The 134,658-nt window shown below is 43.3% G+C and overlaps 2 protein-coding genes and 1 long non-coding RNA gene across 10 annotated transcripts; 2 read left to right on the top strand and 1 right to left on the bottom strand.

The window, feature by feature from the left end:
- Nucleotides 1-411: 411 nt before the first annotated feature.
- RASSF8 (Ras association domain family member 8) lies at nt 412-68,356 on the top strand. 7 transcript variants are annotated; one of them, XM_056517605.1, is made up of 6 exons: nt 34,859-35,613; nt 36,939-37,087; nt 48,990-49,181; nt 62,956-63,845; nt 66,301-66,439; nt 66,830-68,356. In XM_056517605.1, the coding sequence occupies exons 3-6, from the start codon at nt 49,079-49,081 to the stop codon at nt 66,949-66,951; spliced, it is 1,254 nt and encodes a 417-aa protein (XP_056373580.1). In that variant the 5' UTR covers nt 34,859-35,613; nt 36,939-37,087; nt 48,990-49,078; the 3' UTR covers nt 66,952-68,356. The 7 variants fall into 7 exon arrangements, with proteins under 7 accessions (XP_056373577.1, XP_056373582.1, XP_056373578.1 ...); XM_056517602.1 differs by lacking the exons at nt 34,859-35,613; nt 36,939-37,087 and adding an exon at nt 412-579 and having other exon boundaries at nt 66,830-68,355; XM_056517607.1 differs by lacking the exons at nt 34,859-35,613; nt 36,939-37,087 and adding an exon at nt 4,786-4,893.
- Nucleotides 68,357-87,289: 18,933 nt separating this feature from the next.
- LOC130267597 (uncharacterized) lies at nt 87,290-106,922 on the top strand. The gene is made up of 3 exons (XR_008843225.1): nt 87,290-87,356; nt 106,704-106,761; nt 106,866-106,922. It is a non-coding gene; the product is annotated as an uncharacterized LOC130267597 (long non-coding RNA).
- BHLHE41 (basic helix-loop-helix family member e41) lies at nt 92,569-118,164 on the bottom strand. Of its 2 annotated transcripts, XM_056517609.1 has the most exons (9): nt 118,040-118,164; nt 116,965-117,053; nt 104,087-104,162; nt 102,703-102,770; nt 99,014-99,247; nt 98,863-98,926; nt 98,599-98,706; nt 98,207-98,318; nt 92,569-97,533 (listed from the first exon to the last, which is right to left on the bottom strand). In XM_056517609.1, the coding sequence occupies exons 5-9, from the start codon at nt 99,073-99,075 to the stop codon at nt 96,617-96,619; spliced, it is 1,263 nt and encodes a 420-aa protein (XP_056373584.1). In that variant the 5' UTR covers nt 99,076-99,247; nt 102,703-102,770; nt 104,087-104,162; nt 116,965-117,053; nt 118,040-118,164; the 3' UTR covers nt 92,569-96,616. The 2 variants fall into 2 exon arrangements, with proteins under 2 accessions (XP_056373584.1, XP_056373585.1); XM_056517610.1 differs by lacking the exons at nt 102,703-102,770; nt 104,087-104,162.
- Between the last annotated feature and the right edge of the window lie 16,494 nt (nt 118,165-134,658).

Consider the following 134,658-nt stretch of genomic DNA (forward strand, 5'->3'; position numbering starts at 1 on the left):
CACATCTGCCCAATTATATACAGTGGTACATTCAGGAGATGGGTAAAGATGGGTGATGCCATGTGTCCTGGTGCCCATGGTGGTTGTCACCCAGCTTTCCCAGAAACAGATATTACCATACGATTTGACGAAAGATTAGAATGTGATACATTTGAATGGTATATCTGATACATGACATATCAGGAAGAGGTTCTGAGGCAGCTGCGGGGATGGAGGCGAAGGCAGCAGCCATAGACAGGGCCAGGCTGAGGGCCACTTCCCAAAATGCAGCTCCGTTACATTGTATCCAGCAGGGGATGGATGGATGGGGGAGGATGAGGAGGAGGCAGCGGCGGAGGGGGGGAGGAGGAGGCTCCGGGCAGTGACAGGGGAGGCGGAGCCGCTGCTGCACCGCATTGACACTCACACAGCCCGGGCAGCAGCGCAGAAGATCTCCGGCCCCCCCGCACGGCGCACCGCGGCCAGGAGCCCGAACTTTACTGCGCCGCAACTAACTTTATCCGGAGCTGAGGCCCCCGGGACTGAGGACACCGCGGAGCCGGGATCCCTGCGGAGCGGACAGCGCGGAGCGACAGCAATGTGAGTACAGGCGGACTTCATAGGGGACTGTGTACTCTAGTATATAATGTGTGTACCCCAGTATAGGAGCTGTGTACCCCAGTATAGGAGCTGCGTACCCCTGTATCCAAGCTGTGTACAACATTATATAATCTGTGTACCCCAGTATAGGATTTGTGTACCCCACTATATGATTTGTGTACCCCAGTATAGGAGCTGCGTATCCCAGTAGAGGAACTGCGTACCCCTGTATCCAAGCTATGTACAACATTATATAATCTGTGTACCCCACTATATGATTTGTGTACCCCAGTATAGGAGCTGCGTATCCCAGTAGAGGAACTGCGTACCCCTGTATCCAAGCTATGTACAACATTATATAATCTGTGTACCCCAGTATATGAGGTGTGTACCCCAGTATAGGAGCTGTGTACCCCACTATATGATTTGTGTACCCCAGTATAGGAGCTGCGTATCCCAGTAGAGGAACTGCGTACCCCCGTATCCAAGCTATGTACAACATTATATATTCTGTGTACCCCAGTATATGAGGTGTGTACCCCAGTATAGGAGGTGTGTACTTCAGGATATAATCTGTGTGCCCCAGTATATGAGCTGTGTACCCCAGTATATGAGCTGTGTGCCCCAGTATATAATCTGTGTACACCAGTATAGGAACTGCGTACCCCTGTATCCAAGCTGTGTACCCCAGTATATGAGCTGTGTACCCCAGTATATGAGATGTGTGCCCCAGTATATAATCTGTGTACACCAGTATAGGAACTGCGTACCCCTGTATCCAAGCTGTGTACTCCAGTATATGAGGTGTGTACCCCTGTATCCAAGCTGTGTACCCCAGTATATTAGGTGTGTACCCCAGTATATGAGGTGTGTACCCCAGTATATGAGGTGTGTACCCCAGTATATGAGGTGTGTACCCCAGTATATGAGCTGTGTTCCCTGGTCTACAAGCTGTGTACATCAGTATATAAGCTTTTTAACCATAACCATGTATACGAGTTGTGTACACAAGTGAATGAGCTGTGTACTGTCATATATAAGCTGTGTACCCTAGTATGAGGTGTGTACCCCAGTATGAGGTGTGTACCCCAGTATATGTACTATGGTATATGAGCTGTATACCCCTGTATATGTGCCCTGTACCTTAGTATACAAGCTGTGTACCTTGGCATATAAGCTGTTGACCTCTGTATATGAGCTGTATACCCCTGTATATGAGCCTTGTATCCTAAGTAAGAGTTGTACTTCTGTATTAATTACCTCTGTATATGAGCTAAAATTCTTGTGTATGAGCCCTGTACCCCTGTATGTGAGATGTGTACCCCAGTATATGAGCTTTGTACCCTAGTATACAAGTTGTGTCCATTATATGAGGACAGGGGGCAATCTGAGTGTACAGTGCTGCGGAATCTGTGTGCACTATACAAATAAATAATAAGCTGTATACCCCTGTATATGAGCCTTGCACCCTAGTATTGTAGCATTGTGCCCCCAGTATGAGCATTGTACCCCAGTATATGAGCATTGTACCCCAGTATATGAGCTGTGTTCTCCAATATGAGCTGTGTACCCCAATATATGAGCTGTGTACCCCAGTATATGAGCTGTGTACCCCAGTATATGAGCTGTGTACCCCAGTATATGAGCATTGTACCCCAGTATATGAGCATTGTACCCCAGTATATGAGCATTGTACCCCAGTATATGAGGTGTATACCCCTAGTGTGCCCCGCTGTGGCTGGTGAGTGTCAGACGTTTGGGGTGCTGTGCGCCCTGAGAACTTTAGAAGCCCCAAAAATGTATAGTCATACTGTAAGTTAACAGCACCCTGATATAAGAGTATTGATATAGGCCGCTTGGATACTATAATGGGGTTCACATCCCCCTGTAATTGTGTCACAATGTTATTCTGTGCCCTAGATTGCCCCCCCCCAACTGTTTACATCCTGCACCTCACTATTACCTCTACTGCACCTCACTATTACCTCTACTGCACCTCACTATTACCTCTACTGCACCTCACTATTACCTCTACTGCACCTCACTATTACCTCTACTGCACCTCACTATTACCTCTACTGCACCTCACTATTACCTCTACTGCACCTCACTATTACCTCTACTGCACCTCACTATTACCTCTACTGCACCTCACTATTACCTCTACTGCACCTCACTATTACCTCTAATGCACCTCACTATTACCTCTACTGCACCTCACTATTACCTCTACTGCACCTCACTATTACCTCTACTGCACCTCACTATTACCTCTACTGCACCTCACTATTACCTCTACTGCACCTCACTATTACCTCTACTGCACCTCACTATTACCTCTACTGCACCTCACTATTACCTCTACTGCACCTCACTATTACCTCTAATGCACCTCACTATTACCTCTAATGCACCTCACTATTACCTCTACTGCACCTCACTATTACCTCTCCTGCACCTCACTATTCTACTGCTCCTCACTATTACCTCTACTGCACCTCACTATTACCTCTACTGCACCTCACTATTCTACTGCTCCTCACTATTACCTCTACTGCACCTCACTATTACCTCTACTGCTCCTCACTATTACCTCTACTGCACCTCACTATTACCTCTACTGCACCTCACTATTACTTCTACTGCCCCTCACTATTACCTCTACTGCACATCACTATTACCTGTACTGCACCTCACTATTACCTCTACTGCCCCTCACTATTACCTCTACTGCACCTCACTATTCTACTGCACCTCACTAGTCTACTGCACCTCACTATTCTACTGCACCTCACTATTACCTCTACTGCACCTCACTATTCTACTGCTCCTCACTATTACCTCTACTGCACCTCACTATTACCTCTACTGCACCTCACTATTACCTCTACTGCACCTCACTATTACCTCTACTGCACCTCACTATTACCTCTACTGCACCTCACTATTACCTCTACTGCCCCTCACTATTACCTCTACTGCACCTCACTATTACCTCTACTGCACCTCACTATTACCTCTACTGCACCTCACTATTACCTCTACTGCACCTCACTATTCTACTGCTCCTCACTATTACCTCTACTGCACCTCACTATTACCTCTACTGCACCTCACTATTACCTCTACTGCTCCTCACTATTACCTCTACTGCACCTCACTATTACCTCTACTGCACCTCACTATTACCTCTACTGCACCTCACTATTACCTCTACTGCACCTCACTATTACCTCTACTGCACCTCACTATTACCTCTACTGCTCCTCACTATTACCTCTACTGCTCCTCACTATTACCTCTACTGCTCCTCACTATTACCTCTACTGCACCTCACTATTACCTCTACTGCTCCTCACTATTACCTCTACTGCTCCTCACTATTACCTCTACTGCTCCTCACTATTACCTCTACTGCACCTCACTATTACCTCTACTGCACCTCACTATTACCTCTACTGCACCTCACTATTACCTCTACTGCACCTCACTATTACCTCTACTGCACCTCACTATTACCTCTACTGCACCTCACTATTACCTCTACTGCACCTCACTATTACCTCTACTGCACCTCACTATTACCTCTACTGCACCTCACTATTACCTCTACTGCACCTCACTATTACCTCTACTGCACCTCACTATTACCTCTACTGCACCTCACTATTACCTCTACTGCACCTCACTATTACCTCTACTGCACCTCACTATTACCTCTACTGCACCTCACTATTACCTCTACTGCTCCTCACTATTACCTCTACTGCTCCTCACTATTACCTCTACTGCTCCTCACTATTACCTCTACTGCTCCTCACTATTACCTCTACTGCTCCTCACTATTACCTCTACTGCACCTCACTATTACCTCTACTGCACCTCACTATTACCTCTACTGCACCTCACTATTAATTCTACTGCACGCACCCTACACCCCTCTCTGTATATGAAGTCCCACACCACCCACTGTCCACACTGTCGTCAGCTATAATGGGCAGTGACCCTCAGGTGTCCCCTTCTTTGCCAGGACAGTGAAGCCCCCATGTTTACAGGAAATGCCGATTGTTATCCGGCCGCCTGGTCATCCCTCTTGGCCTTCACTGCAACTTTGTTACACAACAGGCAGAAAACAATAGTTGTGTGTTGTGTGGAGCGCAGGCTGGGAGGACTCCAGCCCCTGCACATCCAGAGCCACGGTAATCTGGAGGCCAGACGGGCACATAATCTTGGATGAGAGATCAGCTGCTGCAGCACCCCTTCACTGCCGAGACTGTGTCGAGAGACTGACTGCAGACTCCTGATAACGCACCTGTATGTCTTCACCTGATTTATGTGTTCCCCTTATTGTGCCCCTTTGTGTGTTCCCCTGAGTGTGCTGCACTTAGTGTGCTCATAAATGTTCCCCATAGTGTGTTCTATAGTATGTGCCTGGGTGTGCGCTACTGTATTCTGTGTCAGTGTGTGTGTTCCCTATAATGTGTCCTGTGTGTTCTTCATAGTGTGCGCCTGTTTGTGTGTTCCTCATAGTGTGTGCCTGGGTGTGCGCTACTGTAGTCTGTGTCAGTGTGTATGTTCCCTATAATGTGTCCTGTGTGTGTTTCCCATAGAGTGCGCCTGTGTGTGTTCCTCATAGTGTGCGCCTGTTTGTGTGTTCCTCATAGTGTGTGCCTGTGTGTGTATGTTCCCTATAATGTGCGCCTGTTTGTTTTCCCCATAGTGTGTCTGTGAGTGTGTGTTCCCCATAGTGTGTGTCTGTGCGTGTGTGTTCCCCATAGTGTGCGCCTGTGTGTGTGTTCCTCATAGTGTGCACCTGTGTGTGTTCCCTAAATTGTGCGCCTGTGTGTGTGTTCCTCATAGTGTGCGCCTGTGTGTGTGTTCCTCATAGTGTGCACCTGTGTGTGTTCCCTATATTGTGCGCCTGTGTGTGTGTTCCTCATAGTGTGCGCCTGTGTGTGTGTTCCTCATAGTGTGCACCTGTGTGTGTGTGTTCCTCATAGCGTGCGCCTGTGTGTGTGTTCCTCATAGTGTGCACCTGTGTGTGTTCCCTAAATTGTGCGCCTGTGTGTGTGTTCCTCATAGTGTGCGCCTGTGTGTGTTCCCTATATTGTGCGCCTGTGTGTGTGTTCCTCATAGTGTGCGCCTGTGTGTGTGTTCCTCATAGTGTGCGCCTGTGTGTGTTCCTCATAGTGTGCACCTGTGTGTGTGTGTTCCCCATAGTGTGCGCCTGTGTGTGTGTTCCTCATAGTGTGCACCTGTGTGTGTGTTCCTCATAGCGTGCGCCTGTGTGTGTGTTCCTCATAGCGTGCGCCTGTGTGTGTGTTCCTCATAGTGTGCGCCTGTGTGTGTGTTCCTCATAGTGTGCGCCTGTGTGTGTGTTCCTCATAGTGTGCGCCTGTGTGTGTTCCCTATATTGTGCGCCTGTGTGTGTGTTCCTCATAGTGTGCGCCTGTGTGTGTGTTCCCTATATTTTGCGCCTGTGTGTGTGTTCCTCATAGTGTGCGCCTGTGTGTGTGTGTTCCTCATAGTGTGCGCCTGTGTGTGTGTTCCTCATAGTGTGCGCCTGTGTGTGTGTTCCTCATAGTGTGCGCCTGTGTGTGTGTTCCTCATAGTGTGCGCCTGTGTGTGTGTTCCTCATAGTGTGCGCCTGTGTGTGTTCCTCATAGTGTGCGCCTGTGTGTGTGTGTTCCTCATAGTGTGCGCCTGTGTGTGTGTTCCCTATATTGTGCGCCTGTGTGTGTGTTCCTCATAGTGTGCGCCTGTGTGTGTTCCTCATAGTGTGCGCCTGTGTGTGTGTGTTCCTCATAGTGTGCGCCTGTGTGTGTGTTCCCTATATTGTGCGCCTGTGTGTGTGTTCCTCATAGTGTGCGCCTGTGTATGTTCCTCATAGTGTGCGCCTGTGTGTGTGTTCCCTATATTGTGCGCCTGTGTGTGTGTTCCTCATAGTGTGCGCCTGTGTGTGTTCCTCATAGTGTGCGCCTGTGTGTGTTCCTCATAGTGTGTGCCTGCGTGTGTTCCCTATAATGTGCGCCTGTGTGTGTTCCTCATAGTGTGCGCCTGTGTGTGTTCCCTATATTGTGCGCCTGTGTGTGTTCCCTATATTGTGCGCCTGTGTGTGTGTTCCCCATAGTGTGCGCCTGTGTGTGTGTTCCTCATAGTGTGCGCCTGTGTGTGTGTGTTCCTCATAGTGTGCGCCTGCGTGTGTGTTCCCTATAATGTGCGCCTGTGTGTGTTCCTCATAGTGTGCGCCTGTGTGTGTGTTCCCTATATTGTGCGCCTGTGTGTGTTCCCTATATTGTGCGCCTGTGTGTGTGTTCTTCATAGTGTGCGCCTGTGTGTGTGTTCCTCATAGTGTGCACCTGTGTGTGTGTTCCTCATAGCGTGCGCCTGTGTGTGTGTTCCTCATAGTGTGCGCCTGTGTGTGTGTTCCTCATAGTGTGCGCCTGTGTGTGTGTTCCTCATAGTGTGCGCCTGTGTGTGTTCCCTATATTGTGCGCCTGTGTGTGTGTTCCTCATAGTGTGCGCCTGTGTGTGTGTTCCCTATATTTTGCGCCTGTGTGTGTGTTCCTCATAGTGTGCGCCTGTGTGTGTGTGTTCCTCATAGTGTGCGCCTGTGTGTGTGTGTTCCTCATAGTGTGCGCCTGTGTGTGTGTGTTCCTCATAGTGTGCGCCTGTGTGTGTGTTCCTCATAGTGTGCGCCTGTGTGTGTGTTCCTCATAGTGTGCGCCTGTGTGTGTTCCTCATAGTGTGCGCCTGTGTGTGTGTGTTCCTCATAGTGTGCGCCTGTGTGTGTGTTCCCTATATTGTGCGCCTGTGTGTGTGTTCCTCATAGTGTGCGCCTGTGTGTGTTCCTCATAGTGTGCGCCTGTGTGTGTGTGTTCCTCATAGTGTGCGCCTGTGTGTGTGTTCCCTATATTGTGCGCCTGTGTGTGTGTGTTCCCCATAGTGTGCACCTGTGTATGTTCCTCATAGTGTGCGCCTGTGTGTGTGTTCCCTATATTGTGCGCCTGTGTGTGTGTTCCTCATAGTGTGCGCCTGTGTGTGTTCCTCATAGTGTGTGCCTGCGTGTGTTCCCTATAATGTGCGCCTGTGTGTGTTCCTCATAGTGTGCGCCTGTGTGTGTTCCCTATATTGTGCGCCTGTGTGTGTGTTCCCCATAGTGTGCGCCTGTGTGTGTGTGTTCCTCATAGTGTGCGCCTGTGTGTGTGTGTTCCTCATAGTGTGCGCCTGCGTGTGTGTTCCCTATAATGTGCGCCTGTGTGTGTTCCTCATAGTGTGCGCCTGTGTGTGTGTTCCCTATATTGTGCGCCTGTGTGTGTGTTCTTCATATTGTGCGCCTGTGTGTGTTCCTCATAGTGTGCGCCTGTGTGTGTGTTCCCTATATTGTACGCCTGTGTGTGTTTCCCATAGTGTGCGCCTGTGTGTGTTCCTCAGTGTGCGCCTGCGTGTGTGTTCCCTATAATGTGCGCCTGTGTGTGTTCCTCATAGTGTGCGCCTGTGTGTGTGTGTTCCCTATATTGTGCGCGTGTGTGTGTTCCCTATATTTTGCGCCTGTGTGTGTGTTCCTCATAGTGTGCGCCTGTGTGTGTGTGTTCCTCATAGTGTGCGCCTGTGTGTGTTCCTCATAGTGTGCGCCTGTGTGTGTGTTCCTCATAGTGTGCGCCTGTGTGTGTTCCTCATAGTGTGCGCCTGTGTGTGTGTGTTCCTCATAGTGTGCGCCTGTGTGTGTGTTCCCTATATTGTGCGCCTGTGTGTGTGTTCCTCATAGTGTGCGCCTGTGTGTGTTCCTCATAGTGTGCGCCTGTGTGTGTGTTCCCTATATTGTACGCCTGTGTGTGTTTCCCATAGTGTGCGCCTGTGTGTGTTCCTCAGTGTGCGCCTGCGTGTGTGTTCCCTATAATGTGCGCCTGTGTGTGTTCCTCATAGTGTGCGCCTGTGTGTGTGTGTTCCCTATATTGTGCGCCTGTGTGTGTTCCTCATAGTGTGCGCCTGTGTGTGTGTGTTCCTCATAGTGTGCGCCTGTGTGTGTTCCCTATATTGTGCGCCTGTGTGTGTCCCCATAGTGTGCGCCTGTGTGTGTGTTCCTCATAGTGTGCGCCTGTGTGTGTTCCTCATAGTGTGCGCCTGTGTGTGTGTTCCATATATTGTGCGCCTGTGTGTGTGTTCCTCATAGTGTGCGCCTGTGTGTGTTCCTCATAGTGTGCGCCTGTGTGTGTGTTCCTCATAGTGTGCGCCTGTGTGTGTTCCTCATAGTGTGCGCCTGTTTGTTTTCCCCATAGTGTGTATCTACCCCTAGTGCCCTCTCCCTTAGTTCCTTTGTGTCCCCTTATGTGCGCTCCCTTTAGTGCTCCCCCTGATCTCTCGGTGAGTCGTACAGATGTCTCTTCCCCAGTAGTGACCCGGTGATGAGCCGGCACTGCCGTCCTGGCACACAGTGGAGGGCACTGCCGTCCTGGCACACAGTGGAGGGCACTGCCGTCCTGGCACACAGTGGAGGGCACTGCCGTCCTGGCACACAGTGGAGGGCACTGCCGTCCTGGCACACAGTGGAGGGCACTGAAGTTCCTGCCAGGCCACATAGTAATCACAGGGGCGGCTAACTATTGCCTGCAAGAAGCCAAGCTTGTAATCTACAGAACAACACGGATTCCTGTTCCCACGCCTGGTGGTCGGTGCTGCGGGGAGTCCTCGCTCTGCCTGCCGCGGCCTTCACACAGGACATAATCTGGGTTGTCGCCTGTTGTAACTTCTGGAGACGTATAATGCATCGCCCAGGACAAGAATTGGAATTTTATGGACTTTATGGAATTTTACTTGTAGATTCCACCAAAATTCGGATCAGCATCGGAAATTTTCATGCGGAAATTTCACCGCCGTAGAGGAAAAACCCAAAAGTCAATGGGAGTCGGATACAAGGTGAAGTTCAATCCTGCCCTTGTTTTCCATAGTGTGAACTTTCCTTTACTGGATAAATGAGCACTGGACCCTGGTTGCTATGGGAGATGCCCCTCTTATCTCTCACCCAAGCCCCATGTAGGCTGGTGGGTGACTAGATGCAGCTCTCCATAGACTTCCATCTCCGGTTACATTAGGAAGAGCAGCTCTGGGGCACATACTGCTGCTCATAGGAAATAGTGAGCAGTTGTCTCTTTTGATCTCCCACATGCACGCTTAGCTTGGCAGAGTATGCATGTTTTCTGGATGGGACAAAAGGGGAGAAAGCTGTTGCTAGACTGTGGAATTTCCTAAGACCAACCAATAATGAATGGAGTGCTAGCCAATTGTCACATAATGTAAGTCAATGGGACCATCTCAGTCCCGTAGATAGCGGGGGGCACAAGTGCTCAGCCACCCTCTTTTCCCGGCTCGTTCCAGCGATGGTTTTGGGGCCTTAACACTAAGTTCCCGACCAATCAAAACTCTCTGACATGATAGTGAATAACATGCTGATTGTTGAGGGTCCAACCAACGAGACCACCACCGATCTGAGGAACGAAGGTGGAATGTTCCCTAGAATGAACAGAGCGCGCTGCGCATGCTCTGACAGAGCTCCATTCAATGGGGGAGATTTATCAAAACCTGTGCAGAGGAAGAGTGGTGCAGTTGCCCATAGCAACCAATCAGATTGCTTCTTTCATTTTCCACAGGCCTCTATAAAGAGGCCTGTGGAAAATGAAAGAAGCAATCTGATTGGTTGCTATGGGTAACTGCACCACTCTTCCTCTGCACAGGTTTTGATAAATCTCCCCCAATTTCTCTAAGCCAGCGGTCTTCAAACTGTGGCCCTCCAGATGGTGCAAAACTACAACTCCCAGCATGCCCGGACAGCCAACGGCTGTCCGGGCATGCTGGGAGTTGTAGTTTTGCAACATCTGGAGAGCCGCAGTTTGGACACCACTGCTCTGGGCATGTTGGGAGTTGTAGTTTTGCAACATCTGGAGAGCCGCAGTTTGGACACCACTGCTCTGGGCATGTTGGGAGTTGTAGTTTTGCAACATCTGGAGAGCCGCAGTTTGGACACCACTGCTCTGGGCATGTTGGGAGTTGTAGTTTTGCAACATCTGGAGAGCCGCAGTTTGGACACCACTGCTCTGGGCATGTTGGGAGTTGTAGTTTTGCAGCATCTGGAGAGCCGCAGTTTGGACACCACTGCTCTGGGCATGCTGGGAATTGTAGTTTTGTAACATCTGGAGGGCCACAATTTGAAGACCAATGCTCTAAGCTGTCAGGAGACACGTTCTCAAGCTCATTGATGGTTTTTATTACAATTATTCACAGTTTTTCGTCAGCGATAACCTATAAAAGGAAACATGATTCATGGTCGGTGACTACAACAGACTTTATAGAGAGAGCCGGGATCCTCAGGGTAGTCACCTGTGCTGAGTAACCTACCTGAACTGATTTCCAGCTCAGCCCTTGTAGTAACAATCTATGCAGGACTCTAAGGACTTCTTCCTGGAGTTCCCCTTTAATTTTGTACATAAAATGTCTAACTTTCCGCTTGCATTATGTAAGCCCTGCACACTTGTGACCTCGATAATTTGGGCAGGACTGAATCTTCTTATAGATGGGTCACGGCCTGAGATCTGTGAAGATTGGGGATGTTCTGCTTCCGGGACACTTGCTGGTTACCTGATTCAGAGATTATTTTTGCTTGAACAAAGCTTTTCTAGAATCCTGAGCAGCAATTGGAATTGGGAGATGTACGACATACTACAACCCTAGTGGGGCCCGTAATGGGGGCCATAAGCCAACCAGCTTATTCAGTACAAATGGGCTGCTGACCACACATAGCAGTGGTCTCCTAACTGTGGTCCTCCACATGTTGCCTAGTGGCCACATAAAGCAGTGGTCTCCAAGCTATGGGCCTCCAGATGTTGCTTGGTGATCGAATAGAGTAGTGGTCTCCCAACTGTGGACCTCCAGATGTTGCCTAGTGACCACATAAAGCAGTGGTCTCCAAGCTATGGACCTCCAGATGTTGCTTAGTGATCAAATCGAGCAGTGGTCTCCAAACTTTGGACCTCCAGATGTTGCCTGGTGATCAAATAGAGCAGTGGTCTCCACATTTAGTGCCTCCAGATGTTGCCTAGTGACCACATAAAGCAATGGTCTCCACACTGTGGACCTCCAGATGTTGCCTAATGACCACATAAAGCAGTGGTCTCCAAGCTATGGACCTCCAGATGTTGCCTAGTGACCACATAAAGCAGTGGTCTCCAAGCTATGGACCTCCAGATGTTGCCTGGTGATCAAATAGAGCAGTGCTCTCCACATTTTGTGCCTCCAGATGTTGCCTAGTGACCACATCAAGCAGTGGTCTCCAAACTGTTAACCTCCTGGTGACCACATAAAGCAGTGGTGTCCAAATTGTAAACCTCCAGCTGTTGCAAAACCACAACACCCAGCATGCCCGGACAGCCGTTGGCTGTCCAGGCATGCTGGGAGTTGTGGTTTTGCAACAGCTGGAGGTCCACAGTTTGAAGACCTAAGGCATAGAGAGAAATGTTGGTGTCTGTCACCAGGCAGAAGCTGGGATGAGCCGGCCTGTGTCCGGATACGTAGGGCACTATTTTCTAGCTCCCTGGTTGGTACTTAGGGGAGGATATTTAATGGGTACAGTTGTGCCTCCAGCTCAGACATCTTTAAGGGGCTGATGATGGATTTGGCTGTAGCTTTCTTATCCTCAGGTGCTATAGAAATGTCCAGCCATCGTAATGGCGGATGCCGTATTGTTTCCTGGTTATGTGCCTTTCTGGTTGTCAGAATTTGAATTATATTTAGGATGTAAAAAAAAAAAAAAAAAAATATATATATATATATATATATATATATATATATATATATATATTTCTACTTAACGTTTTGTTTCGGTACTTTGTGTTTCCATGGCGGCGCAGCGTCCTGTGTACTTGGTGCAGTCTAATCTGTCTCACAAGGTGATTGGAGTCTTGTTGCCAGCTATGCGTTAATTCTAAATCCCATTGTTCTTGGCCGCTGAAGGAATTCTGAGATTACTATTAGTCAAACGTCAAAAGTGCGGCGTGATCTGCGGGAGAGGAAGAGACCACAGGGGGTTATCCTCCACAGTCTCCTGTTATTGTGTTACTTCAAGTTTCAGACAGGTGGAGAGTGTTTGTGTGCGTGGAGTGTCCTACAAACGTAACATCAGTGATGCTATAATACTGCTCCTAGGTATAAGAATATAACTACTATAATACTGCTCCTAGGTATAAGAATATAACTACTATAGTACTGTCTCCTAAGTATAAGAATATAACTACTATAATACTGCCTCCTATATACAAGAATATAACTACTATAATACTGCCTCCTATGTACCAGAATATAACTACTATAATACTGCCTCCTATATACAAGAATATAACTACTATAATACTGCCTCCTATATACAAGAATATAACTACTATAATACTGCTCCTATATACAAGAATATATCTACTATAATACTGCTCCTATATACAAGAATATAACTACTATAATACTACCTCCTATATACAAGAATATAATGACTATAATACTGCCTCCTATATACAAGAATATAACTACTATAATACTGCCTCCTATATACAAGAATATAACTACTATAATACTGCCTCCTATATACAAGAATATAACTACTATAATACTGCCTCCTATATACAAGAATATAACTACTATAATACTGCCTCCTATATACAAGAATATAACTACTATAATACTGCCTCCTATATACAAGAATATAACTACTATAATACTGCTCCTATATACAAGAATATAACTACTATAATACTGCTCCTATATACAAGAATATAACTACTATAATACTGCTCCTATAGACAAGAATATAACTACTATAATACTGCCTCCTATATACAAGAATATAACTACTATAATACTGCTCCTATATACAAGAATATAACTACTATAATACTGCTCCTATATACAAGAATATAACTACTATAATACTGCCTATTATATAAAAGAATATAACTACTATAATACTGCTCCTATATAAAAGAATATAACTACTATAATACTGCTCCTATATACAAGAATATAACTACTATAATACTGCTCCTATATACAAGAATATAACTACTATAATACTGCTCCCTATATACAAGAATATAACTACTATAATACTGCTCCCTATATACAAGAATATAACTACTATAATACTGCTCCTATATACAAGAATATAACTACTATAATACTGCTCCCTATATACAAGAATATAACTACTATAATACTGCTCCTATATACAAGAATATAACTAATATAATACTGCTCCTATATACAAGAATATAACTACTATAATACTGCTCCTATGTACAAGAATATAACTACTATAATACTGCCCCTATATACAAGAATATAACTACTATAATACTGCCTCCGATATACAAGAATATAACTACTATAATACTGCTCCTATATACAAGAATATAACTACTATAATACTGCCCCCTATATACAAGAATATAACTACTATAATACTGCCCCTATATACAAGAATATATCTACTATAATACTGCTCCTATATACAAGAATATAACTACTATAATACTGCTCCTATATACAAGAATATAACTACTATAATACTGCTCCTATATACAAGAATATAACTACTATAATACTGTCCCTATATACAAGAATATAACTACTATAATACTGCCTCCGATATACAAGAATATAACTACTATAATACTGCTCCTATATACATATCCACTCTTTAGAGGACTCCAGGTCTGTGTGTATGGCTGGGAGACTTATTATAGTTTAGTCTGTACTTTCCAATCAGGATGCCTCCAGCGTTTGCAAAACTACAACTCCCAGCATGCCCGGACAGCCAAAGGCTGTCCGGACATGCTGGGAGTTGTAGTTTTGCAACAGCCGACGGCACCTTGCTCTGGAAATACTGGCTAAAAGGCTTCATATGACACGTCTCAACTTATTTCAGGTCGCCCCCCAAGAGTACCTGTCTGAAATAGGCCATGTTGTGTTATTCTCGGTCACTACAGAGTAGCAGAGCAGTGCGTCCTGCTGACATGGCAGCTGTGCTCTTATTGTCTAGACGTCTCCTCCAGAGGCTGAGATTACTTTATAATTTCATCCTGGACATTTTCCTGCCGAGCCGCAACGTGGAGACGACTGCAAACATCGGCGAAAAAAAATAAATAAAACACAAATACATCATGGACACAAAAGAGCAACGTGGGCAACGTACTGTACGAAATGTGCACAAAGCCCCCTCTAAAAGGCGACCTATTCCAGAAAGATTTGAGAATGACTCACGCTTACTACTATAATACTGCTCCTATACACAAGAGTATAACTACTATAATACTGCTCCTATATACAAGAGTATAACTACTATAATACTGCCCCCTATATACAAGAATATATCTACTATAATACTGGTCCTATATACAAGGATATAACTACTATAATACTGCTCCTATATACAAGAATATAACTACTATAATACTGCCTCCTATATACAAGAATATAACTACTATAATACTGCTCCTATATACAAGAATATATCTACTATAATACTGCTCCTATATACAAGAATATAACTACTATTATACTGCTCCTATATACAAGAATATAACTACTATAATACTGCCTCCTATATACAAGAATATAACTACTATAATACTGCTCCTATATACAAGAATATACAAGAATATAACTACTATAATACTGCTCCTATATACAAGAATATAACTACTATTATACTGCTCCTATATACAAGAATATAACTACTATAATACTGCCTCCTATATACAAGAATATAACTACTATAATACTGCTCCTATATACTAGAATATAACTACTATAATACTGCTCCTATATACAAGAATATAACTACTATAATACTGCTCCTATATACAAGAATATAACTACTATAATACTGCTCCTAGGTATAAGAATATAACTACTATAATACTGCTCCTATATACAAGAATATAACTACTATAATACTGCTCCTATATACAAGAATATAACTATTATAATACTGCTCCTATATACAAGAATATAACTACTATAATACTGCCCCCTATATACAAGAATATATCTACTATAATTCTGGTCCTATATACAAGGATATAACTACTATAATACTGGTCCTATATACAAGGATATAACTACTATAATACTGGCCCCTATATACAAGAATATAATTACTATAATACTGCTCCTACATACAAGAATATAACTACTATAATACTGCCTCCTATATACAAGAATATAACTACTATAATACTGCTCCTATATACAAGAATATAACTACTATAATACTGCTCCTATATACAAGAATATAACTACTATAATACTGCTCCTATATACAAGAATATAACTATTATACTGTTCCTATATACAAGAATATAACTACTATAATACTGCCTCCTATATACAAGAATATAACTACTATAATACTGTCCCTATATACAAGAATATAACTACTATAATACTGCCTCCGATATACAAGAATATAACTACTATAATACTGCTCCTATATACATATCCACTCTTTAGAGGACTCCAGGTCTGTGTGTATGGCTGGGAGACTTATTATAGTTTAGTCTGTACTTTCCAATCAGGATGCCTCCAGCGTTTGCAAAACTACAACTCCCAGCATGCCCGGACAGCCAAAGGCTGTCCGGACATGCTGGGAGTTGTAGTTTTGCAACAGCCGACGGCACCTTGCTCTGGAAATACTGGCTAAAAGGCTTCATATGACACGTCTCAACTTATTTCAGGTCGCCCCCCAAGAGTACCTGTCTGAAATAGGCCATGTTGTGTTATTCTCGGTCACTACAGAGTAGCAGAGCAGTGCGTCCTGCTGACATGGCAGCTGTGCTCTTATTGTCTAGACGTCTCCTCCAGAGGCTGAGATTACTTTATAATTTCATCCTGGACATTTTCCTGCCGAGCCGCAACGTGGAGACGACTGCAAACATCGGCGAAAAAAAATAAATAAAACACAAATACATCATGGACACAAAAGAGCAACGTGGGCAACGTACTGTACGAAATGTGCACAAAGCCCCCTCTAAAAGGCGACCTATTCCAGAAAGATTTGAGAATGACTCACGCTTACTACTATAATACTGCTCCTATACACAAGAGTATAACTACTATAATACTGCTCCTATATACAAGAGTATAACTACTATAATACTGCCCCCTATATACAAGAATATATCTACTATAATACTGGTCCTATATACAAGGATATAACTACTATAATACTGCTCCTATATACAAGAATATAACTACTATAATACTGCCTCCTATATACAAGAATATAACTACTATAATACTGCTCCTATATACAAGAATATATCTACTATAATACTGCTCCTATATACAAGAATATAACTACTATTATACTGCTCCTATATACAAGAATATAACTACTATAATACTGCCTCCTATATACAAGAATATAACTACTATTATACTGCTCCTATATACAAGAATATAACTACTATAATACTGCTCCTATATACAAGAATATAACTACTATTATACTGCTCCTATATACAAGAATATAACTACTATAATACTGCCTCCTATATACAAGAATATAACTACTATAATACTGCTCCTATATACTAGAATATAACTACTATAATACTGCTCCTATATACAAGAATATAACTACTATAATACTGCTCCTATATACAAGAATATAACTACTATAATACTGCTCCTAGGTATAAGAATATAACTACTATAATACTGCTCCTATATACAAGAATATAACTACTATAATACTGCTCCTATATACAAGAATATAACTATTATAATACTGCTCCTATATACAAGAATATAACTACTATAATACTGCCCCCTATATACAAGAATATATCTACTATAATTCTGGTCCTATATACAAGGATATAACTACTATAATACTGGTCCTATATACAAGGATATAACTACTATAATACTGGCCCCTATATACAAGAATATAATTACTATAATACTGCTCCTACATACAAGAATATAACTACTATAATACTGCCTCCTATATACAAGAATATAACTACTATAATACTGCTCCTATATACAAGAATATAACTACTATAATACTGCTCCTATATACAAGAATATAACTACTATAATACTGCTCCTATATACAAGAATATAACTACTATTATACTGTTCCTATATACAAGAATATAACTACTATAATACTGCCTCCTATATACAAGAATATAACTACTATAATACTGCTCCTATATACTAGAATATAACTACTATAATACTGCTCCTAGGTATAAGAATATAACTACTATAATACTGCTCCTATATACAAGAATATAACTACTATAATACTGCTCCTATATACAAGAATATAACTACTATAATACTGCCTCCTATATACTAGAATATAACTACTATAATACTGCCTCTATATACAAGAATATAACTGCTATAATACTGCCCCCTATATACAAGAATATATCTACTATAATACTGCTCCTATATACAAGAATATATCTACTATAATACTGCCTCCTATATACAATAATATAACTACTATACTACTGCTCCTATATACAAGAATATAACTACTATAATACTGCTCCTATATTCAAGAATATATCTACTATAATACTGCCTCCTATATACAAGAATATAACTACTATAATACTGCCTCCTATATACAAGAATATAACTACTATAATACTGCTCCTATATACAAGAATATAACTACTATAATACTGCCTCCTATGTACAAGAACATAACTACTATAATACTGCTCCTATATACAAGAATATAACTACTATAATACTGCTCCTATATACAAGAATATAACTACTATAATACTTCTCCTATATACAAGAATATAACTACTATAATTCTGGTCCTATATACAAGGATATAACTACTATAATACTGGTCCTATATACAAGGATATAACTACTATAATACTGGCCCCTATATACAAGAATATAATTACTATAATACTGCTCCTACATACAAGAATATAACTACTATAATACTGCCTCCTATATACAAGAATATAACTACTATAATACTGCTCCTATATACAAGAATATAACTACTATAATACTGCTCCTATATACAAGAATATAACTACTATAATACTGCTCCTATATACAAGAATATAACTACTATTATACTGTTCCTATATACAAGAATATAACTACTATAATACTGCCTCCTATATACAAGAATATAACTACTATAATACTGCTCCTATATACTAGAATATAACTACTATAATACTGCTCCTAGGTATAAGAATATAACTACTATAATACTGCTCCTATATACAAGAATATAACTACTATAATACTGCTCCTATATACAAGAATATAACTACTATAATACTGCCTCCTATATACTAGAATATAACTACTATAATACTGCCTCTATATACAAGAATATAACTGCTATAATACTGCCCCCTATATACAAGAATATATCTACTATAATACTGCTCCTATATACAAGAATATATCTACTATAATACTGCCTCCTATATACAATAATATAACTACTATACTACTGCTCCTATATACAAGAATATAACTACTATAATACTGCTCCTATATTCAAGAATATATCTACTATAATACTGCCTCCTATATACAAGAATATAACTACTATAATACTGCCTCCTATATACAAGAATATAACTACTATAATACTGCTCCTATATACAAGAATATAACTACTATAATACTGCCTCCTATGTACAAGAACATAACTACTATAATACTGCTCCTATATACAAGAATATAACTACTATAATACTGCTCCTATATACAAGAATATAACTACTATAATACTTCTCCTATATACAAGAATATAACTACTATAATACTGCTCCTATGTACAAGGATATAACTACTATAATTCTGACTGTCGGGCCGCCTCTCTGTCGGGCCGCCTCTCTGTCGGGCCGCCTCTCTGTCGGGCCGCCTCTCTGTCGGGCCGCCTACAGGGTTCCTTTAGTGAAGCTGGGCCTTTGTGTCCTTTCTAGTTGGATGCAGTCACAGCCTCAGATGGAGTTCTAGACCTAAACATAATAGGTTTCTTTTGACTGATGCCACCACCATGTCACCCAGTCATGTCCTAAGATTTTCCTGTATATCCAGACTGAGGCTGGTGGGAGTGATAGTGCCATCGAAGTGAGTGGCGGCACATGTGCTGGGTAATGCTGTGGTGGCAGAGCTGTGTGCCCTGTTTGTTTACCTCGTGTGATGCTGACGGCGGCAGAATCTGTCTGGGTTCAGTACAATCCCGGATTACTCTTCTGTTGTTGTCATGGCTTTTTCATGGGCAACACAATGCGAACAATACCAATGCTGACCCTATATGGGCAGGACTGTGGGGGGGGGGGGGGGTTAATACTAAAGGTTAAAATTCGTCTCCATCTGTAGTTCCATAATTTGATATCTTTTTCTGGCTCAGCTGGCTCATTATTCGTGGGGCCATTGGCCCCTCCTTCCTCAATATATTTTGGTGCCCATCAACATGGCTCCATTAGGTAAACCTTCCTGTCTGATGCGGGATTTAGGTTTTAGACCACCGTGTCTTGTAAAGTGGTGGTCCCCAACCCAGTCCTCAAGGACCACCAACATTCTAGTTTTTTTTAGGTACTCTATTGGAATAGAACAGTGAAAAATTAAAATCCTGGACTGTCGGTGGCCTTGAGGACTGGGTTGGGGACCTCTGTTAGAAAGTGTGAAAAAAATATATATATATGGCAGCTACTTTCTTCCTGAAACAGTGCCACACCTCTCCACTGGTTGTATGCGGTATTGCAGCCCCATTCACTTCATGGAACCCACAGAACCCATCGACAGGTGCTGTCAAAGTAGCCATGTGTTTCTTATCCTGTACAAACCCCTTTAAAGGGGTACTCTGCCCCTAGACCTCTTATCCCCTATCCAAAGTATAGGGGATAAGATGTCTGATCGCGGGGGTCCCTTCTGCGTGCATCCGGTGCACGGAGCAAACTTCACTCCCTGCCAGATGACAGGTGATGCGGGACAGATGCTTGTGAAGTCACAGCCACGCCCCCTCAATGCAAGTCCATAGGAGGGGGCGTGACAGCTATCACTCCCCTTCCCATAGACTTGCATTGAGGGGGCGTGGCTGTGACATCACGAGCGGGCATGGCCGTGATGTTGCGAGCCTCCGGCACTGCACCGATGCTCTAAACACACAATTGCGGGGGGTCCCCCGCAATCAAACATCTTATCCCCTATCCTTGGGATAGGGGATAAGATGTTTAGGGGCAGAGTACCCTTTTAAGAGTGGGTGACCTCAGGACTACACCCCGTGTGCAGTAGGTCGTTCCCCAGGATCAGGTCGGACCAGATCTTCTTGTCTTCGTTCTTTGTTCAGCTGAATACATTATAATTCTTCTTCTCCTTCCTGGCTCTGTTTAAAGTTCAACTCGAAACTCGGATTTAACGCCTCGGTGATCGAGGGAAAGCGACCGGCTGGAGAGGTGGACGATGGGGTTCCTGAGAGGGCCCCGTGTCACCGAATACAAAAATGTCTACACCCTGTGGGCATCATTGAAATGGATACAGTGATCCCTCAACTTACAATGGCCTTAACATACAATAGTTTCAACATACAATGGTCTTTTCTGGAACATTGTAACTTGAAACCAGACTCAACATGCAATGCTATGGAATCTGCAAAACGTGTCAATGGCTGGAAGAACCGACCAATCAGAATGGATATTTCACTGGTAAAACCCCTGTATTCCTAAAGTGCATGCACTGACTAGTGTCTGGTAGCGCCCCCTACAGTACAGGGAGGTATTACATGTTCTGTACACTTTACCTGTATTACTGAAGTGTATGCACTGACTGGTGTCTGGTAGTGCCCCCTACAGTACAGGGAGGTATTACATGTTCTGTACTACTCTTTACCTGTATTCCTAAAGTGCATGCACTGACTGGTGTCTGGTAGCGCCCCCTACAGTACAGGGAGGTATTACATGTTCTGTACTCTTTACCTGTGCCAGGGTTAGCTGCCCTTTTGGACATCAGGTGAGGGGGTTCCATTTTCCTTTTTTTAGGACATTGCGTGTTCTGTACAAGAAACTTCTGTCCTCTACATAGACCAGTGTTTCCCAAAGAGGTTGCCTCCAGCTGTTGCAAAAGTACAACTCCTAGCATGCCCGGACAGCCAAAGGCTGTCCGGGCATGCTGGGAGTTGTAGTTTTGCAACAGCTGGAGGCACCCTGGTTGGGAAACACTGAAATAGACAGTGATTAACAGCTCTTTTACTTTTATATGTAAGAAATTGCTTTATCTATATTTTCTTTAATCCTCACTTTTACCCATGTTTGGGATGACATTTTGGGGCTTCAGAACCAATTACCAGGTTTCCATAGAGTTATGGTCTCAACATACAATGGTCATCCTGGAACCGATTAATATTGTAACTTGAGGGACCAGTGTAGTTACACACGTTCTTCATGACAAGGCTCCACCTGACAGGGACATGTGATCAGAATGTCTCAGTAGTGCAGCCTCAGGCTTCAGGCCTGATGATATCTCTTCCAAGATATTAGAAAACAGATTTCACAGTTTGAATGTTCCGTATAGGGTTTGAGCAGATAGGAATCCTTGGCCAGGCTGGCGTGCAGCTGCGGCACATAGAAGATGTTTTCATTACATGAGGTTGTATAATTCGAGGCGCCCGGGTCGGTGCCAGTTCTCTCCTTGTGTTTCTGAAGTAAATAGTTTCCACTTGGCTGCAGGTCTCTGTGTTGCTGTAAATTCCATATGCGGCCTCTCCCACCCTCCCGTGTAATCTCTGCGCAGAAGAGGGGGTTGTCGAGAGGAACGCATACACTATAATAACTTTCAACACCTGGGATGAATTAAAGAAAGATGGCTGCCGGGATTCCTGCTGACCGGTCTTCTATAGGCAGAAGGCGGAGTCTGACCAAGGGATTTTGGAGTTTATTTACATGACACTGGTATATCGTGTTTTTTTCCTACATTTGTTTCCTTAAAGGGGTACTCCACCCCTAGACATCTTATCCCCTGTCCAAAGGATAGGGGATAAGATGTCTGATCGTGGGGGTCCTGCAGCTGGGGACCCCCGTGATCTCGGCTGCGGCCCCCCAGACATCCGATGCACGGAGAGAACTTTGCTCCGTGTCGGATGACTGGCAATGCGGGGCGGAGGCTCGTGACGTTGCAGCCCCGCTCGTGACGTCACGTCCATGCCCCCTCAATGCAAATTTATGGGAGGGGTCAGGACGGCCATCACGCCCCCTCCTATAGACTTGCATTGAGGGGGCGTGGCCGTGGCGTCATGTGCGGGGCGGGGCCACGACATCACGAGCCTCCGGCACTGCACCCGATGCTCTAAATGAATGCCAGGTGCCAGTGGCGGGACCCCCACGATCAGACATCTTATCCGCTATCCTTTGGATTTGGCATAAGATGTCTAGGGGTGGAGTACCTCTTTAAGTCAACAAAGCAGGTTCTCCACAGAACTCTGAAGGTGTGGTATCTGCACCAGCAGAAGATCCTGTTGAAGTTGTGAGGGATGGCCTCCATGAGGCCGCTGCCATTAGGGGGCCCTCTGACATGGAGATGGACTGGTCTGTATAATGTTTAGGTAGGTGGCATGTGTCACAGTAACCTCCACATGATGCCAGGACCCAAGGTCACTTCCCCCTGCAAAATTGTCATCTTTCCATAGTGAATACTAGGGCCATCTCTTCCCCAGGTAAGTGACTCCACATAATAGAAAATGTAGATTTAATCAAGACAACTGTCTGAAGTTGAAGATAAAATATCCAGTGAGCTGCAGTTGTGTGGACCAAAAGGCCTTGTCAGTATCAGAGAAGAATGGGCAGACTGGTTCGAGATGACAGGCAACAGTGGCTAAAATATCTACTTGTTAAAACCAAGGTCTGCACAATACCATATCTGAACCAATAACACGTCCAACCATGAAGCAGATGGGCTCCAGCAGTGGAAGACCACACCGGGGGCCACTCTTGTCAGCTAAGATCAGGAAACTGTGGCTACAATTCACACAGGCATCAAAACTGGACAATGAAAAACTGGAAGGCTCGATTCCAGTTGTGACATTCAGATGGCAGGGTCAGAATTTTGAGGAAACAACATGAAAGCTTGGATCCATCCTGCCTTGTATAAGAGGTTCAGGCTGGTATGGGTGTAATGGTGTAGGGGAAATTTTCTGAGCACATTTTGGGCCCCTTATTTCCAATTGAGCCTGGTATAAACACAACAATCTACCTGAGTATTGTTACGGACCAATCTTCTGATTATACTTCCAGCAGGATAATGCCCCATGTCACATGACATCATCTCATAATGGACAATGAGGTCACATGACTCCAATGGCTTCAAAAGTCACCAGATTTCATCCAATAGATCACTGCTGGGATGTGGTGGAACCGGAGATTTTTATCATGAATGTGATTGTGTGATGTCATCATGTCTATATGGAGGAACTGTGTGATGTCATCATGTCCATATGGAGGAACTGTGTGATGTCATCATGTCCCTATGGAGGAACTGTGTGATGTCATCATGTCCATATGGAGGAACTGTGTGATGTCATCATGTCCATATGGAGGAACTGTGTGATGTCATCATGTCCATATGGAGGAACTGTGTGATGTCATCATGTCCATATGGAGGAACTGTGTGATGTCATCATGTCTATATGGAGGAACTGTGTGATGTCATCATGTCCATATGGAGGAACTGTGTGATGTCATCATGTCCATATGGAGGAACTGTGTGATGTCATCCTGTCTATATGGAGGAACTGTGTGATGTCATCCTGTCCATATGCAGGAACTGTGTGATGTCATCATGTCCATATGGAGGAACTGTGTGATGTCATCATGTCCATATGGAGGAACTGTGTGATGTCATCATGTCCATATGGAGGAACTGTGTGATGTCATCATGTCTATATGGAGGAACTGTGTGATGTCATCATGTCTATATGGAGGAACTGTGTGATGTCATCATGTCTATATGGAGGAACTGTGTGATGTCATCATGTCCATATGGAGGAACTGTGTGATGTCATCATGTCCATATGGAGGAACTGTGTGATGTCATCATGTCCATATGGAGGAACTGTGTGATGACATCATGTCCGTATGGAGGAACTGTGTGATGACATCATGTCCGTATGGAGGAACTGTGTGTTGTCATCATGTCCGTATGGAGGAACTGTGTGTTGTCCTCATGTCTGTATGGATGAACTGTGTGATGTCGTCATGTCCGTATGGATGAACTGTGTGATGTCATCATGTCCATATGGATGAACTGTGTGAAGTCATCCTGTTCGTATGGAGGAACTGTGTGATGTCATCATGTCCATATGGAGGAACTGTGTGATGTCATCATGTCTATATGGAGGAACTGTTTGATGTCATCATGTCCGTATGGATCTAAATCTCTGCGGAATGTTTTCAGCACCTTGTAGAAAGCCACCAAGAATGAAGGCATTAGGGGGGGTCCGACCCAGAACTGGCAAGGTGTACCTAATAAAGTGTCACAAGATAATCCATGTTAGGGCTGAGCCGGATACATTATGGCGGTAATATACAGTGACAATATATATAAATAACACGGTGGCGATTGCCCAGTGCGAGGAGTTAAAGGTCTAGTACCCAGGGGACCGCGGATAATCTACTCAATGAGTCCTAAGTGTTTCCTGCTGTTTCTTCTCTTCCATGACAGGTAGCTGGATTGTTGGGAGATTAGGAGAGCAGCTTCTTCCTCTATCAGCCATTGTTTGTGCAGTAGCCCGGTGACCACTCCACATTGTCCAACAAACAATCTCCATTATTCCAGTTTGTTTTCCTAAGCAGACAATGTCCAACCCTATGAAACCGAGCCCAAATAGTTTCCCCCCACCCCGCAGTGTTTGCACAGTAAAACGCCCCCGTCCCAAAAGATAAAAAAGCTTTTGTTTCCATCTGGGATTGCCACCATATTTGTTGGAGATTTGAAGGACAATTTTTCGGTCTACGTTCACATCTAGAGGAGCTTTCTCAACCAGAAAGCAATGCATTGTGGGAGCTCGTATGACACCGCCGCCATAGTTGTCAGGTAAGGGGTAAACTGCGTTATGAGTTCAGCTCTGGGTGCGAATGAAGTATAAGACATAATGGGAAGACTGGGCTGACAAAAGTAAGGCAGAGTGCAGCTCTCCAGCTGTTGCACAACTACAAATCCCATCAGGCCCTGACAGCCGAAGGCTGTCAGGGCATGATGGGATTTGTAGTTTTGCAACAGCTGGAGAGCCTCAAGTTGCGGAACACTTCTTTACGGTGTCCATACACATTAGGTAGGTCGTCGATTTTGACATATTGGATTTCAGTTTGCCTGATCCTTTACTCTGGCAGGTGATTATTTTTTGTCCAGGATAAAAAAAAAAAAAAAAAAAACGTGTCTGCTCTCTGCGAGAAACAGCGCCACCCACAGGTTGTGTCTAGTATTGCAGTTCAGCTCGGTTTTCGTAATCCTGGACACCCCTATTAAGATAAACTCTGCCAGGTCAGCCATGTTTGACCGATAGGTATCTTTATGGTCACTTAGCTTTTCTTTGATACTAAATGGCATTGATTGTTTATTCCATCATGTTAGTCGCTACTACAGGATCGCGTCTGTAGAATGGCGGGCAGTCGACGACGAAGCGCGGATATCTGTAAAATAAATTCATTTCACACCAAAAGTTCAGATCGCGTATAGAACCCTATATCCAGACGTAACCATTGACTTCTATTGAGAACTTCTATCCGACACCTGCACCCATTTTGGTTCATTTACGTTTTTGCCATATTTTCTTGTTGTCGGGTGATAAAACGCAATTTTTCATCCCAATTTAAAAAATGTATTGAAATCATGTTGTATCAATTTGTTTCTTTAACCTTGACCATGTAAATCCTAGTTAACTGTATCGCAGGATGTTTTTATTCGTTTAATCGTACACAGTTTTTTTCCACACGTGTGCAATAGCTTCAGACTTTAAAAAGATAGAACAACACAAACGTGTGTGTGTGTGTGTGTGTGTGTGTGTGTGTATATATATATATATATATATATATATATATATATATATATATATATATATATATATACATATATATATTGTACGACTTTAAGAAAGATCATTATGGCTCACAATTCAGAGGTTGTGACCCCCTCGTCTGTCCAGTTATGAGCATTAAACTCCTCACTGCAGATTTTCTAATCAGGAGTCTAGGAAAGATGAATGATCAGATGGATAATCTGCTTAATAGAACTTTAATGGGGGGGGGTTTAAATTTATGGACATGGGGGTTCAATTGGTTAGATAATACTGGTCATATTTGGCCAACTTTACAGACGTATTCCAACCTCCTTCCCACTAAAAATAGTTTGTCACGGTTAAATAAAGTTGATTGAAAAGGCCTCAGTAGAAGCAGTGAGTACAGTGTAGGCCTTGTTGCCCATAGCAACCAGTTAAAAGATCAAATCTGATTGCTTCTTAAATCTACCTGTCATCAACAAAAACTTTTTATATAATGTAGATAATACTGTACTCACTGCTTCTACTGAGGCCTTTTCAATCAACTTTATTTAACTGTGACAAACTATTTATTTTTGTAATATTCATTGGTTAAAAGTTGTGTATATATTTTGGTGAAAAAATGCTGTCCCTGCAGCTATTGTCTGTGTGTGTCTCTATGAGGAGTCCAAAAACAGGGGGGGGGGGGGGGGGGGCAAGACAAGCAGGGCTCTGTGCAGGAGCATGTTATAGAGCATCAGAGAACACTGTCCTGCACAAAGTCTCGCTTGTCCCCCCTCACTTCCTGTATTTGGTCTCCTCATAGAGACACACAGACAATAGCTGCAAGGACAAAAATATACAAATTTTTTAACCATTGTATATTACAAATATACATATAATGGTATTAACTACATTATGTAAAAAGTTTTTGTTGACGACAGGTACACTTTAACTACATACAGTAGAAAAATTAAAGCAGAATTCTGATTGGCTGCTGTGTATCTATAGCAACTGATCAGACTCTGGCGCCCACAGGGAGGAACCGGGATGGGAGTAGTAGTGCAGGGCCAACTGGGAGTAGTAGTATATTAAGCATATATGACAGTGTTTGCCAACCAGGGCGCCCCCAGCAGTGGCAAAACTACAACTACCAGCTTGCCCGGACAGCCGTTGGCTGTCCGGGCATGCTGGGAGTTGTAGTTTTGTAACAGCTGCAGGTACACTAGTTGGGAAACACTGATATATCCGATTTTAAATGGTGATGTGAATGCGGCCTAAGTTGAGTGATCCTCATCAGTAAGCACCATTGTGTCTGCAGTGGCCGCTGTCTATGGGGGGGGGGGTCTCCGGGTATAGCTCGGTGATGGTGGATTAGATGATGGCTCCGCATGGCGGCAGATGGTTCATCTAGAGGTATTAGGATTTATCCGTGAAGAATGAGGAGCTTGATGCATCGAAAAAGAACATATAAAGCTTTATGCCGGTGACAATGTCTGGAAATCGGTCAACTAATGACCGTCCCGCGATCCCGGTCACAGACCATATGATGGTAAGCAGACCCTGTTAGGGTGTATGGATGACGTACAGAGAGCCGCCATGTCTGTCGGATCCACGACTCTGCAGCTATTGTCTAACTACAACTCCCAGCATTGCCCCCATTAATTAACACAGCTAGATGTGCCACCCCCCCCCCCCCCCCCCACCAATTGCTTTTCATGATTCCTGTTCTTCTCACGTTGTCCTTGTTCTACAGAGCCGCCCTCGATCCTCCAGCTGTCATATGAAGTCGCTGTATTAGCTGTGCAAATATGGCGGAATTATGTATGGTAAAATATTCTGACACGCCTCAAGGTCAACTATGAGGAATTCTTCCCGCACACGGCACGGTTCATGGTCTCCAACAAGACCGGAGTCTGTGATACATTCATCTAACTAACAAAACATTTCACTCTAAAATCCAGATTGAGGAGACCGAGAAAGATGGGTGGCCAATATGGCCGCCAATATGGCTCACATTCCTGGGTTGTCTGCCCAGTTATGCAGAGTTATCGCCAACCATTTAGGAGCATAGGAAAGATGGGTGATAAACTACATGATTGTCCTAGTGGTCATTACCCAACTTTCCTGCATATAAACATAAGAAAGGTTTTAATACAACTTTAAAGGTGGTTGTACAACTTTTGGGGACTTTTATTTATGGAAAATTTTTTGTGGGAGGGTTCAGACACCTGTTAATTTAAAAATGGATCTATAATACTGGCCCAGCTTCACAGTCGATATGATAGCATATTGAAGTCTGTCCGGCTGGAGTCCCATAAATAGCCCAGTGGTAGCAGAAGAGCACTTGTACAGCTTCTGTCTTTTCTTACTTGAAAGAATCTCCCTTTCAGAATAGAAATACAAGTTAAGAGCAGATAACTCTTCAGAGGGTTATTCTATTGCACCTGGCTCTGTCTGGAGGACCACAAATAATCCAGTGGTAGTAGAAGAGCCCTTGTACAGCTTCTGTCTGATCTGACTTGAAAGAATCTCCCTTTCAGGATAGAAATAAGGGTTGAGAGCAGAAACCCCATCAGTGTGAAGGGTATCCTGTGGCACTTGCTCTGGCTGGACACCCTCACATGATCCAGTGTTAGCAGAAGAGCCTTTGTACAGCTTCTATCTTTTCTGACTTGAAAGAATAAAAAAACGAGTTTAGAGCAGATACACCTTCAGTGTGGAAGGTACCCTATTTCACTGGCACTGGCTGGACACCCACACATGGTCCAGTGTTAGCAGTAAAGCCCTTGTTCAGCTTCTGTCTTTTCTGACTTGAAAGAATCTCCCTTTCAGAATAGAATAAGAGTTGAAAGCAGATACGCCTTCAGTGTGGAAGGTACCCTATTGCACTGGCTCAGGCCGGACACCCTCACATGGTCCACTGTTAGCAGAAGAGCCCTTGTACAGCATCTATCTCTCCTGACTTGAAATAATATTTTTCAGAATAGAAATACTGAGAGCAGATACCATTTTAGCATAGACTGAATGGTTGACCATGAAAGACCCCGAGCTGACCAGCAACTTAAACAGGATTCTCTGGCAGAGCCAGGGCTGTCTAAATTTTTGCACAGCAGGCTTGCTGGCATGGAACAACTCACAGGAGATGCTTTGTGACCTAAACCAGGCTAAGACTACCTAGTTTGGATTGGTTTCAGCCTGCTTAGGTGAACTTGGGGACTCTTCCCACAGAACTTTTTGGAAACTTCTATGCAGAAGCCTTTCTGCAGGAAGGTCATGTGACCTACTTCTCATACACATTTACAATATCCACTATTAGTGGCAGTACAGAGAATGTTAACGTATGCATACATTGAGGTGTTAAGTTGTGCAATGGTTAAGTAATACAGTATGTAAGACATGTTTAACTCATGATACCCTGACAGGGGACAATGTACAGCTTCCCTGTAACCTATACTATTCAGCTGCATTGTGATGGCCCAGTATGGGAGATGTTACCCTGTGCTCCTGCTGTCCTGTCAGGCGGCCTCCTTCAGTGTCCCCAAGGCCCCTGCACTTTTTTCCCCATTGTAAATATGTTTTACCATGTAAAGTGTTATAAAATGTAATGTTGCTATAAGAGTTATACCATGTGATATGTCATGTGATTGTTACCCAGGAGGTACCAGTGACCAGGTGGCCCCAAGAGGGACCTATGGGCTCCCTGCTAGTCTCCCCATATAAGCCCTGGGTGGAGCTTCTCTCTCTTCGGCTGAGGTCCAGTGCAGTCGCCTAGTGTGTGTGTCCAGAGTGTTGGAGACCTCAAAGTCCAGTCCTGCAGCCACCATCAAGTCATGTAAGATAAAGTCACAACTTTGAGTCAAGTCAAGTCAGTCCCGGTCATCTGTCAAGTCAGTGTGGTCTGCATTCAATTCTCCAGTCCTACTACAAGTCCCAGCAAGCCCTTAAGGTCTCTGAGTCACTGGTCACCTTCGTGGGCCCTGGCTGAACTGTATAGACTTTACCATCTGTCTACCCTCAGTAAAGCTACCGTTGTCCATAACTTGGTGTCGGAGTCTTTATTGCCCCTGTGCCTAGCCCAGGATTCATCAGTATACCTTTGGGTGGTTTTAGGCTAAACCACGCCCTGGCATCACGAATTCAAGGGGTTAATGCCATCTGCCCCTAGGGTAACATCATCTGCCCTGCACCACACACCCCGCCACCACAGCATGTAGACGAGTATCGGGACACACCAAGTCCGCAGGAGGTTCTTGTATGATGGTGCTTAACCTTGTTTACCAAAAATGACTATGCCTAATGCAGAATGAAGGGAAGCTTCATGTTGCAGCCACTTTAAATGTAGTATTAAAGGGGTACTCCACTGCCCCAGTGTCCGAAAAATTTTGTTCCGAACGCTGGGTGCGGGCTACCGTGGTCGTGACGTTATGCACATGCCTCCAAGTGACGCCACACCACGCCCCCCTCAATGCAAGTCTATGGGAAGGGGCGTGGCAGCCGCCACCCCCCCTCCCATAGCCTTGCATTGAGGGGGCGTGGTGTGACGTCACTAGGGGGCGTGTGGATGACGTCACGACCCTCTCTGACTGCACCCAGCATTTGGAACAAAATTTTTCCGACACTGGGGCAGTGGAGTACCCCTTTAAAGAATCTTACTATGAGCAATATGTTTATATAACACAACTCCTTTCTATCTGGAGGGGTTCCACTTTAAGTCCCTCATTACATAACAGTGCAGACGTGTTTGTAACAACACAAGCGTCATCCATTCTCGTCACATCTGTGTCAGTGAGAATCTCTGGAGACCCTCTCAGGGTTTCTTATAGTCAGATCTTTAAATATGAATGAAATGGCTGATAGTACAGTATGTTCTCCATAACCAGGCGCACGGCGGGACCGGTGGCTTCAAGTACTGGATCCATTTGGCATATTTTTTTTGTAAATATCTTTACTGCATTTATAAAGAAAAAGAAACATTATATTATATACTACACAGTGACCCCACCAGCAGAATAGTGAGTACAGCTCTGGAGTATAATACAGGATATAGCTCAGGATCAGTACAGGATAAGTAATGTAATGTATGTACACAGTGACCTCCCCAGCAGAATAGTGAGTGCAGCTCTGAGTGTAATACAGGATATAACTCAGTATCAGTACAGGATAAGTAATGTAATGTATGTACACAGTGACCTCACCAGCAGAATAGTGAGTACAGCTCTGGGGTATAATACAGGATATAACTCAGGATCAGTACAGGATAAGTAATGTAATGTATGTACACAGTGATCCCACCAGCAGAATAGTGAGTGCAGCTCTGGAGTATAATAAAGAATATAACTCAGGATCAGTACAGGATAAGTAATGTAATGTATGTACACAGTGACCTCACCAGCAGAATAGCGAGTACAGCTCTGGAGTATAATACAGGATATAACTCAGGATCAGTACAGGATAAGTAATGTAATGTATATACATAGTGACCTCACCAGCAGAATAGTGAGTACAGCTCTGTAGTATAATACAGGATATAACTCAGGATCAGTACAGGATAAGTAATGTAAAGTATGTACACAGTGACCTCACCAGCTGAATAGTGAGTACAGCTCTGGAGTATAATGCCGGACTGTACATTTTCTATATAAAGTGGTAATTATATTACTCATCCTTCTAACAACATAAAATTGTCGGATGGTTGTAGATTACGGGAAATATCCAATCCTGTATAATCCTTCCTTCATATTTATCCTGTTGTAGCCCCACGTTGTCCGGTTTGTGGTCGGCCTCCGTTGCCCCGAGCTGAGATACGGTATCACATCCTACAACAGATGAGCTCATGCGTCAGGAATGACTTGTGTCTTCGTTCTTCGCTTATGTCTCATCTTCCAGTATTCTGGAGCCATGACAGCCGGGACTCTGGGTTTTATCCTGACGGATCCCTTCCTATTAAGGCTTTTTTGCCATCCTGTCCCTCAGACTTTTTTTTTTTTTACTTTTTTGACTGGGCAGATTTGCCATTCAGGATTCTGGGAGAGCTGGGTGATTGGTGGTGTTGGAAACGTTTGAACGCTGTGTTTCCATTATAATCCTTAAAGACTTTTTTTTATTTTTTTTTATTTTTATGGGACGTTGTCGGAATACGAATTGATGAGACAGATGTGCCCATTATATAGGAAAGGAGGGGGATGGGGGGGGTTTCGACTGGCAGCAGGCGGCATCTGCAGTGTACGATACGAGCCGCATGGTGAGCACTGCAGATAACACAGGAAAGACTGAGTCAGCGCCATGTCTGCTCCGCACAGCGCCGATACCAAGAAGGAGGAAATCTGGAGCGGAGAGATCAGGAAATCCATTCACTTACGATATCCGCAGTGACAACATGGCACCGCACACCGTGTAAACATTGGCTGCTCAACGCAACTTAAAGGGGCACGCCAAAGTTTTCCAAATAGTGAGCCTCCAGCTGTTGCAAAACTACAACTCCCAGTATGCCCGGACAGCCGAAGGCTGTCCGGGCATACTGGGAGTTGTACTTTTGCAACAGCTGGAGGCACACTGTTTTGGAAAAACACTGAGTTATATGGTGGAAAATGTGAAAAATTTCAAACATGGCCGACAATAGCGGTCACGCAAATCTCTTCTTACATTTCACCCAACAAAAGATCGTTTTTGGTGAAAGTTTAGATTTTATTTATTTATTTTTTATTATTATTATTATTATTATTAATTATTATTATTATTATTATACATTTTAGTAAATATATATATATATATATATATATATATATATATATATATACATATATATAATTTTTCTAATTTTTTTTGTAAACATTTCTCTTTTTTTTACCCTAAAGTTGTATTCCAGCCCCTATAATTAATCTTAATTTACATAAAGGGGGTCTTTAGATTAGTGTATTAGAAGATATGAAGGGAGATTAAGATTGTCTCCTGTATTGGACCCCCTTTCATTAAGCCCCAGGTCTGAGCCTCCAGCTGTTTCAGAACTAACAACTCTCCCAGCATGTCCGAACAGCCAATGGGTGCATGGAGTGGTGGGTCGGAGCGCGCTCCGTGCATTGTCTATGGCAGCTCCGAGATACCATAGTACGGCACTTTGGTATCTCTGGCGCCCCCAGTGGATAAAGCAAGGAGCGTTGGGGGTCCCAGAGATCTGACCCCTTCCACGATCAGACAGTTATCTCACACCCTGTGGATAAGGGGATCTGTTTTTAGGGGCCCCACAACTGTCGTCAGGGAGATTTATTTAAGCAAAAAAAGATAGAAGCTGTACAAGGGCTCTTCTGCTACCACTGGACCATTTGTGCTCCATCACTTGAATGGAACTGCAATACCACGCACAACCTGTTTTTGTTTTTTAAAGAAGAAAGCAGCCATGGTTTTGAAACCCCGGGGCAAAATCCCTTTAGGGACCACTACAGACAATATATATATTAGCTGAGTACTTGGCGTTGCCCGGTTTTTCCTTCCTAATCCTTGTTGGGGAGGAAGCTTTTGACTTTATATCCCGTCCACATATATTGTTGTCTTATCCCAAACCATATCCCGTCCCCATATCTCAACCTCATATACCCTCCTTATATCCCGACCTCATATACCCTCCTTATATCCCGTCCTCATGTATTGTTGTCTTATCTCAACCTCATATCCCGTCCTCCTACCCCGACCTCCTATCCCCGACCTCCTATCCCCGACCTCCTACCCCCGTCCTCCTACCCCGACCTCCTACCCCGTCCTCCTACCCCCGACCTCCTACCCCCGACCTCCTACCCCCGTCCTCCTACCCCGTCCTCCTACCCCGTCCTCCTATCCCCGTCCTCCTATCCCCGACCTCCTATCCCCGACCTCCTATCCCCGACCTCCTATCCCCGACCTCCTACCCCGTCCTCCTACCCCGTCCTCCTATCCCCGTCCTCCTATCCCCGTCCTCCTATCCCCGTCCTCCTATCCCGTCCATATATATATATTTATACATATACAAAAGCAAATTAAACATCAGATTAATAGGATCGACCGCCACGTGTCCCAGGATCAAGTGCTGCCCCCATGGTTTGCCTATGTGTCCCTTTAGGGCAGTGTTTCCCAACCAGGGTGCCTGCAACTGTTGCAAAACTAAAACTCCGGGCATGCTGGGAGTTGTAGTTTTGCAACAGCTGCAGGCACCCTGGTTGGGAAACACTGCTTAGGGCTGGGTGTTCCGCTCATGGGCCGCTCATAGATTATTATTGTTACGAGTTCTGGGTCCGGTGGTCACATCTGGTAGACATTTCCACACGCCGCGGTGTTCTCTACTTTTCCGAGACTTTTTTCACCCAAAAAAAGACCCGTTCCACCCTGCGCAGGGCGGGATCGGGGCGATAATCCTGCGCACTCCATAGTGACGAATCACCTGTCCTGACAAACCGACGGGTTCATCCGAAAGCGGCGGCACATTACCGATCCATTATAACTTATAAATAGACTTTATTACACCAATTACACAGGGAGGGGCGCCGTGTAGCTATTTCGGCTCTTCGAAGGGAGCGTGTGCTCTTTTAATAACAAGAGTTCAGCCCTGGGCCTTCTTAAAGGGACAGTACACACATCACCTTCTGAATTGTACTCGCTGCTATCAGCCAATGCACATATCTATTGGAGCCGTGTTCAAACAGTTCCTTTTTATTTTCTGCTATTTTTGTACTATTGTATCTAAAATGGCGCCTTTCCTGTGGCTAGTTTAACGGAAATTGCACTGTTTGAACCCTATAACGCCCCCACAAAGATTTTAAGCTGCTGACTTTTAGGATTTTCTGGCCCTTTAAATACTGCCGCTCATGTCATAGTCAAGGTGATAAACGAAAAAAAAAAAGTTTACCACAGGGGTCATCGGCTGACTAACCTCCGAGCGACATGTGATGTGTTCCGTGAAGCTGCAATTAGCGCGGCCCCCGCAGGTACAGACGGCTTTACAAGGTCATCTCGAAAAGTCTGAATGCATCACAATGTGGAAATAAACTAACTAATATATATATATAGGTATACACCTCTCTTCTAGCTCTATCTGTATACTGCTGCTATCTATATGGGATCAGGATATATAGTAGCAATACACATCCCCTCCAGCTCTCTCTGTATACTTCTGCTGTTATCTCTATGGGATAAGGATATATAGTAGTTATACACCTTTTCCCCCAGCTCTATCTGTATACTGCTGCTATCTCTATGGGATCAGGATATATAGTAGTTATACACCTCCCCTCCAGCTCTATCTGTATACTGCTGCTATCTCTATGGGATCAGGATATATAGTAGTTATACACCTCCCCTTCAGCTCTATCTGTACACTGCTGCTATCTCTATGGGATCAGAATATATAGTAGTTATACACCTCCCCTCAGCTCTATCTGTATACTGCTGCTGTTATCTCTATGGGATCAGGATATATAGTAGTTATACACCTCTCCTCCAGCTCTATCTGTATACTGCTGCTATCTCTATGGGATCAGGATATATAGTAGTTATATACCTCCCCTCCAGCTCTATCTGTATACTGCAGTTATCTCTATGGGATCAGGATATATAGTAGTTATATACACCTCCCGTCCAGCTCTATCTGTATACTGCTGCTATCTCTATGGGATCAGGATGTATAGTAGTTATACACCTCCCCTCCAGCTCTATCTGTATACTGCTGCTATCTCTATGAGATCAGGATATATAGTAGTTATACACCTCCCCTCTAGCTCTGTCTGTATACTGCTGCTATCTCTATGAGATCAGGATATATAGTAGTTATACACCTCCCCTCTAGCTCTGTCTGTATACTGCTGCTATCTCTATGGGATCAGGATGTATAGTAGTTATACACCTCCCCTCCAGCTCTATCTGTATACTGCTGCTGTTATCTCTATGGGATTAGGTTATATAGTAGTTATACACCTCCCCTCCAGCTCTATCTGTATACTGCTGCTATCTCTATGAGATCAGGATATATAGTAGTTATACACCTCCCCTCTAGCTCTGTCTGTATACTGCTGCTGCTTCTGCTTCAATGGGATCAGGATATATAGAAGTTATACACCTCCCCTCCAGCTCTATCTGTATACTGCTGCTGATAACTCTATGGGATCAGGATATATAGTAGTTATACACGTCCCCTCCAGCAAATCACAGTCTTTTTTTTTAAATATGATTTTTGCAAAATTAAAGCAAAAACTGTATGCAGTAAATATGTAACGTCTGAACAAAGCTCTAATCAGTTCACCTGTGTGACCTCCAGCGCAAGCAGCCTTATTACATGACCAGGTGCAGTGATCAGACTCCACCCCCTCTCTCTGCAAAGCCAGAGGATCCATGGGAAATGTAGGCAGCATTGGAATAACATCCAGTGTGGCTGAAAACTCATGCTTGCCACATCAGCTAAAACAGGTAAGCACAAGGCATAATAGCCTCCGCTGCACTATACTGTACTGTTGCAAAACTACAACTCCCAGCATGCCCGGACAGCCTTTGGCTGTCCGGACATGCTGGGAGTTGTAGTATTGCAACAGCTGGGGGGGGGCCTGTCTAGTTTCCCCATAGAGCCAAGGCTTCCACATCTTGTACTGATAAGGTGAATACAGGTGTATACAGGGTATACAAGGGGTTCTGGGTGTATATAGCTGTCCCAGTGTTAGTCATAGCCTGTTCCCTGGCTGATAACAGGGAGCAATAGATTAAAGTAATGGAGATAAGATAAGAGCGTAGGTGGAGTGTCCTCTGCTTGTCAGACATGTCTGATTGTCCCATCATCCTCACCGCCTCGTCCGCTCCACCCCAGGAATAATTGGACATCACAGAACACAACTGGGGCGATCACAAGTGTGTGATGATAGTGGTTCCCCAAAAATAGAAACCCGTAGGGCGGAGATAATACCGCACTAATACTCCCATTATCTCCTCGCCTGCCTGGTCACTCAGGACAAGTTTTTAGGAAAGTTCTCACTGATGTCGTCTCCAGATGGAGCTTCCTGCCGAAATCTACTGCATTGGTGACTCATTGTATACCGCAGCCTAAATATAGAGCCAGGAGAAGGACACGGTATAAACATACTCCTATCTATTAGGGTTGCTCGCGAATATTCGCAATGCAAATTTTTTTCGCGAATATCGCACTATATATTCGTAATTACGAATATTTGTTTGCTTTCTTTTTGTTTTTTTTCCACAGTACACATCACAGTGATCCCCCCTCTCTGCTTCCAGCTTGTGTGGTGTAAAGAAGGCTCTAATACTACTGTGTGAGACTGGCGTGCAAATTTTCGCATACACAAATTTTCGCGTATGCGAAAATAAAATTAGAATATTGTGAATATGCGAATTTAGCGAATATATGACGAATATTCGTCCATATATTCGCGAATATTCGCAAATTTGAATATGGCCTATGCCGCTCAACACTATCTATATACCTGTACATAGGGGGCAGTATTATAGTAGTTATATTCTTGTATATAGTAGTTATATTCTTGTATATAGGAGCAGTATTATAGTAGGTATATTCTTGTATATAGGAGCAGTATTATAGTAGTTATATTCTTGTATATAGGAGCAGTATTATAGTAGTTATATTCTTGTATATAGGAGCAGTATTATAGTAGTTATATTCTTGTATGTAGGAGCAGTATTATAGTAGTTATATTCTTGTATATAGGAGGCAGTATTATAGTAGTTATATTCTTGTATATAGGAGCAGTATTATAGTAGTTATATTCTTGTATATAGGAGGCAGTATTATAGTAGTTATATTCTTGTATGTAGGAGCAGTATTATAGTAGTTATATTCTTGTATATAGGAGGCAGTATTATAGTAGTTATATTCTTGTATATAGGAGCAGTATTATAGTAGTTATATTCTTGTATATAGGAGGCAGTATTATAGTAGTTATATTCTTGTATATAGAAGTAGTATTATAGTAGTTATATTCTTGTATATAGGAGCAGTATTATAGTAGTTATATTCTTGTATATAGGAGCAGTATTATAGTAGTTATATTCTTGTATATAGGAGCAGTATTATAGTAGTTATATTCTTGTATATAGGAGCAGAATTATAGTAGTTATATTCTTGTATATAGGAGCAGTATTATAGTAGTTATATTCTTGTATATAGGAGGCAGTGTTATAGTAGTTATATTCTTGTATATAGGAGTAGTATTATAGTAGTTATATTCTTGTATATAGGAGCAGTATTATAGTAGTTATATTCTTGTATATAGGAGGCAGTATTATAGTAGTTATATTCTTGTATATAGGAGTAGTATTATAGTAGTTATATTCTTGTATATAGGAGCAGTATTATAGTAGTTATATTCTTGTATATAGGAGCAGTCTTATAGTAGTTATATTCTTGTATATAGGAGACAGTATTATAATAGTTATATTCTTGTATATAGGAGGCAGTATTATAGTAGTTATATTCTTGTATATAGGAGGTAGTATTATAGTAGTTATATTCTTGTATATAGGAGCAGTATTATAGTAGTTATATTCTTGTATATAGGAGTAGTATTATAGTAGTTATATTCTTGTATGTAGGAGCAGTATTATAGTAGTTATATTCTTGTATATAGGAGGCAGTATTATAGTAGTTATATTCTTGTATATAGGAGTAGTATTATAGTAGTTATATTCTTGTATATAGGAGCAGTATTATAGTAGTTATATTCTTGTATATAGGAGCAGTCTTATAGTAGTTATATTCTTGTATATAGGAGACAGTATTATAATAGTTATATTCTTGTATATAGGAGGCAGTATTATAGTAGTTATATTCTTGTATATAGGAGGCAGTATTATAGTAGTTATATTATTGTATATAGGAGCAGTATTATAGTAGTTATATTCTTGTATATAGGAGCAGTATTATAGTAGTTATATTCTTGTATATAGGAGCAGTATTATAGTAGTTATATTCTTGTATATAGGAGCAGTATTATAGTAGTTATATTCTTGTATATAGGAGCAGTATTATAGTAGTTATATTCTTGTATATAGGAGGTAGTATTATAGTAGTTATATTCTTGTATATAGGAGGTAGTATTATAGTAGTTATATTCTTGTATATAGGAGCAGTATTATAGTAGTTATATTCTTGTATATAGGAGCAGTATTATAGTAGTTATATTCTTGTATATAGGAGCAGTATTATAGTAGTTATATTCTTGTATATAGGAGCAGTATTATAGTAGTTATATTCTTGTATATAGGAGAAGTATTATAGTAGTTATAGTCTTGTATATAGGAGCAGTATTATAGTAGATATATTCTTGTATATAGGGGGCAGTATAATAGTTCATTTTTTGTATATATCCATGCAGCTAAGCCACACGATCTGCATGAGCGAATAAGGCTGGTCATAAGGTGGTCATATTACATTTTTTAACGTAATTTTAATTATTTTGAGCAATAAATAATAACTTAGATTCACTGTCCTGGGCGATCACACCCTCACATCATGTAAATTCCACACTCCTCTCTGTCACCACAAAGTAAAATGAAGTTTCCCACATCCCTTTACTCCCCCATTACATGGGGTCCCTCTAGAAGTGCTGAGGCAGCATCTCTGTGGCCCCAGTCGGGTGAATGCGGCAATTAGTTCACCTCGTCCGAAAATAGACTCTCATTGTTGGAAGTTAGTCGAGGAAAGATTGTATACAGTCTATTCATCTGATCCTGGGAAAGCTGGATGGAAGCCAATATGGCCAACACTGACATAGATCTAAATAGGTCGCTGATGCTGCATGGGAAAGCTGGATCTGGATAACAACTAAAAGCCAGAGTTTATTGCTTTAGTTGTTATCACCCAACTTTTCCACAGACCATTTGTTGGAATTTGGCTGTCATTGGGTACTTAATGGGGGATACTATGTAATAGGGGCATCTACCTAATATGAGGTTCCCTACCTGACCATCTAACTTTTCAGGGCTTCTACTTAATAGGGGGATTTGATACCTACATACTGGGGGCTTTAGCTTAATAGAGGGATTTCCTACCTACTTACTGGGGCCTTCTTCCTAATGGTGGTGGTGGGGGGTTCATACCTACTGGGTGCTTCTACCTTAGGTGGGGGTTCTTTTACCTAATAGGGGGATTACTTACCTACTGGGCTCTTCTACCTTATAGGGGGGGGTATTGCCTAGCTACTGGGGGGGGGGTTTACCTCATAGGGGGATTACTCATCTATTGGGGGATTCTACCTTATAGAGGAGATTACATACCTACTGTGGGCTTCTACCTCATGGGGGGTTACCTACCTACTGGGGGGCTTCTACCTCATGGGAGAAATTATCTACCTATCTTCTGGAGGCTTCTACCGTATAGAGAAGTTTCCCTACCTACTTACTGTGAGCTTTTACGTAATAGAGATTATCTACCTATAGGGTAGATAATAGGGGGGATTACCTACCTACTTGGATCTTGTACCCAATAGGGGACAGATTACTTACCTACTTGGGGATTTTACCTAATAGCCTAACCTATTGGGGGCTTCTACCTATTTAGGGGGGCTAGGTACCTACTCGATGTTTCTACCTAATAGGGGAAGGATTACCTACCTAGTGAAGACTTCAATCTAATGGGGGAATTACCTATCTACTGGGGGATTCTACCAACTATGGGGGGATTACTTACCTATTGGGGGCTTCTTCCTAATAGGGGATTCCCTACTTACTAATGCCTTTTACCTAATAGGCAGGGATTCCATACTTTCTGGTGTCTTTTTCCTAATGGGATGGATTACCTACCTACTGGGGGCTACTACCTAATAGAGGAGATTACCTACCTACCTACTGGGGACATATCTTTGTTGTGAATGTCAGTGAGGGCCTCATGTTCGGCTTTCACCTAAGGCTTCACAACGTTTAGAGACACCTCTGCTGTCACATGACATTAAAATAAAGTATCCGTATTCGTACTCGGTATCTGGACATCCCTAAATATAACCATAGATTTGAAAACTTAAGTTTTATGCAAAGTTACCCGATTGTTTTTCACTTGTCTTTAAAGTGGAATTGTGCCCGATGCGAATGCCAGGGCGGGTTATGTCACGGGGCGCACATGGCGGTATCGATATCCCGTCGGATGGCGAGGTCTCTGCATGCCCCGCGTTGTGCAACCCCTCCGGGTAAGTGAATGTTGATTTACGAGACAAGCTGGGATATTAGATAGGCCCTGTAATTGATATGGCGGGCAGGGCACACGTGGGCGCTGCTCGCTGGCACTCCCATCAAGATGATTTCTGGAATTCTGATCAGTCTGATCCTGCTGTTTCGGGGCCCCTTTCATCCCAGACGCTTGGTTTCCACGCTGCGCTCTCCTTGGCAGACACCACTATAATGTTTTTTTTTACTAAAGAGAATATTGATGAGAATATCTCCGGCCGCTGCCAAGTATATGTTGTGCGCCGCTGCAGGCTAGGAATCAGAACTTTTTTTAATTTTTAATTTTTGTTTCTTTTAATTGATACAGAAATGTTATGTATTCAGTAGAGATGAGCGAACTTACAGTAAATTCGATTCGTCACGAACTTCTCGGCTCGGCAGTTGATGACTTATCCTGCATAAATTAGCTCAGCTTTCAGGTGCTCCCGTGGGCTGGAAAAGGTGGATACAGTCCTAGGAGACTCTTTTTTAGGACTGTATCCACCTTTTCCAGCCCACCGGAGCACCTGAAGGCTGAACTAATTTATGCAGGATAAGTCATCAACTGCCGAGCCGAGAAGTTCGTGACGAATCGAATTTACTGTAAGTTCGCTCATCTCTAGTATTCAGTTTAGGGGAAGGATCACAGCAGTGCGGAGTATTTCAGGAGAAGATCTTAGAGCAGTGTTTCTCAACCTGAGTGCCTCCAGCTGTTGCAAAACTACAACTCCCAGCATGCCCGGACAGTGTGCAGATCATGTGTGTGTGTTTATATATACAGTGACCCCTCGACCTACGATGGCCCCGACATACGATCATTTCAGCATACGATCACTCTGAGGCCATCGCATGTTGAAGGCAGCATCAACATACGATGCTTTTGTATGTCGGGGGCCATCGCGTAAACGGCTATCCGGCAGCGCAGTCTGCTTCATCTGCCGCCGGATAGCCGTTTACGGTGCCCCGTGAGCTCTGGTGATGTCACTTACCTGTCCTCGGGGCTCCGGCGCATCTTCTTCGGGATCCTCTGCATCGTCGGCGCTCTCCATCGACGTCATCACGTCGCTGCACACGCCGTCCCGTCATCCAATAGGAGCGGCGTGCGTAGCGACGTGATGGCAGCGACGGAGAGCTAGGATCCTGGGGAAGCAGAGGCCTTGCCGGAGCGTCGGGGACACCCTGGGGACGAGGCGACATCGATGGACGGCGACATCCCGGGCAGCGGTGACGGTCCAGCGCGGCGGGGACAGGTGTGTACAACTTCCTCTAACAGTGGTCTACAACCTGCGGACCTCCAGATGTTGCAAAACTACAACACCCAGCATGCCCAGACAGCCGTTGGCTGTCCGGGCATGCTGGGTGTTGTAGTTTTGCAACATCTAGAGGTCCGCAGGTTGTAGACTACTGTCCTATACTTAACATTGCACGGATCCCTCAACATGCGATGGTTTCAACAAACGATGGTCCATTTGGAACGGATTACCATCGTATGTTGAGGGACCACTGTATATTAACAAGAAAGGAAATGGAAATGAAACTGAAAGTAAACAGGTGTTACAGCAGCACAGAATATTTCAGGAAATGGCGGATTTATTAGAATACCCAGTAGGAAATGGGATTTGAAAAGATTCGACAATTACCCAGTAATTCCACTTTATGTGAATCTTTCTAAGCAATATGGGGGGGGGGGGGAAGAGAGAGAACTTGGGTTGCTATGGCAACGGGCTGAAAAGTGAGCGAGCGATGATTGAGGAGACAAGAGGATGAGATTGTCCGTGAAGAGGCCATCGCCGAATCTTCTCCGCCCCCCTGTACTGAGAAGAGGGGGCTAAGCTACTCACCCATACACTCTAGGCACACAATTTGGTGTTCAGGGTCCTGGGAGAGCTAGAGCTATTGCTTTTTACCCAGCTTTTCCTGAAACTGGAGTTGTTTAAAGCTGGAAAAATTGGTTGCTTTCTTTCAGAAACAGCGCCACACCTGTATGCTGGTGGTGAGTGGTATTGCAGCTCGGCCTTATTCAGTGGAGCTGCGCTGCAATGCCAGACGCAACCTATGAACAGGTGTGGCGCTGTTCCTGGGGAAAAGCAGCCATATTTTTCTAAATTTGGACCCTCCTTTAAGTATGTAATGGAAAGCTGGGTACCAAAATGGGCCCTCACGGTTACAGAACAGATAGGGGCGCCCACAGACCTAGATATAGGGTTCACGCATCGGGCCCCTTCTCCAGCAGGTGTTGTGTTAGTAATAAGTTTCTATTGCGCTGTAAAAATAAACATAACCGTATAAACAGCGGCATATTTCCATGGGACGCCCCTTGCTGGCAGCCCAGGAATGCAGAGTTTTATCTGACTACTCCTTCATTCCAGCGTCCGCACATCTCCTACAGTCTTCACCTCCACAGTAGTTATGAAATCCTGAAATTCTCTGTGCTGCTGGGGGTCCCTGTTCCTTCCAATGTGTGGTCTCCTGCTTCACCTCCTTCTGCCAGTGTTTTCCAGCCAGGGTGCCTCCAGCTGTTGCAAAACTACAACTCCCAGCATTGGCTGTCCGGGCATGCTGGGAGTTGTAATTTTGCAACAGCTGGAGGCACCCTGGCTGGAAAACACTGTTCCTTTCCCAACATCAGTGCACTACACCCCTGCCTCCTTTTCCTAACATCACATGAGCATTAGGAATCAATACTCTACTTTCCTGAAATACTCTGTGCTGCTGTGGGCCCGCTCCATCCAGTGTTGTGCATGTATGGCTTGCCTCCATTCCTCTCCCAGTACTAGTGCACTACCCCTGCTTTTTTCTACCAACAAGGGTCCCACGGAAACAATACCTATTCCCTTAAAGGGGTACTCCGGTGGAATTATTATTTTTTTTAACCAACTGATGCCAGAAAGTTGAACAGATTTGTAAATGACTTCTATTTTAAAATCTGTCTGATCACAGTGCTCTCTGCTGACACCTCAGTCCATTTTAGGAACTGTCCAGAGTATGAGCAAATCCCCATAGCAAACCTATCCTAAACCTGCTCTGGACAGTTCCTGACATGGACAGAGGTGTCAGCAGAGAGCACTGTGGTCAGACAGAAAGGAAATTGAAAAAGAAAAGAACTTCATCTGGAGCATACAGCAGCTGATAAGTACTGGAAGGATTTAGATTTTTAAATAGAAGTAATTTACAAATCTATAACATTTTCTGGCATCTGTTGATTTAAAAAAAAAATGTTTTCCAGCAGAGTACCCCTTTAAATACTTTGTTCTGCTGTGACGCCTGCTTCTTCCACTATGTAACTGAGTGTGACCCTCCGCTTCCCCTCCATCGTGACACAGTTCGCAGTCCTGTCCCTAATATCATCACAAAATAGGTCGCTGTTCTCTGCTAGACTTGAATACCCCAATTCTGAAATACTCTGTGCTGCTGAGCACTCTGCTTTTTTCATTAGTTGTGACTAGAGATGAGCGAACTTACAGTAAATTCGATTCGTCACGAACTTCTCGGCTCGGCAGTTGATGACTTTTCCTGCATAAATTAGTTCAGCTTTCAGGTGCTCCGGTGGGCTGGAAAAGGTGGATACAGTCCTAGGAGACTTTCCTAGGACTGTATCCACCTTTTCCAGCCCACCGGAGCACCTGAAGGCTGAACTAATTTACGCAGGATAAGTCATCAACTGCCGAGCCGAGAAGTTCGTGACGAATTGAATTTACTGTAAGTTCGCTCATCTTTAGTCGTGACCATCCGCTTCCCCTACGTCATGCTGCCCGTGGCATATACAGTCCTGACTTTAATATCAACACATAACAGGTCACTGCTCTCAACAAGACTAGCTCACCCCTCTGCTGAAACACTCTGTGCTGCTGTTATCATTTCCACGATCAGGGGGAGCCACAGATCAGTGCTGGTTTTTCGCGCCATTTTGTGTACGATGTCATGTGACATTTGGCAGTGGGGGAGGATGCGGTGGCCCCCAGGGCCCCGGATGAATTTTACATGAACTCTTTTGTATTGTGTGGATTTTGTGAAGGGATGAACACGTTTTAGGAATAAACTTTCCTCACGTGTGCACCCCTCCCCTCCCCCTCTCCGCCCCGGGATGATTTCCTTCTTGATCTGTTTGTTTAGGATCCTGGAACACGGGATTGAATTGCAAGATGTCAGCAAAGTGAAATTTTTTTTTTTTTTAGGGGGGGTGGGGGTGCAGGCGGGGTGCCTCCCTCCAGCCGGGGCTCTGCTGCTCTTGGCAGGTACAAGGATCTTTAATTTCCTACAGATGGTTCCAATTGGCGCAGGACTTGTTAAATTTGCACAGACAGAAATCTACAGCAGGCCTGCGTTACATCGTGTCGGGGTGGGACATACAGGATTTAGGGGGGACGGATGGGAGCGCACTGGTCAAGTGGGGACAATTCCCTCCCCTCTGTAACTATTAGCCTATTGTAATTCTGACATACAACATGAATCAGGAGGGGCAGGATGAGCAAGTGCTATAGATCCTATATGTCTGGCTTATTGACCCCACCCAATAATCCAGTGTTTCCCAACCAGGGGGCCTCCAGCCTGTTGTAAAACTACAACTCCCAGCATGCCCGGTTGGGAGGCCCCCTTGTTGGAAAACACTGCAATAATCAGTCGCCGCTCACATATCTAGTATTTTGTAACTTATTGCAAAACTTATTTTGCGGTCTCTGGGAAAAGCTGGGTGACCACCCATAAAGCTGCCTTTGCAGCACAAGCATGTTAGCCAGTTTCTCAGAGCCTAGTTATATAAATGATACATCCCGTGCTTACTTATCTTTCTAAAACTAGGCAGATTTGTCATTCAGGACCCTGGGAAAGCTGGGTAAGCACTCACACAGCCACCACTTAAAGCTCCCACACACAGTCTTGTTATATAATGATACATCCACCACTTTACATATTACTGATTAACTAGGAATTCATGACTCAGGGAAAGCTGAGTGAGCACCCGCACAGCCACTGCTTACAGCTCCCACACACAGTCTTGTTATACAGTGATACATCCTCAGTTTAACATATTACAGATTAACTCTGCATTTATGACTTTGGGAAAGCTGGGTGACCACTCATATGTGATATGGCGGGGTGTGAGATGCAGGGCAGATGTTGTTACCCTAGGAGCAGATGGTATTTACCCCCTTGTGTTCGTGACGCCAGGGCTTGGTTTAGCCTTAACCACCAGAAGGTATACCGCTAGATCCTGGGCTAGGCACGGGAGCTATAAAGACACTGACACCAACGGTAGCTTTACTGAGGGTAGACAGATGGTAAAGTCTATACAGTTCAGCCAGGGCCCAAGGAGGTGACCAGTGACACAGAGGCCTTGCAGGCTTGCTGGGACTTGTAGTTGGACAGGAGAATTTTGTGCAGGCTACGCTAGATAGACAGATGACTTGACTTGACTGACTTGTGACTGACAGGACGGTGACTTTATCTTGCTTGCACTTGACTTGTGGCTCCTGGATTCCACCCAGGGTTTATTAGCAGGGAGCCCATAGGTCACCTGTGGGGTCATCTGGTCACTGGTACCTCCTGGGTAACAAATCAATCACATGGTACATTTTATTAAAGGCATAACACGTACTTTTAATATACAACATATACAGTGATCCCTCAACTTACAATGGCCTCAACATACAATAGTTTCAACATACAATGGTCTTTTCTGGACCATTGTAACTTGAAACCAGACTCAACATACAATGTACAGACAGTCCAGATCTGTGAAACGTGTCACAACTGGAGGAACTGACCAATCAGAATGGGCATTTACTGGTAAATCACCTCTATTACTGAAGTGCATGCAATGGCTGGCTGGCTGGCTGGTAGCGCCCCCTACAGTACAGGGAGGAACTACAAGTTCTGTACTACTCCTTACCTGTGCCAGGATTAGCTGCTCCTTTTGGACATCAAGTTAGGGTGGCTCCATTTGTGACCCTGAAGAAGCTCCTGTCCTCTACATAAACCATTGTCTCCCAACCAGGGTGCCTCCAGCTGTTGCAAAACTACAACTCCCAGCATGCCCGGACAGCCAACGGCTGTCCGGGCATGCTGGGAGTTGTAGTTTTGCAACAGCTGGAGGCACCCTGGTTGGGAAACACTGACATAGACCGTGATTTACAGCTCCCAGCAGATCTTTATTACTTTTATATGTAAGGACTTGCTTTATCTGTATTAGTTATATATTTATTTTTCTTTAATCCTCACTTTTTCCTATTTTTGGATGACATTTTGGGGGCTTCAGAACCAATTACCAGGTTTCCATAGAGTTATGGTCTCAACTTACAATGGTTTCAACATACAATGGTCGTCCTGGAACCAATTAATATTGTAACTTGAGGGACCACTGTATACAAATGAGGAAACCACTAAAGGGGATACTGAGGGACACTGCCTGACAGGACAGGAAAGGTACGGGGCAACACCATCCCGTACTGGGCCACCTTACATAAAGTTACCTTTACAGCTCCACAAGTATGTCATGTAACGGTTCATCCCCTGCTTACTTGTCTCTGCTAAACTTTATAGATTTGTCAATGAGGATCACATTACAATTTTTGCATCCATCGACCGCATCGTTGATCGTCACGACTGTAGCCCATAGCAACCAGTCAGAGTCCAACCTTTTCCTTAGCACTAAATCCCCCTCATTGTTAGGCGGGGTGTACGCCACACTCGGGCTGTATGTCTGAGCAATACACATGAACGCTCTACTTAGCTGAATGTGCATGGGCATTAGGAAGGGCAGGGATGAACAGATATAGACCCATATAAGCCTAAAGGTGTATGGGCAACTTTACAGCACAAATGGCGGCACGTTTTCACACGTTGTTGTCTGTTCTAATAATGAAAAAAAAATATTTAATAGATACATCTAAATTAGTATTTCCCAACCAGTGTGCCTCCAGCTGTTGCAAAACTACAACCCCCAGCATGCCCGGACAACCAAAGGTTGTCCGGGCATGCTGGGGGTTGTAGTTTTGCAACAGCTGGAGGCACCCTGGTTAGGAAACACTGGTCTAGATGTATGATTCCGTTTAATTTTCAAGGTATGAACCAGTCGGATGTAAAAATCGTGAAAAAAGTGTGAAAAATTTCCAATTGTCTGAGTGATTTAATCCGCGTTTGTTTTTTTCTGCAGTTTACCGTGACGCGGTTTCCCCCCGCCGAACATGACGTGACGTCTGAAGGAGCGCAGCCCAGAACCCCCTGCCGCCTCCCGCCCTCATCATGGAGCTCAAAGTATGGGTAGACGGGGTCCAGAGAATCGTCTGCGGGGTGACGGAGGCGACCACCTGCCAAGAAGTTGTCATCGCCCTGGCGCAGGCCATAGGTGAGGCCTGGGGTGGGTTTTGGTGGCGGGTTGCTCGATTTTTTTTTAAAGAACCGTGACCGAAATGACGGTTCTTTAATGGTTGCTATGGGCAACAAGGTCAGTCTGTTACTAGGGAAAGCAGGGTGACAATAAATTTGGAAATATATTAGACAAGGTTTTCAGGAGCCTGGGAAAGCTGGGTGACAAGCCCGGTGGAGGATTACGGATAAACGTATAATCCTAATCATGGGTTAACTTCAACGCCGAAGCCGTTTTGTGTCTGGTGAAGTGTTATTGGTGGAATGTGCCCAATGGCAGGAAAACCAGATGGCGTCCACATTTGCAGGGGGAACCAGATGTGCGCTCCTTCCCGTGTGTTATGTCTAATAAGGTCCCGTCGGGGGAGCGTTTAGTGCCGGACACCTGCTCTCCGATGTGCGTTTTGTATCGGGGGGGGGGGGAGACACGTCAGCAATGTAACACAGGGGAAAGACATTGGTGTAGTTGCTCATAGCAACAAGATTCCAACCTGGTTGCTATGGGTAACTGCTCCACCTTTCCTTAGAGCCAAATCCCCCCATTGTTAAGCGGGGTACACATGTACGTGAAAGGGGGTCACCCTCATGGAAAGCCAGGTAGTTGCTAGGCAACCTGGGACAATATACCTTCGACATATACCCCAAACATGGTGTAGGCCGCATGCGCACCAGAGCACATACAGAATTTGTATCCTAAATTCAAAGGGGAGAATTCTCCTCAAACTTTCCTCCATGTTTGAACATGATTTTAGAATTACGTGTGTTGTTTTTTTTTCTGCTGCGAAACGACCTAAGCGCCGACCGTCATCTTGGAAAAGTTAGGACCCAGCATGTGTCCCTCAGCCATCTCCTTTTTACCAGAGAGGGGCTACACGATCCTAAACCGGATCCCTGCCTTCAGCAGGACCCATCTAAAATGAACACTGAGAATGTGAGCCTAAAAACGTCGGCCATTTTTGTTTTTACAGTCACGTGATCATCCAGTGAAAACAGAAGGACACCATTTTGCCCAGGGTGCCAAGCAACGAACGATCAGGCTTGTACCTACAGCCACATGTACTGTGACGCATCCCTCACGCCTTTTATGTTCGTGCACATTCAGCTGAGCAGAGCGTACTTGTGTTTTCAATAGGGAAAAAGTAGTTTCCCGACTCTCCTGGCAGTGGCTTATCTTGTGGGGGGAGGGGAGAAAGGATTGGCCATGTTGTATTCCATCTACCATTGGGGGTAAAAGGGCAGGAGAGTGGTGACCCGGTTCGGTTTTTCCATAATTTTGAATACGTAATTTATAAATCTGTTTAACTTTCTGGCACCAGTTGATTAAAAAAATATATATATAAAGTTTTCCACCGGAGTACCCCTTTAATCTCTAGAGTAATGTTTCCAAACTGTGGACCTCCAGCTGTTGCAAAACTAAAAAGCCCAGCATGCCCGGACAGCCGAAGGCTGTCCGGGCATGCTGGGCTTTGTAGTTCTGCAACAGCTGGAGGTACCCTGGTTGGGAAACTCTCCAGAATGTTACCCTAATCAAAAAACATTGATGCGTCCCCAAAGTGTGGCGTGACAAATAGAGCTCTGCTACATCTGTACCATGTAATTCATTACAGAGAGCAGAGGTCGCAACTAGAGATGAGCGAACTTACAGTAAATTTGATTCGTCACGAACTTCTCCACTCGGCAGTTGTTGACTTTTCCTGCATAAATTATTTCAACTTTCAGGTGCTCCCGTGGGCTGGAAAAGGTGGATACAGTCCTAGGAGACTCTTTCCTAGGACTGTATTCACCTTTTCCAGCCCACCGGAAAGCTGAACTAATTTATGCAGGAAAAGCCAGCAACCGCCGAGCCGTGAAGTTCGTGACGAATCGAATTTACTGTAAGTTTGCTCATCTCTAGTCGCAACCATAGAGTTCCTACAATTATATCCCTAAAAATCGTACAGAACGGTAATTCTAGACGTGTCCACCGACTACCATCGAAAATCATATCTTACACATTCGCCAATTTTGGTCAGTTTAGACTGCGGAATTTTTCCATAGTGTGAACCTTGACTTATTGTTTACAGCAGAAAGCGGCAATTCCGGAGGAGGCAGCTGTAAATGGAATCTCCCTCAAATTTCCATAGTGTGAACAGGGCCTTAGGCTCTAACAGTAGTAATTAGCAAATCGGCAATTGGCCTAATGGGTCCCTATGGCCGGCGAGTCATGGGTCACAATTCGCATCGTCGGGTGTCAAAAAAAATCAGAATTAAAAAAAAAAAAGGCCGCTGTTGCTTTAAATGTAAGCGGCTTGCCAGTACTGTGTACATAAGACTTGGCGGTAATCCCGATTAGGAAGTTTCTTTCCTTCTTAGGACACGTTACCTGCGAAGCTTTTCAGAATGACCTCAACAGTAGAGACTTTTTCCATTAGCGCGCGCCTGCGGGTCAACCCGGAAGAGCGACGTCCAGCGATCGCCATGCAGCCGCCCCTGCCATAGTCCTGCATGTATAATTTGGCACAGAGCCCCCAGAAGATATCATTTAGCTGGGATATCTGGTTCTGGGAAAGCTGAGTGCCTATCAATACCTCCATCATTAGAGCTCCCCTCCAGAGGATGTCATCCATCTTTTCTGGAATCCTGAATGAAAAATCAGTCTAACTTTGCGGCACTATGTAAATGGAGGACAGTCTACTGGAGATGTGTCTTTCTGGGGAGAATCAGCGCAATCTGCCCTGGACAGCAAGGCTTAAGGGGTACTCCGGTGAAAAACTATTTTTTTTATTTTTTTTTTAACTCAACTGATGCCAAAAAGTTAAACAGATTTGTAAAGTACTTCTATTAAAAAATCTTAAACCTTCCAGTACTTATTAGCATCTGTATTGTACAGTGGAAATTCTTTTCTTTTTGGATTTCTTTTCTGTCACGACCGCAGTGCTCTCTGCTGACACCTCTGTCCATGTTAGGAACTGTCCAGAGCAGGAGAAAATCCCCATACTAAACATATGCTGCTCTGGACAGTTCCTAAAATGGACAGAGGTGTCAGCAGAGAGCACTGTGGTCATGGCAGAAAAGAAAACCCAAAAGAAAAGAATTTCCTCTGTTTTATACAGACGCTAATAAGTCCTGGAAGGATTAAGAATTTTTAATAGAAGTAATTTACAAATCTGTTTAATTTTCTGGAACCAGTTGATTTAAAAAAAATAAGTTTTCCACCGGAGTACCCCTTTAAATTTACAGAAAAGCAGGATGCATATTTTCTGCAGATTTGGGGAAATTGTGCAGAAGTTGACTACAGAGTAAAGTCTGTTCTTTTTGGATTTATTTTCTGTCTGTCCACAGTGCTCTCTGCTGACACCTCTGTTTGTGTCAGGAACTGTCCAGAGCAGGAGAAAATCCCCATAGCAAACATATGCTGCTCTGGACAGTTCCTAAAATGGACAGAGGTGTCAGTAGAGAGCACTGTGGACAGACAGAAAAGACATTTAAAAAGAAAAGAATTTCCTCTGTAGTATTCAGCAGCTAATGAGTACTGGAAGGACTAAAGGGGTTATCCAGGAAAAAAACTTTTTCCTGGCTCCAGAAAGTTAAGCAGAATTGTAAATTACTTCTATTAAAAAATCTTAATCCTTTCAGTACTTATGAGCTGCTGAAGTTGAGTTGTTCCTTTCTGTCTAAGTGTTCTCTGATGACACCTGTCTCGGGAACTGTTCAGAGTAGAAGCAAATCCCCATAGCAAACCTCTTCTACTCTGTGCAGTTCCCGAGACAAGCAGAGATGTCAGCAGAGAGCACTGTTTCCAGACAGATAAGAACAACTTAATCCTTCCAAGAATTATCAGCTGCTGAAGTTAAGATTTTTTAATGGAAGTAATTTACAAATCCGTTTAACTTTTTGGCACCAGTTGATTTAAAAAAAAAATAATAATAAAATTCCACCGGCGTACCCCTTTAAATCATATAAACTAATATGCTAAATGGTCGAATCGCATGGGTCTAACCATCTTATCTGTCAGACGTAGGGCAGTAGGTTTTAACACATTTTTGTGCGTTTTATTTTTTTTTTCAAATTGTATCCATTTATAATGTTTTTTCGATCTAGAGACTTTTTTTTTTCTAGAAAAAAATAAAATAAAAACACCATCAAAAATCGTGTATGGTTTAACGGATCGCAACCTACAATGTTAAGATCCAGTGTGATTGACATAGACAATAATGTAAAAAATAAATAAATATATCAATACAATTTAAAGGGTATTTCCAGGAAATCCAACTGGCTCCAGAAAGTTAAACGGATTTGTAAATTACTTCTATTAAAAAAAATCTTCATCCTTCCAATAATTATCAGCTGCTGAAGTTGAGTTGTTCTTTTCTGTCTGGCAACAGTGCTCTCTGCTGACATCTCTGCTTGTCTCGGGAACTGCACAGAGTAGAAGAGGTTTGCTATGGGGATTTGCTACTACTCTGGACAGTTCCCGAGACAGGTGTCACCAGACAGCACTTAGACAGAAAAGAACAACTCAACCTCAGCAGCTCATAATTACTGAAAGGATTAAGATTTTTTTTTTTTAATAGAAGTAATTTACAAATCTGTTTAACTTTCTGGAGCCAGTTGATATATATAAAAAAAAGTTTTGTTTTTTTCCTGGAATACCCCTTTAAATCCGCTTTAGAAACGGGTCAGAAAAAAATTGTGGTCATCTGTGATTCTTCAGCCAAAAAAAAAAAAAATTGTGAAATGCAAATGGACAAAACTGTGTTTTTTGATCAGGGTAACACTCCTGAGCAATGCTTCCCAACCGAGGTGCCTCCAGCTGTTGCAAAACTACAGCTACCAGCATACCCGGGCATGCTGGGAGTTGTAGTTTTGCAACAGCTGGAGCCCTACAGTTTGGAGACCACTGCTCTACTGGCAGTGCCACCCAGCTGAATGACTTATCTGCCGCTTTATATAGTGAAATAATGTGTAAATTGCGTAATATGATGTCACGCGCCTTCTGATCTATGGTTTTATGAAACTGTATAACAGGATGATATAGACGTCAGGCGTGCGGGGGATGCGCTAGGATCGCCTACACTTATAAATGTCACGTCTCTTATTATGCTACAAACAGCCAAATTGTTTACAAATGGTTTTCTTAGCGCCGGCTTCAGAACCGAAAAAAACAAACAAAAAAATAATAAATCCTGCTATACCGTATTATCGTATTCAAAAATCTAAAACGTATATAGTGCGGTAAATTCTCCCTAGCAGGTAAGGGTCTGTTCACACTGCATTTGCAGTTGTCACAATTTTTATTTTTATTTTTTTTAGTTCTGAATTTTCCTCCCATCATGCCTCAGGGTGCTTCATATTTTTTATATTTGATGGTTTTGGGGAGGTTTTATGAGGCCTTTTTTTATAAGGAGGTACAGGGCTGTGGGGGGTATTGCTGTGATTATTGAGAAGGCATGAACTGCTGTTACTACTGGGGCAGAGGGGCAGCTAGCCTGGCTCTAACAATTGTAGTCTGATGTGACTACTGGTGAAGTGGTGGGAGGGTCTGATGTGACTACTGGTGAAGTGGTGGGAGGGTCTGATGTGACTACTGGTGAAGTGGTGGGAGGGTCTGATGTGACTACTGGTGAAGTGGTGGGAGGGTCTGATGTGACTACTGGTGAAGTGGTGGGAGGGTCTGATGTGACTACTGGTGAAGTGGTGGGAGGGTCTGATGTGACTACTGGTGAAGTGGTGAGAGGGTCTGATGTGACTACTGGTGAAGTGGTGGGAGGGTCTGATGTGACTACTGGTGAAGTGGTGGGAGAGTCTGATGTGACTACTGGTGAAGTGGTGAGAGGGTCTGATGTGACTACTGGTGAAGTGGTGAGAGGGTCTGATGTGACTACTGGTGAAGTGGTGAGAGGGTTATCTGTGACTATTGGGTAAGAAGAGGGTCTGATGTGACTACTGGGAAGTGGTGAGAGGGTCTGATGTGACTACTGGTGAAGTGGTGGGAGGGTCTGATGTGACTACTGGTGAAGTGGTGAGAGGGTCTGATGTGACTACTGGTGAAGTGGTGAGAGGGTTATCTGTGACTATTGGGTAAGAAGAGGGTCTGATGTGACTACTGGGAAGTGGTGAGAGGGTCTGATGTGACTACTGGTGAAGTGGTGAGAGGGTCTGATGTGACTACTGGTGAAGTGGTGGGAGGGTCTGATGTGACTACTGGTGAAGTGGTGAGAGGGTCTGATGTGACTACTGGTGAAGTGGTGGGAGGGTCTGATGTGACTACTGGTGAAGTGGTGGGAGGGTCTGATGTGACTACTGGTGAAGTGGTGGGAGGGTCTGATGTGACTACTGGTGAAGTGGTGAGAGGGTCTGATGTGACTACTGGTGAAGTGGTGAGAGGGTCTGATGTGACTACTGGTGAAGTGGTGAGAGGGTCTGATGTGACTACTGGTGAAGTGGTGAGAGGGTCTGATGTGACTACTGGTGAAGTGGTGAGAGGGTCTGATGTGACTACTGGTGAAGTGGTGGGAGGGTCTGATGTGACTACTGGTGAAGTGGTGAGAGGGTCTGATGTGACTACTGGTGAAGTGGTGAGAGGACCTGCTGTGACTACTGGTGAAGTGGTGAGAGGGTCTGATGTGACTACTGGTGAAGTGGTGGGAGGGTCTGATGTGACTACTGGTGAAGTGGTGAGAGGGTCTGATGTGACTACTGGTGAAGTGGTGAGAGGGTCTGATGTGACTACTGGCGAAGTGGTGAGAGGGTCTGATGTGACTACTGGCGAAGTGGTGAGAGGGTCTGATGTGACTACTGGTGAAGTGGTGGGCCTGCTGTGACTACTGGGGCAGAGGGTTTGCTTGCCTTGCAGTAACAATAGGGAGGAGTATGAGCTGGGTAAGGGCCTGTTGATGTGAAGTTTGGCCTGCTGTGACTACTGGGAAGAGGATAAGTGCGCCTGCTGTGGCTAGTGGCGCAGAAGGATGGCTAGCCTTGCTGTAACCACGAGGAGGGGGCATGAGCTGACTACTAGGAAGAGGATGAGAGGACCTGCGGTGACTACTGGGAAGTGAGTGAGAGGTCCTGCTGTGACTACTGGGGAAAAAGATGAGGTGGCCTGCTGTGACTATTGGGAAGTGGTGAGAGGGGCTGTTGTGACAAATGGGAAGTGGCGAGAGGACCTGCTGTGACTACTGGGAAGTGGCAAGAGGACCTGCTGTGACCACTGGGAAGTGGTGACTAATATGGAAGAGGATAAGAGGGTCTGCTGTGACTATGTGACTACTAGGAAGGTGGGTGAGAAGGCCTGCTGTGACTACTTTGGAAGTGGGTGAAAATACCTGCTGTGACTACTGTGGAAGTGGTGAGAGGGTCTGCTGTGACTACTGTGGAAATGGTGAGTGGGTCTGCTGTGACTACTGTGGAAGTGGTGAGAGGACCTGCTGTGACTACGGTGGAAGTGGTGAAAGGGTCTGCTGTGACTACTGGGAAGTGGTGAGAGGGACTGCTGTGACTACTAGGGAGAGGGCCTGCTGTGACTACTGGGAAGTGGTGAGAGGGTCTTCATTGACTACTATGGAGAGGGTCTGCTGTGACTGTGTCTACTGGCAAAGTGTGTGAGAAGGTCTGCTGTGGCTACTGTGGCAGTTGATGAGAGGGTCTGCTGTGACTACTATGGAGAGGGCCTGCTTGTGACTATCTGTCTACTGAGAAAATGTGTGAGAAGGTCTGCTGTGGAAGTTGATTAGAGGGTCTGCTGTGACTCCTGGGAGGTTTTAGGGATGTGCAATGACTACTGGGGATGTTGAGGGGATGACTACCATAACTACTGGGGATGTTGAGGGGATGACTACCATAACTACTGGGGATGTTGAGGGGATGACTACCATAACTACTGGGGATGTTGAGGGGATGACTACCATAACTACTGGGGATGTTGAGGGGATGACTACCATAACTACTGGGGATGTTGAGGGGATGACTACCATAACTACTGGGGATGTTGAGGGGATGACTACCATAACTGCTGGGGATGTTGAGGGGATGACTACCATAACTACTAGGGATGTTGAGGGGATGACTACCATAACTGCTGGGGATGTTGAGGGGATGACTACCATAACTCCTGGGGATGTTGAGGGGGTGACTACCATAACTACTGGGGATGTTGAGGGGGTGACCACCATAACTACTGGGGTGGCTTGGAGAAAGCACACTATGACTCCTGGAGATGTCGGGGTGACGTCTGCTTTGCCTACTAGGAATTGAATGTCGGCCTGAGACACATGTTCATGGAGGGAAATGGTGGTCACCCAGACCAGACACTTTACAGTTGCTAGGCAACATAGAACATAAAGGAGCACTCCTCATCTACAAAGTGGGCAGTCACCAATAATTTGTGCCTATCCCTTTAAATGCAGGAAATTACTCCTTCTCTCGCAGCTCCGAGCCTGTATACGGGGCCTCATTATCCCAGCGGCCTCACCACAATTTCCTGTGTCTAATCATTAAAAAAGATGCGGTCCTTTAAATAGTCATGTCTTGGCCCACCCCTCCCCGTCACACAGCTGCCTCCATTCAAAAACAGAGTGCTCGCTGGATGCGACAAATGCAATTACGACCCGTTCCTTTACGAATCTATGGATGAATCATCATTCTTCCGCTGCGTTTAGACATCACTTTAAGGGATTCTCTAGGAAATTTGCTCTCGTTTAAAGTAGAACTAGTCCTTAGCTGTGGCAGTGCCCCTAAAGTTTGGGCGGGGCTTCAGAATGATTGGCAGGTCTGTGCTATTAGGACACCTACCTGTAAACCTATATTCCCAACCTGTGGGCTCTGCAGCTATTGCAAAACTACAACTCCCAGCATTCCCTGAAATCCTGCGGCTGTCAGGGAATGCTGGGGGTTGTAGTTTTGCCTAGGGGTCGCAGCCCCGCCCCTTCCTAGAAACTTTCCCTTACAAACAAAACAAATATTCCTGGAGTAGGCCTGAACATTTCAGCTCCAATTAGGGCAGGGCGACCTTTGACCTCCCTCCTCCTGAGATCTGTGTTTTCCTTAATTTTACCGGTCCCGGCTTCAGAAGATTATTGGCGGCTCAGGGGGGCAGGGTAGGGGGAAGGGACACAAGTCCCGAATCGTAATCCCCCCAAGGGTAAGGACGTATGAGATGGATAGATATGAGATAGATAGATAGATAGATAGATAGATAGATAGATAGATAGATATGAGATAGATAGATATGAGATAGATATGAGATAGATAGATAGATAGATAGATATGAGATAGATAGATAGATAGATAGATATGAGGTAGATAGATAGATAGATAGATAGATAGATAGATATGAGATAGATAGATATGAGATACAGATATGAGATAGATATGAGATAGATAGATATTAGATAGATTTGAGATAGATAGATGATAGATATGAGATAGCTAGATATGAGATAGATAGATATGAGATAGATAGATATGAGATAGATAGATAGATAGATTTGAGATAGATAGATAGATTTGAGATAGATTTGAGATAGATATGAGATAGATATGAGATAGATATGAGATAGATATGAGATAGATATGAGATAGATAGATATGAGAGATAGATAGATAGATATGAGAGATAGATAGATAGATAGATATGAGAGATAGATAGATATGAGATAGATAGATAGATAGCTACAGGAGAATACAGCAGCACACTGCTAGCACAAAGATACAGATAAAAGATGAAATGCTATACAGCTATAGTGCAAAAAATTTAAAAAATGAAAAAGTGAGGTACTTAGATGGATAGATAATAGAACATCTGTAATCTGTATTTCTACTCTGACGTTCATTTCGCCGTGTATCTGAAGAGTAGTCGGACGTTTCACAATCTCTTCCGGACGTTCCCGGAATTGTCCTTAAATTCTTGGAAATTGCAAAGACTAAAGTTGCACTGATAAAACAGAAATCTGCTTGTGCTGAAATTCTATGGGCAACTTTAAAGGGAATATCTCCCTAAGATAAATTCCTTGAAATGATGATATCCTTATTAAAGCTGAGGCAGAGGACGCCGTTATATCCGTGTTATATACTTATCCACCCTTAAAGCAGGAGGAAGGAGCCCGAAGTAGTTATGCCCCGCCTCTTCCTTCTTTAAAAATAACACCACTTCCTGTTTGAGTCATGGCTGCAGCGTATCATGTGACCTCTCGTGTGAATGCCCTTGTTGTTGTATAGGGATGTCTCAGAAGGGGGTCCCCTCCTTCAGCCCATTCATTTGCAGGCAGAATAGGATACCCGGCTTCCCATTATAAAGTGTCTGTTTTTGTGAGAGTACCCCTTTAAGGGGAAGGCCCACAAAAGGAGAGGGCAACATTTCAGATGGGCGGCATTGTAAAACGGGGCAAATCCTACCTTGATCCAAAGCAGTGGTCTACAAACTGTAGCCCTCCAGATGTTTCAAAACTACAACTCCCAGCATGCCCGGACAGCCAACGGCTGTCCGGGCATGCTGGGAGTTGTAGTTTTGCAACATCTGGAGGGCCACAGTTTGGAGGCCACAATCCAAAGGATTTATATTACTTTATTGTCATATTATTTTAATATGAAAAGAGACAAGTGGCTACCAGATACAATTGGCGCCGCTTATCTCCCGGGAAAAATTTAACCCTTCAATTCCTTAGCAGTACGAGGGCCATGCCCGATATTCCTTCTTCTCCAATGCGCCAGTATCGCCCACGCGCAATCTGCGCCATCTGTGAGATCTGACATCCGCCCGCCGTGTGTTCAAACACCCGGAGCCTCGGTGACTTGGCTGTGAAGAGTATTTTGGGTATAACAAGCGGCAAATATTGGAGCTGCGCCCTTATTTTGCTGAGCAGTAACAAAAGTTGTGGAAAGCTGTTTTTCTGTTTTTAATTTTTATTTATTTTTAATTTTTTTGTGATTTTTTTTTATTAAAAAAAAATTAGTTTGTGCATGCGCGCGTCAGTGATCCTACAGCGCCATCTGCTGGCAGTGTTTGAATCCTTGCGATCTCCATTTACATTCAAAGCTAAAATTAAAATTGTGTTCACCGGAGAGCAGTGTGTCATGAAAAGTCAGATGACTATTAAAGGGGTATTCCGGCTTTAGACATCTTACCCCCTACCCAAAGGATAATTAGATGACTTAATTAGATGACCAGTTGGAGTGATCAAACACCACACCCAAAGCCAGGATATTTATGGGAAATGTAGGCTGCATTATCAAAGTCATTTCAGATATCGATTTGCATCCAATATAAAGCCAAAACCCATGCCTGCCACATCAGCTAAAACAGGTAAGCATTATATGCCCCAAAAAAAAAAAAAAATTCTGGAGTGCTTCTTTAAAGGGTATTCTGGCCTTAGACATCTTCTCCCCTATCCCCTACCTCCGCAATGTCCGTGCAGCTCCTGGCATTCTGTGCCGTCACGCCGCCTCCTTTAGACCTGAATGGAGGGGTCGTGGCGTGACATCACGTCTTAGAATGCCGGGAGTTGCACGGGGCTCATGAGGGTTCCCATTGGTGGGACCCCCGCCATCAGACATCTCATCCCCCTATCCTTTGGATAGGGTATCAGATATCTAAGGCCAGAGTACCCCTTTAAAGAAGCACTTTTTTTTTTTTGGCCTATATAATGCATAATGCCGTGTGCTTACCTGTTTTAACTGATGTGGCAGGCATTGGTTTTGGCTTCATATTGGATCAAATCGATAACCGAAAGGATTTTGATAATGCAGCCTATATTTCCAATACATTTTCTGACTTTGCGTGTGGTGTTTGATCACTCCAACTGGTCATCTAATTAGGCTGCTGGTTCTGGAGGTCACCCAGGTGAACTGATTAGACTTATTAGTGGGTTGGGGTCAGTTCACATTATGTGCAGCTGGCCCAAAACTACAACTCCTAGCATGTTGCACTATATAGTAGTATAGTGTAGGTCAGTGGTCTTCAACCTGCGGACCTCCAGATGTTGCAAAACTACAACTCCCAGCATGCTGGGTGTTGTAGTTTTGCAACATCTGGAGGTCCGCAGGTTGGAGACCACTGCCCTAGAGCAATGAGGGGAGATTTATCAAAACCTGTACAGAGGAAAAGTTGCTGAGTTGCCCATAGCAACCAATCAGATCACTACTTTCATTTTTCACAGGTCTCTAAAAATGAAAGTGATCTGATTGGTTGCTATGGGCAACTCAGCAACTTTTCCTCTGTACAGGTTTTGATAAATCTCCCCTCATTGCTCTAGGGCAGTGGTCTCCAAACTGCGGCTCTCCAGATGTTGCAAAACTACAACTCCCAGCATGCCCGGACAGCCGTTCGCTGTCCGGGAATGCTGGGAGTTGTAGTTTTGCAACATCTGGAGGTCCGCAGGTTGAAGACCACTGGTATAGGTTATAGTGCTGGGAGTTGTAGTTTGGAGTCAGTGGCAGTGCTATAGGCTGGGAGGTGTAGTTAGTTACCTACTGCAACTCCCAGCATGCCCTGACACAGCCTATGGCTCTACAGCTGACAAAATACTATTTAAAGGGGGGGAGTGGGCGGGGCAAGTCATTTTCGTCACTTTGTAAATTTTAAGTTTTGGCCTAAAATTTTCCTTTTAGTGCATCCCTAGTGCCAATTATGATAAAACAATTTTTTTTAAATTTTTTCAATTGCCTTAGAATAGTACCATTTTTCATTGTGATTTTTAGGAAAATCACAGCAAAAGCAGAAAACAAAAAACACAGCAAAAAAAAAAAAACACAATGTGTGAACACAGCCTGAGAAGAGGTGTAGAACTACTATATATCCTGATACTACACCCAATGCTTTTTTCCGCTCTTAGTAATAATAAGCAATCTGCAGAGGTGTCTGGCAGCAGCCTACTCCCCTCCCCACCATTTAAAAGGGTACTCCACTGGCCAGCGTTCGGAACATGAACACTGTGTGCGTGCCCTTGTGACGCCAGGCCATGCCCCCTCAATGCAAGTCTATGGGGGGGGGGGGGGTGGTGGCCGCCCCTCCCATAGACTTGCATTAGGGGCATGGCGTTACATCACGAGAGGGCGTGGCTGACCCCCGCAGCGTGGACACAGCGTTCGTAACTTAATGTTCCAAATGCTGGTCAGTGGAGTACTCCGGGGGAGAACTTTTTTTTTTTTTTTTTAAATCAACTGGTGCCAGAAAGTTAAATAGATTTGTAAATTACTTCTATTAAAAAATCTTAATCCTTCCAGTGCTTATTAGGGGCTATATACTACAGAGGAAATGCTTTACTTTTTAGATTTCTCTGATGTCACGACCACAGTGCTCTCTGCTGACATCTCTGTCCATTTTAGGAACTGTCCAGAGGAGGAGCAAATCCCCATAGCAAACATATGCTGCTCTGGACAGTTCCTAAAATGGTCAGCAGAGAGCACTGTGGTTGTGACATCAGAGAAATCTAAAAAGTAAAGCATTTCCTCTGTAGTATATAGCCCCTAAAAAGTACTGGAAGGATTAAGATTTTTTAATAGAAGTAATTTACAAATCTGTTAAACTTTCTGGCACCTGTTGATTTAAAAAAAAAAAGTTTTCCACGGGAGTACCCCTTTAAGAGCTGAGTTGTTCAGTCATATGTCTGACAACAGGGAGGATACTGTTGTCTGTTTCCAAGAGCAACCAGGGAAAATATGCCAGCTATATTGGGCAGTGGAATATTTTATAGAGGATGGGAAGGAGGTTGTTGTGAAGTGTGGCATCATGGTCACTTACCTATCTATCAGCTAACTCCTTTTTTATCTTTATTTTGCAGGTCGCACCGGGAGATACACTTTAATAGAAAAATGGAGAGATTCAGAGAGGCACTTGGCCCCTCACGAGAATCCGGTAATCGCTCTAAACAAGTGGGGACAGTATGCGAGCGACGTGCAGCTGATTCTGAGACGCACCGGACCGTCTCTGAGCGAACGCCCTACGTCAGACAGCATCGCCCATGTGCCCGAGAGGAACCTGTACAGGCAAAGCCTGCCCCCCCTGGCCAAACTGAGGCCCCAAAACGATAAGTCCATAAAGAGGCGTGAACCAAAGAGGAAATCATTGACTTTTACCGGTGGAGCCAAAGGACTTATGGACATTTTCGGTAAAGGTAAAGAGTCTGAATTTAAGCAGAAGGTGCTTAATAACTGCAGGACGACGGGCGAGGACCTAAAGAAACTCATCCACCTACAGTCCGAGAAGCTGCTGACCCTCGAGAAGCATCTGGACTCCAGCGATGCCGAAATGCGATATTGGGAGCAGAAGTACAAGTCTGGCTTAGAGGGGGAAATTGGGAAATGGGAGCAAAAGATCAAACGGAACGACGTGGAGATCGGGGAGGAGGAGTTCTGGGAGAACGAGTTTCAGATCGAGGTGGAAAACGAAAAGCAACTCAAGGAACAACTGGAGGAGATGACCCAACGTATGCTCCAGTGCGAGAGCCAGCTGAAGGACTACCAGAGCCAAATCCAGACCATAGAGAGCGGGATTGAGGCCGAGAGGTTACAGATGGCCATGCAAGAGACGCAGATCAATGAAGAAATCGTCAGAGGGAAGATCGAGAAGATCAAAGGGGACATGGAGGTCCAGGGGCAGGAGAGTGTACGGCTGGAGAACGGCGCCAAGGCCGTAGAGCGATCTCTGGGACAAGCTGCTAAGAGGTTATTGGTGAGTCCTGGGGCCTGACGCCCAACCAACATGGCATCCTTCATGAATTCAGAGTTGTGCTGTGAGGCATCCCCTTACTCTTGGGTTATAATGGTGGCCATCTTTGTTTCCCCATAAAACTCTTTAGTTTGATTATTGACCCCTACATTTTGGGTTTACAGCCCCTATGCAGAGCCATGTGTTTCCATGCGTAGTCTGATCCTCCTGTCCTGTGTTACTCCCCCTTCTTGACGTTCTCTAGATTGAAATAAGAGAAGAATCTCGAGAAACACGTGACTTCAAGATCAGACTACAGAGCAGATTTTGTGTATACAGCTCCTATGCACAGCTATGTGTCTCCATGGGTATTCCTGTAGTGGTTACCTTTTCCCATTTAACCCATCTGTCCAGGACGTAGCTATAGGGGGTGCAGTGGTATCAGTCGCACCGTGGCCCTGGTGCCTAAGAGGGCCCCAAAGCTCATCTGCCCCATAAGAGACCAGTATTATGATTGGCACATGGGGCCCTGTTGAATATTTTGCATCGGGGCCCAGAAGCTACTAGTTACGCCTCTGTCGGTAGGTTAGCAAAAAGAAGTATCCCAGGTAGTGAAGTATCACATAAGGGCAGGTCAGACAACAGCCAGGATGTATATAGCTATTAATAAGACCTATGTGTCTTCACGGTTACAGACTATAAACCAACCTTCTGTAGTCGGATCCTGCTATCGCTCCCAAAAACTCTTCTCTGTCCCCTACATTTTTGCTATTTATGAAAACATTGAGTGGAGGACAAAGGAAGTAGAGGGTCAGACTACACAGGATATGGCTGTAGTCTGTTACCATGGTAACCAAACTTGTACTGTAAAGTTTCCTGGAATGCTGGATCCAGGTTTTAAACCCTTAGACTGTTCTTTGCTGTTAAAAACCCAAAGGCTTGGTCTGTGGGGTCCCAGCCACCCATACCTGGAACAAAGGGTTTCCCGATCAAGGTTCAAGGCTATTCTTAAAGGGCTACTCTGGTGGAATTTTTTTTTTAAATCAACTAGTGCTAGGAAGTTAAACAGATTTGTAAATCCATCCAGTACTTATCAGCTGCTGTATACTCCAGGAAGTTATTTTCTTTTTTTAAATACTTTCCAGTCTGACCACGGTGCTCTCTGATGACACCTCTCTCCGTTTCAGGAACTGTCCAGAGCAGGATAGGTTTGCTATGGGGATTTGCTTCTGCTCTGGACAGTTCCTGACACAGACACTGGTGTCAGCAGAGAGCACTGTGGTCAGACTGGAAAGAACTTCACAATGTTCTCTGTAGTATACAGCAGCTGATAAGTACTGGAAGGATTAAGATTTTTAAATAGAAGTAATTTACAAATCTGTTCTTGCACCAGTTATTTCCAGTTTTCCAGTGGAGTAACCCTTTAAATGTGAGGTGTGGAAAGACAGAAGGACTTGGTGGTTTGAGTGTCTAGATCAGTGTTTTTTTCCAACTAGTGTGCCTCCAGCTGTTGCACAACTTCAACTCTACAATTCCCAGCATGCCCGGACAGCCTTTGGCTGTCCGGGCATGCTGGGAGTTGTAGTTGTGCGACAGCTGGAGGCACACTAGTTGGGGACACAATGTTGTCATTTAAAGGGGTTATCCAGGAAAAAAACTTTTTTTTATATATCAACTGGCTCCAGAAAGTTTAACAGATTTATAAACTACTTCTATAAAAAAAAATCTTAATCCTTTCAGTACTTATGAGCTTCTGAAGTTCAGGTTGTTTGTTATTTTCTGTCTAAGGGCTCTCTGATGACACGTGTCTCGGGAAACACCCAGTTTAGAAGCAAATCCCCATAGCAAACCTCTTCTAAACTGGGCGGTTCCCGAGACACGTGTCATCAGAGAGCACTTAGACAGAAAAGAACAACCTTAACTTCAGAAGCTCATAAGTACTGAAAGGATTAAGATTTTTTAATAGAAGTAATTTACAAATCTATGTAACTTTCTGGAGCCAGTTGATATATAAAAAAAAGTGTTTTCCTGGATAACCCCTATAAGCTCCAAACTTCTACACTTATTTCCAAATAGATCCTTATAGTGAGTAGAACTTATTTTTTCTGAGACAGAGCTCCAAATCTCCTGCACAGATATAGTTACATGATAAAATTCTGACTGCATGCAGCCGCCCCTAAGGGAAAGCTTTGGCTCTAACTGCATACTATTTAAAGCTAAAATAAAATGGTGCTCTGTGGTGAATACTTGTCTGACTCCCATCAAGATAGATCAGATTTAATGTTCTGCGTGGGTGGAGCTTTCTCTACATTGTTGACACCCCTGAGGAGTGGAGAATGGGATAACTGCTCTGAGCACTTTTCTGCCTAGTAAAAAAAAAATATATGTATATTTATAATTATTATAATTTTTTTAATTTTTTTAAGGAAAAGTTACAACTATTTAAAAAAAAAATTTCCTTGATTTCCCTTCCCTTAAGGAGCGAGAGCAGGAACTCGAACAGTTGACCAAAGAACTCCGACAAGTGAATCTCCAACAGTTTATCCAGCAGACTGGTACCAAGGTTACGGTGCTGCCTGCAGAGCCTAGCGAGACGGAATTCCCAACGCCAGAAAAAGGTACGATTTCTTCAGTTCGCCATGATCCGCCATGTTGCCTTAGACTTTGTGATAAATTGAGTGATGTCTTACAAAGTACAATTGGCCCAGCGTGAAATGAGCCTTATATGGGTCTGTAGTTGAAGAATTAAAAGACTTATGGCTATTAAAAAGCGTAGGAGGGGAAAAAAAACGAACCCCCCCCCCCTCCCCCAAAAAAAAGAAAAGAAAAATTTGCTGCGTAAATACTACAGAACACTAATACTTTTAATAAATCGTCCAATAAATTGATACAATGAATGCAGTACCTCTTGTTGGCAGTAGGTGTCACTATTACAAAAAGTTAAATTTTTTTTACAATTTAATATAACATTTTTATTTATCTATTAATTTATTTTTTTACTTTCTTAGAGCCACCATTCCAGTCAGGGTCTCTAAAGCGGCCCGTGACTTCGAGACAACTTCCGAGTAACCTAAGGATCCTCCAGAATGCCTTGTCTTCAGGCTTTAACCCCGAGGGCATCTACGTATAACTACACGCCGCTTTCGGGTGAACTCTACAAAAAAGACCGGCTGTGGACGTTACTTTACATTTCTACACAACTCTCCTACCTTGAAGAGTAGCGAGTTCTCCTCATCATTCGGCTTTCAGGCTTAAGAAGTCTTGAAACCTAATTCCCCTCAATCCACCCCCCCCCCCCCCATGTATTTTTCCAACTCTTCGCGAGGAAATCACCGATGGAAACCATCAAATAAGTATCGAGCAATACGACATTGCTGACGTGTCGGCCTGAGGTCGACACTTTTTTATCCGATTTTTTTTTTTTGGATACCGTTTTTGAAGTATTGTTTCATACGGAACAAAAGACTGGCTGGAAACGTTCTGCATCTAAGGAAGGGTTAAAAGTGATATAAATATATATATATATTTTTCCATCTGCTTTTGTATCTCATACCAATGATAAGACAATATTGTATTTGTTATATATTTAATGTCCTGTATTTCATAGTACTTTTTTTTTTCTGCTCAATCTTTAACCGGAACAGTGTTACTTAGAAGCACGTCGAAACTTTTTGTGGGATTTTCTAGTAGGGATGACAGTATTAAATCCTGATGGTTACAGCAGGAATCCAGTAGTATCTGCGGGACTTACCGGCCTATCAGATCATCTGGACTACCAAGTATTCAGGTCAAAGGTAGACAGTATTCTAATAATCCAGCATCCGGGATTCGGGTCTAGCTGGTCTGGTCTGGTAATGGACGTTTAGGTGCCAGATTATTGGACTTTTGCTGTATATTTTCTATATATGTAGAAATATAAATGAGACCACACTTCCGAACCATTCCATGGTCCAGTTTAAATGTATAGCTTCTCAGAGGTGGGGTTTATAAAATAAGGAGTGGCCTATAATTGCCAGGTCCTTAGCTCCTCAAAGGCGGGGCTTATAAAATAAGGAATGGCCAATGGAAGCCAGATACAATCTGGTGCCAACTTTCTGTAGGTTGTGGAAGTATTTAATGGTGTATTCCAGTATTTTAAAACATATCCCCTACCCAGAGGATAAGGGGATAAATGTCTGATCTCTTGGATCCCCTGCGGTGTCCACAGCGGGCCCCGAATCTCCCCACTGCATGGTGCATCGGTTCGGCACATTCTGTATGCATTCTCCATGGGAGATTCAAAAATGTTGTACTCTGGTATCTCCAGCTCTCCCCTAGAGGGCACATGGAGCATGTTCTAACCCCGAAGTCCATGCAGCGGGGAGATTTAGGGCCCCGTTCTGGAGATCAGACAGAGTACCCCTTTAAAGGGGTACTTTGGTGGAAAACTTTTTTTTTTTTTTAAATCAACTGGTGCCAGAAAGTAAATTACTTCTATTAAAAATCTTAATCCTTCCAATACTTATTAGCTGTTGAATACTACAGAAGAAAATATTTTCTTTTTGGAACACAGAGCTCTCTGCTGACATCACGACCACAGTGCTCTCTGCTGACATCTCTGTCCATTTTAGGAACTGTCCAGAACAGCATATGTTTGCTATGGGGTTTTTCTCCTACTCTGGACAGTTCTTAAAATGGACAGAGATGTCAGCAGAGAGCACTGTGCTCGTGATTTAGCAGAGAGCTCTGTGTTCCAAAAATAAAATAATTTCCTCTGTAGTATTCAGCAGCTAATAAGTTCTGGAAGGATTAAGATTTTTTAATAGAAGTAATTTACAAATTTGTTTAACTTTCTGGCACCAGTTGATTTAAAAAAAAAAAAAAAAAAAAAAAAAAGTTTTCCACCGGAGTACCCCTTTAAGGACAATAGCAGATTCCCAATTTTTGATATTTAAATAAATGGGGCAGTGACCCAGGCAGGTCCATGCGAGTCCTACCCAAATATAAAAATCTGGTTGCTATGGGCAACACGGATATTATTTTTTTAGAATTTTCTGTCTATTCAATGTCACATTCCTGAAGGCAATAAATAAACATATACAGCACAATTCCTTTAGTTCGGCATCGACATCATCAAACTGATCTTAAAGGGGTACTCTCGTGGAAAACTTTTTTTTTTAATTATTTTTTTTTTTAAATCAACTGGTGCCAGAAAGTTAAACAGATTTGTAAATCACGTCTATTAAAAAATCTTAATCCTTCCAGTACTTTTTAGGGGCTGTATACTAAAGAGAAATACAAAAAAGAAATGCATTTCCTCTTATGTCCTGACCACAGTGCTCTCTTCTGACCTCTGCTGTCCATTTTAGGAACTGTCCAGAGCAGCATATGTTTGCTATGGGGATTTTCTCCAGCTCTGGACAGTTCCTAAAATGGACAGCAGAGGTCAGCAGAGAGCACTGTGGTCAGGACATAAGAGGAAATGCATTTATTTTTTGTATTTCTCTTTAGTATACAGCCCCTAAAAAGTACTGGAAGGATTAAGATTTTTTAATAGAAGTGATTTACAAATCTGTTTAACTTTCTGGCACCAGTTGATTTAAAAAAAAAAAAAAAGGTTTCCACTGGAGTACCCCTTTAAAATATTGTGGATTATCAAATAGCCATAAAAAAAATCATAAAAACAACCAATTGCAAAACGTCACCGTCATGTACTAACTTAAAAAAAGTTGTTGTTTTTTCTTTGAGATTCCGGATTATCAGTCGGATACTGGATTACAGGACTCCTACAAAGCGAACACTCCAGCTCCTTATTTCTATTTATTCTTATATCATTCACTATAGCAGTGGTCTCCAACCTGCGGACCTCCAGATGTTGCAAAACTACAACTCCCAGCATGCCCGGACAGCCTTTGGCTGTCCGGGCATGCTGGGAGTTGTAGTTTTGCAACATCTGGAGGTCCGCAGGTTGGAGACCACTGCACTATAGAATGTAGTTCTATACATTCACATGTATTTTTATTTTTTGCCAAAAAGCGGACAATCTGCGTGCGCTTTCCCAGATAAACTGACACACTCGCCAAAGGTTTGAAGCGTATTGCGATAAGCTAATGACAACCTGAGGCGATCGCATCCGGGGAGGGATCTAGTATGAATGCATGTAAGGAATTATTCTTCACTAGAAGGGCGCGATAGCTTTATACGGTCGGAACGCAGACACGTTTTTTTTTGTATATGTATTTTTACCACATTTTTTTCACATTTATATAACGTAATGGAGGATGTTTGTATTGTACATTCCTATAGCTTTGCGCTACCACCTGGGCTGCCGTGTTTGTGGAGATGAGCAATTTAAAATGGCTGCCTCTATGGGGATAGCATGTTGCAGTGCGGGACTAATATATGGGAGTTGCTTGTTACTTGTATGTATGGTCAAACATGTATAATTTTTTAAAATTATTATTATTATTCTTTCCGAGTTCCCATAGAGAAACATTGAGGGGGCGTGTCTACTATGGCTTGCTCCCTTCCTAGTGACTGCCGGGGTGCTGTGCAGTAAATCGTGGGGGGGGGGGGGGTCGGGGGGGGGTCCCCAATGGTTGGACCACCTGCAATGTAAAACTTATCCCCTATCCTGTGGATACAAGATAAGTTTTATTGCACTGGACTGGAGTACTCCTTTAAGTTAAGAAAAAAAAGCTTATCTAGCACATTTCTCCATATTCCTGTTCCTTTCCTCCGTTTCTTCCCTTGTTGACAGCTCATTGCCTAGGTTACTGACCACCGCTCCACCTTAAAAGAGCCAATCACCATTTCTAGGTTGGAGTGGTTGTCAACACCCTAATAGGGATATATACAGTGACCCCCCGACCTACGATGGCCCCGACATACGATCCTTTCAACATGCAATGGCCTCTCAGAGGCAGCATCAACATACGATGCTTTTGTATGTCGGGGCCATCGCATAAACGGCTATCCGGCAGCGCAGACTGCTTCAGCTGCCCCCGGATAGCCGTTTACGGTGCCTTGTGTGGTCCGCTGACGATCACTTACCTGTCCTCGGGGCTCCGGCGCGTCCTCTTCGGGATCCCCTGCATCGTCGGCGCTCTTCATCGTCGTCATCACATCGCTGCGCACGCCGTCGCGTCATCCAATAGGAGCGGCGTGCGTAGCGACGTGATGGCGGCGACGGAAAGCGAGGATGCCGGGGAAGCAGAGGCCTTGCCGGAGCGCCGGGGACACCCCGGGGACGCGGCGACAGCGATGGAGGGCAACATCCAGGGCAGCGGTGACGGTCCGGAGCGGCGGGGACACGTGAGTACAACCTCCAATACCAGTGGTCTTCAAGTGCCGTTGGCTGTCCGGGCATGCTGGGTGTTGTAGTTTTGCAACATCTGGAGGTCCCCAGGTCGTAGACCACTGTCCTATACTTTACACTGCACGGATCCCTCAACATACGATGGTTTCAATAAACGATGGTCCATTTGGAACGGATTACCATCGTATGTTGAGGGACCACTGCATATATATATATATATTTATATTTACACACACCAGCCTGACCACTGCTTCTGGAGTGGAGCAGTGGTCAGTAACCTAGTCAATAAGCTGTCAACAAAGCCCTATTTTTTTTGTGTGTGAACTAGAGATGAGCGAACCTACAATAAATTCGATTCGTCACGAACTTCTCGGCTCAGCAGTTGATGACTTATCCTGCATAAAATAGTTCAGCTTTCAGGTGCACCCGTGGGCTGGAAAAGGTGGATACAGTCCTAGGAAAGAGTCTCCTAGGACTGTATCCATCTTTTCCAGCCCACAGGAGCACCTGAAAGCTGAACTAATTTATGCAGGATAAGCCATCAACTGCCGAGCCGAGAAGTTCGTGACAAATTTATAAATTTGTGATAAATTTACTGTAAGTTCCCTCATCTCTAGTGTGAACCTTGCCTTTAATTGACGTTGTTAAAGGGGTGTTCCATCCGCAAGTTTTTAATCACTGATCCAATAGATGGGTCAGTGTTTCCCAAGCAGTGTACCTCCATTTGTTGCAAAACTACAACTTCCAGCATGCCCGGATAGGGCATGCTGGAAGTAGTAGTTTTGCAACAGCTGGAGACACACTGCTTGCTAAACAGGGGGATAAGTGATAGGGGTCCGACTGTTGGATCCCCACCGACTACGACAACATGACCACGACAACCATAGAGTTTAATTGGCGAAGCTAGATCGTCACTCCATTGATATATGCTCTAGCTATGGTTGTGCAGCTGTAGGGGGTGCCATGTTTTAGTGACAGTTGGGGGTCCCCAGCTGTCAGAATGGCTGTAATACCCCTTTAACTTTACTTCAATGACAACAAAAGGAGTCATGTGTAGACTAGGCCTCATGCTTCAGGCTAATGGTTGCCATGTCGCCCATAGCAACCAATCAGATTACAGATTTAATTTCTCTAGTGGAGACTGGAAAATGAAAGCTGGTCCCTGATTGGTTGCTAAGGGCAACAAGGCCCACCATGAGCAGCCAAACGTGGAAAGCTGAGACTTGTAGTTCCCCACATTATTTTCTTTATTCCGTATCCATTGCCTATCAAATTATAAAAACCCTAATGATCAAATGAATGGTTGAGGGCACACATTGCGAAATGCCGCAACGTGCAGCCTGGCCCTGTGTGGCAAAACAAAGAAGCGAAGGGTGCATGTTACATAGCGAGTGTAAATGGACATTTGAGAGTTACCGCGCTGATTACAGCAATAATATTGTGTTAGGCCGCATTCACATGGAAACAGTTTTTAGCTTTTTTTCCCCCCTATAAAATAAATAAATAAAAAATAGGCAAAACAGGTGAACCTGGTCTAATGGGCGGCAAATATTGACGTGGATGGCGGCCATTTTGAGATTCAATTGATCATGGTGACTATATATCATGTATCTGTATACGCTTCAGACTCCATATGTTTGCCGGTATGTGTATATATATATATATATATATATATATATATATATATATATACATACACACACACACATACATATTATTTTCTTGTAAGACATTGTACACATATTATAGTGGCCTCTGTTACGGTATTTTTGAGTCTAAAAAAAAAAGAGACATGGCACCATTGATATGACCACTCCCCAGTGCAGTGTTTCCCAAACAGGGTGCCTCCAGCTGTTGCAAAACTACAACTCCCAGCCATCAGCTGTCCGGCCATGCTGGGAGTTGTTGTTTTGCAACAGCTGGAGGAGCCCTGCTTGGGAAACGCTGCCTCAGTGTACGAACAGGCCAGTAAACAAAATGGCTGCCACCGCGGTATGTAGGCGACCGCACTTTTATTGAAGGAAATGTAATCTGAATTGCGAATGGACTGTTGTGCTTTCTGATTGGATGATGCTATATGCAGTATATAGATATATATATATTTACGTGAACGCGACTTTGGACATGCTCAGAAACTGTGAATGAACTTTTAAGCTCGGCTTTTTTGCTTCGATGCAAACGCTGTATTATATGTAATTATCTATTTTCTGTTACCGATATTATCTATTTTCGGATTTTATCCACACATTGTTAAATATTGCTACGAAATGCATAAAAAAAGTAAAAAAAAAAAACAAACAAAAAAACATGGATTTGTTGCATATAAATATAATCCCGCACACACTGGGAAATCTGTCTCCTGTCTTTATTAATCCGCTAATGCATCAAGGTACTAGAATTCTATAGTAAATCTTGTTGCTGGCCCCACCCCCACTGAGAGCGCCAACTAATACAGTGCTAACTTATGAAAGCTATGGGGGTTCTCCGCCTTGAAAATCCGTACTAACCTTCAGGGATCAGCTGTAATCTGTTGGGAACCTTGCAGTACGTGTTCTAATTTTCTGCAGCTCCTCCACAGGAGAAACTGAGCATTACACAATGTTCATTCAAATCGATAAGTAGTTTGCATAAGACAGAACAGGACAAGTCCTCCAAAGATAGAGGCCCCCTTTGTAATTATCCCTTATGAGTTTATCAAAGGGGCTCTTCTAAACTAGATTATCCCTTTTATTTTTTATTTTTTTTAAAGGGGTAATTTTAACGGGGTACTCCAGCAAAAAACATCTAAGATGTCTGATCGCGGGGGTCCTGCCGCTGGGGACCCCCCTGTGATCTCTGGGCCGGCAGCGGAGCTTCCGTGTTTGTCATGCCACGCCCCCTCCATTCATGTCTATAGGAGGGGGCATGATGGCTAGTACGGCAGAGGCGTGGCGGCTGTAGTCGCCAGTCATCCAGCATGAAGCGGAGTTCGCTCTGTGCATGGATGATCGGGGTGCACCAGCGGCAGCCCCCCCCCCCCCCCACAATCAGACATCTTATCCCCTATGCTTTGAATAGGGGATAAGATGTTTTTCCACCAGAGTACACCTTTAAAGCTGATGTCAGAGAAGAATGGGCAGATGGGCTACAGCAGCAGAAGACCACATCGGGGGCCACTCCTGTCAGCTAACAACAGGAAACTGAGGCTACAATTGACACAGGCACCAAAGCGGGACAATGGAAGAACGTAGCTTGGTCTGATGAGTTTCCATTCCAGCTGGGACATTTAGATGGCAGGGTCAGAATTTGGCGTAAATTACATGGATCCCTCCTGCCTGGAAGGAAAGGTTCAGGCTGGTGCTGTAATGGTGTGGGGGACATTTTCTGGGCATGCTTAGTACCTACTAAGCATGGTATAAACATGACAGCCTACTTGGGTATTATTACTGACCATGTCCATCCCATTATGAGGGACCATCTTCTGATGATACTTCCAGCAGGATAGTACCCCATGTCACATGACATCAAGAATAAGTAGGTAGATGAGTTATGTGAGTCCCCCAGTTACTTAAGAAGCCCTCTCCCCATTAAGTATGTAGGTAAGTCCTACCCATGACATACATAGGTCCCCTCATTAGGTAGGCAGTATCCCTGGTTGGTAAATATGTCCTCCCCATTAGGTAGTTTTAGGCAGGGACCCTGTTAAGTAGGTCTTCCAATAGGTAAGTAGGTCCACCCAGTAGATAGGTAGCCAGGTAGGTCCTCTGGTTGGTAAGTCTCTCTATTAAGTAGGCACATCAGGTATCTGTTAGGTAGTTCGAACCTACTGCATTAGGTAGGATCCACCAGTAGGCAAGAAGGACCCCCTATTATGTAGGATACCCAAGTAGGTAGGTATCCTCCTCTATAAGTAGACATGTCCCTCTCTAAGTGATAATGCCAACCACCATTATGTAGGATCCCTCCGTAGGTAGGTAGGTCCCTTCCCCAGTAATAATGCTACCCCCCCCCCTCATTATGTAGGGTTCCCCAGAAGGAAGGTAGTCACCTCTGTAAGTAGGCAGGTCCTGCCCCCAGTAATAATGCTTCTCCCATCTTTATGTAAGACCCCACAGTAGGTAGGTAGCTCCCATCATTATGTAGGATCCCCAGTAGGTAGGTAGTCCCCTCTGTAAGTAGGTAGGTCTATCCCCAAGTAATAATTCCAACCATTCCTGTGGTGTCACAAGACCTTGCTGTGCTGAGATGTTCCAAGGAACGAATCACAGTTGTCGCCATCTCATCATGTGACAGCAATATGGAAAAAGGCATAATAGTCAAAACAAACCTAAATATCTGATCATTCAGACTAACAAAATGATAATGGAAATCTATAAAGTGATACATCGAGTGTGACTGTGGCCATGGCAACCTGAATAACAAACATTTTTAAAAAATCCTCCTTACTTTACACTGCAGGCTGCACTCAGAAATCTATATGTGGTGGCCCAGTATGGGAAGTGTTACCCCGTACCCTTGCTGCTCTGTCAGGCAGCCTCCCTACAGTGTCCCCTGGGCCCCCATTGCATCTGTCCCCCCATGTAAACATGTTTCTAATGTATTATACCATGTAATGTGTTCAGAAAGCGTTGTCACTTTAAGACTGTTCACCATGTGACTTGTCATGTGATTGTTACCCAGGAGGTACCAGTGACCAGGTGATCCCAGGGGTCACGTGACCTGCCAGTCTCCCCATATAAGCCCTGGGTGGAGCTTCTCTCTCTTTCCTTACAAGTCTTTGCTGTGGTCGAGTCCTAGAGAGTCCAGAGTCCTAGGAGCCTCAAGTCCAGTCTGCAGCCACAAGAGGCTACAAGTGACCACAGTCTTAGTATTGTCAGTCATCAGTTAAGTCAGTCACCATTTGTCAAGTCAACGTGGCCTGCATTAAATCGACCATATCTACTACAAATCCCAGCAAGCCCTTTAGGTCTCTGCATCACTGGTCACCTCCTTGGGCCCTGGCTGAACTCTATAGACTTTACCATCTGTCTACCCTCAGTAAAGCTACCGTTATCCGTAACTTGGCATTAGAGTCATCATTGCCCCTGTGCCTAGCCCAGGATCCAGCGGTATACCTTCAGGTGGTATCGAGGATAAACCACACCCTGGCGTCACGAATGCAAGGGGTTAATGCCATCTGCCCCTAGGGTAACAACATCTGCCCGTCGGGTAATTCCATCTACCTCTAGGGTAACAATATCTGCCCTCATCACACCCCGTTACCACATATACCTATATCTATAAGATAGAAATAAGGATTTTGTTACAAAATGTAATGACTGATAACAGGTTTGAGTGTTTTTAGGGCTGTGAGAGGGCGTTTGGCCCTGAAAGATGGGCAATGGGGTATTACATAATCCGCCACATAGTGCTGACCGTCTGGAGATGAGGCCCTAGTAATGAGGCCATTAGAGGATTTCCAGAAATTAGTCGCCGCATGACTAGTCAGAGATCATAATTGTTCTGGACAGATGAAGTTGCCGCACAGTTTGCAGTCCCCCCTCACAATTTAAGCCGAGACATATCCATATAAAGGGTCACTCCGACTCAAGACAAATGTACACAGGACAGAATTATTTACGTTTTTTAATGCAGTTTTGGATGTGTAAAAATGTACATTCTATGGGGGAAATTTATCGAAACCCGTCCAGAGGAAAAGTTGCTGAGCTGCCCATAGCAACCAATCAGATCGTTTCTTTCATTTTTGAAAATGGCTCTGAAAAATGAAAGTGAAAGAAATGATCTGATTGGTTGCTAGGGGGAACTCGCGTTTCTCCAGAAGAAGGAACCAGAAAGAAAGCACTTGCTCTCTAGTGCCACCGATTGAAGGAAGCTTCACTGTAAGTCAATGATGCAGGGAAGTTACCACCATTAGATGGCACTAGAGAGCTGATTTCTGGAGGAGATCTATTTTGCATACTTGTTTTCCCAGATAGTTTTGCCCTGGAAAACTGCCTATACCAATGAATACTCTCCCTAAGGCAGTTTTTGCCAACCAGGGTGCCCCCAGGTGTGGTAAAACTACAACTCCCAGCATTCCCGGACAGCCGGAGGCGTTTTTTTTCCTCCTCACCTTTTAAAAATCATAACCCTTTCAATTTTGCACCTAAAAATCCATATGATGGCTTATTTTTTGCGCCACCAATTCTACTTTGTAATGACGTCAGTCATTTTACCCAAAAATCCACGTCGAAACGGGAAAATAAATCAGTGTGAGACAAAATTGAAGAAAAAAAATGCCATTTTGTAACTTTTGGAGGCTTCCGTTTCTACATAGTACATTTTTCGCTAAAAATGACACATTCTCTTTATTCTGTAGGTCCATACGATTAAAATGACCCCCTACTTAGGCTGGGTTCACGCCACATTTTGTTAACTACGGTTCCCGTATACGGCTGGGAGGAGGGGGGAGGGGCTTAATCGCGGCGCCCACACTCAGCCGTATTCGGGAACCGTATTTAATGCATGTCTATGAGCCGACCGGAGTGAACCGCAGCCTCCGGTTAGCTTCGTTTTCGGCTGTATGCGGTTTCCCGACCGCAGGCAAAAACGTGGTCGACCGCGGGAACCGTAGTTAACAAAACGTGGCGTGAACCCAGCCTTATATAGGTTTGATTTTGTCGTACTTCTGGAAAAAATCATAACTACATGCAGGAAAATTTATACGTTTAAAATTGACATCTTCTGACCCCTATAACTTTTTTATTTTTCTGCGTATGGGGCGGTATAAGGGCTCATTTTTTGCGCCATGATCTGAAGTTTTTAGCGGTACCATATAATGCACTATTTTGTACTTTTGAATTTTTTTCCGCATACGCCATTGACCGTGCGGTTTAATTAATGATAATTCGGACATTTCCGCACGCAGCGATACCACATATGTTTATGTTTCTTTTTATTTACACTTTTTTTTGGGGAAAAGGGGGGTGATTCAAACTTTTAATAGGGGAGGGGTTAAATGATCTTTATTCACTTTTTTTAACTTTTTTTTTTTTTGCAGTGTTATAGCTCCCATAGGGACCTATAACACTGCACACACTGATCATTGTTATCCCATAGGGACCTATAACACTGCACACACTGATCATTGTTATCCCATAGGGACCTATAACACTGCACACACTGATCATTGTTATCCCATAGGGACCTATAACACTGCACACACTGATCATTGTTATCCCATAGGGACCTATAACACTGCACACACTGATCATTGTTATCCCATAGGGACCTATAACACTGCACACACTGATCTTTCACATTGATCAGTGGTTTCTCATAAGAAACCACTGATCGATGATTCTGCCGCTTGACTGCTCATGCCTGGACCTCAGGCACTGAGCAGTCATTCGGCGATCGGACAGAGAGGAGGCAGGTAGGGATCCTCCAGCTGACCTGTAAGCTGTTCGGGATGCCGCGATTTCGCCGCGGCTATCCCGAACAGCTCCCTGAGCTAACCGGCATGGTTTCACTTTCACTTTACACGCAGCGTTCAACTTTGAACGCCGCATCTAAAGGGTTAATAGCGCGCGGCACCGCGATCAATGCTGTGTGCTATTAGCCACGGGTTGTTAGAGGCCCGACCCGACACTCCGTGGCCCCGCGTTATAGATCGGGAGCGGACTCATGATGTACGCGTACGTCATGGGTCCTTAAAGGGGTACTCCGGTGGAAAACATTTATTTTTTTTTAATCAACTTGTGCCAGAAAGTTAAACAGATTTGTAAATTACTTCTATTAAAAAATCTTAATCCTTCTAGTACTTATTAGCTGCTGCATACTACAGAGGAAATTATTTTCTTTTTGGAACACAGAGCTCTCTGTTGACATCATGAGCACAGTGCTCTCTGCTGACATCTCTGTCCATTTTAAGAACTGTCCAGAGTAGAAGAAAATCCCCATAGCAAACATATGCTGCTCTGGACAGTTCCTAAAATGGACAGAGGTGTCAGCAGAGAGCACTGTGCTCGTGATGTCAGCAGAGAGCTTTGTGTTCCAAAAAGAAAATAATTTCATCTGTAGTACTGGAAGGATTAAAACATTTTTTAATAGAAGTAATTTACAAATCTGTTTAACTTTCTGGCACAAGTTGATTAAAAAAAATAAAAGTTTTCTACCGGAGTACCCCTTTAAGGAGGCACATTCCCTCCTAATTAACCCCTTAATCATTACGTATATGTACATCATGGGGCAGGCTCTACCAATAAAGCACAAATCTAATGCATCAATTAAGAACATATATACGGCACTGATCTTTATGAGCAATCGAATGATTGCTCATACAAGTCCACATGAGGACTAAAGAAATGTAAAATAAAATAAAAAAAATATTTATATATAAAAAACAAAAGCCCCTCCTGTTTTTCAAATGGTAAAAAAAAAAATATATATATATATATATATATATATATATATATGTATGTATATATATATATATATATATATATATATATATATATATATATATTTGGTATCGCCACGTACGTTATTGTCCGAACTATAAATATATATTGTTTATGATCCTGCACGGTGAATGGCGTAAACAGAGCAGGAACAAAACACCTGAGTTGTTGATTTTTAGTCACATTTTATACCGGAGAAAAAAAATTATAAAGAGTGATAGAGTCATAAAGTAACATAAAAAGGAGCTTAAAAGAAATGCAATGCAATTATTATAGTTCAACGTCCTGCCACAAGGTGGCGCATGTAATATAGTTCAGATCAATGTTATGTCACCAATGAAACAGCAGGGGGCACACAAACCTCACAGATTGAGGGAATCTCTAATACCTGTGCTGTCACTGTGCGCTGATTTTTAGTCTTTCTCCTGGGTGACTACATGACGGCGTATACATCTCAGGGGTGAGGATACATGTGGGAAATGTATTAAGATTCACACCAAAATGAAGGCAAATGGCTCCCAAAACAATAATGAAAATTAATTTGATTTACGCAGTCTGACTATAATATCATAATGACATTTTGTTGGACGACATGGTCTGGGTACAGGGGTGGTCTTTTCCGAGAGGTGGTCTTTTGGAGAAGCTTCACTGTATTTCCTTTCATTGATGCCTATAGAAATCTGTCTACAAAACAACAGGGCTGGTTCTATAGGAAATGGGGCCCTGTGCTGTATTGGGGCCACCATAGTTACAACATTTAGATGCTTTTATTTTAATGTAATTTAGATTTCTAGGATAGGAAAAAAGTTCATTAATTATTCCCTGGTGGTCCAGGAGAGTAAAGGGGTTCATTATAAATTCCCTGGTAGTCTAGGATAGTAAAATGGTTCATGATATATTCCCTGGTGGTATAGGGTAGTAAAAGGGTTCATTATAAATTCCCTGGTGGTCTAGGATAGTAAAAGGCTTCATTATAAATTCCCTGGTGGTCTAGGATAATAAAAGGGTTCATTATAAATTCCATTTTGTTCTAGGATAGTAAAAGGCTTCATTATAAATTCCCTGGTAGTCTAGGATAATAAAAGGGTTCATTATAAATTTCATGGTTGTCTAGGATAGTGAAAGGGTTCATTATAAATTCCCTGGTGGTCTAGGATAGCAAAAGGGTTCATTGTAAATTTCTTGGTGGTCTAGGATATTAATAGGGTTCATTATATATTCCCTGGTGGTCTGGGATAGTAAATGTATTTAATGTAATTTCCCTGGTGGTGTAGGAGAGTAAAAGGGTTCATTGTAAATTCACTGGTAACCTAGAATAATAAAAGTGTTCATTGTAAACTCCCTGGTGGTCTAGGACAGTGATAGGGTTCATTGTAAATTCCCTGGTGGTCTAGTATAGTGAAATGGTTAAATATTAATTTCCTAGAGGTCTAGGAAGGTAAAAGAGTTCATTGTAAATTCCCTGGTGGTCTAGAGTAGGAAAAGGGTTCATTGTAAATTTTAGGGTAGTCTAGAGTACTAAAAGTGTTTATTGTAAATCTCCTGGTGGTCTAGGGTAGTGAAAGTGTTAATTTTGTGAGCCTCCCCCCCCCCCCCCCCCCCCCCCCAGCCATGTCTGACAAGGCCACTAGTACTAGACTGGTAAAGCCTCGTACAGGTGGGGGTCAAGGAGCATCATGGTGGGGGACTCCAAGACCCCACTAAATCCTCCTCTTTTTGGTTCACATTTAGGTTCCAAGCCCCCCCCTAGGGGTTAGTAATTTGGTCCTTATTGTTTATACATTGAGGTTCTGTGCAGAGATAAACATCCTAATACAAAGTACATGACCCCCCCATATAAGGGGCCGGGTGGGCTATGTTTAGGTGCAATGAAAGGTATGTCTGATTGATGCCCAGGCAGCCTTTCCACTGTGTGAGGTGACATTTAGAAGACACGAAAAATCAGACTGGGTCACAGCTCTGGTGTGTGCAACCTGACTTCACCCTCTCCCAAAAATAGCCAGATCAGCCCAAGGATCTGCACAGGCCTATAGGATTATTTTAACCATTTAATATCCATTGCAGATGTTAGAGGAAACCTGAGCAATGTCTGAACCGTAACGGCTATCAAGAAGGAGAAATCTAATATCTGACACCAAAGTGTTCAATATAACCGCCATATACATGCATACAAAAACTATCCTTCACATTTACACCCATAATCTTGTACATAGGGGGCGGTATTATAGTAGTTATATTCTTGTATATAGGGGGCAGTATTATAGTAGTTATAGTCTTGTACATAGGAGCAGTATTATAGTAGTTATATTCTTGTATATAGGAGGCAGTATTATAGTAGTTATATTCTTGTATATAGGAGCAGTATTATAGTAGTTATATTCTTGTATATAGGAGCAGTATTATAGTAGTTATATTCTTGTATATAGGAGGCAGTATTATAGTAGTTATATTCTTGTATATATGGGCAGTATTATAGTAGTTATATTCTTGTACATAGGAGGCAGTATTATAGTAGTTATATTCTTGTATACAGGAACAGTATTATAGTAGTTATATTCTTGTATATAGGAGCAGTATTATAGTAGTTATATTCTTGTATATAGGAGCAGTATTATAGTAGTTATATTCTTGTATATAGGGGCAGTATTATAGTAGTTATATTCTTGTATATAGGATCAGAATTATAGTAGTTATATTCTTGTATATAGGAGCAGTATTATAGTAGTTATATTCTTGTATATAGGAGGCAGTATTATAGTAGTTATATTCTTGTATACATGGGCAGTATTATAGCAGTTATATTCTTGTACATAGGAGGCAGTATTATAGTAGTTATATTCTTGTATATAGGAACAGTATTATAGTAGTTATATTCTTGTATATAGGAGGCAGTATTATAGTAGTTATATTCTTGTATATATGGGCAGTATTATAATAGTTATATTCTTGTACATAGGAGGCAGTATTATAGTAGTTATATTCTTGTATATAGGGGCAGTATTATAGTAGTTATATTCTTGTATATAGGAGCAGTATTATAGTAGTTACATAGTTACATAGTTAGTACGGTCGAAAAAAGACATATGTCCATCAAGTTCAACCAGGGAATTAAGGGGTAGGGGTGTGGCGCGATATTGGGGAAGGGATGGGATTTTATATTTCTTCATAAGCATTAATGTTATTTTGTTCCATAAATGTATCTAATCCTGTTTTAAAGCTGTTAATTGTTCCTACTGTGACCAGTTCCTGAGGTAGACCGTTCCATAAATTCACAGTCCTCACGGTAAAGAAGGTGTGTCGCCCCTTGAGACTAAACTTTTTCTTCTCCAGACGGAGGGAGTGTCCCCTCGTCCTTTGGGGGGGTTTAACCTGGAACAGTTTTTCTCCATATTTTTTGTATGGGCCATTAATATACTTATATACGTTTATCATATCCCCCCTTAAACGTCTCTTCTCAAGACTAAACAATTGTAACTCCTTTAATCGCTCCTCATAGCTAAGATGTTCCATGCCCCATATTAGTTTAGTCGCGCGTCTCTGCACCCTTTCCAACTCCGCAGTTATATTCTTGTATATAGGAGGCAGTATTATAGTAGTTATATTCTTGTATATATGGGCAGTATTATAGTAGTTATATTCTTGTACACAGGAGGCAGTATTATAGTAGTTATATTCTTGTATATAGGAGGCAGTATTATAGTAGTTATATTCTTGTATATAGGAGCAGTATTATAGTAGATATATTCTTGTATATAGGAGCAGTATTAATATAGTTATATTCTTGTATATAGGAGCAGTATTATAGTAGTTATATTCCTGCATATAGGAGCAGTATTATAGTAGTTATATTCTTGTATATAGGAGCAGTATTATAGTAGTTATATTCTTGTATATAGGAGAAGTATTATAGTAGTTATATTCTTGTATATAGGAGCAGTATTATAGTAGTTATGTTCTTGTATATAGGAGCAGTATTATAGTAGTTATATTCTTGTATATAGGAGGCAGTATTATAGTAGTTATATTCTTGTATATAGGAGCAGTATTATAGTAGTTATATTCCTGCATATAGGAGCAGTATTATAGTAGTTATATTCTTGTATATAGGAGCAGTATTATAGTAGTTATGTTCTTGTATATAGGAGCAGTATTATAGTAGTTATATTCTTGTATATAGGAGACAGTATTATAGTAGTTATATTCTTGTATATAGGAGCAGTATTATAGTAGTTATATTCTTGTATGTAGGAGCAGTATTATAGTAGTTATATTCCTGTATATAGGAGCAGTATTATAGTAGATATATTCTTGTATATAGGAGCAGTATTAATATAGTTATATTCTTGTATATAGGAGCAGTATTATAGTAGTTATATTCCTGCATATAGGAGCAGTATTATAGTAGTTATATTCTTGTATATAGGGGCAGTATTATAGTAGTTATATTCCTGTATATAGGAGCAGTATTATAGTAGCTATATTCTTGTACATAGGATACACTAGTATAAATTATATATTTGTACATAGGGGGGGTCACATTGAATAACCTATTGCTTATTTCCATGCAGCATTTTGTACCATCTTTAGACTCAGACGTCTTTCGCTGACACTATGACTCAGGATCTGTATCCACAGAGATATCTGTCTAGTGAAGATATATATAACGTCTTATAATGACTTCCCTTCAGCTCCAGGGCCTCAGATTAATCTCAGTAGACCATGTATTTTATATAATCCCGTCATGGCGATGTCCACCTGTACATTCAGTGTGACAATCCCCTCCTGATACCTGTCACATCTATCTGTCCTGAGATGTCACCTGTCCAGGGACATGTCAGTCATGTCACCCCTCAGGACTGTCTACGTTATCACTATGTCCTATATCATTTCAGCTTACTGTCCCCCCTCTCCTGCCTCTTCTTCATGTGACCCCATCATTTTTAGGGTCAGGGTGACTCTAGAAATGGCGCATGAATCTTGTGCAGATCAAAGCATCTGAGGAGATCTGTGAAATCCCTTGTTAATGGCCTCACTCCGGGGGTCCGCAGCTTGTTACATGGGATTATTTTTGGACAGGGGTATATTCCAGCATCTCGTGATAGGCGCTCACGTGGGCAGTCACTCCACAGGAACATGGCTGACCTCCCACACCAGCTTAATGTGTGACCCGCTGTCTGACACCCTGCAATGATCCTTCATCGTCTCTCATGGTACTTTGTCATATTCCAATTGTCCATCAAGGAAAGCGATTATATCTTTAATATTTCCCAAATCTGGTCATCATACAACAGGGTATACACAGAATTCCAATGTACAAGAATATAACTACTATAATACTGCCACTTTGTACAAGAATATAATTACTATAATACAGCTCCTATATACAAGAATATATCTACTATAATACTTCTCCCTATATACAAGAATATAACTACTATAATACTGCCCCCTATATACAGGAATATAACTACTATAATACTGCTATATACAAGAATATAACTACTATAATACTGCTCCTATATACAAGAATATAACTACTATAATACTGCCCCTATATACAAGAATATAACTACTATAATACTGCCTCCTATATACAAGAATATAACTACTATAATACTGCTCCTATATACAAGAATATAACTACTATAATGCTGCTCCTATATACAGGAATATATTTACTATAATGCTGCTCCTATATACAAGAATATAACTACTATAATACTGCTCCTATATACAGGAATATAACTATCTATAATACTGCCTCCTATATACAAGAATATAACTACTATAATACTGCTCCTATATACAAGAATATAACTACTATAATACTGCTCCTATCTACAAGAATATATCTACTATAATACTGCTCCTATATACAAGAATATAACTACTATAATACTGCTCCTATATACAGGAATATAACTATCTATAATACTGCCTCCTATATACAAGAATATAACTACTATAATACTGCTCCTATATACAAGAATATAACTACTATAATACTGCTCCTAACTTCAAGAATATATCTACTATAATACTGCTCCTATATACAAGAATATAACTACTATAATACTGCTCCTATATACAAGAATATAACTACTATAATACTGCCTCCTATATACAAGAATATAACTACTATAATACTGCTCCTATATACAAGAATATATCTACTATAATACTGCTCCTATATACAAGAATATAACTACTATAATACTGCTCCTATATACATGAATATAACTACTATAATACTGCTCCTATATACAAGAATATAACTACTATAATACTGCTCCTATATACAAGAATATAACTACTATAATATTGCCTCCTATATACAAGAATATAACTACTATAATACTGCTCCTATATACAAGAATATAACTACTATAATACTGCCCCCTATATACAAGAATATAACTACTATAATACTGCCCCCTATGTACAAGAATATAACTACTATAATACTGTCTCCTATATACAAGAATATAACTACTATAATACTGCTCCTATATACAAGACTATAACTACTATAATACTGCTCCTATATACAAGAATATAACTACTATAATGCTGCTCCTATATACAAGAATATAACTACTATAATACTGCTCCTATATACAAGAATATAACTACTATAATACTGCTCCTATATACAAGAATATAACTACTATAATACTGCCTCCTATATACAAGAATATAACTACTATAATACTGCATCCTATATACAAGAATATAACTACTATAATACTGCTCCTATATACAAGAATATAACTACTATAATACTGCTCCTATATACAAGAATATAACTACTATAATACTGGCCCCTATATACAAGAATATAACTACTATAATACTGCCCCCTATATACAAGAATATAACTACTATAATACTGCTCCTATATACAAGAATATAACTACTATAATACTGCTCCTAAATACAAGAATATAACTACTATAATACTGCTCCTATATACAAGAATATAACTACTATAATACTGCTCCTATATACAAGACTATAACTATCTATTGTTGGGGATATATATATGGCAGTATGTGCTTCTATGATTGACAGGTCAGTGGGGCTGGTGTTCTTGCGGTATATATTGCGCTGTAGCGGCTGCTCCGGGTTATGGTGGTGAATACAGTCAGGTTGGTGTCGGAGCGGAGGACGTGATGGAGGATATCCGTGAAACAATAAAAACATTTCATGTCCAGAATTAGAACGCCGAGGTTACTGCCTGCGCGAGGCTTCCGCTCCCAACATTTTCCTCAGCAGAAAAACTTTTATTAGGTTTTTTATGTTTTTTATTTTCCTTTTTTTTTAATATATAAACTGGAAAAAAAACTCAAACTCCAAAATCTAACACAGAAATATAATATCCCACCATAATGAAGAATAGAGCCGAGGTGGTCTTCAAACTATGGGCCTCCAGATGTTGCAAAACTACAACTCCCAAGCATGCTGGGAGTTGTAGTTTTGCAACATCTGGAGGGCCACATTATTTGTGAACTAAATACATCCTCCTCTCTTCTGAAGGTTTGTTACAGTGTATCAGTATAGATAATGGGGAAGATTTCTCAAAACCTGTGCAGAGGAAAAGTTGCCCAGTTGCCCATAGCAACCAATCAGATCACTGCTTTCATTTTTGAAAAAAAGGCCTCTGCAAAATGAAAGAAGTGATCTGATTGGTTGCTATGGGCAACTGGGCAACTTTTCCTCTGCACAGGTTTTGATAAATCTCCGCCAATCTGTATCGGCCCAGGGGACTGTCCAAGCTGGGTACAAGTGTAACAAACCCTCAGCTGTGAGCAGTAAAGGGTCAGTAGAGTTTTTTCAGCTTCTGGGTGTAAACAGGAATCTTCTCATTCAGGAAAAGATGTAGAAAATGGTAAAAAGAACAACAACACAAAGCTTTATTGACAAAAACTGGAGAACAAATGGAGTTTAGGTTGGGGTGTAAGGCATATCTTGGCAGGGGATAGGTGGGAGGGATGGATGGATAAATGAGGGGGATGAAGGGGATGTATGGATGGATAGACGGGATGGATAGGATGAGGGGGGTGAGTGAGATGGATGCAGGGATGGGTAGATGCTATGGAGGGGATAGATGAGATAATGGATGGAGGGGATGGATGGTGGATGGGGGTGATGGATAGATTGAAAGGAGGAGAATAGATGAAATGGATGGATGGATAGGGGGATGGATGGATGGAATGGAGGGGATAGATGAGATGGATGGATAGGGGGGATGGATGGATGGATGGGGGGATGGATGGATGGATGGGGGGATGGATGGATGGAATGGAGGGGATAGATGAGATGGATGGAAGGTAGATAGGTGGATGGATAGGTGGAATGGAGAGAATAGATGAAATGGATGAATGGATAGCATGAGATGGGTGGATGGGGGGATGGATAGATGGAATGGAGGGGATAGATGAGATGGATGAATGGATGGATAGATGGAATGGAGGGGATAGATGAGATGGATGAATAGATGGAATGGAGGGGATAGATGAGATGGATGAATGGATGGATAGATGGAATGGAGGGGATAGATGAGATGGATGAATGGATGGATAGATGGAATGGAGGGGATAGATGAGATGGATGAATGGATGAATAGATGGAATGGAGGGGATAGATGAGATGGATGAATGGATGGAATGGAGGGGATAGATGAGATGGATGAATGGATGGATAGATGGAATGGAGGGGATAGATGAGATGGATGAATGGATGGATAGATGGAATGGAGGGGATAGATGAGATGGATGAATGGATAGGGTGAGATGGGGGATTGATAGATGGAATGGAGGGGATAGATGAGATGGATGGATGAATGGTGGATGGAATGAAGGGAATGGATGAGATGGAGGCGATGGATGGGATGGATAAGATGGATACAGAGGATAGCAGGATAGATTGGAAGGATGTATGGGATGGGGGATGTATAGATAGATTGAGGGAATGGATGGATGAGATGGGTGGGGCTGGATGAATGGGATAGAGGGAATTGGTGAATGGATGGATGGCAGGGATGGATATGAGATAGATCATAGTTAGATAGATAGATATGAGATATAGATAAATAGATAGATATGAGATATAGATAGATAGATAGATAGATAGATAGGTGTAGCCAGGCAGAATAATGTGACCAGGTAGTCAACAACCCATACACAGCTAGTCATTTGGGGTCTAGAGTATGTCTTGTGTCATGGTTGCTGGGGTCATGTGACTTTTTCGGCTTTCAGGTTCAACTTTGTTGCAATCGTCAAAATTGAATTTTCCTATGGAAACATTTTTGAAGTCACTCACTTTTTTCTCTGCTCTTTTTCTCGCCGTCTCCTCCTCCTCCCAAGGTTGTTACCGAATTATCTCAGGTTCCATATCATTAGGAATTAGAGGACGATCACCATCTCCACCGGCGGCAGCGTTAATCCCACCACATCACTGATAATCCACCTACTGGAACCAGTCATTATACAAGATGGAAAACAGAAACATGGGTATGTTTTTAACCCCATGGGTGACATGAGTATCGCCATCAGAGTCCTGGACTAGAAATTGTTCTATGGTTCTAAAATGAGAATACTTTTTAATTCCTCTTCTCTATAAGGAAGGGAAGGGGGTGAAGGGACCGGCACCAATTTTGACAACAAGGTGTTAGTGTGAGTTATAGGAGATTGCGGCCAAAACTATTTGTAAAGTTCTTTATTAGGGACCATCATGTCCTGATCTTACAATGTTCAAGAGGGTGACCACTGGTGAGCGAGCACTGTGTGAGTCTTCACCTCTTAACAGAGAAATAGTTGGATCAACGAGGACTGTGAGAACTAGGGATGGGGAGAGATTGGTGGTATTGTTGCCCATACCATGGCCTTGTGGGATCTAGTCCTGTGATGTGGTGGAAGTTCAAGGGAGATGTTAGCCCAAAGGGCTCTTGGACGTTGACGGAGCACGTGAAAATCATTGCTCGTCCTTGCGTACTTTGAAGGTGCAACTGGTACATAATGCAACGCCTGCGCTCCGGCCGTGAGAGCTCTTTGCTCATGTCCCCGCTGACGGTAGGGCTGGGATTCGCATCACGGGACGCACTCGCATGCGAATCCCAGTCCATCACTCACCTCCCTCATCTTCCGCCTCTCCGTGTCCTCGCAGCCCCAGCACACGTGCCCCCGCCTCCTAGGGCGTGCGCACCAGAGCTCTCACTCTTAAAGGGCCAGTGCTCATTTAATCAAGTGTCTACACCTGCATCCTGTCCTTAAATATCAGCTCCTCCCTTGGTTCCCTGCCGGATATTTGGTTGTCTTTTGCTATAGTGAAAGTTCTGTGTCTCTGTTACTGTGTACCTGTACCTTGCTACCTTACCTGATCCTGTGTTACCTGCCCTGACCTACTGCCATTTTGCCACGTCCTGTCAGTCTCCTTCTGTGCCACGCCACCTCCCAGCTACCTGTGTGGACGAGTTGTGCCAGGGGTAGCGACCTGGTGCCGCCTGCCGCAGCAAGACCATCCCGCTTTGCGACGGGCTCTAGTGAAAACAAGCAGCACATTAGACTCCGCTCCCTGGCACGGCTCACGTCATCATCCACACAGGCCCAGAGGATCCACCACCTGCCGTGACCCTTAACACATAATATAGGTTGGATTTAGCTTATGACGTCTGTGTGTAGTGAACATTGACCTGGGTGAAGAGCATGGTGAACTCTGGGAAGTATTGTTAAAGTCTAAAGAAATCCTTAAAAAGATGGTTCCTCTTTCTGAGACTAAGACAGCGCCATATTCTTGGTTAGCAGAAGACTAGTGTTCCCGTTCAATGTCCTTGGTTCATAGGAATGAATTCCATGAAAAGGAAGCTGTGTAGGGACCACAAGGACTATTGTATTGCTGGGCAGATCCATATGAAGTGCGACCACGTATGGCAGGCTGTGGCAAGGTGGACCCTCCGGAGACCTACAGTGGCATTGTAGGACTGGTGAAAGGTGGCAGCTACTTCAGGTGCAACCGGACTCTTGGAGGATATAAGGAATATCATGCAATCTCCTGGCCCTGGTAGAGGACCACTCAGAGGAGATTTTGCAATGTTTAAGTGTTTCCTACTGTGAACTGAAACCACCAAGTCTATTGAGTCGCTTCGCTTCATGACCGCAAAAAGAGAATAAGTCTAGATCTAGGCCTGTGTTACTTCACACAGGATCACTACCATTTGGACCCTCTTGCGTTCAGTCCAGTGGCTTCTTCCTCCCATCACACCCTGACCTCACGAGTACTGACCCAGAAGTAGTTCTATTGCCACCCTAGTCTCTATGACCATCTGGTACAAGTAGGCCCCACTAAAGCCCACCTCAGGACCCCAATCACATGAATACAGGAGAGCATTAACCAGGCCTACTAGATACTCTCGGCTACTACAGTGGCAGCTCACATGGGTCACCACATGGGTCAGTACGAGACCCATTCAAGGGCCTATGCCCATAACTGTATCTTCTCCGTTGGTTGCAGGTCAGAAGACCTTCATACCTGCCACAGACCACAGAAAACCTTGCAGTACCTGTAATAAAAGACAACACATATATAGCGCAAAAGAACATCATAAATAATACATACATGTGTATGTCACAAAATAGATAGATATGAGATAGATAGATAGATAGATAGATATGAGACAGATAGATAGATAGATAGATATGAGATAGATAGATAGATAGATATGAGATAGATAGAGACAGACATATAGATAGATATGAGATAGATAGATAGATAGATAGATATGAGAGATAGATAGATAGATATGAGATAGATAGATATGAGATAGATAGATATGAGATAGATAGATAGATAGATAGATATGAGATAGATAATACATAGATAGATATGAGATAGATAGATAGATATGAGATAGATATGAGCTAGATAGATAGATATGACATTGATAGGTAGATAGATAGATAGATAGATATGAGATAGACAGATAGATAGATGTGAGATAGATAGATAGATATGAGATAGATATGAGATAGATATAGATCTGAGATAGATAAGAGATAGATAGATAGATATGAGATAGATAGATAGATATGCGATAGATAGATATGAGATAGATAGATATGAGATAGATAGATATGAGATAGATATAGATATGAGATAGATAGATATGAGATAGATAGATATGAGATAGATAGATATGAGATAGATATGAGATAGATAGATATGACATTGATAGATAGATAGATAGATATGAGATAGACAGATAGATAGATGTGAGATAGATAGATAGATATGAGATAGATATGAGATAGATATAGATCTGAGATAGATATGAGATAGATAGATAGATAGATAGATATGAGATAGATAGATAGATATGCGATAGATAGATAGATAGATAGATATGAGATAGATATATATGAGATAGATAGATATGAGATAGATAGATAGATAGATATGAGATAGATATAGATCTGAGATAGATAGATATGAGATAGATAGATATGAGATAGATAGATAGATAGATAGATAGATATGAGATAGATAGATAGATAGATATGAGATAGATATGAGATAGATAGATATGAGATAAATATGAGATAGATAGATAGATATGAGATAGATAGATAGATATGAGATAGATAGATATGAGATAGATAGAGACAGACAGATAGATAGATATGAGATAGATAGATATGAGATAGATAGAGACAGACAGACAGACAGACAGATAGATAGATAGATATGAGATAGATAGATAGATATGAGATAGATAGATAGATAGATAGATAGATAGATAGATATGAGATAGATAGATAGATATGAGATAGATAGATATGAGATAGATAGATATGAGATAGAGAGATAGATATGAGATAGAGAGATAGATAGATATGAGATAGATAGATATGAGATAGATACATATAATACCTCACTTTATCCAATCCTAAAATGATGTCAATTCCCCCAGTTTTCTATATTGCCCCTTCACCGCTAATAATGAAAATTCATACTACAACACAAACCCATCATTTTTTTGTCACTTGTTTTTATTTTATTTTTAAATTTTATTTCAATAATTTATGGCAGCACACAGTATAGACCAAGCAAAAGCATCGCAACAAAAGTACAACTTCTGTTCCTGCAAATCCTTCCAAATAACATAGAATAAATCGCAGAAAAAAAAAAAAGTTTTTACCCCTTTTACAAAAATAGCTCATCAGACATCAGTCATTTCGGATGTATTTCACATCTATTTACAAGAAGAAGAAAAAAATCCGCCACGGCGTTGGCTCGTAAAGTTTGTAGAACGTTGTTTAAACACAGCGTTTGAGGCGAAACAGCAGTAAAAAAAAACGAAAATAAACCCAAACCTGGGGATTATTCACCCTTAGTCACTCTCTGTCGCATCTCACCTCTTACATAACAATGAAGTGTGATATCTCACAGTGCTACCTTGGCAACAACCTATAAATATCTAGACAAGGTCTTCTTTAAGTCCTATTTAAAAAGAAGACGCTTCCTCCGTATTTATCGCCGCTGTCTGGTGACCTTCAGGATTTCGCTACATTAAACTTGTAAAAAAAAAAAAATTCTAATTTCAGCAGATTCTGTAAAGAAATGTTTTTGGGAGAAAAAAAAGTAAAAGCGAACAGGGTGACAGGTCTATCTATGAGGACGTCTATTCACCTAAAGCTGGGAAAACAAGGCATGCTGGGACTTGTGGTCCCAAAACAAACTAAAAGGGGAACATAAAAAGTTTGTAGAGCGGTAGACGTTTTAAGGCAGTCAGTACCTTAGCACCTCCATATAGTATCTGAAGAACCACATGGTCCAGGATATACAGTAAGAGGTTTGACATCATATAAATGGGGCGAGGGGTACAAGGGCCAAAGAGGGTCTATAGGACAGATATAAAGAGCAATTCCAGTCTTAAGTTTATTTCGGAAATTCAACCCCATCATGCCTCAGTATACAGCACACCTTTTATATTCTCTTTACTTCCACTTTACCTTATGCCCGAAACCCTCGGGTCAAAAAATAATTACCATGATCTGCCCACCCCCATGGGTAAAGAAAATGTCAACCATAATACTGCCCCTTGTGGGCAATACCATAACTATCTTATATTTGCCCCCTATGTGCAACAATATAACTACTATAATACTGCCCCTATGGACAATAATATAAGTACCATAATACTGAGCCCTATGGTTAAAAAATAACAACCATGATACTGCCCCTTGTGGACTTCCATATAACTGCTTGCTATGATCATAATACTGCCCCCTATGGACAAAAACTACTACAATACTGCCCTATATGGGCAAGAATATAATATTGGGACTTTTCATTGATGACTGGAATTGCTCTTTTACATCTGAAGCATAAAGGAATAGGATTTGATTGGATACAGAGAGGTCACATGGGGTTAAACCCTCCCATGAGGAAACAAATACAGAGGGAAGGAGCCAAGTAATTCAGCTGTATTGGTTTTGGCCACATTTTGGGAGAGACGGGTTTGTCGATAACGACAACAACAAGAAAAAAGTATATATGTATAAACTCCATTTAAAAACAAAAACTTTATTTAAAGAGGCAGAGTCCAGTAAACAGGTGCTCAGCACCACATTGACATTCAGCGTGCCCTCCCACGAGGGGCTTTTATTTGGGGCAAGAATAAACACTTCCCTGCAATGTATATCACAAAAACACTGCTCGGTGGAATGGTTTCTATCACACCATTGTCTCCAGTGAACAAGAGGTTAACAGACAAAAATACTTCAGACTCCAGTATAAGGGTTGGTGGAGACTGGGACCTGTAGTCCTTCCCCATTACCAACAGGCGGAGCTCTTCTCTTCTCCACCTTCCAGTTTATCAATTCAGTAATAACTTTTTGAATTTTTTTTAAACCACAAATAAATATATATTTTTTTTATTTCAGTGCACTTTTTTTTAGTTTTTGAGCAAATATATATTAATTAATAAAAAATAAAGAAAAATAAGGAAAAATAAAAAAAAAACAGGATCGGGGATTCGCACTTTTTTTCATTCCATTCAAGAGAGACACGATCAGACGAACATCACCCCATTCGCGGCCAGTCAACCCCTAAAGTGCTACCGATGTTTGTGTTTTGTTTTTTTGACCATTTACATGGATACATTTTTTTTTAAACTCCATTTTTCAAGTATCGAGAAGAAAGAAGAAGAATTTCGTCAAGACGTCAAGTGCAAGTTTATCAAGTGGAACTTAAGAAACCGGTTAAAATTAAAGTGCAACTAGAAACCAGAGTGTCTACAATAAAAACCGCATTAAAGCCCAACATGAGAAAAAAAAATACCGAAATACAGCAAAGAGATTTTTTTTTTTGTTAACATTTTCTTTTTAACTCACTCCAGCAAAAGAAAAAAAAAAAAAAAGTTTCAAAAAGTTTTCAATGGAGGGATATTTAACATTTTAGAATATTTTTTTTTCTTTACACAATTCAGGCTTTTGTTTTTACAGCGAAACAAATAAAAAAAAGTTTTTTTTTCTTTTTTTTTTTTCAAAAATTGCAAAAATTTCATCAGCCCACCCCATCCCCAAACCCATGGAAACAAGACCAACATTAACATTCCATAGAGATGGCTGTGGACTGCTGTGGGTGATTGGGAAGGAGACGTAGTAGGACGTAGTAGGCAGGTCACATGGGCCGAGGCGTGTTTATTTGTGCCCAATTAAATAATCCACGTAAGAGGCCGATTACATAATTTATTGTCTGAACCTATTTCGGTGAAAGGAGAACTGAGAACACAATATTCTCTCTCTCGGCCAAACAAGGTATAATTACACCTCTCTTATATAACAGGTTACGGCATAAAATAATTGCCCATTATGCACGCGCTGCTCGGCGGGCATCTATTGTACCCGGCACAGGGGAAACTCCCGGCCACGTATGATTGTCGACTGTAGAATTCCATTAGTTAATAATAAAAAATTTGCCTCAAATTGTTAAAGTGGTACTCATTTTTTTGGGGGGGAAAACATTTTTTTTTCTTTTTTTTTTATTAACTGGTCCCAGAAAGTTAAACAGATTTGTAAATCACTTCTATTTAAAATCTTCACCCTTCCAGTACTTTTTAGCAGCTGCGTGCTACAGAGGAAATTATTTTCTTTTTGGATTTCTTATTTGTCTTGTCCACACCTGCTGACACCTGATGCCCGTATCAGGAACGAGAAAATCCCCATAGCAAACCTATGCTGCTCTGGACAGTTCCTGACACGGACAGAGGTGTCAGCAGAGAGCACTGTGGACAAGACAAAAAATAAATTCAAAAAGAAAAGAATTTTCTCTGTAGCATACAGCTGCTAAAAAGTACTGGAAGGGTAAAGATTTTTTTAATAGAAGTCATTTACAAATCTGTTTAACTTTCTGGCACCAGTTGGTTTAAAAAATAAATAAATAATTCCACCGGAGTGCCCCTTTAAGTGCGTGATAACAGCAGATTATATTAACCAAAAAAATTAATAAAAAGTTTGTATAAAACAAAGACATTTTAGAATTTTTTTTTCAAAATTTCATATTAAAAAGTTGCTATTTTTCACCTATATCGGGCCATCTTAGAATATTCTATATATAGTAAATACTCATGTGTATTTCTCTAAGAGTTTGTTATTTTTTGGATTTGCCACTTGTCTCGCTAGAAGAGAGTCATCTCTATACGTCCTATATAGGATAAACCTGTCCGACCCGTCTCATAAGAAATACAAGGAGTCAACAGGAATTTTTTTTTTTTGTAAACTTTTCGGATCTTCTTTAACCAGGAAGAGGAGGGGGAGGGGGGGGGGGGAGAGTCGGAGGTCATGCTAAAAGTATATCCACACTTACATGCCTTCCACATGGAGGTCCACAACCTCCGCTCGGCTACACCAGCACTTTGTGAGTTAAATTAAAGCAGCCATGGTTAGTCCCATCAGTATACAACCCTAATGTTGATCCAGTAAGATACTTCATTACTTGCTACAAAAATGAGAGGCTCCTTATACACATATATAGATAAGTAAATAGATTATTTTTTGCTCGAATTCCCAGTGTTCTTACAATCAGTTCTCCTTAGGAGGCTGCAAAAGGTCTTGTAAAGGCTCCCGAAGCTCTTCGGCGGCCAGGGATGTAGGACCACCAGTCTGGAAAGGTGATGATGGGAGCTCTGATAGGAGGGTTGAAGAGCAGCCGGCCATCTTTTCGGGGGACAAGACGGAGGAGAGGCATGGGAACGTGCTTCCTGCCTGGGTTGGGATTCCTGGGTAGATGAAGGGGATCGGGGCAGATGTAGGGTACAGGTATTTTTCCAAGCCCCCCTTGTCTAGAAAAGGCATATATGCCGCCGCTGCAGCTGCCGCCGAGGGCGAGATAAAATAAAAGGGTAAACAGAAAGGTGCTTGTTGACCAAAAGGACCACTTCCAAATCCCATCAAGGTGTTGAGAAGGTTGGCATCAGGTCTTAGAATGGGATCCGAGCTCGCAGCTGACCCCCCCAACCCCGAGCATTCCGCCTTAAACCTTTTAGGTGATGGTTCATCCACAGGCTCCTGTTTGACAGTCACATTGTTGGCCTCTTGGCCCTTTCCCCCACTCTGTCCTTCAGCTTTGGTGTCCATCTTCTCCCCCTCGCCCCCGTACCCACTGTCAGTATCAGTGTCATTCTCACTCAGTTCCAGATTTTGAGTCCTCTGAATGACGGGCACACAGTTTGTTTGGTTCTCAACCTTTTGAACCCCTCGGGAAGGGGACGATGAAGGTGCTTTGCTGCTGGGGATCTGCTGTAACAGGAGCTGAGAACTGGGCAGGATCTGGCTGGACACGGTATGGAGATGGTTGAGGAGCTGGGTACACCTCTGGTCCCGGCCCGACCAGCTCTCAAATCGGGAAAGGTACTGCAGAACTTCTTTGGCACATGTCTGAAAGCCGGAATGGAAAGCGTCCAGATCGGTCTGGATGGGAGTTTTCATGGAACGTTCTCCTGTTCAGAGTAAACACAGACAAGGTGTAAAGTGACATCTGCTTATCGGCCCCGTACATAAAACCTGAATTTACCTAAGATTAGGAAGAAACTCAACTTCCACCTCAGGTGCCAGATCTCTGCCTCCTCACTAACACCACCTCTTGTACAAACGTCTCCAGTCAGTGACTCAGAGTCCAGGTATGGAAGTCACCAAAGAATTGTGGACAAGAATCTAATATTCTCCTTCTCTACACCCAACAACCGAATTCTAAAACCCTCAACAACTATTTGACAACTTCTTGGTGACCCTTTTTTGCCTATACATTTGCAGGATCGGTAGGACAACCAAGTATTGGCACTGACTGTTCGGATGGCTTTACCTACAAACCCCCCTACCCCTGGTGGTCTCTACAGGATCTTATTATGACTTTATTAATATCCACACAATACAAAAACATATGTGACCCACCAGTCCAAAAAAAGGACTAAAAAAGCAAGCAGAACACAGAGCAAGCGTGACCTGCACCCACCGAAATCCCAGAACATCTGAACACTGCATTGACCAACGACTTTGTAAGACCTAACTTTAGGTTCGGTAATGTCCACACAATTCAAAAATGTGTCTGACCCCTCCAAAAAAAAAAGGTCTATAGAGCAAGCACAACCCAGAGCATGCGTGACCCGCACTCACCGTTCTGTAATGAGATGATCTTCTGGTGCTGCTGCTCCGTCAGGGACGTTAAACCTTTCAAGTGTTTCAAAGTTAACTCCAGCACCACTGCCTTCTCCAAGTGCCCCAACGTCTGCGAAACGAAAACATCGGAGGAGCGAGGAAGAAAAAAAATAAAAGATATGTCAGAACCAACGCCAAATCTCCCCCCGGCGGGCCAGCTGCTGGTCTGCAGGAGCACCAGGAACTCGCACCGGCGTTATGACAACGTTCGCGTGCGGGGCGACCATACGTGGCACACACACACGCCGGTGACCCCCTCTCGACGGATCAATGGGCTTTGTGAAATATTCATGGCTATCAATTATAGATGAATACAAGACGCCAAGTCTGGGGGGGGGGGGGGTTCTTACCGTGAGTTTGAGATGTTCCGGCAGAAGGTCTTTGAGCTGCGCGATACATTCATTTATCCGGTCTCTCCTCTTTTTCTCAATGAGTCGGTGAGGCAGTTTGTAGGTCTCCTAAAAATTTTTTTAAAAAACAACAAAAAGATTCCGGGTGTTACATTGTATCCACCGAGACAGACACTTAGGATTCTGTGCAAGTCGGATCTACCGTCTGGGATCGTAACCGACCCCCCAATCCTCTCCCATAATAAGAAATAGAAAACTTCCTACCTTGCTGTCGTCTCTCTTGATCCCCCTCTTGGGTTTGCACAGGTATAAGGAGGGGTAATCCATTCTGCAAAGAAGTGACAGGTTAGTAGGTGCCGCGGCTGGGACTTCACTTCTCAACGCCAGGAGCTCCAAGTCCAAGAAATCGCCTTACCCCAGGAAATCTCTGTGCTCCAGTAACTGTCTCTCCTGCAAACTGTGGATAGCTTCATCCATGGCAGCTGCTGGGGGGCTTCTAATCCGCAGGGTTACAGTCTCGTGGGGTTCTCCTTAAAGCGAGGGACATCCAGACTTAGACAGTTCCAAGTCAGAAGAAGCAGCAGCAGCTCCCTCCCTCTCCCCTGCTTTCTCTCGCACTGCTTGTTCTGCTTTGCAGAGGGAAAGATGGCTGCAAAAAAAGTCATAAGAGGGACTCAGTGGGGCCCCCTGCTGGACAGAGGCGGGAATGCAGGAGTCACACTGCTCAATCCCCTGAGGCCAACACAAGCAAGTCCTTCCAGTAGAGAGCCGGAATATCTCTTTAAAGATCTGACAGCTAACAATGCCGCCTGCACTGGTATTAGGGTTGCCACCTGGTTGGTATTTTACCGGCACAGGCGGTATTTTGGCCACCCTTCCGGTATTTTTATATAAAAAATATGGGCCGATATTTATCCAACCAATCCTCCAACTCCTGGAATGTTGCACCATAACCTATACCAGTGTTTCCCAATAGAGCGCCTCCACTTGTTGCAAAACTACAACTCCCAGCATGCCCGGACAGCCAACGGCTGTCCGGGCATGCTGGGAGTTGTAGTTTTGCAACATCTGGAGGCACATCTGGTTGGGAAACACTGACCTATACTATATACTACTATATAGTCCAACATGGTGGGAGTTGTAGTTTTGCAACAGCTGGAGGCACATCTGGTTGGGAAACACTAACCTATACTATATACTACTATATAGTCCAACATGCTGGGAGTTGTAGTGTTGCAACAGCTGGAGGCACGTCTGGTTGGAAAACACTGACCTATTCTACATATTACTCTATAGTTCAACATGCTGGGAGTTGTAGTTTTGCAACAGCTGGAGGCACATCTGGTTGGGAAACACTGACCTATACTATATATTACTATATAGTCCAACATGCTGGGAGTTTTAGTTTTGCAACAGCTGGAGGCGTCCCTGGTTGGGAAACACTTACCTATACTATATACTACTATATAGTCCAACATGCTGGGAGTTGTAGTTTTGCAACAGCTGGAGGCACCCCTGGTTGGGAAACACTGACCTATATACTACTATATAGTCCAACATGCTGGGAGTTGTAGTTTTGCAACAGCTGGAGGCACGTCTGGTTGGGAAACACTGACCTATACTATATACTACTATATAGTCCAACATGCTGGGAGTTTTAGTTTTGCAACAGCTGGAGGCACGTCTGGTTGGAAAACACTGACCTATTCTACATATTACTCTATAGTCCAACATGCTGGGAGTTGTAGTTTTGCAACAGCTGGAGGCACGTCTGGTTGGGAAACACTGACCTATACCATATACTACTATATAGTCCAACATACTGGGAGTTGTAGTTTTGCAACAGCTGGAGGTGCCCCTGGTTGGGAAACACTTACCTATACTATATACTACTATATAGTCCAACATGCTGGGAGTTTTAGTTTTGCAACAGCTGGAGGCACCCCTGGTTGGGAAACACTGACCTATATACTATATACTATTATATAGTCCAACATGCTGGGAGTTGTAGTTTTGCAACAGCTGGAGGCACATCTGGTTGGGAAACACTGACCTATACCGTATACTACTATGTAGTGCAACATGCTGGGAGTTGTAGTTTTGCAACAGCTGGAGGCACATCTGGTTGAGAAACACTCACCTATACCATATACTACTATATCGTTCAACATGCTGGGAGTTGTAGTGTTGCAACAGCTGGAGGCACGTCTGGTTGGGAAACACTGACCTATACTATACACTATTATATAGTCCAACATGCTGGGAGTTGTAGTTTTGCAACAGCTGGAGGCACGTCTGGTTGGGAAACACTGACCTATACCATATATTACTATATAGTCCAACATACTGGGAGTTGTAGTTTTGAAACAGCTGGAGGCGCCCCTGGTTGGGAAACACTGACCTATGCTATATATTACTCTATAGTCCAACATGCTGGGAGTTGTAGTTTTGAAACAGCTGGAGGCGCCCCTGGTTGGGAAACACTTACCTATACTATATACTATTATATAGTCCAACATGCTGGGAGTTGTAGTTTTGGAACAGCTGGAGGCACCCCTGGTTGGGAAACACAGTCCCTGTGGGAGCAGGGGTAGTCTTCACTATATCTCCCCGATAGGGAATTCTAGGGTGATTAATGCACCATTTTGGGACCCTGCTCTCCTCATCATCCCCCATTACAGACATGCTTCCATCCATTGTGGTCTGTTTTGTATATTTTAGATCTGGTGTCAACTCCATTATACTGGCTATTTGTTGTGGGGCCTGTGCTATTGATTGTTTTTAGACGTGTCTGATTAAAAGTTATATTTTAAAGTGTGTACCCCTCTGTGAATTTTTATTCTACCATATAGTCCAACATGCTGGGAGTTGTAGTTTTGCAACAGCTGGAGGCACCCCTGGTTAGGAAACACTGACCTATACTATATACTACTATACAGTCCAACATGCTGGGAGTTGTAGTTTTGCAACAGCTGGAGGCACCCCTGGTTGGGAAACACTGACTATACTATATACTACTATTTAGTCCAACATGCTGGGAGTAGTAGTTTTGCAACAGCTGGAGGCACCCATGGTTGGGAAACACTGACCTATTCTATATACTACTCTATGGTCCAACATGCTGGGAGTTGTAGTTTTGCAACAGCTGGAGGCACGTCTGGTTGGGAAACACTGACCTATTCTATATACTACTCTATAGTCCAACATGCTGGGAGTTGTAGTTTTGCAACAGCTGGAGGCACGTCTGGTTGGGAAACACTGACCTATACTATATACCAGTGTTGAGCGCGAATATTCGAAATGCAAACTTTTACCACGAATATCGGCACTTTGCGATTTTGCGAATATTTAGAATATAGTGATATATATATTCGTAGTGATGAATATTCATTTTTTTATGCAACATTTTATGCTAATTTATGCGAATATTTATGCGAATATTGGCACTTTCAGACTGGACACTGATCCCTCCCTTCTTTTAGGTGGAAGTTATAATTGCGCATGCGCATTATGCAAATTTTATTACGAATTTTTGCATGGGAAAAAAAAAAGAGATAGAACGAACATAGCGAATTTCGCGAACATACGAGGAATATTCGTCCATATATTCGCGAAATTCGCAAATTCGATTATGGCCCCTGCCGCTCATCACTGCTATATACTACTATATAGTCCAAAATTCTGGGAGTTGTAGTTTACATTTGGGGCAGCTGCTGAGCCACAGTATGTATCAAGGCATGCTGGGAGTTGTAGTTAGTAACTAACTGCAACTCTTGAATTTGATCTTTTTTTAAAAGTCACATAAAAACAAAAATGGTTCTGTTAAAAACTACAGATCGGGGCGCAAAAATTAAATAAAAAAATAACAAAGTTATAGGGGTCAGAGTAGGACAAAATTTCCCCCGCATATGTGTATTCTGTGATGTCACGCATATATAATGAAGTATGCAAATGAGCACAGCCGGTAATTTTTTTTGCTATTTGTGCGTCCTCTGTGCTGCTGTTTCCAGTCGACTGTGTTGCGCAGTTTGGAAAAAAAAGTGTAGAAGACCGAGGCAACACGACGCTTGTGCCTACAGATGGCAACTACAAGTCTCATCATACCGTGCCCACTGCTGAGGGTCAGGGTCTTATATTTCTGCTAGGCATCTGTTACCGCTGGTGCAGAAGAGCTGGAAAACAGAAAAACCAATCTAAAAAACAGCATGTATCCATGACGTGTTCTTAAAAAGGTATAAAGAGTCCAAAAGGAGTCAAAAATTCATCCAGGTCTTAAAGGGGTATTCCAGGAAAAAACTTTTTTTTTATATATCAACTGGCTCCAGAAAGTTAAATAGATTTGTAAATTACTTCTATAAAAAAAATCTTAATCCTTTCAGTACTTATGAGCTTCTGAAGTTGAGTTGTTCTTTTCTGTCTAAGTGCTCTCTGATGACACCTGTCTCGGGAACCGCCCAGTTTAGAAGCAAATCCCCCATAGCAAACCTCTTCTACTCTGTGCAGTTCCCGAGACAAGCAGAGATGTCAGCAGAGAGCACTGTTTCCAGACAGAAAAGATAAGCTCAACTTCAGCAGCTGATAATTATTGAAAGGATTAAGATTTTTTAATAGAAGTAATTTACAAATCTGTTTAACTTTTTGGCACCAGTTGATAGATAAAAAAAAAAAAAAAAAATAACGTTTTTCCCTGGAATACCCCTGCTCAGTTTTGATGTTTTTTCCTATTTGTAATAGTAGTTTTTACTTATGGCCAAGCAGATCTATAGAATCAATAACTGGAACTGATGACTCCTAGGTGGTGTGAAGAGTCCTAAAAGAGTCAAATATTCATCCAAATGTTAAAGGGGTATTCCAGGAAAAAATCTTTATATAGATATATCAACTGGCTCCAGAAATGTAAACAGGTTTGTAAATTACTTCTATTAAAAAATCTTAATCCTTCCAATAATTATCAGCTGCTGAAGTTGAGTTGTTCTTTTCTGTCTTGGGACAGTGCTCTCTGCTGACATCTCTGCTTGTCTCGGGAACTGCACAGAGTAGAAGTAGTTTTCTATGGGGATTTGCTTCTACTCCCGACAGTTCCCGAGACAGATGTCTCAGGGAGAACTTAGACAGAAAAGAACAACTCAACTTCAGCAGCTCATAAGTACTGAAAGAATTAAGATTTTTTTTATAGAAGTAATTTACAAATCTGTTTAACTTTCTGGAGCCAATTAATATATATATATATATATATATATATATATATATATATATATATATATAAAAGTTTTTCCTGGATAACCCCTTGTTTATTGTCAGCTTTCCTTGCACCTGGAAGAATAGCTGTTATCTACGGCCGAGCAGGTCTATAGATTTCATATAGAAACCAAATAGAATCTGTAGAATTCATCACCAGTAGAAATGAGTCCTAAGAAGGTGTAAAGAGTCCTAAGGGGTCAAATATAAATCCTGGTATTACGTTCATTCTTATATATATATATTTTACCTATTTGTAGCTGAAAGGGTTGTTTTCACTTATGGCAAAGCAAATCTATAGAATCCATAACTGGAACTGATGAGTCCTAAAAGAGTCAAATAATTATCCAGGTACTAAGATCATTGTCAGCTTTGTTCTTTTATACAATGGTTAGAAAGAGATATTAAAGGGGTTCTCCGGTGCTAAGACATCTTATCTCCTATCCAAAGGATAGGGGATAAGATGCCTGATCAATGGGGTACCGCCGCTGGGGACCCCATTGATCTTGCAAGCAGCACTCCGTTACCATCAGTCCCTGGAACATGTTCGCTCTGGGTCTGATGACTGGCAATCACGGGGCCGGAGCATTGTGACGTCACGGCTCCGCCCCCGTGTGACGTCATGCTCCGCCCCCTCAAATCAAGCCTATGGGAGGGGGCGTGACATAGGCTTTGGGGGTGTCACGGCTCCACCCCCATCTGACGTCACGCTCCGCCCCCTCAATGCGAGCCTATCGGAGGGGACGTGACATAGGCATGGGGGGCATCATGGCTCCACCCCCGTGTGACGTCACGCTCCGTCCCCTCAATGCAAGCCTATGGGAGGGGGCGTGACATAGGTTTGGGGGTGTCACGGCTCCACCCCCGTGTAACATCATGCTCTGCCCCCTCCTTGCAAGCCTATGGGAGGGGACGTGACATAGGCTTGGGGGGCGTCACGGCTCCACCCACGTGAGACGTCACGCCCCCTCAATGCAAGCCTATGGGAGGGGACATGACATAGGTTTGGGGGGGCATCACGGCTCCACCCCACTGTGATGTCACGCTCCGCCCCCTCAATGCAAGCCTATGGGAGGGGGCGTGACAACTGTCACGCCCCCTCCCATAGGCTTGCATTGAGGGGGTGGAGTGTGACATCACAAGGGGGCGGAGCCGTGACATCACAATGCTCCGGCCCCATGATCGCCAGTCATCAGACCCAGAGCGAACATGTTCCAGGGACTGATGGTAACGGAGTGCTGCGTGCAAGATCACGGGGGTCCCCAGCGGCTGGACCCCCCGCGATCAGGCATCTTATCCCCTATCATTTGGATAGGGGATAAGATGTCTTAGCGCCGGAGTACCCCTTTAAGGCTTATTTTCACTTTTGTTCTTCCATATAGTAACATGGAAGCATAACTTTAACCTATTTTCACATCTATAGTATTTATAACTGGCATTGCTGAGTCCTACGAAGGTGCGAACAAATATAAACATTGCGTCATTACTCCCGCATTCCTCCACACTGTCACCTCTAGTGAAATCAATGACTCAATTCAGTTTTTATCTGTTTCTAACCTGATCTATATAATCTATTTTTGCCACTGATGAGTCCTAAGAGGGTGTAAACAGATATGTGGTATAGGGGTGTGATGTAGGGCAGATGGAATTACCCTAGGGGCAGATGGCATTAACCTCTTGTATTCGTGACGCCAGGGCGTGGTTTATCCTCAATACCACTTGAAGGTATACGGCTAGATCCTGGGCGAGGCACGGGGGCAATAATGACTCCGACGCCAAGTTACAGATAACGGTAGCATTACTGAGGGTAGACAGATTGTACAGTCTATACACTGTAGCCACGTGTAGCCGACTCCGCCCCGTGTGACGTCACCACCCGCCTCCGCTATGCAAGTCTATGGAAGGGGGCGTCACGCCCCCTCCCACAGACTTGCATAGCGAGGGCGGGGACGGTGATGTCACATGGGACGGAGTCGGGATGTCACGATACTCCGGCCTTGTGGTCGCCACCTGGCTGTTTGTGAGCCTCCCCTAGACTTGCATAGCGAGGACGGGGACGGTAACGTCACATGGGGCGGAGTCGTGATGTCACGATACTCCAGCCCCGTGGTCGCCACCCCCCTACCATAGACTTACATAGCGGGGGGTGACGTCACACAGGGGCGGAGTCGTGATGCCTCAATACTCTGGCCCCATGGTCACCACCCGGCTGTTTGTGAGCTGGCACCGCGGCGTGCAGCTCAAACAGGTGAGTGGCGAATACAAGATTGCGGGAGTCCCCAGCGGCGGGACCCCCACAGTCAGGCATCTTATCCCCTATCCTTTGGATAGGGGATAAGATGTCTCAGGGCCCGAGTACCCCTTTAAGTCACCTGGTCACTGATACCTCCTGGGTAACAATCACATGACAACTCACATGACAACATGTTAACCTTTCTTAAAGATACAACATTCTTATATACATAATATAGGGGATAATATACAATTACAGTAGAACAGATGCAGGGAGGGCCCAGGGGACACTGCAGGGAGGCTGCCTGACAGGACAGAAAGGGTGCGGGGTAACAACTCCCGTACTGGAACACCACAGATATGACTCTCATATTATTCATCACAAACTATTCTACATTGTCACCTCTAGAGAAAGTTTCAGCCATTTTTTCAGTGACTCAGTTTACTCTTTTTACGTATTTCCAAGTTGATCTATATACAGTGATCCATGTCTGGTGCTGATGAGTCCTAAGATAGTGTAAACAGTCACATCATAGTTATGTCCGCCATTCATGAAGGCCTTTTGTCACCTGTAGATAAGGGTCCATTTCTTTATTCTGTGGTTGAAACAATAGTTTGTTCTTATTTCTAAGCAGATCTGCCCAATGTGCGGCTGAAATATAGCACTGATGAGTCCTAAGATGGTGTAAACAGGTCTGTACCTCGTATCACTCATCACAAATTACTCCACATTGACCATTGAGAAAGTTTTGACCATTTTATCAGTGACTCTGTTTACTGTTTTTATGTATTTCCAGACTGATCTTTATAGCCCATGTTTTGGTGCTGATGAGTCCTAAGATGGTGTAAACAGGTCTGTACCTTGTATCACTCATCACGAATTACTCCACATTGTCACCTCTAGAGAGAGTGTTGACCATTTTATCAGTGACTCTGTTTACTGTTTTTATGTATTTCCAGGCTGATCTATATAGTCCATGTTTTGGCGCTGATGAGTCCTAAGATGGTGTAAACAGGTCTGTACCTCGTATCACTCATCACGAATTACTCCACATTGTCACCTCTAGAGAGAGTGTTGACCATTTTATCAGTGACTCTGTTTACTGTTTTTATGTATTTCCAGGCTGATCTATATAGTCCATGTTTTGGCGCTGATGAGTCCTAAGATGGTGTAAACAGGTCTGTACCTCGTATCACTCATCACGAATTACTCCACATTGTCACCTCTAGAGAGAGTGTTGACCATTTTATCAGTGACTTAGTTTACTGTTTTTATGTATTTCCAGGCTGATCTATATAGTCCATGTCTGGTGCTGATGAGTCCTAAGATGGTGTAAACAGGTCTGTATCTCGTATCACTCATCACAAATTACTCCACATTGTCACCTCTAGAGAGAGTGTTGACCATTTTATCAGTGACTCAGTTTACTGTTTTTATGTATTTCAGGCTGATCTATATAGTCCATGTTTTGGTGCTGATGAGTCCTAAGATGGTGTCAACAAGTATGAACCTCATGAACATTCATCACAAATTACTCCATATTGTCACCTCTAGAAAAAATTCTAGCTATTTGATCAGTGGCTCGATTTACTGTTTCCAAGCCGATAATTCTATACAATCCACATCTGATGAGTCCTAAGAAGGTGTGAACCAAAAGGCAAATATTAGCCAGATATTTTATTCACGCATTGAGGTTTATTGTCAGCTTTTGACTTATTTTGACCACTAACTCATCCAGTTGACAACATATGGACCCCAGTGGCACCCCCAAGGCACTCAGTTCTTTGGATATGGACTGTAACAGTGTGTATTTTGGTAGCAAATGTCGCTCAGCTGCAATACCAGACACAACCTGCAGACAAGATTGGCGCTGTTTGGAGGTTATGTAAGACAAGTGACTACAGTGACCGCGTCCCCAAAGGGAAATATTGGGGTTGCGATGTAACCCTGCTGTTGCCGCCACCTCTATGTACTTTAGGACCCACGTAAGGTCATTCACGTCTCCGCGGGGCGTCGTGCTCTGTTTATTTCGATTTCTACTCAGACACAAAATTTCTCAAACGTCTCATTGCAGTTATGTAACCGGAGGCTGGCGGCTCACCCAGAGATCACATGTGTGATGTGTGTGTCTGTGGTCAGGCTCTATCTCTGTGGTTTTTTTTCGGCCTTGTTATGGTACTTAAGACGCAGGTCTCATGTCTGTGTCACATGAATCACTGGAATAACAGCCCCTGACTCTGGATTATCAACACAGCCCGAGCATTGTGTCTTCCAAGAGTCTGACCCCCCCCCCCCCCCCCTTCTTTCTTTAAAGGTGTCGGCTTCTTCTTCCTTATACAGTTTACTATTATAACATCTCACCAAATAGACCTGGATCACACCAGTATATAGGTCGGTCAGGCAATGGGATTCAGCTTTGTTCCCTTAAAGCTGCAGACGCTAACTATTGCAAAACTACAACTCCCATCATGCCCTGACAGCCGAAGGCTGTCAGGGCATGGTGAGAGTTGTAGTTTTGCGACAGCTACAAAGCCGCAAGCTATCAAGATTCTTGCAACTATTCAATGTATCTAAACGGGAAAAAAAAATCTGTCTTCAGCACCTGTGCTGAATTATGCGTCTCCATGGTGACAGACTACAGACACATTGCACGGTCTAATCCTACATTCGTTCATCTGATATTTCTGCTTGCAAAGCTACAGACCTTAAAGTAGAGATGTGAGTTGTGGTTTTGCAATGGCAAAGAAGCCACAAGGCCTGAAGGTTCTTGCAACCATTCAATGTATCTAAAACAAAAATGCTGTTGTCTGTCTACAGCACCTGTGCTGAATTATGTGTCTCCATGGTGACAGACTCCAAAAATGTTGGCTTCTTCCTCCTTTTACAGTTTACTATTATAACATCTCACCAAATAGACCTGGATCACACCAGTACATAGGTCTGTCAGGCAATGGGATTCAGCTTTGTTCCCTTAAAGCTGCAAACTCTAACTATTGCAAAACTACAACTCCCACCATGCCCTGACAGCCGAAGGCTGTCAGAGCATGGTGAGAGTTGTAGTTTTGCGACAGCTACAAAGCCACAAGCTATCAAGATTTTTGCAACTGTTCCTGTATCTAACAGAAGAAGAAGAAAAATCTGTCTTCAGCACCTGTGCTGAATTATGCGTCTCCATGGTGACAGACTACAGACACATTGCACGGTCTAACCCTACATTCGTTCTGATATTTCTGCTTGCAAAGCTACAGACATTAAAGTAGAGATGTGAGTTGTGGTTTTGCAAAGGCAAAGAAGCCACAAGGCCTGAAGGTTCTTGCAACCATTCAATGTATCTAAAACAAAAATGCTGTTGTCTGTCTACAGCACCTGTGCTGAATTATGTGTCTCCATGGTGACAGCCTACAAACGTGTTGTGCGGTCTCATCCTGCATTCGTTCTTCTGATATTTTTTGCTTGAAAAGCTACAAACACTATAGTAGAGATGGGGCACTGCAGGATCGGACTACACACGGAGAAGAATTGCTCTGCCCAGGAGCCATATACCCACATTACTGCTGTGCATAGGAGCTGTATGCTGAAAACGGTAAAACTACTTGTATAACTGGATGGCGTATGGAGACACATTGATGTGCATAGGAGCTGTATACTCAAAACGTAAGACTACTTGTATAACTGGATGGTGTATGGAGACACATAGTTGTTCGTAGAAACTGTATACCTAAAACGGTAATACTACTTGCAGATTCGGATTGCGCAAGGAGACACATTGCTGTGAGTAGGAGCTGTATACTTAAAACGGTAAAACTACTTGCAGAATCTGATTGCTTAAGGTGACACATGGAGACACATAGATTTGCATAGGAGCTGTATAATCGAGATGGGAGGATCAGACTGCATGTGGAGGCACATAACTCTGCATAGGAGCTGTATACTCAAAACTATAAGGCTGTTTAATGACAGTAACACATAAATGCGTGATCAGAATGCACGAAAAGTTCCATAGGCAGATTAGACTGCACATGGAGACACATAACTCTGCATAGGAGCTGTATACTCAAGATAGGTAGATCACACTGCACATGGAGACAGATAGCTCTGTATAGGAGCTGTAAACTCAAGGAAATAGGGAGATCAGACTGCACATGGAGACACATAACTCTGCATAGGAGCTGTATACTCAAGATAGGAGGATCAGACTGCACAAGGAGACACATAACTCTGCATAGGAGCTGTATACTCGAGATGGGAAGATCAGACTGCACAGGGAGACACATAACTCTGCATAGGAGTTGCATACTCGAGATGGGGAGATCAGACTGCACAGGGAGACACATATCTTGAGTATACAGCTCCTATGCAGAGTTATGTGTCTCCATGTGTAGTCTGATCCCCCTATCTCGAGTATACAGCTCCTATGCAGAGTTAAGGGGATAAGACTGCACATGGAGACACATAGCTCTGCACAGAAGCTGTATACTCGAGATAGGGGGATCAGACTGCACAAGGAGACACATAACTCTGCATAGCAGCTGTATACTCGAGATAGGGGGATCAGACTGCACAAGGAGACACATAACTCTGCATAGGAGCTGTATACTCGAGATAGGGGGATCAGACTGCACAAGGAGACACATAACTGCATAGGAGCTGTATACTCGAGATAGGGGGATCAGACTGTACATGGAGACACATAACTCTGCATAGGAGCTGTATACTCAATACGGTAGGAGATTTCTAATCCAGACTGTTTTCTGCTTTGGAGCGATTAAATAAAAAAATTGCTGGGTAACTCCGCCCACCCGTTATCTCGTTTTCGGACAGAAATTATCAGCGAACCTTGTACGACTGTCGGACATTGGCGCATTTACCTTTCACATCTGCTGGAGCGAGGGGTATTTTCAGTACGATTGTGCAGTCCTAAGTATTTATACTTTGGAAAGTTTTGACTTGTTGCATGCGATTCCAGAGTCTACCACCGGTGGCACTGTACCCCTGACTGTGATTCGCATTATACAGGGAGGTTTAGATTCCATAGAATCCGCCTGATATAACTGAGATTCACTTTATTCAGCAAAACCCCCTACCCAAAAACAAAACCTTGTCTGCCTAGATTACAAGCTCTTGTTCAAAGATGTTGTTTTTTTTTGTTTTGTTTTTTATTGACAAAAACCTTAGCCCCAAGAGCTTACAATCTAAGCATTTACATAGTAGTCTAGGATTAGAATTGGGGCGACCCACGTCTCATCTGTGCTTCAGGGCTCCCAGTACACGGGGGATATATTTTCTAATTACAATTACAGGGGATATATATTCTAAAATGATGGGAACAGCAGCGCAGAGTATTTCAGGAGAGGAGCATGCTTACACTGTAGATAGCGGTGACCTGTGACCTGATGTGACAGAGCACCGTCACACAATAAAGGGGGGGATGCGGACATAAATTTACATAGGAGCAGGGTGCCCCAACCAGGACCAGCTCTGCCTACTGCCTATAAGCAAAAAAGACAGCCGCCCTCTCGATGGGGGTGCAGCTCTGCCTGCTGCAAGAAATTTAGTAGCCAGTCAGCACCCCCCCCCCCATCCCCCCCCCCCCAATCCAGTCTGCAGCTACAAGTAACCACAGTCATAGCTTTGTCAGTCTTCAGTCAAGTCAGTCCCTGTCATCAAGTCAGCGTGGTCTGCATTACACTGTCCAGTCCTACTACAAGTCCCAGCAAGCCCTTAAGGCCTCTGTGTCACTGGTCACCTCCGTAGGCCCTGGCTCAACTGTATAGACTTTACCATCTGTCTACCCTCAGTAAAGCTACCGTTATCCTTAATTTGGTGTCTGAGTCATCATTGCCCCTGTGCCTAGCCCAGGATCCAGCGGTATACCTTCAGGTGGTATTGAGGATAAACCATGCCCTGGCATCACGAATACAAGGGGTTAATGCCATATGACCCTAGGGTAACATCATCTGCCCTCATCACACCCCGTTACCACACTCTTAAAAAAAAACCACTAATCAGTGTGTTACAACCAGCGTGCCTTCAGCTGTTGCAAAACTACAACTCCCAGCATGCCCAGACAGCCGAAGGCTGTTTGGGCATGCTGGGAATTGTAGTTTTGCAACAGCTGGCGGCACATTTGTAAAGAAGCACTTATCTAATGCCGTATATCTATACACTGTGTGTGCTGTACAGTGGTGCAGGGACCCCATGTTGAGTCTAAACAGGCCCCCATTATGGTGTCTCTCAGAACAGAAGTGCTTGTCCTTTGTTTTAGCATCCTTTCCCAAGAGCCTGTGGACCATTTTACTTGCTTTCTAACAACGCAGATCCTCAGGGGCGGAGACTTCAGCACAGGTTCACGCCCCCAAGGGAATTAAACCATCCAGAAATTAACCTTCTATGTTCAGAGGCCCCATAGCAGCTGCTTGGTCTGTTTCTATGATATATTCAAATTGTTTTAGACACAATATCAATCATGTGCAACTACCAAACCAATCACATTACATGTAGGGATTCTTATTTGTCATGTGATTGGCTGAGAAGTGTCACGTGACCAGCAGAGTAAGGCTACTCGCCACCGAGATCTCCTTTAAGCAGAAATTGACCAATATGTATATTTTGAAAGGGGGGGTGGAGGGTGATTTGTCTCCTTTAAGGACTACAAGTTCCAGCATGTCCCCATATTTTTGGCTAATATGGATGAACGGCCGTTGACCTATATTGTAATAAACTTTTCAACCTTGTGTAACTCTAATCTGGCTGATGTAATGTGTATGACCGAAAGACTCACATGAAGTTACCCAAGTTCCTCTGCTGGACCTCGTGGCCGTTCCACGAATGTATAGGAAGTAACAAGTGAATCATGTGACCCATGGACATATGTAATTATATACAGTATATACCCAGGATATACCAGCTGTACATATATATTATATACAGTATATACCCAGGATATACCAACTGTACATATATATTATATACAGTATATACCAGGTTATACCAGCATGGTCCATATCACTATATACAGGAGATATATAACTTATACCAGCTGTACATATATATTATATACAGTATATACCAGGTTATACCAGCTATACATATATATTATATACAGTATATACCCAGGTTATACCAGCATGGTCCATATCACTATATACAGGAGATATATAACTTATACCAGCTGTACATATATAATTATATACAGTATATACCCAGGTTATACCAGCATGGTCCATATCACTATATACACGAGATATATAACTTATACCAGCTGTGCATATATATTATATACAGTATATACCCAGGTTATACCAGCATGGTCCATATCACTATATACAGGAGATATATAACTTATACCAGCTGTACATATATATTATATACAGTATATACCAGGTTATACCAGCATGGTCCATATCACTATATACAGGATATATATAACTTATACCAGCTGTACATATATAATTATATACAGTATATACCCAGGTTATACCAGCATGATCCATATCACTATATACAGGAGACATATAACTTATACCAGCTGTACATATATATATTATATACAGTATATACCAGGTTATACCAGCATGGTCCATATCACTATATACAGGAGATATATAACTTATACCAGCTGTACATATATAATTATATACAGTATATACCAGGTTATACCAGCATGGTCCATATCACTATATACAGAAGATATATAACTTATACCAGCTGTACATATATAATTATATACAGTATATACCAGGTTATACCTGCATGGTCCATATCACTATATACAGGGGATATATATAACTTATACCAGCTGTACATATATATTATATACAGTATATACCCAGGTTATACCAGCATGGTCCATATCACTATATACAGGATATATATAACTTATACCAGCTGTACATATATATTATATACAGTATATACCCAGGTTATACCAGCATGGTCCATATCACTATATACAGGAGATATATAACTTATACCAGCTGTACATATATAATTATATACAGTATATACCAGGTTATACCAGCATGGTTCATATCACTATATACAGGATATATATAACTTATACCAGCTGTACATATATAATTATATACAGTATATACCAGGTTATACCAGCATGGTCCATATCACTATATACAGGAGATATATAACTTATACCAGCTGTACATATATAATTATATACAGTATATACCCAGGTTATACCAGCATGGTCCATATCACTATATACAGGAGATATATAACTTATACCAGCTGTATATATATAATTATATACAGTATATACCCATGTTATACCAGCATGGTCCATATCACTATATACAGGAGATATATAACTTATACCAGCTGTACATATATTATATACAGTATATACCAGGTTATACCAGCATGGTCCTTATCACTATATACAGGAGATATATAACTTATACCAGCTGTACATATATATTATATACAGTATATACCCAGGTTATACCAGCACGGTCCATATCAGTATATACAGGAGATATATAACTTATACCAGCTGTACATATATAATTTTATACAGTATATACCCAGGTTATACCAGGATGGAAGAAGCAAAAAGATGCTTAGGTTGTGTTGGTTGATATTAATCTGTCTTGTCTGTAGCATTTGTCACTTTTTTCTGTTATATTAGACAAATATTTGCTTAAAGGGAAATTACTTCTATAAAAAAATCTTAACCCTTCCAGTACTTATTAGCTGCTATTTGCTCCACAGGAAGTTCTTTTCTTTTTAAATTTCCTTTCTGTCTGACAACAGTACTCTCTGCTGACACCTCTTTCCATTTTAGGAACTGTCCAGAGTAGGGGAAAAGCCCCATAGCAAACATATGCTGCTCAGGACAGTTCCTTAAATGGACAGAGGTGTCAGCAGAGAGCACTGTGGTCAGACAGAAAGGAAATTCAAAAATAAAACAACTTCCTGTGGAGCATACAGCAGCTGATAAGTACTGGAAGCATTAAGATTTTTAAATAGAAGTAAATTACAAATATGTTAAATTTTCCGCCACCAATTGATTTAAAACAAAAAAAAAAGTTTTCCAGTGGAGTACTCCTTTAAAAAAATTGAATTCTAGAAAATAAATTGTTTTCCATGATGAAATCATCATGGGGAATTTTCATAGTCACCACGTGGGCCTCCTACTGTTACTGTGTGGCTCCAGTTGTTCAGGCCGTAAGATCATTAAGTCCCTGATGAATCAGTTATATAGAAATAAGCGCAGCATGAAGTCTTTTTCTTCTCACGTGTGGAAGAAAGAATGTGTCTCATAAGGAGAAAAGACATGAGGAGTCAGCTGACATCTCATCCCCACCACACAACAAATGCTAAGAGGAGAGAATAAAGATATAATACAAACATATAACTACTATAATGCTGCCCCTGTGTATAAGAATATAACTACTATAATACTGCTCCTATATACAAGAATATAACTGCTATAATACTGCTCCTATATACAAGAATATAACTACTATAATACTGCTCCTATATACAAGAATTTAACTACTATAATACTGCCTCCTATATACAAGAATATAACTAATATAATACTGCTCCTATATACAAGAATATAACTACTATAATACTGCTCCTATATACAAGAATATAACTACTATAATACTGCTCCTATATACAAGAATATAACTACTATAATACTGCTCCTATATACAAGAATATGACTACTATAATACTGCTCCTATATACAAGAATATAACTACTATAATACTGCTCCTATATACAAGAATATAACTACTATAATACTGCTCCTATATACAAGAATATAACTACTATAATACTGCTCCTATATACAAGAATATAACTACTATAATAATGCCCCTATATACAAGAATATAACTACTATAATACTGCTCCTATATACAAGAATATAACTACTATAATACTGCTCCTATATACAAGAATATAATTACTATAATACTGCTCCTATATACAAGAATATAACTACTATAATACTGTTCCTATATACAAGAATATAACTACTATAATACTGCTCCTATATACAAGAATATAACTACTATAATACTGCTCCTATATACAAGAATATACCGTAACTACTATAACACTGTCTCCTATACACAAGAATATAACTACTATAATGTGAATTCGGGTAGAAAACAGACATCGTGCACATCTACAGTCTTGCACAATGATCCAATTGCTTTTCAGCATAATATCAAAAATTAACAGGTTGTTAGTATACATTTTTGATCAAAAAGTACAAGCCCACTCGCCACGTCAAGGCCACCTATTTAGAGTGGGTCCCAAACGTCCCTAGTATAAAATGGCGTAACTACTATAATATTGCCTCCTATATACAAGAATATAACTACTATAATACTGCTCCTATATACAAGAATATAACTACTATAATACTGCTCCTATATACAAGAATATAACTACTATAATACTGCTCCTATATACAAGAATATAACTACTACAATACTGCTCCTATATACAAGAATATAACTACTATAATACTACACCTATATACAAGATTATAACTACTATAATACTGCTCCTATATACAAGAATATAACTACTATAATACTGCCTCCTATATACAAGAATATAACTACTATAATACTACTCCTATATACAAGAATATAACTACTATAATACTGCTCCTATATACAAGAATATAACTACTATAATACTGCCCCTATATACAAGAATATAACTACTATAATACTGCTCCTATATACAAGAATATAACTACTGTAATACTGCTCCTATATACAAGAATATAACTACTATAATACTGCTCCTATATACAAGAATATAACTACTATAATACTGCTCCTATATACAAGAATATAACTACTATAGTTCATCTATATAATCTAATATTACGGTATTATTACACATACACTGGTGACTCTGTTGTTGCCTCTGGTCGGTCCCCTCTATATCCAGGTGTTTCTGGCATCGTCCGGCGCCTCCATCCCGGTCCTGTAACCTGTGGAGTTAATGGTGTGTGGGGATTACTCATTAATCAGTAGACGTGTAGATGAGGCCGTTATCGGTGTCAATTATTACACGCATTTCCGTGCGCTGGCGGCAATTCGAAAAACTTTCGGCTTTCAGAGGGCATTAAACTGAAGTGAACTGAAACTTTGTGAGTGTACCGCCCTATGAGTGCCAGAACAGACTGGGCATTGATTTTCAAAATTTTCTTTTTTTTTTATTTATCGATTTTTTTTAACAATTGTTCATCCAGTTCCTCCTGGTTCATGAATGCTAAATGCACAGTAAAGGCATTTACACAGGCAGAGCAGCAGCAGAGTATAGGCAGTAGATGTTCAGGGACTGGGCAATGCTGGGAGAGGTTCTCTATGGCAGTGGTCTCAAACTGAGGCCCTCCAGATGTTGCAAAGCTTCAACTCCCAGCATGCCCGGACAGCCAACGGCTGTCCGGGCATGCTGGGAGTTGAAGTTTTGCAACATCTGGAGGGCCGCAGTTTGAGACCACTGCTCTATTGTCTCTGTAATGGTAGCCATTAGTGCTTAACATACCAGCATTTTAATCGGACCACACAGTACCACCCCCGAGGAGGCCACTTATGGTTGTGGTTTAAATAACTCCACCTCCCTGTGCTCTGTTCTAATCGGACCACACAATACCGCCCCCGAGGAGGCCACTTATGGGTGTGGTTTAAATAACTCCACCTCCCTGTGCTCTGTTCTAATCGGACCACACAGTACCGCCCCTGAGGAGGCCACTTATTGGTGTGGTTTAAATAACTCCACCTCCCTGTGCTCTGTTCTGTAGGCGAGTATGATTATGTTAGGAAAAGTTCTGAAATTTTCAAATATACACACAGTATATTCATCATCTCTACTTGCTGTCAGTGAATTGATTTCTTACTTCCAGGGATTAAAAACCCCATTTGATTGGGTGCATCAGGGTTCTCCTGCATGGAGACCTGCGACAGGACACGATACCTGGAAGGACATGTCCAGGGAAATCTTCATGATGTGGCAGCCAAGCAGCGCTAACTCCGACCGTAGGCCGACAATGAGATTAGAGTATTCAGAGAGGTCCTTGTCCAGCCTTCTCCTCTCTGACAGAGACGATATTCTTTCTAATGGAGATATGAAAAGTTGGAGACTATTATCAGAAGGGTGATCAGAAGAAGGACCCCCTGCAATCTCCAGTAGGGAGCCCCAGCTCTTCTTGCTGCATTAAAGGGGTACTTTTTTTTTTTATTTAATTTTTTTATCAACTGGTGCCAGAAAGTTAAACAGATTTGTAAATTACTTCTATTAAAAAATCTAAATCCTTCCACTACTTATTAGCTGCTGAATACTACAGAGGAAATTCTTTTCTTTTCGGAACACAGAGCTCTCTGCTGAACATCATGACCACAGTGCTCTCTGCTGACACCTCTGTCCATTTTAAGAACTGTCCAGAGTAGGAGAAAATCCCCATAGCAAACATATGCTTCTCTGGACAGTTCCTAAAATGGACAGAGATGTCAGCAGAGAGCACTGTGGTCACGATATCAGCAGAGAGCTCTGTGTTACAAAAAGGAAAGAATTTCCTCTGTAGTATTGAGCAGCTAATAAGTACTCGAAGGATTTTTTTTTAGAGAAATAATTTACAAATCTGTTTAACTTTCTGGTGCCAGTTGATAAAAAAAAAAAAAAGTTTTCCACCGGAGTACCCCTTTAAGCTTTGTGTCGGGGCCAAGTAACAGGAAGAGCCAATGCCACATTCTGATGATCTCAGGGGGTCCCATTGGTCGTACCCCTCTCCTCGATCAGGCACTTATACCCTAGCCAGTGCAAGAAGGATATGTTTTAAAGGGTTACTCCGCCCCTAGTCATCTTATCCCCTCGACCACAGCCGTCACGCCCCCTCCCATAGACATAAATGGAGGGGGCGTGGCATGACATCACAAACACGGCCCTCCTGAACATAAATATTCAGAACGCTGAGGTGTCGGCCTGCGATCAGACATCTTATTCCCCTATCCCTAGGATAGGAGATAAGATGTCTAGGGGCAGAATACCCCTTTAAGTACTGGAATACCCCTTTAATGCATAAATGTGTATGAGGTAATGGAGAGTTAATGTGAATGTATTTATGTGCATTGCACCACTATTATTGAATACACTTAGGGGACTGTTGGGTAAATAGATGTTTTCACACTCCAAAATAATGCTTTGGTCACATGATCCTTCTAGTTATTGGTTGTAGGAGAAAGTCCCTAGTGCAACCTCTCTATCCCAGAAGAAGGGGTGGACCCAAACCAATCAGAACCAGTCTGGGCCTGGTCCTAGAAACTGTCACATTTGTATTTCCTATAGGTCACGTCTTCTACCTAGGTATAAATCTGTTTTCAATTAAAGGAGTACTCCGCCCCTAGACATCCTATCCCCTATCCCCGCCCCTAGACATCCTATCCCCTATCCCTGCCTCTAGACATCCTATCCCCTATCCCGGCCCCTAGACATCCTATCCCCGCCCCTAGACATCCTATCCCTGCCCCTAGACATCCTATCCCCGCCCCTAGACATCCTATCCCCTATCCCTGCCCCTAGACATCCTATCCCCTATCCCCGCCCCTAGACATCCTATCCCCTATCCCCGCCCCTAGACATCCTATCCCCTATCCCTCCCCCTAGACATCCTATCCTCTATCCCTGCCCCTAGACATCCTATCCTCTATCCCTGCCCCTAGACATCCTATCCTCTATCCCTGCCCCTAGACATCCTATCCTCTATCCCTGCCCCTAGACATCCTATCCCCTATCCCCGCCCCTAGACATCCTATCCCCTATCCCCGCCCCTAGACATCCTATCCCCTATCCCTGCCCCTAGACATCCTATCCCCTATCCCCGCCCCTAGACATCCTATCCCCTATCCCCGCCCCTAGACATCCTATCCCCGCCCCTAGACATCCTATCCCCTATCCCTGCCCCTAGACATCCTATCCCCTATCCCCGCCCCTAGACATCCTATCCCCTATCCCCGCCCCTAGACATCCTATCCCCTATCCCTGCCCCTAGACATCCTATCCCCTACCCCCGCCCCTAGACATCCTATCCCCTATCCCCGCCCCTAGACATCCTATCCCCTTTCCCCGCCCCTAGACATCCTATCCCCTATCCCCGCCCCTAGACATCCTATCCCCGCCCCTAGACATCCCATCCCCTATCCCTGCCCCTAGACATCCCATCCCCTATCCCTGCCCCTAGACATCCTATCCTCTATCCCTGCCCCTAGACATCCTATCCTCTATCCCTGCCCCTAGACATCCTATCCCCTATCCCCGCCCCTAGACATCCTATCCCCTATCCCCGCCCCTAGACATCCTATCCCCGCCCCTAGACATCCTATCCCTGCTCCTAGACATCCTATCCCCTATCCCTGCCCCTAGACATCCTATCCCCTATCCCCGCCCCTAGACATCCTATCCCCTATCCCCGCCCCTAGACATCCTATCCCCTATCCCCGCCCCTAGACATCCTATCCCCTATCCCCGCCCCTAGACATCCTATCCCCTACCCCCGCCCCTAGACATCCTATCCCCTATCCCCGCCCCTAGACATCCTATCCCCTATCCCTGCCCCTAGACATCCTATCCCCTGTCCCCGCCCCCAGACATCCTATCCCCTATCCCCGCCCCTAGACATCCTATCCCCTATCTTGCAATCTCGGCTGCGGCACCCCAGACATCCAGTGCATGGAGCGAACTTCGCTCCGTGCCGGATGACTGACGATGTGAAGCGGAGGCTCGTGACATCATGGCCAAGCTCTCTCAATGCAAGTCTATGGGAGGGGGCGGCCATGATGTCATGAGCCTCCGGTGCTGAACCCGATGCTCTAAACGAATGCAGAGTGCAGCGCGGAGACAGGGACAGTGACCAAATAAGCTTTCTTCTGGATGAGAAGCTGTAACAAGTTATATCAAGGCCATTGCATTTTATTGGAATTGCACCAGTTTAAGTAAAGTTGTTCAAGAATTCTAATATCTAGAGGTCTCTAGTTTACTGAGTTACCGCCCTGTCACATGACATAAACCAAGGACTACAACCCCCAGCATAATCCTCCCACTGGTGCAGAGGTCGTCACCGTTTATCAGGACTCTCTTAAAGTGACATGCACCCTTCTTCTTCCCTTTCCATGATCATACTTGATAACAGTCCCGATTTTGGCTGGAAAATCCTGTGAACTGGGCAACAAAAGGGGCGTGGTTATGCAAACCACACACAAAAGTGCCCTCTTTGGAGGGGGTAGTCCTAAATTTTGGTGATATAATCCTACACCAGAGTAAGACAGTACGGCCACATGGGGGCGCTGTTATTTTCTGTGGCCTGACATATGACAGGTCCCATTTTGTTAATAAATTTTTTTTTTTATAGCGCTGGCCTTTTAAGAAATTTTGCTCACCTTTCTTCTTCACAAGCTGGCATATATTTCCACTATAATTCACCTATTTTTTGGCTGTGAGGGGCTACGCCCCACTGATTACACCCACCCACTTTTTGGGGCAAAGTTGCTTTGAAAATTAGGAAGAAAGAAAAAAAAAAAATAACATTTTTTTTTCTTAAAAATGTGCAACTTTAGTTGAAAAAGTTCAAAAAGATCCTATTTTACATGTTTTCGAGTTCTATAGCGGCCAAATGGCGTTTTTCCAGAGCCGTCCTTCGTGTCACATTGTCTGATTCTCCGTTTTTTTGGGGGTTGATCATTTATATTAATTCTGATATAGGACGACCTGGTCTTGGGTTACAGTTTAATGTCTCATTTCACAGATTTGTCGTTCGTGGCGCCGTTAACCCCCCTGCTTCTATTCCCTCCGATTCCTGGACATTCAATTACCCGGATTAGCATGAGGAGACATTAGTCCGCAATTAATCAGGAGGTTAATTATGCGGCTCCAATCAGCAAAGTAACTTCCACATTACGGTGAGAGACGGTGCGAGGAGGCACGTACCGCACAATGACCCCCCGCCCTGCATCAAAGCTGAGGCCGAAAGGTGCCAACCTGAGGGGCCCATCTCCCGCCCTGGAAGATGGAAGTTTTAGTAATATTCAGATTCAGAAGTTTCCGGGTAGAAATCATCCGTTACAGATATGAAAAATGTTAATGTAAAACTGTCCCTAGACCATTGGGGGCGATAGTGAGCCAGATATGTAAAGGAATGTGGGTGGGACCGCCCTTCCTCAGGTTCTTGCCGACCATTTGTGAAAATCGTCCTCTAGGCCGAGATGTGATCACTTGAAGTTATAGGCCCGAAGCCTGAGGCTGCACTACTGAGACAACCTGATGACAACATGGCAAGGTTGTCATGGAGACCTCGTTTAAATCCAAATAACCACCAACAACAATGGGGGAGATTTATCAAAACCTGTGCAGAGGAAGAGTGGTGCAGTTGCCCATAGCAACCAATCAGATCGCTTCTTTCATTTTCCACAGGCCTCTTTAGAGGCCTGTGGAAAATGAAAGAAGCAATCTGATTGGTTGCTATGGGCAACTGCACCACTCTTCCTCTGCACAGGTTTTGATAAATCTCCCCCAATATCTACATCCTTCGTCCCTTGTCACATGAGCTGGAATGGCGGCCATATTGGTTATCACTCGGCTTTCCCAGAAACAGATTAGACAGTTATATAGAATCTTATCTGAATAAGGAAAAGGAGTCAGGACAGGACTGACAGGGAAAATGTGCGCTGTCGCTTTAATAGTCGCGTTACTAAGACAGGAAAGTAGATTCCTGCGTGACCTCACCGCGCTGACATAATTGCAGAATTCCATATTCATAATTAGACTGGGACCAGACGTGGCGGGTGATTCACGCCCATTGTGTGCCGCGGTTACATAATTTGTCTCCGTAATTAATTGTCTCCCTCTGAGGTGTCTGGGAGCTCGGTGGGCGCGGCCCTCGGCCAATCAGGTGTCAGAGAGGAGCGTGCGGAACACAACCGCCACAATGTGCACCATCTTCTGTACACAGGCCACGTGCTATGTGCCACAGACAGGATTGTATACATTACATGATATGTTCTACAGGGAGAAACTGCAATGTTCAGACACTATCTGTTTTATATTTATCTATCTCATATCTCTCTATCTATCTATCTGTCTATCTCATATCTATCTATCTCATATCTATCTCATATCTATCTCATATCTATCTATCTCATATCTATCTCATATCTATCTATCTGTCTATCTCTAATCTATCTATCTCATATCTATCTATCTGTCTATATCTAATCTATCTATCTCATATCTATCTATCTGTCTATCTCTAATCTATCTATCTCATATCTATCTCATATCTATCTATCTCATATCTATCTATCTATCTCATATCTATCTATCTCATATCTATCTATCTCATATCTATCTATCTATCTATCTCATATCTATCTATCTCATATCTATCTATCTATCTCATATCTATCTATCTCATATCTATCTATCTCATATCTATCTATCTCATATCTATCTATCTCATATCTATCTATCTCATATCTATCTATCTATCTATCTCATATCTATCTATCTCATATCTCTCTATCTATCTATCTCATATCTATCTATCTCATATCTATCTCTCATATCTATCATCTATCTATCTCATATCTATCTATCTCATATCTATCTCATATCTATCTATCTCATATCTATCTATCTATCTCATATCTCTCTATCTATCTATCTCATATCTATCTATCTATCTATCTATCTATCTATCTCATATCTATCTATCTCATATCTATCTATCTATCTCATATCTCTCTATCTATCTATCTCATATCTATCTATCTATCTATCTATCTCATATCTATCTATCTCATATCTATCTCATGTTTGCAATAAAGAATCCGTATCCATCTACCTGCGCTGGACATTCCTTTATTTTACACTCCTATCTATCTCATATCTATCTATCTCATATCTATCTTTTGTCTATCTATCTCTTATCTATCTATCTATCTATCTATCTCTTATCTATCCCATATCTATCTATCTATCTATCTATCTATCTCATATCTATCTCTTATCTATCTATCTCTTATCTTTCTATCTATCTCATATCTATCTCATAACTATCTCATATCTATCTATCTATCTCATATCTATCTATCTATCTATCTCATATCTATCTATCTATCTATCTCACATCTATCTATCTTATATCTATCTATCTCATATCTATCTCATATCTATCTATCTCATATCTATCTATCTGTATTTCCCCTCATGCCCTATACTGTACACCACTATTGGTAATAGGGCATAGACGGGCAGTATCCTATATTTCCTATAATTCTTGTGATCACGTGCGGCCAGTGATGGGAGCGTCTCCTTCTCCTGTGCCCACAATGATCTGCCCGCTCATGCGTTCCCTACTGGACTGGTAGGAGACGCCAAAGATGAAAATTATCGAGGACTCAACAGGAAGAAGCATCTGAGCGTATAAAGTAAAGGCCTCGGGGGGGGGGGGGGGGGATTACTGTGCGATCAGGTGAAGTGAGAGCGGAGCAGGATGGAGAGAAGACTTCCAGACGGTGAAGAGATTCCTCTGCCGGTGCATGAGGCCTTAACCTGTTTGCTGTCAGGATGATACGTTGTTTGGACAGTTTTTCTTATCATTTCAGCCCATATAATACCGCCATATAGTGGCAAGATAGTACTGCTGTACACAACCAGGGCGTTTGAAGGAATTGGGGGCCCTAAGCAAAATAGACATGTCCCCCCCCCCCCCCCCCCTCACACACGCAAAGCCTACAGGAACCACAGCATAACCACACAGTTTAAAGGAGAACTCCAGAATACAAAAATTGTCGCCCATACTGCTGGAAGAAAAAAAATAAAGATGTACATACCTTCCTCCGCTCCCCCGGGGCCTCCGGTAACCGGCTCCGGTCTCCACCGCGATCCTCTTCCTGGTTGCCGGTGGTCGGTGAGTCATACTGCGCTCAGCCAATCACCAGCCGCAGTGAAGTCCCGACTCGGCCGGCGATAGGCTGAGCGGCAGGGTGATGTTTTCGGCCCCGGCAGCAGGTGCCGGTGTAATAAAGAATTGTGTGTCCTGAAGCGTTCTCACACTGCCGCTCAGCCTATCGCCGGCCGAGTCAGGACTTCACTGCGGCTGGTGATTGGCTGAGTGCAGTATGATTCTCCGACCACCGGCAACCAGGAAGAGGATCGCGGCGGAGACCGGAGCGGGGGAGCGGGGGAAAGTATGTACATCTTTATTCTTTTTCTGACAGCAGTATGGAGGACAATTTTATATTCTGGAGTTCTCCTTTAAGTTCACCCAAACTTTATATAAACAAAAAAGAGGTTTACAATGCAGCTGTGCAAATACTGCTGTTGCCTTTAATGTGCATGAAATTTGAACATTTTCAACAAATGAACATTTGCAAAAAACACCACTGTACCATAAATTGTATGCAAATGTTTAATGTATATTGGATACAATGTAGTACCCCCAGATTAATCCCCTCCCCCAGTAGGCAGGTAGTACCCCCAGATTAATCCCCTCCCCCCAGCAGGCAGGCAGTACCCCGAGATTAATCCCCTCCCCCCAGTAGGCAGGTAGTACCCCCAGATTAACCCCCTCCCCCTAGCAGGCAGGTAGTACCCCCAGATTAACCCCCTCCCCCCAGTAGGCAGGTAGTACCCCCAGATTAATCCCCTCCCCCCAGTAGGCAGATAGTACCCCTAGATTAAACCCCTCCCCCCAGCAGGCAAGCAGTACCCCCAGATTAATCCCCTCCCCTCAGTAGGCAGGTAGTACCCCTAGATTAATCCCCTCCCCCCAGCAGGCAGATAGTACCCCTAGATTAACCCCCTCCCCCCAGCAGGCAGGTAGTACCCCCAGATTAATCCCCTCCCCCCAGCAGGCAGGTAGCACCCCCAGATTAATCCCCTCCCCCCTAGTAGGCAGGTAGTACCCCTAGATTAACCCCCTCCCCCCAGCAGGCAGATAGTACCCCCAGATTAACCCCCTCCCCCCAGCAGGCAGGTAGTACCCCCAGATTAACCCCCTCCCCCCAGCAGGCAGGTAGTACCCCTAGATTAACACCCTCCCCCCAGCAGGCAGGTAGTACCCCCAGATTAACCCCCTCCCCCCAGCAGGCAGGTAGTACCCCCAGATTAACCCCCTCCCCCCCCAGCAGACAGATAGTACCCCCAGATTAACCCACTCCCCCAGTAGGCAGGTAGTACACCGAGATTAACCCCCTCCCCCCAGCAGGCAGATAGTACCCCCAGATTAATCCCCTCCCCCCAGTAGGCAGGTAGTACCCCCAGATTAATCCCCTCCCCCCAGTAGGCAGGTAGTACACCCAGATTAACCCCCTCCCCCCAGCAGGCAGATAGTACCCCCAGATTAACCCCCTCCCCCCCAGCAGGCAGATAGTACCCCTAGATTAACCCCCTCCCCCCAGCAGGCAGATAGTACCCCCAGATTAATCCCCTCCCCCCAGTAGGCAGGTAGTACCCCCAGATGAATCCCCTCCCCCCAGTAGGCAGATAGTACCCCCAGATTAATCCCCTCCCCCTAGTAGGCAGGTAGTACCCCCAGATTAATCCCCTCCCCACAGCAGGCAGGTAGTACCCCCAGATTAATCCCCTCCCCCCAGTAGGCAGGTAGTACCCCCAGATTAATCCCCTCCCCCCAGCAGGCAGGTAGTACCCCCAGATTAATCCCCTCCCCCCAGTAGGCAGGTAGTATCCCTAGATTAATCCCCTCCCCCCAGTAGGCAGGTAGTACCCCCAGTAGGCAGGTAGTACCCCCAGATTAATCCCCTCCCCCCAGTAGGCAGGTAGTACCCCCAGATTAACCCCCTCCCCCTAGCAGGCAGGTAGTACCCCCAGATTAACCCCCTCCCCCCAGTAGGCAGGTAGTACCCCCAGATTAATCCCCTCCCCCCAGTAGGCAGGTAGTACCCCTAAATTAACCCCCTCCCCCCAGCAGGCAGGTAGTACCCCCAGATTAATCCCCTCCCCCCCAGTAGGCAGGTAGTACCCCCAGATTAACCCCCTCCCCCAGTAGGCAGGTAGTATCCCTAGATTACCCTTAGATAGTGCCAAGCTATACAGTCCACATAACACCATCATATAATAATGTAATATAATACAAAGACAATACTGCCACATAGAGCCGACATAATACCAACATATAGTGCCATGCATTGCTGAACTGAATACTCTCTTGAAAAGCCAACATCATACTTCCAAATAGTTTCTATATAATATTAAAATTAATTTCAAACATAATACTGCCATATACTGCTCAATAATACTGCAAGGTTTTAGCTTTCTTCTGAGGTTCAGTTCTTGAAAAGAATAAAACATCACCTTCTCTTAAAGGGGTACTCTGGTGGAAAACATTTTTTTTTTATCAACTGGTGCCAGAAAGTTAAACAGATTTGTAAATTACCTCTTAATTCTTTCTAGTACTTATTAGCTGCTGAATACTAGAGAGGAAATTCTTTTCTTTTTGGAACACAGTGCTCTCTGCTGACATCTCTGTCCAGAGTAGGAGAAAATCCCCATAGAAAACATATGCTGCTCTGGACAGTTCATAAAATGGACAGAGATGTCAGCAGAGAGCTCTGTGTTCCAAAAAGAAAATAATTTCCTCTGTAGTATAATAAGCAGCAGCTAATAAGTACAGGAAGGATTAAGATTTTTTTATAGAAGGAATTTACAAATCTGTTTAACTTTCTGGCACCAGTTGATTTAAAAAATAAATAAATAAAAAGGTTTTCCACCGGAGTACCCCTTTAATAACTTTGAGTGGGGTTGCCTTTAAACAGCACCGCTCTTGTGGTTGTGTTTGGTATTGCACCTCAGTTCCATTGAAGTAAATGGAGCCAAGTTGCCATACTACACACAACCTGAGGACAGGGGTGGCGCTGTTTTTTGGAAGAAAGCAGCTCTGCTTTTTGTAATCCTGGATCATATAAACATCATGGACACCTATCAGGATGTGTAATGCACATAAATAATGCACATAGTAATGCTGCAGGGAAGTAATAATGCACACAGCAGGGTAACCATAGGGCATAGTCACCGCTAAATGCGTCTTATATTTACTAATATGGCGGTATATCTCTATGTCTTTATTTCACGTGGGATTTTCGTATTTCTTGGCGCAAAAAAAAAAGATATATATAAAAACTACAATCGGAGATAAAAAATAAAATTGTCTGGATGTCAGGTGGTCGCGGACTAACGAAAACCTTGGTTGATTCCTCACATTTAACAGCAGGCGATGCCATGTGTACTGCAAATGAGCTGGTTCAGCCTCATCCCGGCGCCCGGCGAGCGGAGACGCGCCGCACAGCATGGACCTGCACGTTTCTGGAGGGGGCCGTGATTCAGAATAGATCAGAGAGGGGTCATTTAAAGATCACAGCCGGCAGTCGCTCACAGTAGGACGTCAAAAGAAATGGAGGGAAAAGTAGAAGCTTTTGTCAAATAAACACCGGATGCAGCCAAAACCGCCGCGACGGGCTTCACGCAGGTAACTGGCTGCAGAAACCTGGGCGGACATGGTCCAGTGTCACTGTAGGGTTGGGTCACCACCTGAGGGCGCAGTTGTGGTTATGGTCTACTGGAGACCCCCATTATTCTGAGACCCTCCGTTCCCGTTCCTCTTAGTAACCTATGGGTAGGGTTGCCACCTGGCCGGTATTTTGGCGACCCTGCCGGTATATTAAAATTACCGGCAATGCAATGGCCGGTATTTATCCAACCGATCCTCCAACTCCCGGAATGTTGCACCATATACTATACCAGTGTCCGGGCATGCTGGGAGTTGTAGTTTTGCAACAGCTGGAGGCACCCCAGGTTGGAAAACACTGACCTATACCGTATATTACTATATAGTCCAACATGCTGGGAGTTGCAGTTTTGTAACAGCTGGAGGCACCCCAGGTTGGAAAACACTGACCTATACTATATACTACTATATAGTCCAACATGCTGGGAGTTGTGTTTTGCAACAGCTGGAGGCACCCCTGATTGGAAAACACTGACCTATACCATATAGTACTATATAGTCCAACATGTTGGGAGTTGTAGTTTTGCAACAGCTGGAGGCACCCCTGGTTGGAAAACACTCACCTATACCATATACTACTATATAGTCCAACATGCTGGTTTTTGTATTTTTGCAACAGCTGGAGACACCCCTGGTTGGGAAACACTGACCTCCACTAAATAGTCCAACATGCTGGGAGTTGTAGTTTTCGTTTGGGGCAGCTGCTGAGCCACAGGCTGTCTCAGGACATGCTGGGAGTTGTAGTTAGTAGCTAACTGCAACTCAGTGGCGTTGCGACCCGGGTGCGGGGGGTGCGGCCCGCATCGGGTGACACCAACCTAATGGGGTGACACCAAGACTCCGCAGCACCCACACCCCCTCCCCAGCTACACATACACCCCCCTATGTGCCCGACCGGCCTCCCATTCGTCAGCACACCCCCCCTGTGCTGTGTGTGCGGTGCGCCCGTCCGTTAGCAACCCCCCCCCCCCTTTCAGTGCGCCCGTCCGTCATCACGCCCCCCCCCCCCCCTCACCTTCACCAGTACTGTGCCCGGCCTCCGCTCCCACGTCTGCGCCGGCCTGACGTCACACCGCATAGCCGCGCAGGGGGGCGTCAGTTACGTCACTCGCATTGCGCCCGGTGAGAAGGATCGCGCTGCGCTGGATCGGTGAGTGTGTGTGTCTGTCTCTATCTATGTTTGTGTGTGTGACTCTGTGTGTGTGTGTGTATGTGTGTGACTGTGTGTGTGTTTGTGTGACTCTGAGTGTGTGTGTGTGACTCTGTGTATTTGTGTGACTCTGTGTGTGACTGTGTTTGTGTGACTCTGTGTGTGTGTGTGACTCTGTGTGTGACTCTGTGTGTGTGACTGTGTGACTCTGTGTGTCTGTCTGTGAGTGTGTGTCTCTCTGACTGTGTGTGTTTGTGTGTGTGTCTCTCTGTGTTGTATGTGTTTTTTTTTTGTGTGTGTGTGTGTGTGGGGAGACTTTGACGCATTGTGGGGAACCTGCAAGGGAACCTGCGGCCTAATGTGGGGAGTCTATGCTACCTAATGTGGGGAGTCTATGCTACCTAATGTGGGGAGTCTATGCTACCTAATGTGCGGAGTATATGCTACCTAATGTGCGGAGTCTATGATACCTAATGTGCGGAGTCTATGCTACCTAATGTGGGGAGTCTATGCTAGCTAATGTGGGGAATCTGTGCTACCGAATGTGGGGAAACTGCTACCTAATGTGGGGATTCTGTGCTACCTAATATGGGGAAATTGCTACCTAATGTGGGGTAACTGGTACCTACCTAATGTGGGGAAACTGGTACCAAATGTGGGGAATCTATGCTGCCTAATGTGGGGAAAAGATGCTACCTAATGTGGGGAAACTGCTACCTACCTAATGTGGGGGAACTGCTGCCTACCTAATGCTCCCCCCCCTGGCAGTAGCACCCTCATCATCCGCCAGCAACTACCCCCCCCCCCCCATCAGCACCTCCATCAGCAGATCCTGATGGTGGATGATGTCGGTGCTCCTGCCAGGAGGATGATCCTGCCGATGGATGATGGGGGTGATACTGCCAGGGGGGATGGCCAGTAGCACCCTCATCATCCTTCAGCAACACCCCCCCCCACTAGTAGCACCCCGATCATCCACTAGCAACACCACCAATACCCCCCACCCGTGGTAATAGCATCAGCTAACGGATGTTGAGGGGTGTTACTGCGGTTGTGGTATTATATTCAGAGGGTGCACTGTATGGCAACGTTATATTCAGAGGGCGCAGTTTGTGGTAGTATTATATTCAGAGGGCGCAGTTTGTGGTAGTATTATATTCAGAGGGCGCAGTTTGTGGTAGTATTATATTCAGAGGGCGCAGTTTGTGGTAGTATTATATTCAGAGGGCGCAGTTTGTGGTAGTATTATATTCAGAGGGTGCAGTTTGTGGTAGTATTATATTCAGAGGGCGCAGTTTGTAGTAGTATTATATTCAGAGGGCGCAGTTTGTGGTAGTATTATATTCAGAGGGCGCAGTTTGTGGTAGTATTATATTCAGAGGGCGCAGTTTGTGGTAGTATTATATTCAGAGGGTGCAGTTTGTGGTAGTATTATATTCAGAGGGCGCAGTTTGTAGTAGTATTATATTCAGAGGGCGCAGTTTGTGGTAGTATTATATTCAGAGGGCGCAGTTTGTGGTAGTATTATATTCAGAGGGCGCAGTTTGTGGTAGTATTATATTCAGAGGGCGCAGTTTGTGGTAGTATTATATTCAGAGGGCACAGTGGGTGGTAGTATTATATTCAGAGGGCGCAGTTTGTGGTAGTATTATTAGAGATGAGCGAACTTACAGTAAATTCGATTCGTCACGAACTTGTCGGCTCAGCAGTTGATGACTTATCCTGCGTAAATTAGTTCAGCCTTCAGGTGCTCCGGTGGGCTGGAAAAGGTGGATACATTTCTAGGAAAGAGTCTCCTAGGACAATATACACTTTTTCCAGCCCACGGGAGCACCTGAAAGCTGAACTAATTTATGCAGGAAAAGCCATCAACTGCCGAGCCGAGAAGTTTGTGACGAGTTGAATTTACTGTAGTTTGCTTATCTCTAAGTATTATATTCAGAGGGCGCAGTGGGTGGTAGTAATATATTCAGAGTGTACAGTATGTGTTGGTATTATATTCAGAGGGTACAGTATGTGATAGTATTATATTCAGGGGTACAGTATGTGATAGTATTATATTCAGGGGTACAGTATGTGGCAGATTTATATTCAGAGGGTACAGTATATGGTAGTATTATATTCAGAGGGTACAGTATGTGATAGTATTATATTCAGGGGTACAGTATGTGGCAGATTTATATTCAGAGTGTACAGTATGTGTTGGTATTATATTCAGAATGTACAGTGTGTGGTAGTATTATATTCAGTGGGAATGGTGTATGGAAGGTTTATAATCAAAGAGTATAGTGTATAGTAGTATTATATTTAGAGGATACAGTGTCTGGCAGGTTTATAATAATAATTGTTTTCATATAGAGGATGAGAATGCGCTGACATAGTGAGGAGACGTCTGGGCGTCACATTCTACAGACAGAAGTTTTAGCTGGACCAGGCGGTATGTACCATCTGAATTAGATAAGGGAAGACTATAGAGAAGACGTCACTGATATCATTGTGTATTCTCCTCTCTGTGTCCTATCAGAGCTGTAGTCGCTTGTCAGTTCTACAGTTATGGTCAGTGAAACTACAACTCCCAGCATAACCTCACCACTGCATAAAGGGGTACTCTACTGGAAAACATTTTTTTTAATCAACTGGTGCTACAAAGTTAAACAGATTTGTAAATTACTTCTATTTAAAAATCTTAATCCTTCCAGTACTTATTAGCTGCTGTATAAGCGATTCACAGGAAGTTATTTTCTTTTTTAATTTCTTTTCTGTCTGACCACAGTGCTCTCTGCTGACACCTCTGTCCATGTCAAGAACTGTCCATAGTAGGAGCAAATCCCCATAGCAAACCTATCCTGCTCTGGACAGTTCCTGACATGGACAGAGGTGTCAGCAAATAGCACTGTGGTCAGATTGGAAAGAACTACGCAACTTCCTGTGGAGCATACACCAGCTTATAAGTACTGTAAGTATTAAGATTTTAAATAGAAGTAATTTAAAAATCTGTTTAACTTTCTGGCACCAGTTGATAAAAAAGTAAATGTTTTCCAGTGGAGTACCCCTTTAAGTAATTCTGGGAGCTGTATATTTAAATGGTGAAAACTTCTTTAACACTTTCCCATTCTGTGGCAACTGGTATATCTGATTATTATACTGGAATTTCTCACAATGTGCTACAACAGTGGTGTCTGTCACAACAGGCTAAAAACTTACTGGGGGGAGGGGGGAGGTATGGGGGTGACACCATTTTCTACCGCACCGGGTGACACCAACCCTAGCAACGCCACTGCTGCAACTCCCCAATTTAATAAAAAAAAAAAACACGATCAAAAAGTCGAAACAAAAGCGGTTCTGTTAAAAGCTACATATCGGGGCGCAAAAAAATTATCCCTCATACAGACCCCGTATAAGGAGAAATAAAAAAGTTATAGGGATCAGAATAGGAGAAAATTTCCCCCACATATGAGTATCCTGTGATGTCACGCATATATAATTAATAATGCAAATTAGCATGGCCGGTATTTTTCTGCATGAAAGGTGGCGACCCTACCTATGGGTGGTAGTAGCTGCAGTACTATCAATAATTTGGAGTCATAATGGCTGTGAACGCCAGGTCCTTCAGATAAAGGAGACACCAGCTCTCATGTCCCCTCGGACTACGTCTATCTCCCCGTAATGATCAGCAAACAACTGCGGAGCCCCCCTGGTGCGGCCAGGCCCGGGGAGGGAGCTGCCATTAATCAGTCCCCTCCTGTCCTGTAACCTCCTCCGCCCCTCCATCTGAGCGGAGCGTGCTTCTCCTCCGTGTCTGATAATGAATGCACCCAGTGCGGCTGGTACACATTCTCCACGCGCCTCACCTTAAACCCCCCTCTAATTCCTGTTCAGACTAGACACGGCAGCACAGGTCCACCAGCATGATCCAACTGGCGGCACATCACCACCGCCGCCGCCACACGTGCAGCTTGGTTTAGCAAACATAATCATTACTGTAATAGTTGACTTTTGAAATTGTTGGGGAATCGTAGGTCTCTCCAATTGGTTTCCTCAGAGTCATTGGGGCAGTCGTAAATCACCCCGGTGTCATCGGAGAGTCATAGGTCACCTTGGAATTGACGGGGAGTCGTAGGTTATCATGGAGTTATTGGGAAATAGTAGGTCAACCGGGAGTAGTGAGGGAGACTTAGGTTACCCAATAGTTGTTAAAGAGTTGAAGATATCGGGGGGTTGTAGGTGACCTTGGAGTTTTCAGGGAGCCTTAGGACACCCTGATGTTGACGGAGTTGCCCAAGAGTTGCCACTGAGTTAATCCAGCATTCGTAGATCTTTCTAGAATCATTAGGGAATTATAGGTCACCCAGGAATGGTCAAGGAGTAGAGGTTACCCTGTAGTCATCAGAGAGTTGTAGGTCTCCCTGGAGTGAACCTGGTGTGGACATGGGGTCATAGGTCAACCTGGTGTGGACATGGAGTCATAGGTCACCTTAGAGCCATCTGGGAGTTGTAGGTCACCCAAGAGGCATATATCTTTCTGGAGTGATTATGGAGTAGTAGGTCACTCTGGAGTTGTCTAGGAGTCGGAGGTTACCCTGTAGTCATCAGGAAGTCATAGGTTTCCCCAAAGTCATCGGGGTCACCCCGAAGTAATTGGAGAGTTGGAAGTTTTCTTGGATGTGGCAGGCAGACATAGGTCATCATGGAGTCATTGGGGTACCGTAGGTCACCCTGGAGTCTTAGGTCACTCAGTAGTCATCAGAGAGTCGTAGAGCTCTCTGGAGTCTTTGGGGAGCTGCAGGTCACCCTGGTGTTGACAGGGAGTCATAGGTCAACATAGAGTTGCCAAGGAGTTGTAGGTCACTCAGAAATCATCCAGAAGTTTAA

Source organism: Hyla sarda, chromosome 4 (genome assembly GCF_029499605.1).
Source record: "Hyla sarda isolate aHylSar1 chromosome 4, aHylSar1.hap1, whole genome shotgun sequence".
In the NCBI taxonomy this organism is placed as follows: Eukaryota; Metazoa; Chordata; class Amphibia; order Anura; family Hylidae; genus Hyla; species Hyla sarda.

What these genes read in the sequence shown, in the direction of transcription:
- RASSF8 (XM_056517602.1), top strand. Translation starts at nt 49,079, where the DNA reads ATGGAGCTCAAAGTATGGGTAGACGGGGTCCAGAGAATCGTCTGCGGG. An exon ending in CGCCCTGGCGCAGGCCATAG is followed by an intron (nt 49,182 to 62,955) that starts GTGAGGCCTGGG and finishes TTTATTTTGCAG; the next exon opens with GTCGCACCGGGAGATACACT. An exon ending in ATTCCCAACGCCAGAAAAAG is followed by an intron (nt 66,440 to 66,829) that starts GTACGATTTCTT and finishes TTACTTTCTTAG; the next exon opens with AGCCACCATTCCAGTCAGGG.
- BHLHE41 (XM_056517610.1), bottom strand. Translation starts at nt 99,075, where the DNA reads ATGGATGAAGCTATCCACAGTTTGCAGGAGAGACAGTTACTGGAGCAC. An exon ending in TCAAGAGAGACGACAGCAAG is followed by an intron (nt 98,707 to 98,862) that starts GTAGGAAGTTTT and finishes AAAAATTTTTAG; the next exon opens with GAGACCTACAAACTGCCTCA. An exon ending in GATCATCTCATTACAGAACG is followed by an intron (nt 97,534 to 98,206) that starts GTGAGTGCGGGT and finishes TACTCTGAACAG; the next exon opens with GAGAACGTTCCATGAAAACT.